This window comes from Coffea arabica, chromosome 9e, assembly GCF_036785885.1.
Source record: "Coffea arabica cultivar ET-39 chromosome 9e, Coffea Arabica ET-39 HiFi, whole genome shotgun sequence".
Classification (NCBI taxonomy): Eukaryota; Viridiplantae; Streptophyta; class Magnoliopsida; order Gentianales; family Rubiaceae; genus Coffea; species Coffea arabica.
The window spans coordinates 36,304,070-36,431,709 of record NC_092327.1 but is presented as its reverse complement, the minus strand read 5'-3'; the positions used below and the strand labels follow the sequence as shown (position 1 = coordinate 36,431,709).

Sequence of the window (127,640 nt, the reverse complement as noted above, 5' to 3'; positions counted from 1 at the left end):
ACTATAAATTTCATCTATGAGAGAAAATAAATTAAGTGACACGCTTTTAGCTAATAGAGGATGTTCTATTTCCGCTTTTTCCTCTTCATGCATGCTTAAGAGTTTAAGACCTTAACTTGGTTTAAGACAGAGGATTAGCTGTAGCAAACAAATTGGACCCGGATTAAGGAATATTTCTCATGTTTGGTGCGGGATTGGCTATCAATGCACAGAATTAAACGAGTTGACCTCTAACAGTTATGCAATTAATTAATCAGATACGAGATTAAACTGCAAATTAATCAAGCATGCTTGAACGTTAAATTAGGTAGACCAACGACAATGATAATGAGAGATTGTTAAGGGACTAATTCTTATAGATCTTTTTAATGAATGCCCATTAAGACGCAGTTCAGTTATTAATTTTTTTATATATAGGGGATTCTAGTAGCATCACATAACTTTCATCACTTTTATTGCATGGGATATTAAATACTCGCGAAAGTATCTAAAATTTAAGGGGTGAAAATGCCTAAAGTATAGGAATATGGAGATACTAGTATATAGGATAATAAAAGATTTAAAAATTCAATTTAAGACTCCCATTAAGAGGGTTTTCACGTGTTAGATTTTTTGGTTTGTCCAACAGGTGTCCTATAGGCACTCGTTAAGATTATTTTAGGTGTTAAATTTTTAGAAATATAAGATTAATTAGAAAAAATGTATAAATGCAAGGGGATTAATTAGGGGAAAGTGTACAAATGTAGGAGAAAGTAATGTGTGTGTATATAGATGGTATGTTAGGTGGAATGTAGGTGTGTTAACGAGTGTACATAAGGCACCTGTTAGAAAAATCCTAGGCTCCGTTTGGATTAGCTGTTTTTGGGGTTGTTTTTTAAAAACAGCACTGTAGCATTTCGTTTTTGAAATACAACTCCGTTTGGATTAGTTGTTTTTGGAGTTGTTTTTCAAAAACTATATGAAAAACTTTTACTGTAGATGTTTTTTGGATTATTTTTAGAGGTATTTTTAAAACATATTTTTGGATATTTTTATAATTTATAATACATTTATAAATATTTATAAATAAATATATTTATATATTTGCTAAAAAATATATAAATGTATTATAAATGTATTATATTATATATAATACATAATATACATATATTTATAAATATATAAGTGTATATTATTATAAATGTATAAATTATAAATGAATATTATATAAATGTATAAATTACAATTTATAATTTATAATTTTTATATTTTTATATAAATATACATTTATGCATTTATAATACATTTATAAATAAATATATTTATATAAAATATATAAATGTATTATAAATTTATTATATTATATATAATACATAATATAAATGTATTTATAAATGTATAAGTGTATATTATTGTAAATGTATAAATTATAAATGAATATTATATAAATGTATAAATTATAAATTATAAATTATAATTTTTATATTTTTATATAAATATACGTTTATGCATTTATAATACATTTATAAATATTTATAAATAAATATATTTATGTATTTATATAAAATATATAAATGTATTATATTATATATAATACATAATATAAATATATTTATAAACGTATAAGTCTATATTATTATAAATGTATAAATTACAAATGAATATTATATAAATGTATAAATTATAATTTTTTATATTTTTATATAAATATACATTTATGCATTTATAATACATTTATAAATATTTATAAATAAATATATTTATGTATTTATATAAAATATATAAATGTATTATATTATATATAATACATAATATAAATATATTTATAAACGTATAAGTCTATATTATTATAAATGTATAAATTACAAATGAATATTATATAAATGTATAAATTATAATTTTATTAATATATATTAGTATTAAGTATAAATGTATTAATATAATTAATATAAATGTACAAAATGTATTAATATTATGTATAAATATAAAATTAATATTATGTATATTAATAGAAATGTATAAATGTATTATAAAAGCATTATATTATATATAATACATAATATAAATGTATATTATAAATAAATATACATTAATATATATTATGTATAAATGAACATTTATATAAATGTATAATATATATAATATATAATATATGTTATATTATATATAATTTATATAATATATAATATTCATATAACTATATAAAAATATTTATAATATGTATAAATAAATAAATAAATATTTAAAATATATAATATACATTAATATTAATTGTAAATATTATAATATTATAAATATGGTGTTTATATAATATTTCAATTTGTAATATTTATTGTATATTTCATTATATAAATATTCATATAATATATAATATTTAAATTTATAATTTATAATTTTCAATTTGTATAATATACATAATATTGTATATATATAATATAATATACATAATATAATATGTTATATATAATATACATTATTACATTATTACATATTATGTCTATTATATATTATACGTAACACTATTATACATTATTATACACAATAATGTACATAATAATATTATACATTAATAATGTATATATTATAATATAATGTACATAATATAATATGTATAAATATTTACACATTTATGTATACAATATTACATATTATGTATATTATATTATATTATGTATAATATTAATTTATATAAATATTTATATAATATATAATATATATAATTTTCAATTTGTATATTTCAATTTATATTAATATAATATAATATATATTTATATATATAATATACATAATTGAAATGTACAAATTGAAATATACATATGTAGTTGTTTTTGATATAATATTTGGATATGGTGTTTTTGGAGTTGTTTTAGAAATACACATTTACTGTAGCATTTGGAATGTGAAAAACAGTTTTTCAAAAACAACCCCAAAAACAAGGGATCCAAACACACCCCTAGGTTTTTAAAAAAAAGTGTAGCTAATTCGAACAGGTGTCTAAATACGGGAGGGGTACATTAATTGTGATTATTTGTATTAACATGGTAAGTTATGCATGATTTAGATGTGTTAATGAGTATTCCGTTAGAAAAATTCTTAAAAATTTAGGCTCGGATGGTTTCGGGGTAGCCTAGTTAGGTCCCGAGGTCGTGTGTTTGAATCACCTCTCTACCGCTTGTGTAGGCGCAGGGAGATTAGTCTGGCAAAATTGGGATACTTCCTGTGTTAAAAAAAGAGAAAGAGTTGTTTGTAAAAATTAGAGCGTCCGTAACATTTCTATTTTCCATTTATAGGCATACACCAAATTGAGAATAAAGAAGCAATAATTAAGAATATATACAGAATCACTTATATTTTAAAAAAAATGATACACACCAAAATCAATTAAGATTGTCAATCAGCAATCAATTATGTAATTTTCATATATTCTGTAAGTTCATTTTCTTCAATCATTTGGGGATCCCTTTTTTTGAAAAGTATTTGTAAATCCTATGAATAGAAATTTTGGTTACGATGAAAATGTAATAGGACAAGTGGAAAGACCGGTCCCGTTAGTTGGACAATCGAAGTTTTTCCAACTAAGAGTAATATTTTTTTAATAAATTGGGCCCGAAGATAATCAATTTGCATGAGCTGATACTTGAGGACCCCAAAATGGATCGTTTGGGAAACATGTGCGTATCATTTACGGGCTTCTACAGAGTTTGGACTTTCCCAACACTAAGCCCAATGCCTGATGTGGGTAAGGCCATGGCTTTTGCGTAACATTCACTCGTTCGCTTTCGTTCTTTAATTGACTCGTTTTACTCTAGGTCACGAGTTAAGGAGCTCGATCAAAATGGAAGAACCTAAGGGTTAAATTCGAGATAGAATTAATCTCAATTTGATGTTGAAATTTAAATTGAGATTATTTGTAATGCATCTAAACTAGTTAGTACATACATTGTTAGTGTAAAAAAAGTTTAATCCTTAAAGATATTATAAAAATGGTAGAAAAGGCTTAATCCTTAGAGATATCATAAAAAATGGAGATATAAATATATGACTATCTCATGCAAGAGAGGGAAAAAAAAAGAAAATATATCCTAGAAAACAACTTTTCTTGGAGTGACATGTAAAATGGCATAATTAAACACTTTGCATATAGAAAAAAATTATTACGATCCTTTCTCGAATTATAAATGCTGCTCGAGGATTATGAAATCTCAACAGAAAAAGCATTATAAAAACTAAGGAAATTTTGAGACTTACAAAATAAAAAGGAAAATTTTTAGATTTCTAAGTATTTAATTTGAATTATAGAATGTCATTGCTATATATGCATTGCAGTACGTGTTTGGATACCAAAATCATTCCAAATAATATTTCACTTGCATCACAAACACATTTCCCAACCTACCTTTTTATATTCCCAATCACCTTTTTATCTTACATACATCACATCACAAAAAGTGCTACAGTAATTATTCCAAATAATATTTCAAATAATACACTATCCAAACAAAGAAAAGTTCTGTTAATAGGCTATATTTTTCTGCACTGTTCTTGTCAATTGATGATACAAAGAATTGCAACTTGATCAAAAAGAAAACTCTTATGTTTAGTTTGGGAGTTTAGGATAGAAAAGAAAAGAAAAGAAACCTTAAGTTATGAAAGAAAAGAAAGGAAGAGATTTTGATGTTGTTTGGGAGTTTAAAGAAAGAAGTGAAAAGATTTTGGATATATATGTCATTAAAAATTTGTTCAATAACCATTTAAGGACATAATTGGCATTTTGAAAAAATTTTGTAGCCACTTTTCCACTTTCCTTCCAAATCAGGCCAAAATGGGCAGAAAGCTTTTCTCTACTGTAGCTTCAAAATGAATCTGATCAAATCAACCCGTTTTTTTTTTTTTTTTTCTAACATAAAAAATCTCCCAAAGGGTGGAAAATCAATTCCCTCGGTTACTTTCTTTTCTTTTCTGATCAAATCTCTTCTCCCAAACGCACTATTAGTCACATGTAAAGCAAAATAATGTGGCACTCAAAACTTTAATCAGTCAATTATTTAAATAAGTAGCTGCTTAGAACCCTAAATGTCCCCAAGTGAAGGGTTCAATAACATATTTGGAATCTGAATTCAGGCCAAACGATACAAGTTTAAGCTACAAATTAGTAGCATTTATCAAGCCCCCACTTTCCAAGAGATGTATATCTTATATACTACATGAGATGTCAGAATTAGGTACAGTATCAAAGAATTAGTTGATGCAGTGATACACATAAACACCTAATATTTTCTCCTAGAAAGAAAGAAATTAGGCTCATGTAACATGTTATTGACCTATCACGGCAACAAAATACGAAACTCTCCAAGTCAAATATTGCAGCCAGCTGCTGCAATGGTGTCCGCGGTACACTAGTACCGGCATTGTGTAGCAGTACAGGGTATGACAAGGTGATGCATTGCATGGTATAATGCAGTCAGTAGTTAAACATTTTAAAGAGGCAGAGAGGACTGATGAGGGTAAGTTGGTGCAAGACTTTCAAAAAGAAGGGGGGACAAAAGGGATGTAATTAATTGAGGAATAAGAAATGAAAGGGAGTTGTAAGAAGAGATGTAAGAGATGTTCCTGATGTGTTGTTTTCTTCTTCTTTCCTTACCAATTGGCAATTACCATCCCCCCTCTATTGCTTTTATATCTCTCTATCTTTCTCTTTCTAAGAAGTCATTGTAGGAAAGCGTGCGTGCCAAACTCCAAGAAAGAATGGAAAAGAAAAGAGTAAGAAAGGAAAGGAATAGTCAAGCCCTGAATATTCATTTCATTTCACGCATTGGTGTTAAAAGAAAGAGAGAGAGAGATAGGTTTAGTCAGTACTCAGTAGTCAATACTACTGATCAATACTACTTCTTCTTCGTATTGAGAAGAAGAAGAAGAGGAGGAATGAGGAGAGAGAGAGTAAATAAGGGGAGGTTCGTTCATGGTGTTGGCACTGTCCCATAAATGCTGCAGAGGAGGGGATTTGCATATTTGCATTGAGTAGGCCAAATCGCCAAATCTTTCTTTTCTTTTATTTGTTCTTGTTTTTTGCATGGGGTTGTAATGTTCAATGTTTCTCCTCCTCCTATGCGGATGTGCACAACTACTACTATCATACTAACTATTCAAATGGAGTACTATATCGATAAAAATGAGAGAGAGAGAGAGAAACAGAGAGAGAAGTATAGCATTGCAACTGTTGTGGAAGAGGGAAGAAGGAAGGAGAGCAGCTATCACAGCCCAGCAGCAGCACTGAGCAGCGTCAGAGGGACAACCCGAAATAAATGCCACCTTTGCTTTTACCATCTTGTCTTCGTAAGGCGTGCTCCTGTCGGGATATCCCCCTACCTTTAAAACCGTCCCTTTCACTTCATGTCACTACACCCCCTTCCCCTCGCCTACCCCCCCGTCCCCCACCACCATGAGGACCATAACCATCATCTCTTCTATGAGTTCTATCATCCATACGTCTGCTAGTACTACTACCCCTCCTGCTAGACTACCCATACCCTCCCATCCCCATGTACACTCACACATGCAGTTTTATGCACGTACTACTACTATTCTGTACCTATCATACACACAAGTCCCATCTTACATGATCTTTCCTTCAACCTTTTGCCTGTCAAGGGCTTAGCTTCCATCTCTAGGGTTCATCCTTGCACTCTACGGGGCTCTTCTTGTTACTTACAAATTACAATCAACTAATTATAGGAGGAGCACTTTGTTCCCCATAAAATTATTTACTAATTCTCCTTAGTTACTACTGTATCATACAATCTTTGGTTTGCTTATTTGCAACTTCAAAGTCTACTTTAGTTCACATGTATAAGACTTTATTTTAGTGTCCTTTAAAACTACTTTTTCAATTCACCTTTTTACCTTGTCTATAAATTTTAAAAAGAAAATATCATTGAAAACATCATTCACATTTCATTAAATGAATTTTTTTCATTCTTCACCTTTAAAATGTTAACTTTACGTTCCTCACAAATTTAAATTAATAAAATTTGGCCCTTACCTAGGTTTTTGACCATTATTTTAGCTAGAAATCACCACATAACCCACATACATTCATTTTTTATGTACAAAAATGTCCGATTTCACTTTTTTTGTGAAAAATATATATATATATATATATATATATATATATATATATATATATATATATATATATATATAGATTGGGCCAGACTTCATCTTTTTTAGGAAAAAATCAATATGGATCGGATTAGATCCTACTTTTTTAGGAAAAAATCAATATGGATTGGATTAGATCCTACTTTTTTAGGCGCAAAAATAAATATGGATTGGATGATTTGTTTAACTATAAATGTGATCTAACCTTTCTACCCCTAAAAAAAATTAAACTCGTGTGAGTCATGCAATGAATTTAGGTAAAAACTGATCCAAAAATTAGGTTGGGACTAAATTTTGTTGACTTAATTCTGTAAGGGTCAAAAAGTTACTATTTAAAAGTGAATGATGAAAAATTTCATTTGGCAAAATGTGATAGACATTTTGAATGATTTTTTCTTTTAAAAACATACAATTTTATCTATTAGACTGTCACCCGATCAACTTATTTCTAAATATTTTTAAAAGGTAATAGTTACATCACAAACAAAATCACAACCACATTGTAAATGTTTGAGATTTTGAGAAATTGGAAGAGCATATCTATGATTTAGGAATGAATTAGATTGAGATCATATAAAAATTTAGGAAAATAACTACATCACAGTCCGTAACATTCTTCAAAGTCACGGACAAGTTTGAGCCACAAAATGATTTCCAAGCAAATCAGTAACTTGCTGATCCAGACAATGTTTAATCCTATCAAAAACTTCCTTAATTTTTTTCCTCCCCTCTTGCTAATCTCCAAAGTCCAACTTCACAATTTTCTAATGTTTCTGCAGAACTCGCTGTCCCTTATCGATAAGTTTTATCTGCCTCCCTCATCTTTTCTTTATCTTCTTTAATCCTTTCTCTACCTATATTTCTTCTCACTCATCCCACTACTTACTTGCATCCCCTTATTCTTTTTCATTTTCATTTTCAAATGATTAAATGTGGGACTTTAATAATTTAGACTATCATTCTTATATTCTTTGTGCATGTGACATTAATTTGAAATGCATAGTGAAATTATGAGAGAAATCGTTGTCATTAATCTATGATTGGTACTGATTTGTGGTGAATGGTGGATACCTTCAATTATTAGAAACTTGAGACTAAGATCAAAATTTTGTGGATTGATAGGAATTTCTCCCCCAATATTACATCAATAGGCAACATGGTTTTTGGATTTGGATGGAGGTTGCCATGTAGTAGTTATTTGTAATTCTCTTTGCTAACCCTTTTTTCTTTTTCTTTTTTTGAAAATTGGGTGGTATTCAAGTAGTAAGTCTTTTGCAATTAATCCCTATATATGGTTTGTAAAGATTAAATTACTTAGATAGACAGAGGTTAGCCTGGGAAGAAGGGCAAAGTTGGATGCAAGAGGAGGGAGATTGTGGACGGTGAATGGTGTGGAGGAGACGAGAGAGATCTAGAGTGTCAGAAAGGAAGGGGTTTCACTATAGATAAAAAAAAAATAAAATTAAGGAAGTGTTTTTTGTGATATATTAGAGTTTCAAAACGCACTTACCGTAGCAGGTGACTATAATCTATAGTGTATGTTACCTTAAGTACTACTCAAAAATTTGTAGATGTCTCTAACTCTCAAAGTTATAGCGTCTGTAATCTTCATATTTCTCATGTATTAAATACTCACTTGATTATTTAATTCAAATTGTCACAAAATCCGTGTCTTTCAAAATTACATTTTGTATAATACTACCAATAGTCATTGGTTTTGAGGTACTCTAGAAACCAACTCCTTAACATTAATGACCTTTTGAATTTCAATCAACCCTTTTGTAATTACTTTATATTTATAAAATCAAAATGGGTAAAAAACAAAAAGTTCTCGGTGGTAAATCTATAATATATAGAAAAGCTCCTCCTAATTTCAAAACGTACAACACGACATCCCATATTTTGAACTAAATTGTAAAGGTGACGAAATCTGTTAAATTTAACGGAAATTAACGAAATGACCAAAATGCCTCGATATAATTAAGCAAAAGACAGCTCAAAAAAATCATTTGTTTTATTCTCTAGATAGCGAGAATTGAGGGTTAAGGGGTAGAATATGTATATTTGTTAAAAGTTAGGTATAAAATTTTTGTTTTAGCTTCCAATAAATCATTTCCATTAAGTTTAACGGATTCCGTCACCTTTATAATTTAATTCAAAGTTTGAAGTTTCATGTTATACGTTTTGAAATCACGAAGCATTTACCCAATCAAAATTGAAGAAGTGAAAGCACCTAACCACTTCTTCTCCCATGAGCTTTCTACAGCCATGCAACTCTCCCCTCCTTCCCCAGCCACATATACAAAGACACATGGGCGTTCGTGTGTAGCAATCTCAAATCAATTACTCCAACAAGTCCCATCCATGCACATGATCAATTGCTATGGTGCTACACTATCTTTAACGAGGACTAATAGGAAAATATTAATACTACTACTACTTATGAATATTATGCCATGATTTCAGCACTTCCGTACCTAGAATATAGAACCAGCACTATTTGATCACTAATACTATGGGAAAATGTCGGATGGTACTATTGGCTGGCTTTAAAGAAGTCAAATTAGTCTAATCTTAGCACAAGTACATCTTGCCCCTTTCCTTTCACAGCTCCCCCTAGGAGCTAGCTCATGTGTCCTTCTTAATCCCTCTATTAACTACAACTGTCCCCTGGCTAAAATACAAGAGAATAGTGAACTTAAAAGTATTTGTCATGTCACTTATGCTACCTACCACACAAATGTTAATCCTAATGTTGGCAGTAATTTGAGCATTTAAAGACACGTATGGTCAAATAAACAGCAAATGACCAGACATGAGTTCAAGATTTCAAGTACAAAACCTAACTGTAGAGGTGCATATCTTGGTTCTGACTCGGTCAAGTTTGTAGTTTGAAAAGCTAGAATAGTGCGTGGCCTCGTTGTCACTGGCCAAATGGAGTTTCGAGGGAGTTTTTTTTTTTTTTTAATACAGGAAATATTTCAGTTTTGCTGAATTAATCTTTCTGCGCTTGTACATCCCATCTCCTAAAAATACATAATCGATAGAGAGCTGATTCGAGCACGCTATTTTGGGACCTAAAGACGCTATTACTAGACCATCCGAGCCACTCTAAGGGACAATTTTGAACGAGTTTGGATTGCTTATTTTTTGAAACTTTCGTAGAAAAATATACATTATAATGATTCAATGTATGTTAAATAAAAAATCATTGACAAGTATATTTACAAAAAATATAAATATATTTTATTGAAAAATTACAATCCAAACAATATTTTACCAAACGCATGCCTGGAGTAATCATGTTAGACCAATCAAGGGTCCTGCATTAATCTGGATTTGTTTTTTTTGTTGGGGGGGGGGGGTGATGTTCGAAGTCATGAAGCTTCCAAAATTAACTTCTTTGAGATCATATGAATCCAGAACCACCCACGAATTATTCATGTGAAAAGTGTTCGTCTGTTTAAAGACCCCAACATGGATGAGTTCATTATCATTATTGGGTATCCTTTTCACCAATTATTGCAATCAAACAAGGGAGAAAAATTACAGTCTATCTTTTTTTTTCACTTCTTCTTTTTTCTTGAAACAAAGACATAAATTCACTGAAAAATTAGATAGTACTAGCTGAAGCTGGAAGTTTATGGGCACACATTACATCATTCTTACTAACTTTAATTATTTTAAAAATACTAACCAAATTGATGAAAAGTAAAACATCCTCTAAAATAGATGTGACACATGGTGGGCTTTTTATCTCATCAACAAACACCATATTTTCACCGCGACAAACATCCAAACCACCCTCCAAAACCCAAAAAAAAAAAACTACATATTGAATGGTCATATTCCAATTAGTTTTCTTATGTGTTATCTGATCTAACTATATTCCATTTTAGGGTTTACATCTATCTCACCACACATTACTTGACCTCAAACCACGTTTTATGTACAAATTCATGTTTTTTTACATCTAATTATCCTAGATATGGATACAAAATTGTTCTAATATTTGCTCATTTACTTCAATAAATACCCAAGGAAAAAAATAAAAAGAAAATAGAAGGGCAAAGTTGATAGAGAGAAAAGTAACAAAAAAAGAAAAGGAAAAAATGAACGAAGCAGAGGAAGGGAAGTGGGAAGAGTGTCATTTCAGAAAAGCTATGGTTTTTTTTTTTCATTAAGCTGATACGTGGTTGAAGCAGAACATGACCTTCGTTAATTACTATATATAGCAAGCGATGGGATGCTACTTGGTAGATGTTACTTTAATACCAAAACAGCTAATACGCTTAAATGACAAAAATCCCTTTTTAGGGATCTGACTCCCTTACCATTGAAGAGTCAATCATATCTCTCCCTGGAAACATCCGCTGAATATGTTTATAGATTAAAGATGTACTCATTGCTTTTTTCTACCGTGCCAATTACACAGTCTTGTATATATCCATGTAACTATATGTGCGGGGTAGTCGTATACCCTTTGAACAATAAATAGAAATAATACATTGATTGAAATACTACCCTCTTTGCCAACATAAGTTGATTTAGTTAATAAAAACAAATCACTCGTTCACAAAAGATGGTGCATTCGAATCTCGCTGTCAACGTAAAAACTGTATTAATGAGTGATTTATAAGAACATCTATAAAAGCGATATATGGTTTCGGTGGTATGTTTTGATCCGTGATTGTGACTGGAATAGAATCCATCCAAAGTTTTTTTATGTTTTGATCCATGATTATCATCAGAATGAAATCCATCCAAAGTTTTTTTTGCCAAAAAAGAAAAAGAAAAATACTACTCTCTATAACAAATGGCACGTACGGGACTATCCAATATCCATGGGAGCCTTTTTTTCTCTACTAATAATGAATTTCTTGTTTGCCTGATGAGGAAATGGTAAAACTCGTGCGTCGATATACGAAAGAACGCATGCGAGTCTTAAGGGTTAGCAGTACCTGATGAAATAAGGGGAAAGAAAGAGAGAGAGAAAGCCCCACTGTCAAACACATTTAAAGGTCTGGCCATCATTGCACTAGTACGTCATCATTGTCGTGCAATTGGACTCTCTACTTTCCATTGATTTTGATTTTTGAGACGCATATAATTTTTTGTTTTCCATTTTTGACAAAATATGAAACTTTATGCTCCATCTTTTCTTGCCAATGTTTTTGTTTTCGGGTGGATATGTGGTATGTTTTCTTGATTCAAAAGAGACTCTAATTTAAACCTTACAGGAGTAAGCAGAAAAAGGAGGAGAAGGGAGGTTTGAGAACTGAACTACGGGACTTACACTTACATGGTTAATGTTCCTACCAACTGAGTCTTAGAAGAAATTCATACAGATAGTATATATGAAGAAGTCACTACAACGATCAAAATTTTCAGAAATTTATGTTTAACTTCGACAAAAAAAAAAAGGGTCTAAATAATGCCGAGAGTTTTAACCCTGAAAATAACTGATTTTGGATGTCCAAATCTAGTGGTTATATACGAATATACGGACCAGCTTATGTCTCCAAGATTTTATGGTGTCAAAAAAATCAAACTGGGATTTTTGAATGTGCATTAAAGTCTTAGCGAACGGCTCCTCATGCTTTTGCAGTTATACTCTGATTCTAAGCTGGAAACGTATTGGCCCCAACAATGGCTCTGTGGCCTTCTCCTACTACAAACTTTTATTCAGAAGCTGCATTCAATTCCATATATATATATATATATATATATATATATACTGTATATATTACTATCTTCGATTTGGGAAACGCATTAATTTCAGAGTGGTGTTTAAATGTTAGGAGCTCAATGATATCATGTCTTACAGCATCCAGACAAAGTAGCAACCAGCTGATTAATGTTCATTTGCAATTTTGGTGATAATAATAAGCCTTAAAGGAACATATGTGAAAGTTCGTGCAAACCAGAAACCACACCTGGCATGGTCATTTTCATCTCACAAATTTAAAGTTGTTTGTACATGTTTCACAACATTTGTCCTGTGGTTTCAATGCAAATTTTTTGTACAGCTTTCAACATCTGATGCACAAATTAATTTGTTTTCTTTGTTGGTAAGGTAACTTTTCTGATCCTTCTTAGTTTAGTTGGTTTTCTCAAGCCAATTCTGTAAATTTGTAGGTGATGGTGTTCCTTTCCGGCCGGGTCTATTTGCATAAGACAAGCCTCTCGGATACATAAAAGGGGACTAAATGTGAAGAATATTTGTCCTATGAAGGAATTTTGAGAGTGTAAACAAAGAAATATATGTAGGATATGATTATCTTATGTTGTGCATGCAACTTTAATTATACAAGCATACCAATTGGAATTTGTTGTCACCTGTCATAGTTTAATTTGCATTAACAAGAAAAAGATTAAAGAGCTAGCTATATCCTAATTGAACAGTTAATGGATATATAAGTACATGCTTAGAGATTTCTAAATCAAAGTAAAAGTTAATTTTTATACCATTGTGCTAGACATCAATCACTAGGGTTTTAGGCTGGTGGATACAAACAATGTCGATCGAGGGTTTATTTAGACAAATTGTGTTTCTTTTCGCGACTATATTCAAATCTCTTTGTACGTACTTGTGGAAGGAAAAAGAGTTTCATACTATTGTCCTTCTGGTAAAGGAGTGTGTTAGTGAATCCTATTAATTGCAGCTTTTCTAGGAAAAGGATGGGCAATTTGTTAGTGAAAATGCGTGCAAAACCTAAAAGAGATCACACACTTAAAATTAGGTTAAGTTCGATTCGTTCAGACTGACAGTGTTTGTACATCTCGTACGTGAGCAACTATTCTTGGCCATTTTGGAGAGTCCCTATTAATTTTTTTTTTTTTAACTAGCTAGTTTTGTTAGGATGGTTAATTTTTTTTTTTTTTTTTTTGTCAAACGTTAGGATGGTTAATTAGCTCCATGGATTTGGCAAAATTTTAGTTGTGTTAGGGTAAAAAAATGTTTGCAGGGGCACTAATATTGCAATGGTTATAATAAACCACTAATTATTTCACTTCCCCTCCTTAATATTTTGCTTATAAACTATCCAATCTTTTTCATTTTAATTCAGACCACGTACCACTTGTTATCCAAGAAACACTACTTTGGCAGAGACATTCTGTCTTTTGAGCATTTGACGATTCAATTATTGATGAGAACGGAGTTTGGAACACCATATGTCACAATTCATAAAACTTAAACAGTCTATTGGACCATTCGCCCTGCCAATATATTATCACTGTCTGGTAACCTGGCAATGTATGAAAATTCGACAGAGATTCATTTTAACTTCTTTTATTTTCTTCGCTTAAAGCTTTCTATTATTGCTGTCTTCCCTGCCTCTCCCACAAGACTGTAGAATGTCAAAGATTCAAGGAGGTAGCAACAAAATAGAACTGTTAAAGGGCCCTGCCGACTATTCTTGTTACTGTGAAACCGCTAAGTTCCAAAGGCCAAGTACATGTTGCCATGACCAAATGCCTTTTTCTTCTGATTGCTAGCTACTGCTTACAATTCCTTTAGCCTGAACCCCAAACTATAATTTTTTTTCTTTTTTTGATGGACGATTCCTGTTCCTACTTTAACTTATACTGTAGGGAAGGAAGGGTTAGAGGGAGAGTATCCCAAAACTATAAGTGGTTGAAAATAGACATTAATTCTAACCAGAGTTCAATTCTACTACAACATAATATAAACAAAATCCGAGGAACAAAGAGTAAAACAAAAGATGGGCATCCATTTAATGTCAACTTACCCCAGCTAAGGTCTAAGTTGTTTACGCATACATATATATTGCAGAAAAATGGGATTTCATCAAAATTCTAGTCGGATTGAACTTGTAAAAATTTAGCATAATAATTGTCAGAGTATGATGACAATATGGTAAGGCAATATTGTAACATCCAAAGCAACAAGGAGTAGAACCCAACAACAGCTAGGGCAGCTGGGTAAGGGCATCTCCTTTTACCAACAACAGGTGGATTTTGGTAGGGTTTTCAGTCCAAGAAGTATGTGAAACCCTAAGACGGTTCAATGGGCGTTCGTCTGCCGTCTCCACCAGCAGCTCTTGGATGCTGAAACTGACTCAGCTGCCCAATGCTTGCTGAAACATTCATGGCAAGAAGGCTGCTGGCATCATAATTATTGCCCCCGTCAAAAGCCCGGATCACTTGTTGCTGATCCCTGGGGAAAAACTGATGATGGTAGTACTGCTCGCGGCCACTTCCACCTCCACCGATGAAGTTGATGCCTAAATTCTGCGGGTGATGATGGTGATGAGTTGTAGCTGTGGCTGCAGCAGCCGCTGCCGCGATTAGGCCATGACTGGTGATGCCTAGGCTTTGGTACTTGGAGAGTTCTGACTTGGCACAACTGAGGTCCATCTGAAGCTGGCGGAGCTGGTGTTGGAGGAGGGAAATGACCCCTACGCAGCCGTAAACAGGGTCCCGGAGACGCATGTCGGCCTCATATGCTAGGGAATTGACGGCATCCTCTCGCTGATGGGGCTGCAATTCATTGAGCAACTTTGTTACATTGCTGGCTCCAAAAACTCTGTGCACATTTGCAAACTTCTGGGGTTGGTCCGGTGGAAAATATGGTGCAAAGACACATTCTGGCTGGCACTTTCGACGGAGAAATTTACATGCTGCACACGGTGAATTGGAGGATGATGCCATGACTACAACTTAGTACAGCAGCTTACTAGTGTTTTCTTCTCTGGTATCTTCTCCTCTTATCCTAAAATGTCAAACACAAAAAAAAAAAAAAAAAATCCCACATCAAATATGCCAAAAAGAAAAAATAAAGCAATAAATGAAAGCAAACTTTTTTTTTTTGTGTAACAAAAAAAAAAAGGAAAAAAAGAGGTTTAAGCATTTTAATGATGAAAGTGGAAGCTATAACTTAGATGGGATCTGGGATCTCCATAGAGTAGGTATGGAAAATATTCAAGGGAAAATGCATGGAAAAGGTCCAAATTTTGTAATGTCCCTTTTTTATTTTTATTTTTTTGGGAACCTACGTTGAGAAAATGTGGAGAAAAGGGATCTAAAGATACGGGCTACAAGACGGTGTTTTCAGAAGTGCAAATATTCTTCTCACAAGAAGAATAAAGAGAACATGATAGAGACAATCCAAAACGTATACATATGTTTACCCATTCCACACACTGAAACCAAACCCCCACCCCCCCTCCCCCCAAAAAAAAGAATAAAAAGAAACACAAAAAGGGAAAAAGAATAGGAAAAACAGATCAAGACCGATACTTTCAGGCTAAACTGTTCATTTCCTATTTTCTCTTTTGACTTTGAAAAGAAAAGAGAAAAAGAGATAAAAATCTAGAGAGGTCAAAATAGATAGGCTGCAAGCCTAGGATAGGAAAAAGTTCACATATTTTCCTTGACATAACAATTGAAAGAAGGACGAAATGACATGGCAAAGCAAACCCCAAACCATTTTGCGGCTGCGAGTTTGTAGGAGTCTGCGGCTTTCTTTCTCTTCTTTATGTTCAATGATGAGATATAGGAAGCTAAAATTGAGTGGAAAGATGAGCAAAGGTAAAAAAGAATAAAAGAGATCAAAAGTTCAAGTTAAGCAGCTTTAAAGGAGCTTGAACAATCATTTTGAAATTCAATAGCCAGAAAATGTTACAAAGAAAAAAAATTGAAGAAATCAATTTGGAAGGCGTAATTAAAATTAAGTACTTGCCCTTAAAAATATCTTGGACACAAACTATAAAGGGCTTCCTTAATTTCACCAAAAGAGCAAAAAGATTTTGTCATCCGCTGGTTATTTTGAGGTGACCAGCTATGTTCAAGAAAGGAGAAATTTCAATTTAATTTGAATTCCTAATAACAAGGGAGATTTCAGGGAAATTTGCAACCAAGTCACATGTTTGTAGTAAGAAATCTTGGACAAAGATACATGTATCTTCATTCAGACAGCTGGATAGAAACCCTAATTGGGATTTTCTTGACTTTTTTGAAGACACAAATTATAGAAAAAAGATGGTATATATGTGTGAGCTCGTGCGTGTGTGTGTGTGCGTGCAAACACCGTACTATGTGTGGACATACCTTAAATTATTAGGGTTAGCAATGCAAGAAAGGAAGATTTTACCGGTAGTATTGTGGATTGGATCTCGTGAAAGTAAGACTTTTCTCTCCTATTATGTCACTATTTTCGATGCTAAGAAGTGGAAGATCTTGCTTGCATTTCATTCATAACTATGACCAAGAGGGATTTTGTGGGATTGAGAGCAGATGTGATGGAAAAGAAAAGGGAAAGCACAGAGAGCAAGATTACTTCATTTACCTGTTAAAAAAAAAAAAAAGGAGACTGAGGGAGATGTCACTACTCAGTTCAGTACCACTCCTCAGTACTCACTAGCTAGTTTGTTTCTCTTTTTTTGTTAATCACACATACTACTAAGAATATATATAGAATTTCCAAAAAACAAATGAGTGTAGTTGTACGAAAATGATAGCAGTCTAAGAAGTAGCCAAGACGGAAAAAAAAGGAAAAGAAAAAAGAAAATGCAAACCTTGTAGTATTATAAAAGATAAAGAACTGAGAATAGAATAAAAGTTGGTGGTGATGGGGCTCTTCCTTAATTCTCTCTTCTATTCTTCCTTCCTTGAAAGTTTGCGTGCCTCGATTTCTTCGGTCAAACCTTTTCCTTCTTTCCTTCTACAGCACCTTTTTGTTTGGCTCCTCTGTTGACAGACGGGGTGATGATACGGTATGATATGATAGGATATTGATCAGCATACACAGCAAGTTGGATTATTATTGGATCTTGCAAAATGCAAAGCCCTTTTCAATCAACTTTCTAGACTTGAAAGTTGAAAGCCCTCTTCTCCTCCTTCTCTCAAGAAGCCACCACCAAAAAGGCAAAATCCAAGAACCAGCCTACCGCGCAGCTATCTTTCTTCCCTTTTAGTCTTGTCCCGTGAGAAGATACATATGGATGATGACTAGCTATGGGTTTTCAGTGGCCTTTTCTTGACCTTTTTTTGGTGGGAATGGCTTAAAAATAGTGAACAATCATGCAAATGGGATCTTCTTTTTTTCTTGGTTGCAAACTTTTCGCCCTTCACTGCTACTAACTTAGTAAAAGAAATGAAAAAGAAACGAAAAAATGGCAGGAAACAAGCATACAAAGATGGTGATAAAGTAGGCGAAGCGGAAGAAAAGGAAGACTCCTATGTCGTGAACAAACAATTCAACGTATCCGTAGAGATAGAGATAGAGACAGCCGGAAAGAGAGAAAGAAAGAATGAGAGCGTGAACTTTGGCGTAGTACTGGACTCAAAGGTGGAGAGAAAGAGAGAAAATCCAAAAGGGCTTGTAGTATTTTTTATGCTGAGTACTCGAGTAGTACTAGCAGTGGTAAATGGTAAAATTATAGGAGAACAGAACAAGAGGGAGAGGAGGAGAGGAAGGAATGGGGTAATAAGGTATCGGCGGGGGAAAGTCCCCCAAGACCAGAGCCTAAGGAAACGCGGAGAAAGCAAAGATCACAACTACTACTAGCTCAGCGCGTGAGTGGGAGGTGGGGGGGATCAGACTTCAGAAGGGAGAAGGGTAGAATGTGATGATGAGGTTTTCTATTTTCTTGCTTCTGAATCTGCTGCTGAAATGGTAGGAATAAGTATATAATCCTCCCAATCTGCTGGCTGGCTGGGCTGGCCTAGCTCTATTTATTCAGACATCAGAGATTTGAGAGCGAGTTGTCTTCTGTCGTGATATGACTCTTCCTTTTTTCTTCTTCCCTGATCTAATTATGCTTGGCTATAGTTGTTGGTTTTCGTTGTTATAGGGGTTGTGTTCCTTTATTGTCTTGTGTATTTGTGTCTGTCAAATAAGTGAAGATTTACTTTGTTTTGGTAAGTAGGACATGTTTGGGGTTGCGGGCTCCTCTCTTGGATTTGGACTGTACATAATGACATGTCCTTAAGTACTATCAAATTTGGCATACTAGAAAGCAAGAAGGCTAAGCCTCGTAGTACTAATAATATCTTGCAATTGAAAAGGATAGTTACCAAAGAACCAACATGTAGATTCACAATTGTTTTGTAAAACGATGGAAATTAATCTTATATACACTGATAGCGTATATATTATTTACAAGTATATAAGATTCAAACTGGAAATTTTTGCAACGTGTGTAACTAGTGCATCAATATTCTTTTGTTGATTTTTTTGGGCCAAAGATAATCTTGGTTCGTGTTTTCCAAAAAATAAAAGGTATATATTTGCCCCATAAGTTTTAGACATTGGTACAATGCATTGAGAAACTTTTGTACTCAAATTTTGGGGTTTCAGTGTTCTATAATCAACCCTTTCAACAAAGAGATTTTTTTTTCCTTTTTTTTCTTTGAACAAAACTCGTATCACTCATTGACTAATATAGAAAACCGAAATGTTTTGATGCTAGGCTATCCTTTACTCTTCTAACCCTCATAGTTGGCAGCTGCAATAGGTACAGATTTTCAATTTTCTCAATCTGCATGCAATTTGACGAAAGATTTGAAATCCATCCAAATCGCTCTAGTTATTTGGATTACTTAAAAAGAATTGAGTTTGTTAATGCATCAACCATTAAAACATATTTTAAATGCTAGAATATTTGGTAATTTACAAATCTAAATACCTCCTAAATAATATAAACAACTATAGGTAGTTGCGAGAATTTCAAATCCTTTATTAAATACCTCGATCCTTTATGTCACAATGTATTGTGGACACTCAGTAGCCCTGAATTTTAATTGTTACCTATTGTAATAAGCTCAAAATTGACCAATCACATTAATTGGTTAGACCCTTATTATTAGGGAACAATTTTTGATTAATATAAATCATCTTCAATCTACGAGTTGCTCAATGACTGACCATCCCCCTCAACAACCGGGAATAAACACACGCACACACTACCTAAGGGAAACCCACAACCCAACCCAAAAGGCATGCTGACTTTCAAGCCACACCGAGGATCTCAAGTAGTATACACACACACCACTCTCAATCGATTTGGGATAGAGGGAACGGGGGAGGGGAAACATCAAGACTATTGCCAAAGGCTCACCAACGGCTTTTACCACTCCTTAATTTTTCATATCCACCTTAACAATCGGGAATAAACACACGCACACACTTCCTCAGGGAAACCCACATGCCAATGACTGACCATAGTAAAACCAATAACAGAGCTCTCTTGGCAGGGTTGGTGGTGACCATTAGTGGATCCCATCGAGAGTTGGTCAATGTAGTCCAAGTTCGTTTGACTAGTCTGCCATATTTCACAGTAATCAATTCTTGGGCCGGCCCAGTTAGACACTGATTTTTTTTTTTTTTAAAATAATCAATCTCTAAATCTTGAAAGAAGTAAATAGTAAAAGTTTTGATTTAGGTTGGTAAAAGAAATATATAGGAATTATGTTAACTAATGGAGAAATTTGTTTTTTTTTTTTTATCCTTTTTAAGTGGCATCGGGGACTCGATTATATTTTAGCATTACAGTCCACTTTACATTGTACATTAAATAATACGTATTTTCTTAGCTAATATTATGAAAGTTTTTTGATCCACCAACAATTAGTGAATGTTAAATATACATATATTTAAGGGATATAACACTAAAGTGTATTTATTAAGAGCATATCACAAATCCCTATTGAGGACTGCTCATCTGGTGGTATTCTATACATTAAACAACAGCAAAATGTCCTCTGGAGTAGTCTGTGGTTAGGGGACTTAGGGCCTTAAAGAGTTTGATACTTTGTTTGATAACTTAATTTAATACTTAAAATTAAGGATTAATCTTTTCTTTTATGAACTTAAATTTACTCATCATCTAAGTATAAGTAAATTTTATATACACTGACAGTGTATACACTATCACGATTGGATGCACGATACATATGAAAATTTAGATTTCAAATTCAAATTCGGATTATGTGTCAAGTATCCAATGGTAAAAATATATACACTATTGGCGTATAGAAGATTAATCCAAGTATGAATATACAGTGACGGATTAATGGTTTAATTTTTTTTTTATATAGAAAATATTGTTTCAATCAAACAAATATGCACTAATAGCAGAGAATACATCAAACAAACATGACACAGATACATATAGATCTAAAATCAATAGACATAATAGATCTAAGAAAATAATACAAATAAAGATAACATTGATGCTCCTATATATCTTCCATCCAGATGAATCACTGTGACCCAATATATCAGTTCATGTTTGCTAACAATCAAATGTGATTAAAACTGGTTCAAGTCCAAAGAGAAATTTAGATTTGACAATAATGGAGAAATTGCATATTTGAAAAACTAGATTTTAGATCTACAAAATCTCAAATTTCATAAAGATAAAAACCTAAAAACTCTCACAAGAAAAAAATCAAAAGAAAATAAAACTCTCGCTAGAATAATTTAGAAGAGAAGAAACTCTCACTAGGAAATTTTAGAAAAGAAGAATCTCTCATTATGAAGTCCTACGAGATAATTTATTCAAATAAGAGAGACTAAAAACTATAAAGAATACTTTCTCCTATGGGGAAAGATCAGATTTGATCTCTCTCCCATGGGAGAAATGAAAAAGATATCGATTGGAAGAGTTCTAGAGAGAAGGGAGAGAAAAGAATTTTAGATGGAAGGATCATATGAAAATTCTGTGACCAACTTTTTTCACTAATTGTTCGTATTTTGATATGTTCAATTGCATTTGATAGATACTAAATTTTCTAAACAAAATTTGATTCCAAAAATAAGTGATAAGGTATTCACTTATCATATATACATTCATATGTATCAAATTTACTACTTAAATATTGAATAATTTAATGAACTTCGATTTTAGATTTCAATTTTCAATTTTCAGTTTTCAGATATCAGTTTTATCAAACCCACCCTAAAATTGGAAATGATCAAGTAGTGCTATGTAGTGGTTTAGAACTACCAAAAGCCGAATTGAAAAGCTCTTACTTGTGTAACCATCATCAGTAGATGAGATGCTTATAGTCATAGAAGCAAATAAATTTTTGACATCAATTTTGACATTTCAATTCAAATACAAAAAGAAAGATGGTCAAGAAGAAGGACAAAAAAGGCAACATATGCAACACATGGTAATTGGAATCAACGAAACGGGCTTCTGAGTACGCTCTGCTTCTCTTCTTTCATTCTGCTGACGTTTTTACTTCATGAACCTTGTGCAATTTACAAACCACTTGTTGTCCTTTTGCTCACAGATACGGATCTTCTTCCGGCAATTATGCCATTCTTGGTTTTACTTCCTGAATCTCTTTGAAACTCCTGCATTCCAAAACATAATTAAGAGGGTCAGAGATGAGTACCATAGCAAGCAAAGATCATGGTTCATGATAAATCGAACTTTCAGAATACAAAATAAAATGAAAAGCTGAATCAGGAAACATGTCAAGAACTAGCTGCATAATCTAGGATGATCTGGTCATGACTAATACATAAATCACTAAGGTTTCTTCTGCTACAACTTGTCATATCTGAAATGTTCATCTTTGCCTCAACAGTCCAAAAAGATCCTGTGCAGCAGTGCTAATTGACGTTTTCTAGTTGTTGAAAACTTCAATATTGCATAGCCAGATTCTCATTTATATTTCGTCTTATATTAACGTACAGTTTCATGATTAGGCATTCTCGTTTCCTCTTCGCACTTGAGTGGTAAAATCCTGTCTGATTAACTCCACTAAAATCACAACAATATTTGTTATGAAGCATAGGCCTAAATCCAAAATATTTTGTGCAGTTGTGCTTTGCCCATGAGAGAAGGAATTCTCAACCAAGAGTATCTTGATTAACCTAATTAAACATAGGCCTAATCAATTATGCAGTAACGAAAGAGGGGATGATCTAAGCAGCTTAACTAGTAACTTTTATTATGATCTGACCTTCATTAATTGGAAGTAGAAGTAGTTTATTGGACTAGATTGGCATTAAATGAATGAGCAAACAGAGCCATACCATATGCCTGAGAGCCATATCCAGGGAACTCTTGGACATCAATCTTCCAAAACCAGGGTCTTCATTCATGGAAGTGTTAAATTTTGTGGTGTTTCGTCTTTCTTCAATGTTCGACTTCCTTGCATCAGAGCCTTCATTCATTGAAGCGTTTAGCTTGATCTTAGGCTTTCTGTCATCCTTGCTAGACATCCTGGAATTTAAGAACCTGTCTAACATCCGACTGCCTAAAACTTGTTCTCTATTTGCTTGTTGAGTTCTATCCTTTTCAGAACCTAAATTTCCATCACCGTCCTGCTTGCTGCCCCTCGTGGTACCTGGAGAGCATGATTGTCTCCTTGTTTTAGTCACTGATTCAGGTCTTTTCTGGGAAACTGAAGGATTTTGCTGGCTGGCAGTTGCACGTCCACGATAAGCTGAAGTTGATCCATCAGTCCTTAGATTGGAAGGAGTTTCGTCAGACAATTCTTGAATTTGAGCAGGCAGTTTTGACCTCATGACAGGTGACACTCCCCTACTCTTTTGTTTGGTTGCTTTGGTACTTGAATCCATGCCTATGCCCATGCTTTTTGAAAGATTTGAAGCCAATAAATTCCAATTGGGTTCCCTATTGTCGACAGGTTTCACTGAGGAAGAAGCTTTTTTGGTAGTTCCAAGATTTAGATCAGAGTAGGATTGGTTCGTTTTTTGGTTCACCACTGGTGCACTTTTTATGTTCTTTTTTTCTGGTGTCGAAATACTAGGCCTCCCACTTGAAGCAGAATATCTTGGCGGAAGAATTGGTTTCAAACCAGTAGATTTGGTTGGTCTAATGCTTCCATTTTCCACAGCTAAGTTGCCTGCAAACTGTTGTAATGAAACTTAAACAAAAACTTTCACACGATAAATTCAAAGGCAAAGGTTAATAAAGAAGTTAGTTAGCTCTGCAATATTACACAGCCTCAACACTTGCTCTTAGTTTCTACAATTGAAGTCGCAAAATTTTATCAAAACAGGTGCATATATCTTCCATAGACAGAATAACAGTTAAAAGACATACCCTTGAAAGCGGTTGTACGATTGGTATTTCCCGTTGAGTGACCAGTTCCGGGCCGTTTTCCATCTCAAGAGATGGAAATAGAGGCGTAGCTGGAGGAGTTTTCAACCTTAATGTTGACAAGAGGTTGTGTAGTTCAATTATTACTGAAACTTCCATGATTCAATAGCTACTATACAGACAGATATCTTACTTACCAGTCATAGTCATTCTTCCCACCTTCACCAAGTGGATCATATGCTGCTCCCTTCTTCCCAGTTGGTGCCATTCCGTTGAGTGCATATCCTGGATATAACTTTCACCAACTTAATCAGTAACTAATGCAAGCCTCAAGCTGCATGGGATATCTCGAGGGGAGCTCCAGCTGTGAATTAAAGAACTTACCATTTGCCTCAAAATCGTCGGAAACAGGCGCAAGAAGGCTAACAACATGATCCTTTTCGCGCTTATGCAGTTCCCTGAACAACAGAAGATCTTCATCCTTGTCTTTGGTACGATTAGGCCTTGGATTGGGGATGTTTTTGCGCGTGCCAATGCCATCACCGCCTTTCCTTATACTCATCTTTTGTCAAGAAGAGTACTAGTTTTTCTTTACAAACTCAGTAGTAAACGATGCCTGGGGAACTGCTGTTGATATAATGAGCAAAATGATACTCCAATTGGAATGTCTGTCCATCCCATTCCCATCACGTACTATCCTAGCTCTAGAAAATGTGCAACCCCCGGCTGTAGCCGGCGGATTATTAAAGGTTTTTGCCAATAGAGACAGACAAAAAGCGCCAAGTACAAGGACATCTGCAGTGTGCAGACAGAAACATTTGGCACCTCTGGATGCAATTCTGGACAAGGAGACTAGGTGTGAGGAATCGTCTTCATCCAGTCGCATTCTACTTAGTACTATGGTTCGCTGTCGCGGGTCATGGTCGCGTCACGGTTTTGGTTGTTTCACATCCTAGGCGGTATATTTGTTGGGATATGCAACTTTTCCTACATATTTTGCTAGATTATGTTTAATATCAAAATAATTTAGTTATTAGAAAAATAAGGATATTTGTTAACCAAAGATCATGTTGGTTTGTTAACAGATATTTTAGATAAGATTTGCTAGTAGAAAGAGATTATATTTTGTTGAGATTTTTAGGATAATTGTTAGTGGGATAGTTTGCTAGTTTGTTTCATGTAATCACTATAAATAGTGAGTTGATGAATGTAAAACATAAGCTCATTTTTCACCTTCAATACAAGTCTCTTATAAGCTTTTTTTGCAACACTAAGGTGTTGTTTCTTAGTTTATGCCCCAAAAAACCAACAAAGTGGTATCAAGAGCATAAATCTTAAGGGCCTGTTTTTTTTAGAGTGAGTGCATTGGTGAGGATCCTTTATAAGTTCAAAGCCATGATAGGAAAGAACTTTTTGTCAAATATTTCAACTTTTAGTGGTGAAACTTACCAAATTTGGGTCATAAAATTTTGGACTTATTTGGTAGTCAATGATCTACGGGATATGGTGGAGACAAATTTTGTTTCATCAGTATTTGAAGAGCTGATGGATACACAAATTAGAGACCACAGAGTTGCAGTTAGACAGAGATCCAAGTCCAGCACTCACATATCAGTTTTTGATGCTGTTTTCACAAAGATAATGGCTAATGATTTGATTGAGAATAAATTATTCTCAATTAAAATAAAAAGGAGAAGTTTCACTATGAATTGGTCGGATTTTGACAATTCTAAAGTGGAACATGATGATGAAATCAAGAATTCAGATCCTGGAAAAATTCAGGAGGAGATCATTGATAAGTCAGGAGATATCAAATTGATTCCTGATATTTATCAAGATTATAACATTTCTGTTTTTGAGTCTACAGATTTTGATGGTGATGACAAAATGAAGAACCATGCAGAATTTCATATTTTCTGTATAGGTTCAAATATCGTCAAAAGATGTTCCATTTTAAACCTATGAGAAGGTTATTTGGAAACATAAAAAAAAAAATCATCTTTTATGTGGAGTTTGGCATGAGAAGACAGAAGAAGTGGCTTGTTGCAAGGCTAATATTTAGCTTGCATAAAAACCCAAAGGAAGAAGTTCATTGCAAAGCTAATCATCAATTGCAAAGCTTCTTACAAAAGTCTCGTCCAAAACAAGATTCAAAGATTTGAGAAGACAATTCAAAATCTGCAGCAAAAGTGGCAAGGAGGAGTGTTGGGATATGCAACTTTTCCTACATATTTTGCTAGATTATGTTTAATATCAAAATAATTTAGTTATTAGAAAAATAAGGATATTTGTTAACCAAAGATCATGTTGGTTTGTTAACAGATATTTTAGATAAGATTTGCTAGTAGAAAGAGATTATATTTTGTTGAGATTTTTAGGATAATTGTTAGTGGGATAGTTTGCTAGTTTGTTTCATGTAATCACTATAAATAGTGAGTTGATGAATGTAAAACATAAGCTCATTTTTCACCTTCAATACAAGTCTCTTATAAGCTTTTTTTGCAACACTAAGGTGTTGTTTCTTAGTTTATGCCCCAAAAAACCAACAATATTGGTTGAATATCAAGTGATATGCACATTATAGCACATAAAAGTTTTCAAAAAATCTGAAAAAATTACTTAAATTAGTAAATACAAAAAAGCACAATTTAAAAAATATATCTGAATCGACTCCGAGTTGACTCAGATATATCGGCCGATATCATACATCACGAATTCGAATCAGCCAATATCGATCGAGTCAGAGCGAATCATTGCGGATATGGTAATATCCGCGATTTAGAGATCGGTATCATACCGATCCCCTCCGTATCCGCGATTTAGAGATCAGTATCATACCGATCCCCTCCGTATCCACGATTCCTCCGTTCCGGTTATGATTTGGCCGATACGTATTGGTATCATATATATTCTTACTATAATCTTGATGATTGATGTGCATGCAATTTTCATTTATCTATGTATGTAAGTACTAAGTACACATTTGATTCGTATCTATTATTTGTTGTGATTGCAATAAAGTTGATTATAAGTTTTATTTTATTTTTTTCAAAAGGCATAAAATTGAGTAATTTTATATTGACATCCATTGTTAATTAAATATTACCTTATAATCTTATCACATTCATATAAATTAATATCAACTAATGTATATCGCTATACCTCTATTATCTTCATCATTCATAAGAATATTTTATATCATGTATTCATTCATGTGTTATAAGTTTCATTTCTATTATGACAATTGACAACTAAATCATAAGGATAGAACTTGAGCAACTAGAAGAAGTACACTTATTGCGGGTTTAGCTAACTGCAATGATTTCTTGGTCTAAGAATTACGTATGGATCATTTCAATTTTTTTACGAAAATCATATTATCTTGGCTCTTTCTGTTTCAACAGCCACAACAAAAGTGTGCTTTTTTCTGCTATGAAAAAAATTATTAAATCTTATTTGCATTCTAGAATGGAGAAAAACTTTCTTGCTTGTTCTATGATAAGGTGCATTGAGAAAGAGATTGCTAGAACTTTTGATATGGATTCAATAACAGTTGAGATGCATAAGTTCTTGTAAAAATGATTCTAAACATTTCTAGTAAAAGAAACACTTGAATAGACACAAAAAAAGGGGCGTCAAACATGACATAATTAGGGTCAAAAGATGAACCAAACTAATTAATACTCGAATCGAGTTCTCTTTGGTTAGAGTTCGTTCAAGTTTGGTTCGTTAACTGGTCAAGTCAAGCTTGAATAGTGTTTTATGTTCGATAACATTCAAACTCAATAAAAAAAAAAAATTAGTTTAAACTCAATTTGATAAATGAATGAGTCAAAGTTGAATAAGATTTCAAACTCATTAAAATAATCAAATAAATTTGAACACTAGAATATTCGATTTGATTAGACTCATTTATACCCCTATACTACTGGAAATAAAATTATGCATCTTCAGCAGAATAAAGTTGAGCCCACATCCTGATTTATCATGATAATGAGATTAAAATCCAATTTTGCTTAAAATTTATTTCTTGGCCATCATTTTTTTTTTTTGGGTCAAATATCAACTTCAATATATAGGTAATTTCTTGGCCATCATGGTTATCAATTTAATTCGTGCTTTGGTGTGAGATCATAAAAACTGTGTATCTACTTGGAAGAAACAAATGACAGCTGCGTTGGTCGATAAATTGCTTCAATTCGAAGATTCCTCGACTATAAGAAACTTTTATAGATTAAAAAGTTTTGTTTGATTTTCTTTACATTAATTCATTACCTTTCTATACATCCATTCATTTCCTCGTCAATTTGCTGCATCGTTCCCTCCGTCAATCACTGTCCCTTCCTTTGGGCTTTCTTGGGCTGTGTTGGTCTATTGGACCATGTTGTTTATTTATTGGCAGAAGCATTCGGATACTTTTTTGCAATGTTTTTTTTTTAACAAGTCTATTTGAAATTATATACTTTTCATTTTTTATATCAAAAATAATTTTATATTTTCATTGAAAGATGTAGTAAAAGTAGCAAATATATCAAAAACATGTAGCAGATAGGCAAAAAATTTTTTAAAAAAAGATATTCCTATCAAATCTCATGTAGCAGATGTGATATACATCTAGAACAGCCAATATATACTATAAGTATATAAAAGATTAGTCTGTCTAACTAGTGCCTATTAAGATGGAATTCAGGTGTTCATATTTTGAAAAATAATATTAATTAGAAAAAAAATATAAATATAAAATAGGATAATAATTGTTAATGTGTGAATTCATTTGATAAATTAGGTATGATCTACGTTAGAATAACCCATAAAGGATTAATCAAAATTAAAAAAGTAATGAATAACAACTTCTGTCATGTCATGGTAGTTTAATTATTGGATTGACAAATCTAGTGAACAATAAATAGTCCTCATCTTACCATATCCAAAATTTTTTCTTAATTTTTTTTTTGGATTTGAGTTAGTATGACTTTTTTTTTTTGGTTTTTTTTGGACAACAAGGAGAAAAATAAAAATATTAAGAAAAAATAATGAAATAAGTAATAAACAAGTAAATAAATGAAAAAACGGAGCGCACATTTGAAAAATTTTCCAACCAGCATCCAAACGTGGCCCAACTTTAAACCTTTTCCGTTGGTCCGAGTCTTTCCAGCGGGTTTTTGCATTTTTGGGCCTGTGCCCCAATTCTTGCTTCCACTGGAAGCTAAAAGGAGTAATAGCAGTAGTTCCCACTTCCAATAGGCAATGCTGCGAGCTGGTTCCAACGCCGCCGGCCGTGCCATCCGGCGGCTATACCGCAGCAGCAGCATCACCTCCCGCCATTATTATCCAGTAACTACTTCCTTTCTTCCAAATTTGACTGCTCCTCTTGGTCTCCCAATAAGCAACAATGACAGTTTTGATCATAGTTTCCATAATAATGTGAGCTGTAAGTGTACCACGCTTGGATTTTCAGCTTATTCCACGGTGGCAGGGACGGCTGCGTCGGCAACGAGTTCTTCTGAAGTTGATTTTGTAAATTTGGAGGTAGAAGCAGAGTTGCCGCGGTTGAGCGGTGGTGGAGGAATCGGGGATGCGTATTCAGCGATAGAGCTGGCATTGGATTCTGTTGTGAAGATTTTTACTGTGTCGAGTAGCCCTAATTACTTCCTCCCTTGGCAGAACAAGTCTCAGCGCGAAACCATGGGTTCCGGTTTGCATCTGTTGTCTGTCTTGTACAGTTGTACAATAATTTCAGTATCTTGTATCTTGTATAAATGCAGTGTTTAAGCATAGCTTAAACTAGTCTAATGCAGTTATGTGGTTGATTTTCTTGCTTTCTGAAGAATTTTTTGTTTAACTGATCAAGCGATTTTTTTTTTTTTAAATTGCTCAGTGGAAGGAAAGAAATCCAGTAGACAAATGAAGTGACAAGAAAGTCTTGAAATTTGTTTGAACCTAAACCTTTGGTCTCTACTCATCATTTTTTTTTCTCTGCATCGTGTTGAAAAGAACTTCTGACAAACTTTGCTAACTGCTGACCTCAATCTATTATCATGTTTTGATTTCCTGCGAAATCTTTAAAGCTTTACTATAACGAGAAGAAATAGTGACACAAGGTCTTGAAAGCATTAGCATTTTCCAATTTCACATGTTTATTCGTCTGGTGAAATTGTAGGCTTTGAGAAATTGAAACTAGACAATGACAATATGTAATCTTTAATTGCTTATTCTGTGGAAATCTTGTAGGCTTTGTTATTCCTGGAAAGAGGATCCTTACAAATGCTCACGTGGTTGCTGATTATACATTTGTCCTTGTAAGAAAACATGGTTCTCCTACCAAGTATAGAGCTGAAGTCCAAGCAGTTGGTCATGAATGTGACTTGGCTATTCTGGTTGTTGAAAATGAGGAATTTTGGCAGAACATGAGTCCTTTGGAGCTTGGCAACATTCCGTATCTTCAAGAAGCTGTAGCTGTTGTTGGTTATCCCCAAGGTTAAGATCTTGCGGTACACAAGCGAAATGCCAGTTTGTTCCACTTATCATGTTGTTCCCATTAAGCATGTTGGAACAGAAGTATTTATTATGTGAAAATGATAATGTGGAAATTGTTGTGATGCTGGATCATTATCATTTAGAAATTGCTTTAGTAGACTTTCATGCACAGAAACTTAGATATATAGAAATGTACAGAGTGCCTAACTCTTTCCGGTTCCTGAATATAGTCATATCAAATACCAGTTCAACTAGTAAGTAGCATGGCTCGATGAGATCTATGAAATGTTTGGTAATGCTTTCAGATGTATTTCTGGCCAATTTTGGAATGCTCAAGCTCAAAAAATGATCAAGAACTTGTGGTTTGCTTTTTTTTTTTTTTCAATCAATATCTGGTATTTTAGCCCATTATATGTTATAATACAAGAATTGCAATTTTTTTCCTGAGACTACCTGAAAGGTTATAATCAAGAGAAATGGAGAAAGGCCTTGAAAAACTCATATGTGAAGATTGTCTAAAATACTTTTAGTAGCACAATCATATGAGTATAATCGTATATGAACTAGAACAATACAGTCTTTAGATGTTCCTTATGTACGCTCAACTGTTATTCCTTTGCCTTTTTTATTATTTATTTATCTTTCTTTTCCCCCTTCCTTTTCCCGATGTTTGTTGATTGGTTTTTGTGTCGTTATCTCATTTAAAAACCAGTTCCCTGGACTTTCAGGCTATTTGACCAGAAATTGGCACTAATTGCAGGTGGGGATAACATTTCTGTTACAAAAGGGGTTGTCTCTAGAGTTGAACCGACTCAGTACGTACATGGTGCAACACAATTGCTGGCAATACAGATTGATGCTGCCATAAATCCTGGGAATAGTGGAGGCCCAGCAATTATGGGTGACAAAGTTGCTGGAGTGGCTTTTCAAAACCTCTCAGGTGCAGAGAATATTGGGTGAGTTATACAATCTTACACATTTGTGCCTTAACTAAAAGTCTAACGGTCAATGTGTTCTGTCTATACAGTTTTCTCTATATTCCTGGCTGGTGATGAATAGCATCTTAGAGATATGTAGAAGTTAGGTATCCCAGCATCAAGGTTGGACATAAAGACTATTTAGAGCTCGCAATATCAAAGGCATTGTGTCATTAGCTATCACCATTTTTATTGGACAGAATTTTGCACTTCTTACTCAATACAAAACTCCCTTCCCATATTCTGTTGTATGATCCTATTTTTTAAGTGGGACCATATCTGCCTTATAGGGTGCATGTGAAAGTTCATAGTCATGAATCTACTAATTGTGTGCCATGATGATGAATTTTACAGATACATTATCCCTGTCCCTGTAATAAAACATTTCATTGCTGGCGTTGAAGAAAGAGGAAACTATGTGGGATTCTGCTCCTTGGGTTTGTCATGCCAGTCAACTGAAAATTTGCAACTTCGAGAACACTTTCATATGCATCCAGGTTTGACGGGGGTGATGGTGAGCAAAATTAACCCACTCTCCAATGCACATAAAGTTTTGAAAAAGGATGATATTCTCCTCTCATTTGATGGTGTACCCATTGCAAATGATGGAACAGGTAAAGTATTGTCTTTAATTTGTGGTATTGGGGGTGGCATTCAAATGTCCTGCAATGGATTATTGCATATTTTTTTGTTTTTGGTGAAGCTTAACAAGAATGTTTGTCAGATTTAATCCTTTTTTCAGATTGACATTTACCTAATTTTGACATCAAAAGAGTTTTTCTATTTTACAAACTGCCAAAAAAGGGAAATATCTAACAGTTACTTGCGAGTGAAGTATTCTTGCGAGGAAACTGGTAACCTTTTACTACTCAATTTACGTTTCTCCAGCCTTTCATGATCAGTTAAATTTATGTAGCAACGAGGGCAATCTTGTTAAGCTTCTTACATGGTTCATTTTGCTTTAGCAAAGTTGGTTTCTAAAAAAAAATAATCAAAAGATCTGTTGAGATGAGATTTGCCAGACCACACTGGTAACTTAGCCAAATTTTGCTGAAGCTATTCCTTTTTGACTCACGAACATTTTGCTTCTGCATTCTGGATTTTAGAAGATAAACACTACCTGAGGATGCAAAAAATTTGCTATTTTATATTGAAGTTGGTGCTCCTTGGTATGAATACTTCCATGCTAAAACCTTATGTCAAGTTTGGATAAAAGATACATTTTCTTAAATGGGGCGTTTAACTTCTTCTGATTAAAGGAATTTTACCCCTGTGTATCTATAGGCAAAGCTTAATTTTAAAACGTTGGAAGCTTTTGCTTGTTCTCGGTACCTGAATTAAAAGCCTTAACTCTAATTGGCAGAATCAGCAGCTAGAAATAAAATACATTATTTTGTTTTGCAGTTCCTTTCCGTAACAGAGAGCGAATTACGTTTGATCATTTAGTCTCCATGAAGAAACCAAATGAAACTGCTGTACTTAAGGTATTAAGGAATGGTGAAGAGCATGAGTTCGATATTACCCTCCAGCCGGTAGGTCATTATGTCTCTTTCTCATGATTGTCAAATTTTCTTCTTTCTACGCCTGTAAACTATCTCCTCACACATCTGCAAATCTATCCTGCATATATGTCAACACTTACATGAGAAGGCCAGGAAATGCTTTTGAAACACACTGATTTTGTAGCACATGCCTCTAATCCTGCCAAATTTAGGTTGAATGGAGTCATGTCCTGTGCCTTGAGAAATCTACTTCATTTAAAAAAAAAAAAAAAAAAAACTAAGCAATTTTTGCCATGACTCTACAAATGTGTTTGTTTATTTACCTTAAAGTGCTAGCTTTGGAACCACGATTTCCAAAGGCTTAAAACTCTTGACACTTGGTGACAGATATTGGCTCTTGTTACGGAGTTATGTGGTTGATGGATTTGCAAAAGTAGGCTTTTGCATACAGTTGAGTCCTATTTGCAAACGTGTTTGCTAATTATTTGCAAGACCTTTTGACGGAATACATCCCCCCAAAAGCTCATCATCTGTTGCTATAACATCATGCAGTTGCAGCCGTTAGTTCCAGTTCATCAATTTGATAAGCTCCCAAGTTACTTCATTTTTGCTGGTCTGCTCTTTGTACCCCTTACACAACCGTACCTTCATGAATATGGAGAAGATTGGTATAATACATCCCCTCGTAGATTATGTGAACGAGCACTAAGGGAATTACCAAGAAAAGCTGGTGAACAACTAGTCATTCTTTCTCAGGTGTTCAAAAATTTTCTCTATTTACTCTTTCTCCGAATTTTCTTGAAGTTACTTTCCTATGTGAAAGATATTGCACTTGCCAAGTGTTGATTAGTTTTGCATTTAACCGAACAATCAACTTCTTGATTTAGGTGTTGATGGATGATATCAATACTGGTTATGAGCGTCTTGCCGAATTACAGGTAGAGTTTTTTCTTGCTTTTTATTATGTTATACCATTTTCTACTACAACAATTTGCATGGCATCTAAGGATACGAACCAGCTGATTTTCTGCTGACATGAATAATCTCTGAATTATTGCACAGGTGAAGAAGGTGAATAATGTGGAAGTCGAGAATTTAAAACATCTGTGCCAACTCGTTGAAGGCTGTGAGAAAGAAGCTATAAGATTTGACTTGGATGATGAAAGGGTGATTGTTTTGAACTATAGTATGGCAAAAGTAGCCACATCTCGTATATTACAACGACATAGAATCCCTAATGCAATGTCTGGTGATCTTCTTAATAATGAACAAAAAGTGTCAAACATTGCATCAGCGTGTTCGAGCTGAATTCTTTTGTTACTCTTTATTTTAGCGTTCACCTTAATTTTGTAGTCTCAAATTCGAAAAGTAACAATGAGTTTTTATTCTTGATGAGCAAATCATTGACCTAAAAAAACTAACCTTTGCAGAGAATATTTCACAATTCGATCTGCATGTAACATTGTGGTACAAAAACTGTCGAATTTTGACATAGAAATAAGACACTGAACTACATAATGATTGCTTAGTCTGAATTATTGTATGTTACTTCTATCAAGCATCAAATTCTTCATGAAAGGTTGTGATTTTAACAACTACAGTAATTTTGACTTGGTATTATCCTCGAGTAAAGGGAGATGATCCTAAATGTGTTGATCTTCTTCATTCTCCCTAGCAGCTAGTAGAGCACAGACACTCAGCTAAATGTGGAAATGGAAGTCCCCAGCCGAGCTTAAACCTTTGCTATTGAGGCTAACTGTCGGAATATTTTTTTTTTCAGCAACGATAATATTTGTATAACTTATTTTATCCTATTCTAGTGGAATATCATCAGAGGAAACCATTGAAGTGACAAGTCACAAATAGTGATTGGTAGAATGCAAATTTTGAATCCTTGACCTCCCACTTATAACCAAGATTTAAAGTCTTGACGGTGACCAACAGACCAAATGGCCGTTGGCTTTTTGTAATATGTCATTTGGAGCTCTGCTGACTACATTGAATATTAAATGGAGTCTCGAAGGAAATTACATATTTTTATCACCTTATTCTCGGTTGCTATAGATTTTATAAAATTTAATTATAGAAACTAATTATAAATTAACAAAAGCTATTTTTTGTGTGATCATAGATTTTAACTTTTTTTTTAGTCATTAAAAAATGTATAATCATAACACAAAAGCAGCTAAGAATAAGTAAGTTGGATGTCAATTGCCGTTTGTGTGAAATTGCAAGTCCAGCTTCGGACCCCAAATGGAAAAGGGTCAATTGCTATTTCTGACAATTCTATACTACCAATGGGCTGTCACAATCCGTGTTGAGCTGTAAATTGTCCTCCGCAAGAAATCATATACATATCCAAGAGCGCGGATACAAGAAAGCGTGATTGAATGCTTTCTGATTTTGTGACCTGTCAGCTTTCACATATTAACGATTTCATTTCAGTTACTTGTCACAAACTGGAGCAAAACAAAAACAGCTTCCACGAACGCGGATAATGACTAATGATTAGCTGTTCGGCGCGTTTCCAATGTCCAGGAATTTGGTTTATTCTTCACCTGACGGCGCGCATCGCGTGCCATTTAATTTGGGAAGAGTTTAGGGATAAATTAAGGATTTGATTATCATGGTCATGACTCGGAGGTATAGATTTTTTTTTGAAGGATTAGAGGCATAGATTCATATCCTACAAGTTGTGAGATTAGTCATACTTTATTTTAGTATTTATCCCACCAAGCATAGGTAGCTTGTAATTAGTGGGTGTTAGTCATAATTGATCAGTTATAAGTTGTGTGGATGTTGATATTAATAGGGCAAGGCCAACTCGAACCCGACACGTTTAATAAAAAAAAGTTCGCCTCAAGTAGAGTTTTAATTGGGTCAAATAGAGTTTAGACTTAAACGTTAGATTGAAATTAAATGTGAATCAAGTTTGGATTATGGTAAGGTTAAACTCGATTAAAACTCAAACCGTTTATATATATATATAATTATAATTATACATATTATGACATAAAATGTTAATAATTTATATATAAATTTATGGTAATTCATAATTATAAAAAATATTTTCTATAATTATGTATTTAATTATGAGTTTGGGCCAAGCCTAATTTGAGACTAAAACTCATATAATAGGTGATTTTGGTTCCCAATCTTTCAACATGGTGTGGACTAGACCATTTTCCCCCCTTCTCTTATTGCCCCTTTTCCACCAATCAAGGTTCATTTCCAGAAAAAGTCTGTTGTGTAATAACCATAGGCTCCGTTTGGATTACCTGTTTTTGGGGTTGTTTTTCAAAAACAGCACTGTAGCATTTCGTTTTTGAAATACAAGTCCGTTTGGGTTAGTTGTTTTTGAGATTGTTTTTCAAAAACTATATGAAAAACTTTTACTGTAGATGTTTTTTGGATTATTTTTAGAGATATTTTTAAAACATATTTTGGGTATTTTTATAATTTATAATTTATATAATTTTATTTTTATATACATTTATGCATTTATAATACATTTATAAATATTTATAAATAAATATATTTATATATTCGCTAAAAAATATATAAATGTATTATAAATGTATTATATTATATATAATACATAATATAAATATATTTATAAATGTATAAGTGTATATTATTATAAATGTATAAATTATAAATGAATATTGTATAAATGTATAAATTATAAGTTATAATTTTTATATTTTTATATAAATATACATTTATGCATTTATAAATAAATATATTTATATATTTATATAAAAATATATTATAAATTTATTGTATTATATATAATACATAATATAAATATATTTATAAATGTATAAGTGTATATTATTGTAAATTTATAAATTATAAATGAATATTATATAAATGTATAAATGTATAATTTATAATTTATAATTTTTATATTTTTATATAAATATACATTTATGCATTTATAATAGATTTATAAATACTTATAAATAAATATATTTATTTATTTCTATAAAAGTATATAAATGTATTATATTACATATAATACATAATATAAATATATTTATAAATGTATAAGTGTATATTCTTGTAAATTTATAAATTATAAAGGAATATTACATAAATGTATAAATGTATAAATGTATAAATTATAAATTATATATTTTTATATAAATATACATTTATAAATATTTATAAATAAATATATTTATGTATTTATATAAAAATATATAAATGTATTATATTACATATAATACATATTATAAATATATTTATAAATGTAAAATTACATATTATTATAAATGTATAAATTACAAATGAATATTATATAAATGTATAAATTATAATTTTATTAATATATATTAATATTATGTATAAATGTATTAATATAATTAATATAAATGTACAAATGTATTAATATTATGTATAAATGTAAAATTAATATTATGTATATTAATATAAATGTATTATATTTTGTATAATACATAATATAAATGTATATTATAAATATACATTAATATATATATATTATGTATAAATGTACATTTATATAAATGTAAAATATATATTATATTATATATAATTTATATAATATATAATATTCATATAAATATGTAAAAATATGTAAAAATATTTTTTAAGTAAAATAAAATATTTATAATATGTAAAAATAAATATATAAATATATAAATATTTAATATATATATATAATATACATTAATATTAATTATAAATATTATAATATTATAAATATGGTGTTTATATAATATTTCAATTTTTAATATTTATTTTATATTTCATTATATAAATATTCATATAATATATAATATATAATTTTCAATTTGTATAATATACATAATATTATATATATATATAATATAATATATTATACATAATATACATTGTTACATTATTACATATTATGTATATTATATATTATACCTAACATTATTAGACATTATTATACACAATAATGTACATAATAATATTATACATTAATAATGTATATATTATAATATAATGTACATAATATATTATGTATAAATATTTACACATTTATGTATACAATATTACATATTATGTATATTATATTATGTATATTATAATATTAATGTATAATATTAATGTATATAAATATTTATATAATATATAATATATATAATTTTCAATTTGTATATTTCAATTTATATTAATATAATATATATATATAATATACATAATTGAAATATACATATGTAGTTGTTTTTGATATAATGTTTGGATATGGTGTTTTTGGAGTTGTTTTAGAAATACACATTTACTGTAGCATTTGGGATGTGAAAAACAGTTTTTCAAAAACAGCTCCAAAAACAAGGATCCAAACACACCTATATATTATCAATAGACAAGTGTCGGGATTCCCTTTTTACAATAAATAAATATATAAATTTATGGTAATTAAAATAGAAGGAGATATAGAATATGTGTGCTTCCCGCGTGTGGGAAATGAGGCGGTCAAAACTCAAGAAGAGAGGTTCGGCAAAAATGAAGGGAGGCCCTGTGTGAACGAGGAATGCGGGCATTTGCCGAGTAATTAACTCCAATGGTTGGCCACTGCTTGTTTCCCTCCCTCAACCCCAATCCTATAAGAAGGCCTCAGAACTTGATCTTCCTCAGAGGCACTTGATTGAGTAAAGACCAAAAAAAAAAAAAAAGGAGAAGGAGGAAAAAAAAAAAAAAAAGAAGAAAAAAGAAGAAAATGGGTAGGAAAATTCTAAGTACTGTAGCAGTGTTTCTGTTCTGCCTCTCTACATCATTGATTGTTGATGCTGAGGATCCTTACCTGTTCTACGAATGGAATGTCAGCTATGGCACCATTGCACCCTTGGGTGTTCCACAGCAGGTCATTCTCATCAACGGCGAGTTCCCAGGTCCGAGGATCAACGGCACTTCCAACAACAATGTTAACGTCAATGTCTTCAACAACCTTGATGAGCCTCTCCTTTTCACATGGAATGGTGTTCAGCAGAGGAAGAATTCTTGGCAAGAAGGTTTGTTGGGAACCAGCTGTCCCATTCCTCCGGGGACAAACCACACCTTCCGTTTCCAGGTGAAGGATCAGATTGGTAGCTACTATTACTATCCCTCCACGGCATTGCACAGGGCAGCTGGTGGTTATGGTCCCCTCACCGTGGTCAGCCGTGACCTTATCCCCGTTCCCTTTGATGCACCCGAGGCCGATTACACCATCCTGGCGGGTGATTGGTACAGCAAGAGCCATGTCGCCTTGAGGAAGCTGCTGGACAGCGGTCGCACTCTTGGCAGGCCTGATGGTGTCTTGATCAATGGCAAGAGCGGAAAAGCTGACGGCAAGGACGAGCCAATGTTCACCATGATCCCTGGAAAGACCTACAGGTACAGAGTTTGCAATGTAGGAATGAAGAACTCGCTCAACTTCAGGTTCCAGGGCCACACAATGAAGCTGGTTGAGATGGAGGGATCCCACACCATGCAATACTTGTACGATTCCTTGGATCTGCACTTGGGACAGTGCGCGTCTGTTTTGGTGACAGCCGACAAGGAACCAAAGGACTACTACTTCGTTGCTTCAACCAGATTCACCAAGCAGATCCTCAGCGCCACCGCCACCATCAGGTACACCACTGGAAAGGGCCCTGCCTCGCCCGAGCTGCCCCTTGCCCCGGTCGGATGGGCCTGGTCTCTCAACCAGTTCCGCTCATTCAGATGGAACCTCACCGCCAGCGCTGCCAGGCCTAATCCTCAGGGTTCCTACCACTATGGACAGATCAACATCACCCGCACCATCAAAATTGTGAACTCTGCTGGCGAAGCCGACGGCAAGCTCCGCTACGTAATCAATGGCGTCTCTCATGTTGACCCCGAAACTCCACTGAAACTTGCTGAATACTTTGGCGTTGCAGACAAAGTTTTCAAGTACAACATCATTCAGGACGAGCCATCTGCAGATGTCACGGCCAAGAATCACGCCATCACTCTTGCTCCCAATGTCGTCAATGCCACCTTCCGTAACTTCATCGAGATCATCCTTGAGAACCATGAGAAGACCGTTCAGAGCTGGCACTTGGATGGATACTCTTTCTTCGCTGTTGCGTAAGCATCATCTACGCATCTTTAAATTTTTCTTTACTACTACTTTAAAACAGGAAGTGGGCTTCCTTATCTACGTACTGAGCTATATCTGATTCTCCTCTTTTAACATCATCGATTCCATGGTTGATTTGATTGGAAACAGGATCGAGCCCGGGACATGGACACCAGAGCGGAGAAAGGTCTACAATCTGCTTGATGCAATCAGCAGGAACACGATTCAGGTGTATCCAAAATCATGGGCAGCCATCATGCTGACTACGGACAATGCTGGAATGTGGAACTTGAGGTCAACTCTGTTGGAGAGGCAATACTTGGGACAGCAGCTCTACTTCAGCGTTCTGTCTCCAAATTACTCTCTCAGGGACGAATACAACGTTCCAGACGATGCTCCCTTGTGCGGTATTGTCAAGGACATGCCTAAACCAAAGCCATACAGCATATAAACAAGAACATTCAAGTGGATCTCCTTCAATCCCTTCTTTTTCCTCGGAGAAGGGAAGGAATGTGGCTTCGCTATCATAATAAAACATTATTAACATTGTGAAGATATAAATAAAGATGTAATATTGTGAGCCATGAAAAACGGCCACAACATTTAACAATGAGTTAGATTTATTTGTATAGCATGGCATTGGCGTATAGTAAAACTCAGAATGCAGGCCTCTGCGAGAATTTTGTGGTCAACAATAATAATTACCTGAGTACCTTTCTTGTCTATGCTTCCTTTCTCTTTTCTTTTTTTTTCTTTTTTTTAAATTTCCAGTAACATTCTTTTGTACCGCTGCCTATGTGTAATTGATAATGTGATGGCCTATTTGCATAGTGTGCAATACTTGGAACGATGGATTGGAATCTTAACATCATACACAAATTTTTTTTTTTAAAAAAAGCTATTTATAGATTTATAGATTTTAATTATCAATGATAAGTCTTTTAATATTACTATTATGATAATTCAATTCAACATTCAAATTTAACAAATTCAAATATTCAAACGCGTTTGATAATCAAATATAAAACATCTGAATAAATTAAATCGAGTGACACTTAATTTTTTAGACAAAATTTGCTTCAAATTACTATTTGACAATTCAGTAACATAACGCAAAATGTAAAATTTTTGTATTATTATTTGTACCGACGACTAAAGGCCATAAATGTCCAAATTTGATTTCATTGGATAATATTTGTCTTCATTATATTTATGCATGTATTCTTTTTCTTGTTTGCATGTACTCTCTTCTTCTTGTCGTTCCTCCAAATAGAACTCTAGTCCTAACTCCGAATCATAAACCCTTTGGGTTTCGGATATCAAAACTTCCAGTACCGAATGAACTCTTGTTTGCCACTGGATAAATTACCTCCGAGCAACTTTGCCGGGAATCTTGCGAACTCCATTAATCCCATATCCGCCTGTGCCCAAGCAAAATATCACAGATTCAATCAAGCTCGAGGAATACCGACCCAAGAACTCAAGCAATCAGTCGTGGCCGATGGAATACGAGCCTTTGGAGGGAAGAATCCCAGCAAGATTTCAACCGCGCCCGTTCCCAAACGGAACGTGTCCTGGAGGCACACTATCGAGATCAAAGCATGCTGTTGGAATATGCTCAATTTGAGATGAGAAATGGGTTCATCAATCACGCCCGGAACATGGAGGAGATGGTTGTGCAACATTGCCGCTGCTAGCCAGATTTTCGAGAGGTAGATGAGTGGCGGAGCCAGAAAAAATTTTCAGTGGGGGTAAAAGCAACACTAAAATTTTTTTCCTACTCTTTTGTTAATTTTTTAAGTAAAAAAATTTCACCAATAAGTTAAAATGAAAAAAAAATTTGAACTTATTTCAAATGAAATTTTTTGACCCATATATTCTTTTAGAATATTAGTTCATGAACCAATTTAAAATATCATGTAATTCTTTTACTTATTTCATAGAAAAACTTTGGGACAAACTTAAGATAATATCAAAATTTTATGCATATTGTAGAAATTTAAGGGGGAGCAGTGGGAGCCCGTGCCCCCAGTGCCCCACCTTAAATCCGACAGTGGATGGGTTGGCAACCGCACCTACAAGGCTGGTTGCCCTATATCATGAGGTTCGAATTGAGGTACAATGAGGTGGAGAGGGCGCGGGTGATGTTAGTGTGGCTTTAGTCCACATCGCTAATAGCAAAAGAAATTCTTTCTTTGTTACCTATAAATATAGAGGTCCTATGATAGGATTAAATGCACTAAAACGCAAGAGAGTCCAAAATATTTAACTGAACAAAAGGCTTAATGGCCCAAAGGTCCAAATAACCCACTAATACTCTCTTGGTTTGCTAGATGTGGGACATGCCAAGGTAGAGATTTGTCCCACATCGCTAATAGCAAAGGAAATTCTTTCCTTTGTTACCTATAAATATAGGGGTCCTATAATAAAATTAAGTGCACCAAACCAAGAGAGCATTAGTGGGCTATTTGGGCCTTTGGGTCATTAAGCCTTTTGTTTAGTTAAATATTTTGGGCTCTCTTATGTTTTAGTATTAGGTGTCTTAGGCCTAGAAACACTTTCTTAAGGCATTTTTGTACTCTCTTTTTCATAGTAAAATATTGCTCCTCCTCCACCCGTGGACGTAGGTCAATTTGACTGAACCACGTAAATTTCTGTGTTTCTGTTTTATTTGTTTTTGTTTTGTTATTTGTCATTTGGGGTTGCCAAAAATCCTTTCGTCAATTTCCTGAGGCCAGTCCTAACAAACTGATATCAGAGCTGGAGGTTATTCTGAGTATGCTCTATGGTCGCAGATCTTCCACATCAGAAAAGATATCCTTGAACACTGGTCCATTTGTGGGATCCGTCTGTGGGACCAGTAGGGCCTGTTTGTGGGGTCCGCCTGTGGGACCAATAGGGCCTGCCTGTGGGGTCCGCCTAGTCCACTTGTGGGGTCAGTGAGGTCCTCCTGTGGGGCCAGTAGGACCTGTCTGTGACGTAAGCCTATAAGGTCTACTCATTCTGTAGGGCCCACTCATTGTTATTCGGAGGTTTTGGATTTTGTGGCAACCCCAAAAGACAAATAATAAAGCAGAAATAAATAAAATAGGAACACAAAAATTGACCTACGTTCGGTCAAATTGACCTATGTCCACGGGCGGAAGAGAAGCAATATTTTACTATGAAAAAGAGAGTACAAAAATATTTTAGGAAAATATTTCTAGACCCAAAACACCTAATACTAAAATACAAGAGAGCCCAAAATATTTAACTGAACAAAAAGTTTAATGACTCAAAAGTCCAAATAGCCCACTAATGCTCTCTTGGTTTGGTGCACTTAATCATATCATACGACCCGTATATTTATAGGTAACAAAGGAAAGAATTTCCTTAGCTATTAGCGATGTGGGACTAAAGCCACACTAACAGGTGATTTTTGAGAGATTTGTAAAATGCCATCCCAAGGCGACTTCTTGGATTAAGTTTGCCGAGTTTGAGGTGAAGAATGGCGAGATTTCTTGGGCAAGGAATTGTTTTGAGAGGGCTGTTGATAAGTCGGTAGGCGATGACGAGCATGCTGAGTAATTGTTTGTGGGATTTGCAGAGTTTGAAGAGAAAAATAAGGATGTGGAGAGGGAAAGGTGGATATATAAGTTTGCGCCTGATCATGTTGCCAAAGGGGGGGCTGAGGAGTTGTGTAGGAAGTTTGTTGCTTTTGGGAAAGCTGTATATAAGGAGTGGATTGAGGATGGTGTTGTGGGGAAGAGGAGGTTTGAATATGAGGATGAAGTTAGGAAGAATTATTTGAATTATAATGCTGGGTTTGATTATATGAGGTTGGAAGAGAGCTTGGGGGGTTAGAGAATTAGAGAGGTTTATGAGCAAGCAATTGCCACTGTTTCTCTAGCGGATTAGAAATGCTTTGTATGAGGAACTTGATGATCAGGATGTTGTTGAAGGTGCAAGAGAAGTTGAAAAGTCTTGCCTCAAGTTAACTCCTCAGGGGACATTTTCTTTTGCAAAGACTTGGTTGAATGGCTGTACAGTTTGAAATTCGACAGTTAAATCTACAAATGGCTGCATCAATCCTAGGAGCAGCAATTGGGAAGTCTCCTAAGCATGGTTCGAAGACTCAGCCGAGACCGAGACGTCGGTCTCGGCCTAGCCCGAGACGAGACCGCGACGATACGTTTTCGAGATACGTGACAGACCGAAACATCACCGTAAAGGGTTGAAACGGCCGAGTCACACCGAGTCATCCCGAGTCAACTTGAATTTTTATTATTTTTACTAATTTTTAATTATTTTTATTTATCATATTTTTTTACAATTTTTAGAATATTAAATATTTCAAAAATTCGTGTCTCGCCGAGACTGCGATCGATATGTCGAGACCGATGTGGAACGGTCCAAGCCGCGACCGCGACCGCGACTTTGAACCATGCTCCTAAGCAGAAGCTTTTTATGAAGTAAATTGAAGCAGAACTGCAACTCGGCAACATAGACCGCTGTCGAAAGCTATATATATGATAAGTATCTGGAGTGGCCACCTGAGAATTGCTATGCGTGGAACAGCTATGCCGAATAGGAAAGATTTTTGGATGAAACAGAGCGAGCAAGATCCATCTCTGAGCTTGCAATTCAGCAACCTGCATTAGACATTCCACAGTTACTATGGAAGGAATCCATCGACTTTGACATACCTGAGGGGTGAAATTGGAAGAGTTAGAGCCCTCTAGGAGAGGCTGCTAGATCGTACAAAACATCCTAAGGTCTGGTCGAGCTATGATAGACTCGAGGCATCTGAAGATGATGATCTTCAACAGAAGGAAAGATGCATTGAGCTAGCTAGAGGGTTTCTGGAAAGAGATCTGCATTATTTCAGAACTTTTGCACCTGAGCTGAAAGAAGAAAGGGCAATGCTGCTTGAAGAGTGGTTAAATTTGGAGAGCAGTTGCGGGGAGCTTGCTTGGCAATGTTGATTTGGTTTATGTTCAACAGCCCCAAAATTAGCAGCATCTTTTCTATTCTAATTTCTAATGCAATGTTATTATTCTGTAAATTTTAATTGATGACATTTCAACTAGCTTCCAATTGAATTGAGAGTGCAATAGTATTACTTACTGACTTTTATCCAGTTATGTAACTCGAAAAGGATTCAAAGAATTGGTTATATCACTTAAGCTTTTTGTGCCATTTGTTCGTCAAAGATTTAGAGCCATGTAGGAATAGATTGGCTGCTGGCCAATCAGACCCTAGTAGCAATCTATCTTTTTTAAGTTTAGAACTTGATTGTACTAGCCAAAACTATAAGAAATAGTCCCACATCGACTAAGCAGGAGACTGCATGGAAACTGCAGCGACTATAAAAGCAAGGTGGATGGATCGTTTTAAAGCATACCTTTCTCGGCCTTTTGGCTAAGATCAAGTGTAGTATCTGTTCTTATCAGTTTAATATCTGATACGTGGGCCATCGGTCCACATGATATTAACTCAATTTTTTTAGGGGAAAGGCCCACCGCGGTAGCTTGCTATCGGGGCCTTCGAGCGTCGCCCATGCGCTGCACTGCTGCACGGGCCTGGCGCACCCCACCAACTCCGAGTCCAATTGTTTTATAGTCCATAGGCTTTAAGAGTATTTTATAGAGCTATAACTTTAAAAAGGGGGGCAAAAGAAGGAAAAATAAAAGTAATAGGGATGCTAAAGACTTTGTTAAAATTTTGGCCCATGGTTGCTTTATACCAGAAAAACCTAACGAGTCAAATTTGACACAATCCAACTAGACACCCTAATGGCTGGTGTCAGGTAAAAGCAGAGGGATGCCCTTGCGAGCACTTTTTAGATAAGGTTTTAGATTGCTGCAATTCCTATCAAATTGAAGAATGATAGAAGAAAAGTAGGCAGAAAGCAATGTCGATACAAAGAGATTCAAGACTTCCACTGGCTTAGGATTCTAAAGTGAAGATTCGATGCCAATAAAAGATCTACCAAAAGAAAAAGGGAAAAGTGTTAAAGAAAAGTGTTAGTTGTGAGTCATAAAATTAAAGACCAATTTGGCCTAGTACGTAGCATTTGATGTGTGTATCATCAGAAAAGTATACACAAATCACATGCCCTGATTTAGATAAAAAAGAACAAAGAACAGTTCGTATAGTTATTATTGACAGTTGGGGCAAATTAGGGGTGAGAAGGTTCGAATCCTGATTCCCGTGTGTCTGGTTGGCATGACAGTTGAGGGTGATAAGGATGTGAGGAACGGTGGGATGACTAAAAACTAAAAAATAATTATGTGATGGAAAGGATGTCGTGTTGGGGAGAAATAGGATCGTAAAAAAAAATTAATTATAAATTAGGGTCGTTACAGTCCATGGATAAAAAATTGGGCACTAGGCAAATTCCTAATAGCTTTAGCTTTGCAAATTGAAATTAAGTTTGGTTCCAGATTTCCAAGAATTCCTCAACCTAACAACTAAGAATAAATTGGCAGCCATGAATTAATATCTGTGATCCTCAATTCATGGGGAGTAAGAAGATGAACACAGCATATCATCCCCGAACAGATAAAGAATCCTCTCCACAGCCCAACTAGGCTGCTGCTGGTGCTGTTGCATGGAAGAATGCAACTCTGACGTACTAATGGAGATCAAAGAAGTTCTACAAAGAGGGCATGTCAAACGAGCATCATAAACAAGCCATCTATCCAAGCATTCCTTGTGGAAAATATGCCTGCAATTGCTAAGCTCCCAGACCTGATTTTTCTTCCTTAATTGCTTTAAGCAAACAGCACATGACATGTTATGGCTTTCTTCTTGCGGCAGCCTGGCTGCAACAGTTTCAAATGTGGTCAAACTGAGATAATTCCTCACCATTTCCAAACCTGAAGAAGAGGGATGAATTGGTGATGAAGATTGTAATGTGGGCTCATCATATTCTAGTGACCAAGAGAAGATGCACAAGTAGCTCCTGACCAATTCTTGTGCCCAAGAAAGTATCCATCTTGTCACTCCAAATATTAGAACTGCTCTGCATAGTACAAAATGATCACAAGCAACCATATTTTAATTAGCAAACCTAATATATTTGAAGATTGTGGCAACTAAAATTAAAGGGCTAAATCTCGTCAAGAAGGAGATAATGTGGAGAAGGAAGGAGGGGGGGAAGGTTACAGAGGCCTCGAGGCTGTACTTATTGAAGATTTGGGGTGGACGACTGGAGATTTGGATGATGTTTGGCAAACATGTGAGTGGAAAGTGGGTGGTATTAGGTTGTCTTTTTCTGTTTTGCTGTCTCATTATCAGTTGGATAATCGTCTTTACACATCAGATATTAGTGACTGCAAAGACAACTTTTTCTAAAGCTAATTTTTCTGATGGTAGCAAGGATAGATAGGTGTACTTATATTATTTGATATTCCTACCTCCAACAACAAGCAACTTTAAAAAGGATTTGAGCATGGATGATGATATCAAAACAAAATGAGGGAGGGGCTTTTGAATATGATTGCATATTCCCCCTTCAGAATGACTTAAATTTTTATTTTATAGAATTGAAATATATAGATACTTTTACGTGCATATTCGTAATGGAAAAATTCGGATTGCTAAATTAAATTTGAACTTAAAATTTAATTTTCTTAACGACATGTTCGAAAATAATCTCTTTTACAACGTAAACATTTATTTTTCCGTTAACATATGTTTCACATAAACTTGAAGACTAATTTGCATGGGGTGTGAAATTAGTACAGAAGGGTGTGAATTTAACCCCTCCCAAAAAGAGAAGATGATGATGGATTTTGCTTACTAATGCATGTATTTTCTTTACTGGGATGATATCATCTGCCCATTAGGAGCAGAATTTGTATCAGGCTTATCTACTCCAAAGTGCCTTCTGTTATCTACTGAAGGCTTACGAGTGCAGGTGGAAAGTGAGATGCTTTTTTTGCTTTTCACTATGACACAAGCAAGAGGGAGACATCAAAATTGTCCCAATTACTTCAATTATCAAGTGGAGTGATTCCTAGGTGTTCATGCAACATTATCTGCTGTCATGACGATATACCACATCGAAGCCATCAGATATAAGCAGTATTGCCTGAGGACCTCAAGGCTTATCTTGGGAGTTGGGGGGGAAACGAAGAGAAGGGAAGTCTCTAAATTATGAGAGAAAAGGATTTTAAAAAAGAGAGAGAGAGAGAGAGAAAGAAAAAGAAAAATGACTATTACTTTCTCTCTCGTTTTGGGAGAAAAAGAAAAATTATGTGTCGTGTAATCAAGTATGATAGTATGTAAATTGTCAGTGTATATAAGATTAATTCAACAAAAGATAAGTTGGATGCCATGAAGATATAGACGACCATTTTTTGTTGCTGATTCCAGCAACATCAAGGCTGTCCATTCCAATTTAGAATGCCTTAGGTGGACCGGGCATCAACTGTTTTCTTTTTTCTTTTTTCACATAACTTTAATGCATATACTACAATTGCAGAGAAACCAGGGGCCATACAAGAAGTCAGCGAATTACAGGCACTCAGCTGTTAGATTCTTTGGATTAAAAATGCAACCCTAATTGGTAGTTCTGCAGTTGCTTGTGGTGCACATAATAAAATGTTTCGTCCAATACCTAGTTTGATATTCCAACGACCTACTAATAGGTTTACAAAACAACAAAAATAACACGAGAAGAAAAAAGGGGAAATTTTCTGGTTAACTGCTAGAACTCAAATGTTTTCAACTGTCCTGATATAGTATTTACAACAACCAAAAAAAATTGGGCAAAAGCCAAGAATTAACAGCCTTGCCCCTTAGCTTTGAAACTTTAGAAATGTGGGAACAAATTTTGCTAAAAATGCTGCATCCTAACAATTAACAATACTGAGGGCAGACATCAATTAATAGCTCAGATCCTCCATTCCAGATGAGTAAGAAGGTGGAGAGAGCAAATCATCCCCAAATAGATAAAGAATCCTTTCCACAGCCCAACTAGGTTGCTGCTGCTGCTGCGGCATGGAACAAGACTCTGAACTACTCATGGTGATCAAAGAAGTTCTGCAAAGAGGACAGGTTAACCGGGCGTCGTAGAGAAGCCATCTATCCAGGCATTGCTTGTGGAAGACATGCCTGCAATTGTTCAATTCCCGGACCTGATCATTCTTCTTGAAACGCTTCAAGCAAACTGCACAGGACATGTCATGGCTTTCTTCTTCTGGCAGCCTCTGCTTGATGTTTTCAAAAGTTGTCAAGCTCAAATAATCTCTCACCATTTCTAAAGCTGAAGAAGAGTGATCATGATGAACTGCTGATGAAGATTGTGTTGTGGGCTCATGGTGGTCAAAGGACCAAGAAAACATGTGCATGTAATATTGTTTCACTAGTTTCTGAGCACAGAAGAAGATCCATCTTGTCACTCCAAAGATTAGAGCTGCTTTGCATAGCACAAAGTGATCATCACCAACCATCCCACAATCGCAGAATCCCATTTTCCCAGACGTGACAAATTGACAAATTCTAGCAACTAGAGGGCAAAATCTTGTGAGAAGACAACTGCTAAGAGATTACGAGAGGAGAATTTGAAGAGAGAGAGAGGAAGGGGGGCTCTTCACAGAAGCTCGAGGCTGAATTTATAGAAGGATTTGTGGGGTAGGCCGGTGGATGACGTTAAGGAAAGTGGAGGGTGGATGGTGGACGGTAGGTGGTTTGATCTTGGGGTATCTTTATCTGTTTTTCTTTCTCCACATCCAGCTGGAGAATCAATTTTACACATCGGAGATGACGGCAGCGTTTACTTTTCTAAAGCTAATTTTGCTGATGGCAGCAAAGAAAGAAGGATAGGTGGGCTTATCCTATCTGAAATTCCAACACCCAAAAAGTATCGACTTTACTGAGGTAAGGCTAATGGTTTATTGCCTCCCATCTGCATCTTTTATTCTGGATTGGGTTACTACCTCATTAACTAGCTTCAGCAGCAGCATTTGATATTCTGCTCATCCAGCTTTGTGTTCAGGTTGGTAGGGAAGGCTTACGAGGGCAAGAGGTAAGGGACCCTTTTTTGCTTATATATATGAGATCTTTCTAATGACAAACGAAAACTGGTCACCAAGACTACTGTCAATTCCCAACTTCCTCATCAACCAATCTGGAGTCTACAGGTTGAGGCTAAATTGTCTAAAATCAAATATGTTTAATAGGATGCATCGCAAACAAATCTGAATGATGATAATTAACATCCAAGCCAAGCCAGCAAGTTCTCCTCATAATTGGTGACGGTAAAGGTTAAGAACCCAATTTCCTTGAGCTTCCTGAAGCACTGCCTCTTTTACCCCTCCCTTCCCTCCAGAGAATAACAGTGGTGGGAAGGCAGGACCACAAGAGGTTTCACAAATAGTGCTGCAGAAACCATAGGACAGATTTAAATGTTTACAGCTACAGCATTCCACGAGTCCCGCTGATGATTAGAAGCCAAGTATCACACAAGATCCACAACATGTTTAAGCATAAACTTTTGGGGGAAACAACAAATTGGTAACAACGGTCTTTATTTTCATCACCAACATGAGTCTTTCAACGGGAAAGGGGCCCTAAAATGCCCTCAATGACAAGTCGACACCTGACCTCCCCCCCCCCCCTCCCCCCACAAAAACAAAAACACAAAACAAAACAGAAAAAAACACAAATAAAAAAATGAAAGGAAGAAAAAGAAGAAACAAACAAAGAGAATGATTTTGGATGGCATTGAAAATTTACAACTTCACTTGAAAAATTATTTGCATGGATGGGATTTCAAAATTTACAACTTCACTTGGGGTGAAGAAATTGATTATGTGCTGCATTAGAAAGATTTGAGTACCGAAACCCGTACTCTTACAAAATGCCAAAACCATGTTGAAAAACAGATCAAATCATCAACACTTCAAGAAAACAGAGTAGATTTTATGGCTTATAATTAGGCATCAAAATGTCACTATTAGTTGACATGTCTGAGCCCAATCACTGACTCTCTTCTATCTTCATTTTCATCTTGTACTGCAACGTGGCAGGTGCACAATCCAATGGTGTTTCACCTGAACAATTCGGAAAATCATTGAAGGTCACCATACAGATATTTGCCATTCACTTTAGCCGACAGTACTGCACTAGCTAGGGCTGGATAAAATCTCTTTCCAGTAAAGTAAAAGCTATGAAAAACCAACTAAATCAACGGTTGCCAGATTAACATGTTCCCCTATCGCTAAGCAAAATCACCAGTAGCCAGTTTGTCATGCATATCAATGCCAGTCCACAAATTTATTTGGTTTGAAAATCAAATTACCTTGTGAATTCTTGAAATAAACATTCGCTCCATGGTCCATGAGGGCAAAAGCTATTTCAGTTCGGTTAAAAACCGCAGCCTACACCAAATAAGTCCAGTCAATGAAGCACATAACCTTCTATAAGCAATCTAACACCAGCAAGTGGTGTATATTTCTATTTGTTTCAGTTATGTTTTCTATCTGTTTTTCTTTTCTTTCCTTTTGTTTTTGTGTGTGTGTGTGTGTGCATGAGAGAGAGAGAGAGAGAGAGAGTACCAGATGTAACAGAGATGAGCCTTGCCGATCACAGTAATTAGCATCCACACCCTAAAGAATTGATTATAGCTTAGTTTTATTTCAACAATGAATCAATGTACTTCAACTAGGCAACCAACGGCCCCTTGGGCTGTTGGCTACCACAAAGGCACTTAAGGTCTTTGTGGGGTGGGAGGTCAAGGTTTTGAACCTTGCCTCCCATCAATTGCCACTCTATAAGGCTTCTCCAAATCCAGTGGATGCCCTATGGTCTATAGAGGTGTTTTAGTCCCCTCCAGTTCCCAGTGACCTAGTTGGATTTGTCCCTTTCCACATAGTGTAGGAAGAGTAGGTGTTGGTGTAGATTGTTGACGTTTGACCAAAAAAAAAAAAGGTTATCAATAATAATTCAGAGGCAAGCCAAGGATACCTGGTTCAAAAGCTTCATGGCAGCAGCACTGTCACCATTTTTTATTGCTTCTCTTAAACCCTGCAAGATACAACAATTTAAAGACTAGATGAAACTACTGCAGAAGACTGTAGATAACATTAACATCACCTATAAAATTGCAAAAGCAGAGCACCAACCTCTCCACTAGCTTCATAATCCACTTGCAATATATCATTACTAGCTTGACCAGGATTGAAAATGGTTCTGAAAACATTCCAAGATATACGTAAGCTATCTAGTTTTCAGCAGTATATTCACACAATAAACCTTTTAAAACAAATGGAGAAACAAAAATAAAATGTATAAATGTCTGTGTGTTTAGTGCCTCTGTGTGTGTGTGAGAGAGAGAGGGAGAGAGAGAAATAGGGAGAACACATTTGTAATAACAAAAGAGTAGATGCCCTCAAGTACATAAACAAATTAACCATTTAAATCAATAGTAGTACCCAAACCTAATGAGAGAAGTTATGCTCATACCAACCCAATTTCTTAATAAACTCGACCACATTTAAAGATATTAAACATCTCAAGTAAACAGAAAAATGTAAAATCAAGATTATTTCCCATATTTCTACTGTTTAAAGGCATTAAATATGTAGCAACTGCCAATTTCAGACTCAGAGCTTTGAGACCACAGTCAATTTCATGAGTAGCTCAAGAACTGTCATGAGAAGATATATAAGTTTGGCAAGTTTATGCATACAGTAATGTTAAGAGACTTTAAGAGACAATGTACTTTCTGAAGATGGAGATATTAGCATTCTAGCATTTAATTCACTATAGCTACTTCTGAAACAGAAAAGGTGACAGCTAAACTTTGGCCTCCATTGGTTAGAGTACCGAGGGAAAGAACAAACCTTTGAGAAAACAAATAAATATGGTTTTCTAAGAATACAAGGAAAAACTGACGATCAAAATTAAGGAATTACGTCTTCGACATGGAATTTATTTACTCTCAATCTTCTAACTTTCAAGTATAGTCTCTAACATAACAGATCAATGGTAACTGAAACTTCTTCACAATAATAGATTCAGTGTGAGAGAGAACATCAAAGAATTAATCTTCATGTTTCCTTTTCCACATCCTCTCAGTTAAGAGAACTCGAATTCTAGCCCAGCTTATTAAATGTCACACTAGGGCTTGGTCAAATTAGTCTATTCAAATCAACTTTACATCCTAAGTCAGAGGTGGACAGATACGACATAACACTGAAGAAAGATATGTCATCACATTCTGCAACCAAAACATGCGGTTTAACAAACTGGCAGAGAGTCAAATATGATCATGCAACTCAAGGACATACACAGCGAATGCAAGACATGAATGGAACATACCCATGCTTGCTATTTGATGTTGAGGCTCTAGCCCTCGATGCTGTTTCTGCTTTTTTGGGTTTTGGATTAGAACGAAGCATACTAGTTGAAGCACGTTTGACCTCCTGGGCAGAGACGAAAACTTTAATATCCATAAGTTTTACCTGAAAGTTGCATTTCAGATCAAACTAAAACAAGGGGGAAAAGAGGATTTTGCCTGTGAAGTAACATCTTCTTTTGGAGCAGCAGGTGCTTCACAAATACATAAAGGCATCCCACACTTGCATTCTAGAGTGCTTTGGACAGAAGCTCTATCAACAGGTGGTTCTTTTTCCATCTCAGTAACTGGGTTGATATCTAATCTTGAAATTGCATCTGTTACAACAGTTGTCCCGTTTGAAATAGCTGGTGCAGCATCTCTATTCAAACTTCTCACAACAAAATGCATAGTAAGCAAGCAGAACAATTCGTTTGATACATTGGTCAAATAGAATAAGAAGGGCCAACGTGTACATGAAGATTTCTAATCATGTGCCCAAAAATTGTTAACATGCAATAAGAGCAAGGATGAGTGAATTAAAAGAAAATGATTTAACTCTAGATAATGCCTTTAGATCAACAAGTAGAGCCCCTCCATAAATCAATGTGTCTGGTTTGGAAAACTAAAAGCAGAATTTGGTAATCTGAGGGGTGAAAGAGATGCAGGTTTGCAAACCACTCATTTCAAGCCTGCCCCTTCAGGGAGCAAAATGCTAAATTTAGGTAGGTTTTCAGTTTAATATGCCACACTCAAGTCTCTTGAAGCAACTACCATCTGACCCTCCATAGACTGGAATGAATGAAAGCGCCTTCAATTACCCAAAAAAGAGCTAGATAAACAACAAGCTCAACCATGATTGAGGAGTATATTACATAAAAAGTACAACAAATCCCTTAAATTGTTTAGAGTGAGATGACAGAATTTACCGGGAGGAATTATTAAAGCAATCAGCACAAACTCTGACAGGTGAATGAAGACCAAATTGAGGTAATGCCTGAAAACAAGCAATCAGGCAAAAGATAAAAAAACTAAAAATAGTATGTCATACTGATACGACTCTGGGTATACAAGTCCTAGAATACAAAAAGCCTTATGTTTATCATACCATTTGATGTGATGAATGTTCAGCACATAAAGTTCGACCACAACATCTGCAATGATGCTGTAATCACAGGGAAAGAATGGTTCAGACAAGAAAAGCAAAGAAAGATATATAACAAAGAGAACAGTTCAGACAAGTATTTGAAAGAGGGATGCAAAAAAAAGCAGCATAGCAGATAGGTGCAACTTAGTTCAACTCCCTTGCTTACCAGAACAGATAGGAGTTCATGCTTAAGACTCAACCATACAAGCAATCACAGACAAACTTACGCATCTCTCAATCACCTGTTAGTCAAATCCACAATATCTTCATGTCAGCCTATCACAAGCCTAGAGTCTATCCAGAAAGGGAAAACTCATTTTATACTTCCTGTCAATCTTTCACCCAGAAGACCCAGTAGTACTCTTCTAACCTCAACTTTTACAAGAAAAACAAATCTGAGATCCGAATGCATTGTCAAATTTCAATTCAGGGTTAAAGAAGAATACCAAAGACCGTTTTAAGATGCCACATTTCACATTTAAAGTCAGGTCACCCAGAACACTTTCCAAGCTTTCATGGAAATTGCTATATTGCACAGCTAAGAGATTTCTTGTAGTATTTTTCTACTGAAAGTTGGTGCATACTCAAAAATAACTTGTATGCAAGGAATTGCTTTAAGCTTTTCGAAACAGAAGCAACTCGCTGCTCAGCGGAGTAAGGTTTTATTTCCATAGTCTAAGGTAGAGTACCAGGTTGACAGTATCAGTGCTGATGGTGTATTATACCCCAATAGTCAAATCAAAGAGTTACTTGGAAGAAAATTAAATCAAGAAGATAGGCGAGGGGCATTCTGGGGTTATTGGACATTACACAAAATATTAAAGCATCAAGTATGATCAAGATTTCAACCAACATGCACAAGAAAAATGGAATTTGTAAAGACTCTAAACATAAAATGTCTTATGTGATGCTGAAAGTCATGGTCACACAAGAATAGAGGCCACTGACAAGAGATATCATCTTGTAGTCCCACCAGTCTAGGGCTTCACATGGCAATCCACTGGTTAGAATTGGCCAAATGGCAGTCCATATAAGACCACACCCACATGCAGTTCATATGTGCCTATTTGAAGATTTGCAGTTATAAGCAGCTACATCGTCATTTGCAGTGAGCAGGCATATAAAATTTAGACGCCGAAGTGGACTAACATGCTGCACCTCATTCAAGTCTCACCCCACATCCCAAGTTTCTCTCTCAGGGAGGAAAGTAAACTGAAAGTCTAAACCACCTTCTTTATAATGTGCTCCCATTACCAGTTTGAAGGTCAATCATTAGCCACTGCAGGATCTGATTGCATTAATAGGAGTGCAAGAGATCAAAAGAAAGAAAGCAGCTAACATGTATTGCATTATCTCTCACTCAAGTTATTTACTTTTATGCATATAATACAATAAAAAACAACAAGCTGGCCCATCTGTGGTGACTCCTTTTGATTTATCTGGACTTCACATCATTCTAATTGCAATAAGGGAAGTTCTTCAGTTCGAGAAGTAGCAGTTATCCGCCCACTCTCAAATCCCTTTCTTCGTTCTTTCATTCTTCTTCAACTTCAATTTATCTTACTTCAAACTAAACTCTTTCTCTTATCAATACAATTAAGAATTCTGGACATCAAACATATTTACCAAAATCACTTTCAAAAGATAATACACTCAATTTTTCCAGCTAAATCAGTTGAAAAGATCCTAATCAAATTGTATGAAGTTTCAATATTTACTAGTACACATACCAAAAATACGAAACACGATGCTCATTGCACTTAATTCAAATCGATTTCCCAATAATCCTGGTGAAAAAATATCAATTGCTAAAATTCAGAAAGCCATGCTTGATCTAGTCAATTAAATTCAAAAAAAAAAAAAAAAATGCTTCTCAAGTTAAAACTTGGAAATGAATTAATCACGACAGGAATATATAATAACAATTGCAATGAAATGATCCGATCAAATATGATAGCGAAGTTTGTGCAGTGTCAAGAATTTAGAAAGATGAAGAGGAAGTACCCGACGGCGGAAGGTGGTGAAGCTACAGTAGCAGACGTCACAGCGGGAGGATTCTTGAAACGGCGGTGGCTCCATCTTTCAAAACGTCGTCGTCTGTCTACTGTTTCTCTCTCTCTCTCTCTCTACCGGAATCTGCACGCGATGAGAACATGATTCGCCGACATTAATTAAAGGAAATTACTATTATTATTATAGTGACATAAATTATCACTAAACAATTTGAAATTCCCTATTTTGATCATGAAACTTTTATTTAAACAAAATATTCATTCAATTAATTGAAACTTAAGATGCACTTTGTTTTTGGGTGAATGATCCTAAAAAGTTTCATAATTATTTCCTCCATTTTTGGGTGAATAATATTAAGATTAACAAACATTTTTATATAAGCATGATTGGATGTATGACATATTTATAAAAGAATAATTTTAAATTTTAAAAATTATTTCTTTTTATTTACACGACTACAACTGCTACAGAGAGTGTAAAAATTCTACGAGATTAAGTGAATCCTCGTATGTTTACATAGAATTCTTTCATTAATTCGAGAACAACTATTAGGCATGTTAAGTAATTACTCCAAACTGGCATAAAATTTTTCACAATTTAGATCGTATCTTTAAGCACAAACCGTGGTACTCTCTCTTCTTTTTGAGCATTTTGGTAGCATTTGATTAGATTGGTCTGTGACACCGTAGAGTTTCTTTTTATTTATTTACATAATTTTTCTAAACAAGAACTTGCCACATTAGTACTACAAGACAAGATATAATTAGGATTGATATTTTTCCCTTTGTAGGCTTTTTTATGCATTTTCCCAAATTTGAAAGAGTATTTGCCCAAGGGCTAAAAAACAAGAGGTATTTGCCAACAATTAAACTAATATATAGTAATCTAAATGCATCCCTAAAATTCTATCTCGTTTACAATTTCGTGGAACTTATTATGCCTAAGGATAAAACTTCGATTTGACAAAGACCAAGTTGCAAAAACACTTTACTTCTGCTTCACTGGACGATCATCCTTTGAGATGAGACACCACTAGCAGAAGAATAGTTGATAAGACTGAGCTGTTGAATGAATGGATGAAGAATGTGCTAATACTACAACAAAAAGTGCAACATTTTTCAATAAGAGAAATGCATCTGCTCATCCTTCAGCAACTAGTAACAGCAATAACGAAACTACTAGTGTTTATTGACAGCAAATAAGCTGCTAGAAGGCATGCATTTCAACGAAAGAGTAACCAACAAATGTTGCATATTCTATATTAAAACACCAATGTTTCTCAGACCTGAATAGCCAAATGCATACTAGCACTATGGTATAACCTAAAGGGAAGTGGATGTTCTCTTGTGCTCTTCCAATATTACATCCGGTAAAACTCTCAAAAAAAGAAAAAGAAAAAGGAAATGTTAACAAGGGTATAAGCTATATGAGGCCGTAGTGTAGTGATTATACACAGCGCAAGTCTTCTAATTACATCAAGGTAACAAAAATTGCGTTAGCAAAATCAGATACCATATTCTAAACTCAATTTGAAAGCTAAGGGAACTCCCGCTGGAGAAACTCAATGAACAGGCTGTTGTGCTTTCGGCAACAACTCTGTTAACTGCTTGCTGCAAAGATCTGCCAGAGCTCCGCGTACATCCATCTGTTGGAAAAATCAGAAGTCATATTTCTAATCAGAAGTCATCTGAAAGGTTGATCTTCTGAGCCACCTAATAGACACCTATTACTTCTGTGACTGCACAGACAACTTTTGTTCTAATTTGTTTGTCAATAAAAGATTTTACATTCTTTAAGCAAACAGCAAGCACTCATCTTTTGTCAGACAATTAGTACACAGGACCATGATGTAGACAGGTCAAGGATAGAATCAGGGACATGGTAGGACAGGATTGACAAGTAGAAATAAAAGTTTCAAAAGATAGAAATGTCGATGTTTTCTCGTGTGCTCACTCAGACAGACACACATAGTCATTGAATACAAATCACACTCCCTTAAGGAAGCACCCCCAGAGGGGCAGGCACATAACAATCCATGCTGATCATTCACTGATGGACTTTAGAACTAATAATTAAACTATCTAGAACAAAGCAACATATAAGGTACTCTAGCGCCTCTATGGTAGAAGAAACAGTTTAACCATGAAGGCAACTTTATTGTAACTACCCACTGAAATTAAGAAACAGAAAATTTCAACAATTTTTGGAGGTGGTAAAACTATGTTTATCAAGGTATGACATAAAAAGCAGGAAAAGAATAATATCTTTTTGTGGACAACCAGACTAGCAAACAACTGAAAACGTTCATTTACAGAAGCAGAGATACCTGGTCGCAGCATACGAGTTTCGTTATCAGAGGATAGAACTCTCTAAGGTTATTTCTGAATATCTTGCTGTTCATAGAGCACATACCATTAAGCACCTGGAAGACAAAGAACCACTTGTTTACTGAAAGAGTAATATACAGCTTTCCTCACCTTTGAACCAATTATATCGCATTTAAATAGACTGAAGTACAACAACAACAACAGCAGAAAAGAATCTAAACTACATATATCAGGCACAAAATTATGCTGATATATACAAGAAAGCCAAAAAAGGAAAAAAAAAGAAAAAAGAAAAAAAGCGAAAAGAAAAGCCAAAATTCACTGTCTCCTTGCCGCCAACAGATGCAAAAATATAGAAGTTTTCTTCAACCTACGTCAGTATTCCTGTCTCTCCTCTCTTTTGGAGGCATCACTTGAGCCATTAGAAGATAAATAAACTTTGCAATATTTTCCTTCCAATCAAGGAATAAAAGGTATTTAAAAGACAAGAACAAGGGAAACCAGCAGTGCCAACACTATCAGAATCTCACATGATGCCTAGACAACTAAGAGCAATTCAAATATATATGGTACCAGATACTTTAAATTATATCAAGTCCACATCTAAAGTAACATGCAATTTTCTAAAACTTATCAAGCACCATGCCCAGCAATCTTCAGTCAATCAAGGGTTTGAGATATTACAGGAACCTTCTATTGTGAAGGAAAAAAATTACAAACTAATAGAGGTAATTGCGATCCATAAGCCCTCTATGCATTTTTCTGGGAACACTTAAAAAGTCCCCAGTGATACTGGAAGTGAAAAAATCTTTTCTTAGGTCCTCAATTGTCAGTTTATGGGCAGGGACCAACTCAAGTTACTGAATGCAATTAATTCAAACATGGTTGTCCATTAGGAAAGTTGTCAACTCAGGTCCAGTTACCATAGCTCAATCTCTCTTTGACCCTAGCTGCTTAGATCTCCCTTACTACACTAACATGCTATCTTTTCTGCTTCCTTTCTTTTCTTATCCTCTTTATATAGCTAAAGGGATTTCCTAGTCACCATCGCAAAGAAAGAAACAACAATTTGAAAATCCAAAAAATCTAAGTAAAAAACAAGAGGTAAAGACAAGAAAAACCTGTTTGGTCAAGTAGAAAAAAGTTATGGAAAACACATGCCATCCATCTCTCTGTAATCATATAGCATTTCAGGGCAGCGGTGTAGATTTCAAAATATACCATCTAATAGGCCAAGAAAGGTTTGAGTTTATTTTGCTATTTGAGACGCACAGGCAGCAAAACAGATGCAAAAATGCCCGGGACACAATACCTTATGAACTACTATGTATTTTCAGAGGCCAAATAATGTGCTTTGAGAATTTTAAGAAGTCAGCTTTGACATTGTGCGCCTGCAATCACTTGTGCATACGACACTCTTGTTTCTTCACAAACTATATCACACACAACCATTCTCACCAAGTCCAAGCGACTTTAAAGAGAAGAAAAGGACATTATATACCAGCTTAACCGCTGAGATAGGATCCAAGAAAAACTAAGTTAAAGAAGAATATTCCAAACCTTAACAACAATGGGAGAACGTAGTTCTAGAACTCGGTGAATATCCATGTTAGCAGTCTCCCCCATGGTGGACTGGAAATCAGACGCCTCCATAAGCACCTGTCGACAAAAAGAGACTAGCTTTTCTGCCGCTATTCCTTGAAGCTTTTCATCTTTAATTTGTTCTGTTGTAGTGGCACCAGTTGTCACTAAATGATTATCACCATTCTCATTAATATTTTTTTTGTCTGCTTCCTCTATGTTGCCATTAACTTCTGCAGTTGTCTTTTGTAAAATATCCAAGTATACACAAGTTCCAGCTAACTCCTGTCGAAGAAGATTCATAGGTGGCCTGTACAAAATAAACCAGAAATCATATTCTACAAGCTCCAAGTTGAAGACAAAAAATGTATAGCTAGACCTCCAGCCAACCTTTCAGCAGGAATCTGCTGCATCCGCAATCTGAGGTTTGTGTATGAATTATACGATGCAGCAAACTCTAACAGAGAGAACAAAATGTCCATGATACTAATTTTCTGTGAAGTCGTTATATTGTTCCAGTACTTCGTCTGCAGGTTTGGAACGCAGCAACAGAAAAACAGTTATTTTCTTGTCTCTACCATAAGTACCAAAAAATGTTAAAAGAAAAATGAAAAACCATCTATTTCTAGATGTAATCCCTTCCCACATTGATGCCTCAGTAGTCTCTGTCATTAAGCACGTTTCAGGAATTCTTTGAGATTTGCATGTCTAACATTTGTCTCAACAAAATGCTAGCAGAAAAAACATAGGACTTCCAAAAAATTGGCTGTATAAAAATTTAAGCAAAATTCATGATGAATTCAGTTATAAGAATATAAGACACCATTCTTTACAAAGTACCAAATGATGGTTTACTAGGGAGTAAATGTTGAAACTCTAGATAATCTTCAAAATCTGAAAAACACTCAAATCATACCTGAATGCTGTCAATAGCACCTAAAAGTAGCAATTGTGTGATGCATTTACTCCTAATGGTTCCAAGAAGTGAACTTTCCTCCTCATTCTTTGCATCAGGCTCCACAATGTCAGACAACTAGACATAAAAACCATAAAATAGCCAAGTAAGTCGAGAGGAGATTCTAAGGACACTTCAGCTAGACAAGCACAATGAGCATTCAATATACTCTGTAAAAACCATTGATACATTAAGAATCTATAAATAGCGATCTCAAAAAGCTGGAAAAAACATTTCTAATACAGTTCAAAACACTAAAAGCACGTTATAGTAGGTTTTCAAGCAGATCTCGCAAGCATTATGCATATGTCTCAAGGACCAAGAAAATGTTATTTGTTCTCTTATCACAACTTTCATGGGCTTCTTTAAGTATGTAATCCTCATATGACGTGTATTCTTTCCTCTCCTTAACATTCATAAATATTTCTTTTATCTTCATACCTGGATGATGAATAACCCTGGGTGCTTTCTTTAGCTTTTGATCTCAATGGAGAAAGTTAGGAAAAGCATATCTACTAAAATAGGATTTCCCCATCGACCTTTGCAGTTGACAGGATTAAATTAGAGTTTAAATATCCCAACTGACCAACATAAAAGTACCAATAGTTTGTGCACCACAGATAGACTGTTACAGAGAATCAAGGAGAAAAAACAACAGAACCAGCACAAGAACATTGGCTGAGGAAAATCTCCAGCACTAAATACCTTGGAAGGAGAAGATGGAATAAAAACATTTGATGAAGGGTTTCTTGATTTAGAGGTGAAACTTCTGAGAAAGAGACTATCCCTCATATTTCCCATAAATTTTTGACCAAATGTTTGACTGCGCTGAAAGCCACCAGCATCAATAGATTTCTGAGCTCCTCCAGAAGGAGACGGCACACCTGCAGATTCTGAGCTCTTCAAGATATTTTCCATGGATTGTTCTTTCAGAAGGTAATGAATACTTCCTAAATTGCTAGTAATTCAATCTATCTATATCGTTAAATTATACATCAGAGCAACAACCACACCAACAGTACATCAAAATATGAAAAAGAGAGAACCTTCAGATCCCTCGTAATCGTCTCCAGCATTTGTAGACACCATTGAATATGTATTTCCACTATCACTGCCATTCTGCTGATGATTATCTAATGGTGCATTATTAGCAGAAGGCGTGGTAGGTGTATCCCCTGAGATGACTTCTAAATTTCTTGTCAATGCAGTATGATGTCTAGAGTTCTCCAAACCCATGTCATTGAGCAGCTCAAGGGGTTGAGTCGTGTATATAGCATCTCTATTAAAAATCAAACAAAGCACTGATACTCGAACTCAATCTTTATTAAGAACAAGTTATCGGACATTTAACTTTTGGCAAAGAATACTTACCTAATGCTTTTCAACAAAGTATCCCAATCACGGTCACTAAATTGGTGCCCACCAACTTCAATGAGATGCACTAATGCACCAAGAGATAATGAAACAACTGACTGATCAGTTTTCTTGGCACAATCCAAAAGTAAGCTTAAGAGTGGGGGCAACATAAAGCAAACCTCCTGCATAGAATGAGAAGAAAAATTGTCACAACATGATAAAATTCTCCAAATGAACTATGCATAACATGGTTCCAGGACATTATCAGAAGACCGTTACGAGTGGCAACCAAGAACATCATATGAATGGTAATATAAATAATATAAGAGCAACCCTGTGACATGCAAGTTCCTGTAAGGTCTCATAATTGCAAGTATGTAGTAGTGAGGAGATAAAAATTGGTATTCCTCCAACTGCACTAGGCCACTATATAGTTGCGTGAGGAAGGAATACTGGAGTTCCTCCACGAGATATCCAAGGAAGTACACCAGTACCTTGTAGAAAGTGTTGAAGAGGTTGCACAGCAACTGGAGTGAATGAATACTACTTTCCCGAAACCATTCATCTCCAGCAGAAACGGAGTTTTCTTTACCAGCTTGTCTGACATGATCAAAAATGGGGAACAGGACCCGATGGAAAATATTCTCCCAAAATGAAGATGTGAACTTGCTACCTCTCTCATTCAGCAAATCAAACAAAACTTCAAGTGCGCAGTTTCTGACCTCTGGTCTGGGATCAGAGGTCAGGTCAGATAGACCGGCCAACATTGGGAACCAATAATGCTCAGTCACATCATAAGTTGTCTCTGCATTAATGTCAATAGGTTTCAAAGCACCACCTGGTATTAGACCCTGAAAGTGATAAACAAGACAAATAATGTAATTAGGATCAGTATGCCTTTTCTCGAACCATTATAATGTACAAATTTCAGTTAACAGAAGTGATACTAGTTTCACATCAATCAAGAATCAATGACTAACGCTCATTATAGAGTTTGCCAAATAATTCAGAACCACCTCAAAGAATAGTTTGACTATGATGTCATGAATATCTTCCGGTCAGATTATGTACTCCAGCTTCGGATGCACATAAATGGATGACAAAAACATCAGAAAGAGATTTTGTTTAAACTTATTTTTGGTTTTGTTCATATTTTGCAAATGGTGTTGTTTGTTAATTCATTAATTCCCACATACCCAGCAGAATAATGAAATTCAGCAAGATTAAATTTAGAAACTTATCTTAGGACTGCTTGATTCCCAACAATCCAACAGTTTGCCCCATTTAAAGTATCTTGCTACATTCCCCTTTTTTCTTAATGATTCAAAGCATAAATCCCATCAGTACCCCTTTAACTTATGCAGGGATCTGTTGATCGCAAAAAACACATTAAAGTCTCAAAATCAATTAGGTAGGCAGATAAAATCTAGATGATTTGACTTAGTTTCTAATCCGTAAACTTTTGTGCTAAATTGGTTAGTATTTTTCCTTCTGCAGAGACTAAAATTACATTCATACACAATTAATTAATTACAACCATCCAAACAATTCATGCCGGATGCCTCCAAAACTCCCTCCACAACTCTAATTTTGAAGTCAGTTTTGGATTTATTCTGTAAATTACAGCGGTATAGCATGCAATTAAAAGAAAATGAACTGTGTAAACCATATTTGTTTCCTCACTTCTCGTTGACCCTGACTTTCCCTCAATATATTATGACACTAACTTGATACTCATTAACAAATATTTGATCATAGTCGTATGAGCATAACTTGTTAAGTCAACGTATTCTGCTGTTATTCAGAGTATTTTCCAGAACCCTAGGCACCAACTGCTTGCTGGTCGATTCAAAAATTTATTAAACTTGTAGATTCACAGTCTTTATGTCCTTTTCCTCACAATGCATATCCTTAAGATGAACCTTAAATGTTTACTAGAATACAGATAAAGAAATGAAATTAACAAAGGTATTGTAGTCTACAAGCAAATCATGGTGAAATTCAACACTTCTACAAACCTCTGCAAGACGATCCTCACATATGCGAAGAAGTGCAATAGCTTTCAAACTTATTCGGTGAGAAGTCTTATTGTTAGCAAACCCAATTAGGCAGTTGACACAATCCATAAAGCAGTCCCCCACAACCTGGTCAAAGTGTTCCAAAACAACTGCACAAGATTTTTCACTGTTAGTAGTCATAGAAAGAAACTATCAAAAACTCAAAAATCACAGAAACCACTATTAAGGTTGAAACGAATGAAAAAGAAAGTTCTAACCCTGTTCTACATTCTCAAATGCACTTTCAACAATTAATTCCAGATCATCATCTGCTGCTGCTGTGAAAATCATGAACACACTTCGCCAGCCAGACTTTATGCTTCCAACTTTAGATTTTATCATCTGCTTTCCAGAACAGAATCAGTTCAATGCCAAGACAGGTAAGGAGACCAAAAACAACATCAAGAAGAAAACATACTTGCACAATACAATCAACAATAAGCCTGCGTATAGAGTCACTTCGGCTGTTTCGCATGAGAATTACAAATGGTTTTAAGATATCATTCTGGAATGTGAAATTGGCAAGTTCAGCACGCTCCAAATATTTCATACCAAGTTGCCGTAGAGAATCTATAGCGTACATAGCAACTCTTTCATCAGGATGGCTACCAGCATAGATAAAATGACTGGCCAAGACAGACCATATTCTAGCCCATACCTAACAGAGATTGTAATCCATTAGCAACTGAAAAAGTGCTTTAATGTGAGTCAAAGATAGAATGATTGACACAGAAACATTATTAGTCAAGACACACAGTAAATCCTTTTATAATTAAAACACAAATGTTGACATTGAGCGTCATATTTCCATCACTCAAGCAATGAGTTGTTCCTGGATAGATGCAAATCACATCAAACTTCCAAGGCAAATTTAGCCATTTGATATCAGTGTGCATGAAAAGACATCAAGCAGATAACAGACAAAGAAGTAAGCAAGTGAAGTTATGCAAATGAACCATGCTTATATGAAATTAAACAAGAAACAAGTTCCAATAACCTACTTGCAGCCTCAAAAAGTGATTAGAACACATTGTTATCATATGTATCACAAATGACATTCATCTCAAGCATTAGGCTTCAAAGGAAGAAGCTCCATATAACCCAAGTTACCTAGAGTTTACATAAAGAAAATTCCAAAGGATTTTAATCCAAAAAAATGTTGAGCCTTGTTAAAAAATTTTGAACACTTGGTGTAAACTAAAAGGTGTTGAAAGTGCTAGTCATATTTCATTGATTAACATGTCTAAACACATAACATGTCTAAACACCTTACTTACAAGTGAAAGATACCACCCTTGAAAACGAAAGTAAAAGCCAAAGCATACTCAGTTACCATGCGTATACGAGCCATATTGTAATAACTGATCTCAACTAGCTTCTGCAAGCTAAAAACACGGGCAGGAATCTGTCTCAATTCCTCAGCTGATACACTGCATAGACCAGTAAAAAACTCCACAACAGATTCACTGGGTAATTTAACGCTATTGACAAACACTTGTTCTGCAGGTTTTCCAGCCAACTCTCTCAGAGATTGCAAAATAGCATCCCTGGAAATCTGGTTTGACCCTTGCATGACAGTTGCAGCAGCTGTTGGGTTTGATGTTAAATAGTCAAGCCGAGAGATGCACTCCAATACTGCTAGCCAAGATTCCTGAAGGGCATTAGTGTCCGTATCGCATAGAGTAATTAGAGTCCGCAATGCTTCAACATTTTTGCTTCTCATTTCTTTTGGCGCATGCAAGAAGTTAAATCTGCATATTAGAATAATAACTATCAAGAAAAAAGATAAATGAGCAAAATTTTATTAAGAAATTTTTGCCTAATTGTCCCAAATTTTGTTTATCATGCTACCCAGATAAAAGGACCAAAGAACGATAATAACAAGGATGTCAAAGCAAAATTCTCAACATCCTCAAATCAACAATAGTTCTTAGGCAAAACATAAAAAGGAAAATGATGATGCAGAGCCAAAACAAGACTGACAAAAAATGAAAAATAGAAGTTACCTGATCAAAGATGTTAAAAATGCATAGCGCATGGTATCCATTCCAAGAACATGTGTGATGTGTATCCCAGCTTTAAAACCTTCCATACAAAGAACAACCCTTGGTTTATTATCTCCTTCTTCCATCGTAACAGCAAATGTGGCAAGTAATGGCCATCCTACAGCTTCTACCATAGGACGCACAAGTTCAATCTGATGTGAAGTATAAAATGCTCCTCTTTTTCTCCCTTGACTCCTAAAAAAGGCCTGTGTCTGCTTGACAATGGCTTCACTTTCAGACTGTGAATCACCTGAAGATTTCCCCTTGGGAAGAGCCAGATTAAGGATACTGACAATCCGCCCTCTCTCCTCTGCTTCTGGCTTTTGCTTGCTGCTTTTTGCAATTCCAACAGGTTCATCTTTCATTTTTATCTCTTCTTTAACAATTGAATCATAGATTTCCTCCAAGAGTTCTGTAGGAGCTGATTCTTCAGCATCATGTAACGCATTCATACGTAAAAAGTCACTCTTCGACATCTTTGGCCACACCAGTGAATTATGAGCATCAGTATTCAACATTATAACTGCATATGCCAGAACATAAGCTGTATCTGCATTCTTAAACAGGCCAGGATTGTCCGCACAATAACTGTCAAAAGTCAAAATTGATCAATCATTAGTATTATTATTGCCGAAAATGAAAAAAAAAAAAATCAATCACAAGCAATAAGGTCTTATTATCTGCTTATATTATTCCAACTAAATAGCAAAATATATATATACTTATTTATTGCGCTGTAAATTAAAGTTTGGGACAACAAGAATGTCCCTTTAACTCAATCACTAAGCCTGTCAATAAAGTTTGAAAAAAAGGTTCCAATCACGCATACTCTCTATATTCTAGGATTTCCACCATGCAAGGTCTCATTATAATGTGTGTGTGAGAGAGAGAGGGAGATATCCAAGATCCAAACGTCGAAATGCAAGATATTCAGGTGAAAATGCTATACTGGTCATTAAAAAAGGGGAACAACCTAGTTTAAGTATAAAATGAAGCAATTACTCATAAAAAGCAATAAAAACATGAAAATTCCCCACGCAAATTACTGAGAATCAAAGACACTACTAGGATGGGTGGACACGATGAAAGTGTGCATACATATCAGACTCTAATTTGACCAGGTAAGCTAAAACTTAATTCTCTTCATTTTGAGGAAGTTCAGCATTTCTCAAAAAAGGTGGAGCATGAACCTCAAGCGTAATCAAAAAATTCCATTCTATTGACCACTGAATGCGTTTGTCATTGTACAAGAATATCATGGATCTCTGCTCAAACATATTAACTCTGTTCATTGAGCATAAGCAAAATAGAACATTTTTTTAAAGCAAAAAGAGAACATGCTTCAAGGCAAGTCTGTAAATCAAATGGCATTTTCATACATACAGAATTGTACAACACCCACATGTCAGTCTACTTTGTGGGCACATCTCATAGATGTGCATGCCTTTTTTCCTTTTCGTACATACAGAATTGTACAACACCCACATGTCAGTCTACTTTGTGGGCACATCTATGAGATGTGCATGCCTTTTTTCCTTCTTTTTTTACTTTCCTTGTTTGAAAACCGAATGCTTATGTAGTGACTTGGATTTCCTCAACAGTTTCTATCTGATCTTCAATTCTATCCACTATACTCCAGAGACAGTATTTACAAAGCAAAGAATTATATTAAAATCTGATTCGTCAACTGGACCTTCTGCCTTTCATGAAATAAATACAGCAAGACATGATCAACCAAACCCACAAATACAGAACAAGTGCACATCGAGAGAGAACTTTTCAATGTTTTTAGGATTACAGCACTATGAGGCTTTAAAAGAAATATCGTTTAGTATTGTACGAGTCTTTTACTTGTATGAGCTTAAATTTTCTTTCTGCACTCAGGTCCATAGTTTTGCTATTTTCAAAAATTTGGATTACCACAAAAGCATTTAAGCAGTAGAGTAGCAAGAAGGCAATTACCGCTCCGCAAACTTTTCCATTATGCGATCTATCTTCTGAGCCTCTCCTGGAAGTCGGAATCCTCGAAGAAATTCACGAATTGCTGCATCAAACTTCATCCCAGAGAAGTTCATGGAATCAACATAAGCATGCATGACAGCAAGTGGAAACTCCTCATGCTGACCTATATAATCTCCAATCTTAACCTAAACAAACAAGACATTTGAGTCTCTGCAAACAGAAACTGAATTGTATGCTGGAAAGATAAGAACCAAAAAGGAAAGAGATAACAATCACAAACAATTATCCGTTACCTTGTCCAAATTGGCAGTGTTCCTAAGAAACTGAGCAACTGATGCTGGCGTACTCTCCACTAATCCACTTGATATTAGAAATTCTATACCCTTCTCTTGTTTCCGGTTGAACTGTAATATTACACCAAAAGCAGTCATGGAACACAGCCCAAGTATGCACCAATCATAATACATATTTGGTCAGATCAAGAGGTGTATACCTCAGCAACAGCAGCTTCCAGTGTAGATTTGTGAGCCTTTAATTTCTCAAAATTACTAGCTTGATCTTCCCGGCCTTTTGAGTCATCAGATTCCTTAGCTGAGTTCTCTACTTCAGAAGATTCTTTCAGCTTTCCTGATTCTCGCTGGGCCTTCTCCCAATTAACCAAAGATTTTATAACATTCACAAGACACTGAAAAATACATGAAACAGATGTCAAACACACTTGTAACAGAAATTCAACAGAAAAAGAAATGATTGTTTCAAATTGTAGCCAGATGAACATGCTAAACAATAGTCCAAAGTTTATGCCTGAAGAGATGATGTTTTAATTGATCCCATCTGGGAAGCAGTAATGGAGTTTGGATCCATATTTTGAGTTCCTTGGGCTATTCTGGATAACGTTGTAGCCTATACCAGAAAGAGCAAAAGTGGAGAATTTGTTAAATGTGTACCAAGAAACTTTATTTTGAAAGTTAGTCAAACCAAATGTTGAACAAGAACCAACCATCCGTTCAAACAAATTAGGTGCTTCAAGATCACAATCATAATTCACAAAGAGATCAACCAACATCTGAGAATCCTTGCAGACTTTCTCTAGCATCCTGAAAGATCAAATTCATTCAAAGTCATGAAACATGAAGAATTAACACATAAAATGCAAGCTCACCGAAGACCTGCAAGCATCGAGTTTTGATATGTCAAACAGCTAATTTTTTAGTCCGATGAATCGCAATATTTGGCAAATATACAATGCAATGGAGAAAATATGAGAGAAAGTTAGGACTAAAAAAAGTTAAGGAAAACTATTATATCCAAATATCAGCACTATCTACTGAAATACATATCATACCGAAGAACACTTTGTTTTTGGTTCAGGTCTGAACCATCCAAGGGTCTTAGGACGATCAATGGAAAGAAAACACCAATTTCCCCCTGGAAAATTATGATAGGCATTAGCATCAGAGAAAAAGATGAAAAAAAAAATATTTGCAATTTTCAAGTGGGTGAGATCGGTATCTTGTCATTTTCATACTTTGAGACTTTCCCTGAACCGCGACAAGAGCACTGAGAAAATCCCTGTTGCATACTATACAAAAAATAGGAGGTCGATTTAGTATTAACTCTGCATAACATTGGTGACCTGATGTAAAGACTACATAGAACGAGACAATTCCAACTAGACCTGAAATATGGATGTAGTTCGAGAAACTGAAGCTCGCAACAATGCATATGAAAGGTAAGCTTTGACCGAGTCAATGAAATGAAAGTTTTTTGTGAAGGAGACACTAACACCTTCCAGAAGACCCTGCAAATTCATAACATGAATACCATAAGAGTAGCATGACCAAGAACTAAACAACAGCAATTAACAGTTAACATCAGACTTGCATACTGCCTATTCAAACTGCTGAACCAAAAAAGACACAAGCAATAACCAGCCCACAACCATAACAAATAAGGCATTCTCAGGAGAATACAGGAACAATACAAATGATATTGACGAGCAAAAGGTGTCATCTCGAAAAGCAAGGATATCACTTCAGGAGCTGTATATATTATTGAGATTTTTCTGTTCCAAACACCTTGTAATTTTAGGCAATCCCATCCATAAAAATTGCAAATAACCAGAATGGAGTATGGCTATAACAATATAAATGCGAAAAGACCTGTTAAGACTCCATAATCAATTTAACCAAGAGAAAAGGCACAGCAAAAGGCAACTTCTGTCAGGCTTAAGATATTCTCTTAAAAGCTTTAACAGCGCCAGAGCAAATAGCAACTAACTTCTGACTAAAACAAGCAACTCTATGGTGTGATAAAAGTGTACTTTCTTGATAGAAACTGTGGTAAAAGAAAGTTAAGGGAGAAAGAAAGGGGAGGACCATGAGAAGAGAATGAGGCAATGAAATGGAGGCCAACCTCTTTCAGGGAGGAAAAGGAAGTTAAAATTGTAGGAGTACCTTATACCGAAGAAGATAGTCCCTAGTATTGCCAAACAATCTTAGATGAATTGAAATTCACAAACATGGTAAAAGTTGACAATCCACAATTGCAACATTCAGAAATGACAGCCAAAAACGTAAGAAAAGAAATCATAGTTTCTTCCTCTTGATTGGATGGCCAACAAAAGCAAAGGTGTCTACACTATCCTTTCCTATGTCCTATAACATACTCTTCTAGCTAGAACCCATGAAGAAGCCAAATATCTAATAACTTCAAAAGCTGCGATCCAGAACAAATTTAGCTTCAGTAAGACTCAAGCATGACTGAATTGAATTGCATTAAAAGTCTAACTTAAACTCGGCTTGGCCCTGTATAACATGTGAAGAGAAAGAAGGATGTTAGATCCCTCCAAAACTCAAAAAACTATTTACATATTATTTCTAAAATACCAGATTTGCCCTCAAAAGGTTGATAATCCAAAATTCTACAATGCCAAGTGGATCACAAACTAAAAAGATACAAATGCCTCACGAAATCTTCTCCTTCTATTTGTCTTCACTCTGAAGAGAAAAAGAAAAAGAAAAAAAGAAAAGCAACCAATTCATTTCTTTTCTTTCCTTATCCCCCCAAACAAAAAACGCAATCTCTTCTCTTTCTTTTTCCTTTCCAAAATTATTTCTATCCTTTACCTTTTTCCCCTAAACTCAGAAACTAGGGCTTGCCTTGCTATAAGACTAGCCTGCTAAGATACAGGAGTCTAACTAGCTCAAGTAACTAAAGGATTTCTATATAAGATTACTAAAGTTGCACATTGGACCGATATATACTAGTTTTTAACTCCCTAATTCAACCTGCAGAAGCTCCAGAGACAGGATGCGGGTTTTGGTAGTAACTTCATCATTGTCTTCCTTCATACCCATCTGCAAACACATAGCACAAAAAATCAAAGACATTGCAATTAAAAAATTAGAGACCACTACAAGGAAGAACCTAACTATACAAACCTTGCAGAGGGTGCGAAAAAGGAGTAAAGCATCATGTTCTCCAATGCTCATGCCTTCTAGGTCAATTCCTCTAAAGGAAAAAAAGTTTGAATCAGTTGTATATATTCAAAGATTATTACATTAATAATCTATGTTATTAGTTAACATTTTCAGATTCAAAGAATTACAACATTAGTATGTGTCCATACTTTCTCGCCTTTTCACCATCTTCTAGATGTACAGCCTTTTCAAGAGCCGCCTCTAAACCCTATGGAGCATATATCACATAGGCAAGGTCATCAGATAGAATTCCAAAAACATATAGCCAAATTTAGAACAAAAATCCTGCACAAGAATGAGGTCAAAGTGTCCTAGGTTTCAATTGTAGACTAAGTGCTCAACTACAAAGACTGACAGACCTTGATATCGGCACCACCCGCAAGATTCTGAAGTTCCTCAAGAGATGCAACAGATGTATCTTTTTCTTGGTTGATAGAAATTGCATCACCCAAAGTTGATTCTCCATCATTCTGATCACTTGATGATGCCGGCTCATTTCCTAAGTTTGATTCACTTTTTGCAGCAGCTTCTTTATGTGCAACAGAAACAGATGAAGTAGGCACCTGAATTGGCAGAGGTACAAAAAGATTCTCACATGCACATCCCAACTTAACCAAATGAGGAGGAAATTTTCTTTAAGAGAGGGAACATTCAAAATGAAAAACCTGATCATTCTCCATCCGTCTGAATACAATACTGAGCATCTGAGTTAACATAGCTTTCGCAGTTGCTTGATTTATTGGACTCTTGCTAAACAACATATTAGGAAGTCAGGAGAATAGTATAGTGATGAATAATGTCAACTAAGAAAACATTTCACTAATTACCTATTAAGGGCAATGTTATAGCACACTCTGATCACACCAAGCAACAATTCTCCATGAACTGCATGATGAAAAAAAAAGTCATAAATAGGACATCTCATGCATCAAGGAACTCCAGAGAAGCATCATACTAGTGATTCATCCAGAATAATTACAGAAGCAGCCCAGTTATTAAATTCTACAATATTCTTTGGTCACATGGACTTAGAAAATAAAATCGCCTCGGAAAAGATAATGACATAATATTGAGCACATATTCACCTTCCATTCAATTGTCACTTAATCATCTCCATTAATTTTCTTACATGCATGATTTCCTCATACTATAGGATGAACAATTCAACTATGTAAATTAAGTCTCATGACTTCTTTATCTGTAAAATGCAGGAGACAAAATAACTGCACGTGAACTTCATTTGAGTTTTACTAGAAGAAACAAGGTGAAACAACTATTTTTCTACACCAATAGGAGAAATATTTTTGTAGCTCTGCATATTGCCACAGGTAAATCTATTCACACGTGGAGTGCGGAGAAACCAAACAACAGCAGCCAAGAAGCGGATCACTGAAGTAACAATGCAAACAATAATGTCAATATGGGTTCTAATGTGGAGAGTTGTCTTTCCCATTTTGTCATTTGGTGGATATTCAACCATGACCCACAAAAAGCATATTGGTTATACAAGTAAAATAAGCAAACAGCAAAATGTCTGTAATTCTATACCTCTGAACTTGGCCGATGCAACAGCTGTAAGAAGCACCTTCAACACTTGAAGAGTAGTACTGAATGCCAATATGTCAGAAACCGCACCCAGAAAAACCAAAATTTATAGAGAAACAGAAATCAATTTCAGCTGCAGGGTGGCACATACCTATCAGGAGATGAATTATCCACACAACTGCATACCATGTTCAGGATATCTGTAAATAGTGGTCCATTTATGCCACCATCCAGACCAGGATCACCCTCTAAATGGTCATATGCAATAAGTTTCTGCACTTAGAAAATTTGTGCTTGGAAAGGTTAACAATGAATCTTATTTCATCAGAGTCTCAATGGAAAGCACTACACCCATGTATCAAATAGTACCAAGACAACCCTGAGAAACCGAAAAAATGGCTAAAAGTCACATATTGTATTAGCTCCCAAAGTTAGACACCAAGCCTTTTATCCAAACAACCATTTTCATCTTCACAAAAGCAATAGTTTCAATGAAGAAACTACCTCTCTAACCTTAACTTTGTAGGGAAAGAACATTCAGATCTCCTTTCCACTTTGCTTTCAATAATTCTTGTACGTGATAAATTAGCTTAGTAAACAACAAAGTTCTACGAGCTGTTTCTCTGATGTTTTGACAACAAAGTCTCAGAATAATGTGTTTCACATGACGTTAGGTATTGCTGTGGAAAACATCCAGTGCGCATCAAAATAGTCTAGATTATTGTTCATCCCCTGCAGCCACTCTTAAAATTAACAAAAGATCTTTGTATATCAGGTTCCCCTCCCAAAACTAAATTATGGCACTAGAACTAAATGTGCTATCAGTAATTTTCTCTCAAAATTGTAAATTCAGGATTTAACGTGATAATTTCTGCTCAAGAGAAGATTTTATGACTTCAGATTCTGAAAAAGAACTTAAACTACATAAAAAAATTGAACTTTAGAATTTTGAATCATCCAAAAATTAACTCAAACTGGTAGAACAGAACTGGTTAAGAGAGCCTCGATCAAGCATAAAATAAATTGTCATATCATCCATGATACTTTAAGACTTGATCACGCTTAGCCAAAGGCATAATATATGAAATAGCAGATCAAATCAGAACATAATTCGAAAAATTACAAAACAACCACAGTCAATTACGTACATGAGCACAGTTGATATAGCATGTGATATTTTGCAACTAACCTCATAGTATATTGCCAGATCAACTTTTTTCTACTACCATTTCAAGGTGAATTTTACACATTGGAGAGTTGCAATCCATGTGCACAAGGAAATTAGTTTATTTTTTTCCTTGTATTGTTGTAAAAAAATCACCCAAAACAAGATGAAAAACCATTGCCATACTGTACAAAAAGAGAAGATAACAAGTATAGGATAATAGATGCAATAAAGACAGATACTTTCCAGTAAATCACAAGTTTTCAATGTTAAAGACAAAAAATAACAAGAGGCACCCACATGAAGACAATCCAATGCAAGCTCTACCACTTTAGCATTCTTAGTCTCAAATGCAAGTCGTAGTGGATTCAAAACAAGCTCCGCGTCATCTCCTCCTAAAGTATTCCCAGCATTTGCTAAGGTAACTGTGATAGTTCCACCAGCACTTTTAGGTCTCCCTATGGGATCTGCTGCCACACTAGACTGTGAAGGTGTTGTTGAATCATCTGGTTCCGCAGTATCTTTAGCAGATCCAGCTTGAGTATCAGTCAAACTACTGGAAGAAGGATTAAAAGAAATTCAAATAACTAAAGATATTACAATAGATTTGATGCATTTAGGAAGCTCATACTACCCACCAAATCACAAAAAGCTGTTGCAATAAATATAAGAACATGATCCAAGTACTAATCAAGCTCCAAGGGTATTTGGCATTTTTAAAAAATAAGTACCACAAAAGATGAGCCGTAATTGGCCAAATGAACCAATAAAACATAAAACTAAATGTTGGAGCAAATTTGCAGAAGAGAGCAGATAGAAAGCAACTATCAGTAGGTAACCAACCTCTCATCTCCAAGGGAAGATGCTGTTTGCATGGTAGCACTGGAACTCGATTGCTGATTGGAGTGCTTTGCATTTTCTGAAATTCATAATCCACAAGAGATACAGGAACCATTAATCAGCAATAATACTTTATAGTAGCAGGTGAAAGTAGAAGAGTGTAACTAATAAATACACTTCTAATTGGGTTAACAAAAAAGACACAAAGGGAAACATCTCCTGTGGCCATTCTGTAGTGCAAATGCCTCAAAATAAAAGTGGAGGCAACACCATCAGTAAACTTTAAACATATCCATATAAAGCATTTTTTAACCAGAACCCAAGGCAGCACATTCTTTCAGAAGCCTACAAAAGGATTGTCTATCCCGCCAACCACATTGCCCAACAAAAACCAAAGAAAATAACAAAAATCCTTGGTATTCTATCAAACCAAGAGTTCCAGAAAATTTCAGGAAAAAGAAAAGAAAAATCAGCAAAGAAATTGTTACAGTTTTATAGATAACATTAATAAACTTGTCAATTCATAAGAATGAGAGGCTTAGATGGAAAATTGAAGATAAGAAAAGAAAAAATTTATTCCATCAACTATCTGAGAAATTAATAGAACAAAGGAAACAGACCATGCGGGACAAGTATAGTAGGTTACACAAAAATTGGCTTACACTTATTTGCATGTATCGAATTAACTCTTTCATTCCAACAGTCTGGTAGACCTGAAGATCAACCATAATATCCAGAAAACAGGGGCCCTTGCAGGCTGGTATCTTTTGTTTTAGTGTTCCTTCCAAAGTTTTTTGCTTCCATAAATTTTGTTACATAACTAAAGCAGCAGTATAGTATCATTCCACTAATATGATGCATATCAAGACCACTATCCAAGAGCCCCTCAGCGGAGTTAACCAATGAGTAATTTAATGAGGACAACCAGGAAAGAATCACAACCAATGCAAAAGATTTTTGCACTCGCAACTCTTGTCTCATTCCATGTTACACCAGATGACCGAAAATTTTCCAGGCAATTAATTGGTTTAGCAATTGTACAAAACTGTGCTCCAGCACTATTGCCACGAAAAGTACATTCTGGAATCAACTTATAAGAACTTTGACCTCAAACATAACATAAAGAAATACTTCAAATACACAATAAACATGTCAAAAGGTAAAGAAGATGCATTCAATCAGCACATAACCTTATGATTTATTTTCCACAAGACACAAACTATCGATACATTTCCATTGCTTCAAATTGAAGCCAATTCAGCTCAATGTCCACGTACTAAAACAAAGAAAACACACACACACACAATTGGAAAGTAAATCAAAAATCAGGGAATTAAACTCGAACTACATAGTTTAAGTACAGCAAGAAATCAATTTAGTTGCAAGAATGAAGCTTGAAGCCAAAAAGAAAAAAAAAATATCAATCAGGGCTTAGAGGGAAAAGGGCTTAAAAAACGAACCTAAATAACTCTGAATAGCAGTTTGCAGAGCAGTATACTTCTTATTGGCACACTCCTTGAGCATTGAGTCAAATGCCCGGGTGACAAAACCCCCTGCAGCGCCAGCCATTTTGGTATTTCTTCCTTTCCCCCACCTCAACCCGATTCAATTCAAGTCAATTGGCAAGAAGGGCCCTCTTAACTTGCAAATACAAGTGATTCAAGATTGAGATCAGAGCAGATCAGGTGCAAGATTAATAAATCTCGAGGTGGGCTAATCATGTATTGAATAAATCTTAAAGAGTGAGAAAGGAAATGGGTTAATGCCCTCCCTTTTTATTTTTCTCTGGAGGAGAGGGAAAAGAATGAATAGGTATGCGGAGGAAATGGAATTAGTGGGAGATCTGGGAGCGGAAATGGGCAGAAACGAATGAAAAGTAGATTATAGACTCTGTTCTCATTTGTTATTGGTACGGAGAATCCTCCGACTTAGGCATTAAAGTCCTCTGCCTGCCTATGATTTCTTCCCTTTGATTTAATCTTGCAATAATAAATTTCCCGCATCCCCGTATGATTTTCCCGTTGTGACAAATCTTCTTTCTTAAGATTTTCCAAGTAGTTTGATTTGTTTCTTCTTTTTATTATTCTTGAATTTTCACAAATTGGTTTATTGATTTCCCTTTTGAAAATTTCTTTTGTTTTTCTCTTTATATTTGAAATTTATGAAATTTGTTTGTCAATCTGACGATTTTTTAGGTCTGTTTCAAAATATTTTGATATTAATATTTGAATTTGTAATACTTAAATTTTATCATGATAATATCAGACATGCACGTACACGAATTGGAGATTAAAGCCTTAAAGGTCTTACTATTTGTTGATTTTTTTGGATGTGAGGAAGATTTTCTATCTATTATATACTTGTTTTTATTTATGTAGCATAGTTTTATAATGAAATTATCCTTTTATCATAAAAATAAATAATTAAAGAGGGATAAAGCAAGGATCTATCCGACCTAAATGTGTGAAAAACCTAATAATTTAAAGCCTTAAAAGTCTTACTATTTGTTGATTTTTTTTTATGAGAGGAAGATTTTCTATCTATTATATACGTGTTTTTATTTATGTAGCATAGTTTTATAATGAAATTATCCTTTATTATAAAAATAAATAAATAAAGAGGGATAAAACAAGGAGACTAGGATGAACACGACAAAAAAAAATACCAAAATTTTAGAATAAATTGGTTGAGAGTTGAGAATCCAATATTATTACCAAATCCGTTTCAATTATTGAATGCATTAATACTCGAACTCGCCGCAACTCGATATTTTCAAATCGATCCACTATATTTTTCTAAAAAAAACTTATAAAAATAGCAATCTAATGCTCGAGTTCGTTGCAAGTGACTTGCAACTCGATAACACCTCATAATGAATCAAGTATTTTGTTGGGAGGCAATTAAGCTGTCCGGTGGCCTCATCGGAGCATGCTGAAAAAGTGGCGCATGCCATTGGGCTTAACCTTAAATACATAATTGTATTGAATTTTGGACGCTGCAGCACTCTAGTGCCTAAGAACAAATGCGACAAACACCTAAAGTCGAGAAATGAGTATTTAACATCTAAAAATACACAATCAATGCTTTCCAAGGATAGAATGTGTATTCCTTGGATGATACTCCCTAATTAATTTGCTACATTGTTAAATTGAGCATTATAGCAGGAATATTAGAAGTTATAGTATAAGAGATCCTGACGAGTAAGGGTGTAAATGAATCAAATCAAATCAAATACTTTAGTGTTCAAAACTCGTTTCATTATATGTTAACGAACTTAAAATTTTGTTTAAGTTTGTCTTGTTTATTTGACGAAATGAGTTGGAACGAATTTTTTTTTTATCGAATTTAAATGTTATCGAATGCTATTGAAATTTGGTCAGACTAGTTGACAAATCAAACTTAAACGAGTTTTTACTAACTCGTGCTCGATTCAATTGAGTAGTTTGGCTTATCTTTCAAACCCAACAACAAAGCATCTGCCTTTCACGCCTTTGGCGATATTTCAAGAAGGCGCCAGCTCACGGGTCAAAGTTGAAGCCCGCCTTCTAGGTGCAGTATTTGAAGGCCTGTATACTTTGGTACTTACCCTGAGTGGCTGCTTATTAGTACAGCCTGTGCGATTCCAGTCACCTTATTTTCTCAGCAGGCGATCAGTTATTTCCTCAACGTCGTCGCTTTGGGGATGTCACCCGCCGGAGAGCCCGTGAGGGTGCAGGCCATAGCCCAAACCCGCAACTCCGTTGTGCCTCCTCAGTACGTACAACCCCCAGAAACCCGACCTGCCGCAAAGCTGACCCATCATCATAAGAACGAGGCGGCTGAGCTATCTCCGCCGTCGATTAATCTCGCCGGAGAAGACACCGGCCGCCTCAAAGACGAGATAGGGCTGGCCTGCAGAGATTGGGGGGCGTTTAGCGTAGTCAATCATGGGGTACCGATTGAATTGCTGGATCAGATGAGGCGAGTGGGGAAATCATTCTTTGAGGAATGTGATATGGAGCAGAAGCTCAAGTATTCTTGTGATCCTAATTCGCCGGCTTCCGAGGGTTATGGTAGCCGGATGCTGCTAGCTGACAACGACAGCGTTTTGGATTGGAGGGACTATTTTGATCACCATACCTTGCCTCTGTCGAGGCGGAATCCGGCTAAGTGGCCTCATTATCAGCCTAATTACAGGTGGGATGGCTCGTAAATGGTTGTTTATTCTTCTATTCTAATCAATCATAATTTATCTTTGGAATTTTAACCTTTGATTGCTATTAGTTCAGTACTTAGAAAAACTTGAATGATGCAACCAGACAATTGTCTGAATATTTGGAGAATGTAGACCTAGACAGAAAAGGGATGCTGGAAAAGGGGAAAATGTGGGGCTCATTTGGTTACCAGGGCTACGCAGGATTGGATTGTTAATCCTGTTTAGGGGTCATTGGGTTATGGGTTACCTGGGATTAGACAAGGTTAGGCTGGATTGAATGACTAATCCCTTCTGGGGCTCCCGGGATTAGGCAGATTGGATTATTAATCCTGTCTCATCAATGAACTAAGATAAGTAATATGAGGGACAACGAGGAGGGTAAAGATAATATACAGATGAGATCTTTCTGCAAATTAATTGTATTGTATTTTTTACATTTAACTTATTCAGCATTGATTCCTATTTCCTATCATCCTCCCATGAAAGGACTGACGAAAAAGTATATCGTTGATTAGAGAAGTAGTGGCAGAATACAGTGATCAGATGAAAGTCCTTGCTCAGAGATTGTTGGGTTTGATATCGGAGAGTCTTGGTCTGCCATCTTCATGCATTGAAGAGGCTGTTGGTGAGTTCTGTCAGAACATTACAGTGGGTTATTACCCTCCTTGTCCACAGCCAGACCTTACTCTTGGTCTGCAGTCGCATTCTGATATGGGTGCTGTCACGCTTCTTATCCAAGATAACGTTGAGGGTCTTCAAGTGTTCAAGGATGGAGAATGGATAACAGTACGTCCATTGCACGATGGTATCTTAGTTCTCTTGGCTGACCAAACTGAGGTACTGCATCTTGTTGTTGACAATAGATTTTCTACTGATTCTTGATGGCTGCAGATTCAGTTTTCCGTGCACTTTTATGCACCATGTTGTTGACAATAGGTTTTCTCTTGCTCTTTTTTATATTATTTTGGCTACTTAGTTTGTCTTGATACAGTAGCAGTATATAGTTGCCAATTCTTAGTATCATTCTAATTTTGGAGAGGTCAGTCTGAAAAAAAAGCTTCTTGTTTTTGCTTAATGTCAAGTCTGGTATGCTATGCTCCATCTTTCGAGAACTACTGATGACTGATTAAATACTTAGGGTCTTTGAGCCAAACGCTGGTGGTTTGGGAGGTTGAATCCCCATTCTGGCAGTTAAATCTTGAGAGTGCAGTGGGTTTGATTCCTAGTCCCCATTCTGTCGGGTCCCTTTTAGAAGTAGATCAAGGTTTAGACTGTTGCCTGGCTGTTGCTGGAATTTGTGACATTGTTTATTTTGCTTGTAGATCATAACAAATGGCAAATACAGAAGTTGTCAACATCGCGCACTTACAAACGCTGAAAGAGCGAGACTTTCAGTTGCCACATTCCACGATCCTGCAAAAACTAGGAAAGTATTCCCAGCTTTTGAACCTCCTATATACCATGAAGTCATGTATGGGGATTATGTCTCCTCATGGTACACAAAGGGGCCGGAAGGGAAAAGGAACATTGATGCACTTCTGATCAAATACTGAATGCAAAGATAGTGAAACCGTGAAACCGTGACCATGAGCATGATTTTCCAAATACCATAGTGAAACCGTGACCATGATTTACATTTCTTCAATTTCATATGGTACAAATCATGTAAAGAACATTAGCTTTCAATACAGTGCAATGAAAAGCAGCTGAATTAGCTGTAATTTATTTTAGTTTTGAGAAAACTATTATTATTTGCAATCTTTATGTTTTGGAAGTTCATCTTTGACTTGTTTTACGAAAGATTGTATGCATTAGTCCAAAAGATCAAGAAAATCTTGAATAACTATATAAAAGAAACTTCTTCTGAGTAAGTTAAGATGTGCTAGTCGCCGCATCAAAATCAAACACAAACCTCACTGTATTCTAGACACATTGTAGTCGTTCTTAAGACCTGTATCCAGCTCTATCCCAAGCATTGAGTCAACCTGAGGGAGTGGAACACCTATGGCTACCCTCAGCAATTACAGAAGGCAGTACCAATGTTATACTTAGTCAATCAGGGGTACAAGGTAGGATCAATACACAAAAAGTAACATATGGTTTCGACACATTTGAATATTGCTGTTGAACTAGATGCCATCTAATGCCCCATTAGCAACCTGAGATGCGTTTCCATGAAGCTGAGATTTTCTTGCTGAGGTGCCATTACAACTGAAAGACATTTCCACAACCTCTTTCAAGAAGGCATCCACTTACCAGACCTGTTTCCAACGAGGACAAGTATTACGAAATGGAAAGCAAAAGAAGAAAAGAATGCAACACATCAAATCTGATAGTTGGAAAACGGTGTAGAAGGTAAAACTGAAGATGCTTATACGCGTAATTCAAAAATGACGTGTATAATAAAGCAACACAAGTAAGGAATGTCATAGTTGGAAACAGTTCATGGTCATTTAACCACAAGCAGCCTGTCTGGGATAAAAACATGGCATGACAAACTTAAGGAACAGAGATTTTATGCAGCGCATCTGACTAACCAGTCCTGGTACTGCCTCAACCTCAATGCAAGAAAATCAAAAGATATGCAATTTAATGAGAGTACGATAACAGCATAGCAAGTGAATAAACACCATTTCTTTATATTGTACTCTTACTCACAGCTTGTAGTCATAGCATACATTCCCTTATTGGGAAGTAACAATCTTGCATCACCTCAGCCCATTTCTCCACTCTATCAGATCAGGGTAAAAGCATACTTGCACCTGCATCAGAAGGTCGATAGCTTAATCAGATGCTGACAAGAATTATTGAGCTCAAGTAAAATCCTGAGACAAACAACATATGTTTTACTTCAACTAGAGCAGTGATCAGTTGGTTGAACCCTGACCTAGCATCACACGTTCTCCATATCCAAAGGGATTCATTGCCCAAATGGAAAGATAACATGAGTTAAAGCTGCATCACCTTATATTTCTGAAGGTCAGTTAAATACTACATCACTTGAGCATAATTTGCTGAACGCCCTTTCAAAATAGTTTCCTAAGTCTCTGGATAGACCTTTTAACCGATGCTGGAGTCACAAAGTTCTACGGATTAAGAAATGCCTGTCATAAGGACCAGATTTGAAGATTAACGAGGTCAAAGTTTACTTACCAAGAGACTGAATTAAAAATACAAATACATACACACAAAGATACCTATAAAATGGTGAAGACAACTCCATACCTAAACAATCAATCAAGAAAAAAGATCTCAGAGAAAGGTCAGGATGACTCTCCACAGTTCACTTTGCCAGCAGACAAGTGACAACCATCAGCTCTGGTCTACCAGAAGCCATCACAAAATAAATTCAAACTTAGGTCCGCAACCAGTCAGCTTAAGTTGCCCAACCAATTCATCCAGTAGCAGGTAAATTTCTTCAGATGCTGGATGACAATTGTCACAAGAAGCAAACTGAAATATGTTCTTCTCCACTTCAATCCAACTGGATCCAGGATATCTCTTTTCTACTCCAAGGTTCTTCATGTTTGCCCTGATTCTAGCAACCTCACTCCATCGATTTGCTTCAGCATACATGCTCACTAAAAGGTTATAGTATCCACTATTCTTTGGCTCCAGAAGCATTAACTTATCAACAGCCATCTGAGCAATCTCCAAGTTCTTGTGAAGCTTACACCCACAAAGTAAAGAACCCCATATGACAGAGTTTGGTTCAATATTCATTCTTCTTATCAGTTCCAATGCTTCATCAAGTAAACCAGCCTTGCTTAACAGATCAACCATGCATCCGTAATGCTTAATTTCAGGAGGGATGAGAAGGTCACGAGTCATTTGAAGAAATCTGCTTTTGCCCTCTTCAACCAGTCCAGCATGAGTACATGCTGTAAGAACACTAAGAAAGGTAATGCCATTTGGCTTTATCTTCTCCTTCTCCATCATATGAAATATCACCAAAGCTTCTTTGGCACAACCATGAGCTGCAAGCCCTTCAATCACAGAATTCCAACAGAAAAGGTTTTTCTTGGACAATTTGAAGAACACCACAAGGGATCTCTCTATGGCACCACACTTTGCATACATATCAATCAGTGATGAACCAATGTAAACATCAAGATACAATCCACTTTGCAGAACATACATGTGTATCTCCTTTCCTTGGTCTAGCCAACCAAGATGAGCACAAGAAGAAATGATTGTTGACATGGTCACTTCGTCAGGACTGATCCCATTATCCTTCATCTCGTTGAAAATCTCTAGTGCTTCTTTGTAGTGCTTGTTTTGAGAGTAGCAGTTGATCATGGTTGTCCATGAAATTAAATCTTTTTGCAGTATTCCACTGAACAACTGCTTAGCAGACTCAACATCACCAATCCTCGCAAAACCATTCAGCATAGTATTCCAAGATGCAGTATTTTTCTCGGGCATCTCATCAAACAACTTCCTAGCAGAACTCAAATCCCCAAAACGGACATGAGCTGAAACCATTGTTGTCCAGGCAAAACCATCTCTCTCAGGCATCTTATCAAATACTGTTCTCGCTTCAACAACTTTACCAAAATTTGAATAATAATCAATAATAGCAGTCTGAACATGAAGATGAGTTTCAAATCCACACTTCCAAACCTGTCCATGGATAGAATCTCCAAAATCTACAGCCTTCAAACAAGTGCTGCTCTTTATTATTGATGAAAACGTGAAACTAGTTGGTCTGACCTCAGTTTTCAACATGTCTACATACATTTCTAAAGCTCGGAGTGGATGGAAACAACAGAGAAAGGCTCCTATTACTGCATTGTAAACACATGTATTGGGATCTTTTAACTGGTCAAAGGCTGCAATTACCCATTCTGTACAACGAATGCTTGAAGACGCAGTTATAAATTGATTCATCAGGAAACAATCTTGCGTTGCATTTGTCTTGATCATCAAAGCATATAGAGACTCCAGCTCTTTCAAGCTTGAACATTTTTTAAAATCGCTAGCAAACAGACCAAGTTGGCTTTTTTCTCCCACGAGTCTTCCACCTAAATGACAGAGTGTGGTTCAAATAATCATAATCAGAACTCAACATCTATTTCACTTTCTTGCACTTTTAACATTATCAAATTTAAAGCTTGTTGTCAACACAATACAATACTGCCCTTGAAAGTTGCGGCAGCTACAGATTTCAGATTTTAATAAGCTGTATACCAACTCAGAACAATTAATTAAATTACACTAATAACAGAACAGTAAGTGGACGTTTCTTAATTAATGAAAAACCAAGAGAAAATCAGTTAGGATTGAATTGACATTGCATTCAAACTTCATCTAAATAATAAGCTCTGCTAGCCATATACACATAGATATGCGAATTGAAACAATATATTAGCAAAATGGAAACTTTTTTTTCTTTGGCTGTTCTCAAGAATTGTCCCACATACCTACTACATCTTTGACGAATTTCATAGACTGATTACGAAATGGAAACATGAACGAAGGGGTGAAGCATCATCCCAGTAAGTAAAATAGACAAAACATGTCTCTCTCTCTCTCTCTCTATCCCTGATATATCCCGGGACAGCATAGTAGAGAAAAGTTGTCCATAGAAGATAGGAAATCTTGAAAGGTTAGTTTTAAAACCTCTTTGAAGGGAGACTGGAGAGTGGGTTTTCAGAAGGAACAGGTGGAAGAGCTGGGAAGGTGGCTATGGGTAGTGGAAAACCGGAAATATGCGAAATTGGAGAAATTGACATTTCAGGGGTAAGATTGAGAATTGATTTCTTGAATTTATGCCCTGACAAAATTTGATAAACCATTTTGAATTTTTAATCATATTAGAGGTCTTGAGTTTTAATTCCCTTTTTTAATTCCATGCTCCTTAAATTCTATCATTGCCTTGTTCTTTAAAAGAAAAAAAAATGTCTCTTGTGATTTAAATTTTACTGTAATTTTAAATTAACCCCTTATTGTTAATCACCACTGCTTTTTGATGTTTTGATATACTAAGTATACAAAAGTACCTCTGTTCTTCATTATATTCACAACCATCCCTTTGATGAAAATTGTAATTTAAGTAAACAACAGGGCATTTTGATCATTTACATGAGTGAAAAAATAAACGAGGTGTAATTACCATTTTCCTTCCAAAAAGAATAAAATAAATTACCTCACAGCTTTTTTGTTAAGAAAATAAAAGGTATATATATATAATAGACACGCATATACATTTTCTAAAGTTTTTGGACACAGGTCAAATACCTATACTGTGGAGCATGTGGCTAACTCGACTCGAATCTCACGGGTCAGTCATTTTTTGACTCTTATCCGTCCTGCATATCAACAAATCAAATATCCACCAGAAAAAGATTTGATTAGTTGATACTAATCTCGCCCCTTTCATCAAATTATTTGGGATATAATTCTTTTTTGACTTAATCAAATAATATGGATCAAATACCCTATTTCACGACGTACTAATAGAAAAACACAATTCAAAACTTTATGATTTTTTTTTATAATAAATGAAAGAATTTAAATTTAAATTTAAATCCAAGATTTCTTACTTATAATTCCTCGTATCTTCCTATCAAAATTAAACCTCCCCCCCCCCCCCCTCTCTCTATGGTGGTTAAATTGATTGAATCTTGACTACATTATGCACAAAATGCCTTGCTCGTACTCTCCCGCCGCGCACAATCCACAGACACCAAAAAAAACCACGGACTACTTTCCGATGACTTCCAGCGATTAGTTAGTCTGTAGGCGTGGTTGATGGTCAATGAAAGTAAAACCAATCCAATGGGGTGGGCAATATGAAGTCCGAAACTGTCAAAACCAATCCAATGGGTCCTCTCCTCGGTTTCTGAACATTTGACAAATCACAAATCCACCAATCGTCTCGTCATCTGATTTCCCAGATTTCCCCTTTCCTTATCATCTTCGCCATTGCATATATAACTGACTACTTTCGTACTACTCCTACTTTTCTAGCAGCAAATCAAACCCACAATATCCCTCCTCCGCAGCAATGTTGCTGAGTGCTCCAAAACTCTCCATTTCCCCTTCTTCTTCTTCTTCTTCTGCTGCTGCTTATTCTGCGCCCCTCCTTTTCCCTGTCAAAAAATCCAGCATCCCAGCAAGAAACTTCCCTTCATTTCTCCACTCCGCAACATCTCACATTTCCCTCGGCGTTCCCCGAGCCGCCTCCTCATCCTCCTCCCCCTCCCCCATGATAGAGAAAGAAACCTTAGAAACCCACCGTCCCCACACCTTCCTCCGCGAATCAGATGAGGCTGCGGCCTTCTCCTCCTCCTCTTCTGATTCTGCCGGCTCAGTCAGGGCCAGGTTTGAGAAGATGATTAGGGACGCCCAGGACAGCGTTTGCACCGCAATTGAGGCCGTGGATAATGGCAGCAAGTTCAAGGAGGATGTCTGGTCCAGGCCCGGCGGTGGTGGCGGCATCAGTAGAGTTTTACAGGACGGCGCCGTTTGGGAAAAGGCTGGGGTTAATGTCTCCGTGGTTTATGGTGTTATGCCGCCTGAAGCTTATCGGGCCGCAAAGCCATCTTCAGATAATGGTGACATTAAGCCCGGGCCAATTCCCTTTTTCGCCGCCGGCATCAGCTCGGTAATCCCAATTTTACAGCTTTTCGTTTTCTTTCTTTGGTAGCTCAATTTTACGGGTAATTATTGCTCTATGGTTGCTTGGAATGAACTGTCATTGTTGGAGGTACAAGAATTGTGGCTTAATGGACGACTTTAGAATTAGCTTGTGCTGGTGGGCTGCTTTGAGAGAATTGTAGTGTTTGCTTATATAGCTGCAAAGCTGCAATACTCTTGAGCTAAAAATGCGATCAACATCTTTTGCAACTGGTTTTAGCCGGATGAGGAAATGCTTCCAAATTTGTGCTCTCGTTGGGTTTGTGTATGTATAGTAAGCCCGTAATACTCGGGGCGTCGTGCTTGTGAGATGAAAATCCTAAGAAGAGGGTAAAGTTATAGTCTTTTAATAAGAGATGGGCAACATTTTCTATATTATGGCTGAGCAGCTATGATTATCTTTTTGATGAAGCTAGAAAAGTATGCCCGCATGTTTTATTTGATTGTTTAGACGGGGAGTGTATTGTTAAGCACATATAGGTTGAACTTTTGTTCCTTCTGAAAAGGCCATTTCTTGATTGTTTTACATTTCTTGTACTGCAGGTTCTGCATCCACACAACCCCTTTGCACCGACTTTACATTTCAATTATCGGTACTTTGAGACTGATGCTCCCAAAGGTAGTAATTTGTGCTTCTTGTTCATATGCTTCTTGTGAATGCTGAAGATTTCAAGAATGATTGTTAAAACATTGTTTTGCGTGTCAAATTGAAATCAGTGTACGGAATCCTGATACTTGCAGGTTTACTGTCTAGTTTAATGAAACCACAAAAGTAAGAAATTTTTGTAATGTTTTTAATACTGCTAAATTCTTTCTGCATATCCTTCACTGATCGCTTTCGATTATTAAAGCTGCATGTTCCTGTTTGTTGAGGTTCAATTAAAGTACTCAGAATGAGAAAGGATCTTTCCGAGGTGATGTGATTCCTGTAAAAACTGATGATGCTCCACCGCCTAAGATTTACATAATTGTGAAGCAAAATTGGAAAATCTACATATTCAAAGGAATCAACTTCTTTGTGGAGTATAGTATAAGATTGGTAGGATGTATTAACAATGGATGTGTTTACAAAAATCACCTATGATGAAGATTTTGTACTCGATATGATTCCTGTAAAATGTCTTCTGGCTTGTCTGCGATATGCTTCAAGTGCAAAATAAACTTGTTGTAAAACCCACATGGCAATGCAAAGCAACATATTGTTGTCTCTCTCAGGAATTTTTCCCCTAAAGTTTCCTCCATTCCTCATCATGGTCTATGAGTTCTTTTAAAACTGTTAATAACTATTTCCCAATATGTCTAATCTCCATTATAGAAAACTGTTTTCTACTCCATGATTTGAGTTGGATGAAAAGCTCACTTGGGAGTTGTTGGAGTTGCAGTTGCAAATTTTTTGATTGAGGAATTGGAATGTGTGCAAAATCTTGTAAATATGATATATTGGGTCAGCATCAGAATTTCTATGTTTGTAGCTGGCTTTCTATACAATATTGGTCATGTCAAAACCCTTCGATCAGAATTGCATTTTTGATGGTGTCTTTATCAAAATTTCATCTTTGTCTTTGTTGCTCTATTATTATTATTAAGTGAAAAGCTATGAAACATGCTATATAATCATTACCTGGGTTTACGTTATATGCAGATGCTCCAGGAGCTCCTAGGCAGTGGTGGTTTGGTGGTGGTACAGATTTTACGCCTGCTTACATTTTTGAGGAGGATGTTAAACATTTCCATTCGGTAAGCTTATTCGTTGTTATGCAGTACACTTAAAAATAATATTAAGAGCACTTTCTTTATTGATACATGTAAAATTATCTGTCTCAAGGATATAAATTCGAATATGTGATGGTTCACTTTTATCTGGTGCAACTTGCTTCCAAAGATGTCACAAGTCTCGGTTACATGCTTGAAATCATCATCTTTCGGTCAGCTCAGGAGCTGGCTCAAGATATATATTTGATGAATCAGTAAAAGGCAAAATGATCTTAGAAGATTTAATACAAATAAAGTATCAAAACAAGATTCTGGCTTTCACTACTTTCATAGAAGCCAAATTTTTAAACATACAAAGGTTATCCAGTGATATCTAATTTAGAATTTTTTGGAAAAGGAAATTTACAAAACAAATTCAGTCAGTATAGTCCAGGTTAACAGGTTCTGTGTCGATAAGTTTTGACCGGTATCTAAACTTCTGATTTACTGCTGTCATCATCTGGGATACATTATTCTGCTGTAACAAAGATTTTTGCAGGTTAGATTGTGAGATTTCAAATATTGTTTCTCTAACTTCCCTTCTAATGAAAACACTTCATCCATCTTGTCATTTCCTTCTTCATGAATTTCTAGTTCACTACCAGAGTTCTTCATGCTGTCTTTGTTTGCAGGTCCAAAAAAGTGCATGCGACAAGTTTGACCCTAGCTTCTATCCTCGATTCAAGAAATGGTGTGATGACTATTTCTATATTAAGGTACGCATTTACAACAAGGAACATTTTGGATTGACTAGTCTGGTTTTTTACCTGTTAGGGAAACCAGCATCTAAGAGACTGAAATGTGGTTAGTTCAGATGCATTTTATCTTTCTGCACCATCTTGTTTCCAAAACAACCAGAGTTCCTCAAAATTTCCAGCTACTAATTTGGAGTTTATATGTAGGAAATCTGTTAGTCTGAAGTCCAAAAGTTATCTTATTCTGATGCCATAGTTGAGTCCCTCCCTTAGTTCCATTATGAATCAGGGTTGATGTATTTTATCGATGCAATTTATCTGAGAGGGCAAGAGGGAAAAATAGGCAGGAGAGGATAGACTTATGTGTGCTCAGACTTATAGATGAGAAAGTTGATGAAAAGAATATCTAATCCTGTATGCTTACTTTTCTTCATTTTCTGTCTTACTGTTGGGCAAAGAAATTTCTTTTCTTGCAACACACATGGTTTTTGTGCTAACGATCTGACATTGACAGATTCTTTCTTTTAATTCCTTATATTCATGTAGCTTCAGTTCTTTATGCATTGAGAGTAATTTGAAGGGAAATAGCTACCACACAGGGATTTTGTCTCTGTTTATAATCAGAAACTGGAAATAAGTTGCTGCTTTTAACTTTTATTTTGTTCTTTGGGTTATGTGGATACTTAACATACATAGTGATTAAGAAGCGTTTCATTCTTTGATGTTTTTCATTGTCCTTTTAAATGCAGCACCGTGGAGAGAGGCGAGGACTTGGCGGCATATTTTTTGATGATTTGAATGATTATGATCAAGAGATGCTTCTTTCTTTTGCTACTGGTAATTCATGCTTGTAGTAATTGTAAGGAATTGTTAACATTGTGCCATATCACATTTCCTGTCTTTGTGATATATAATGGAGCTTCTACACTGCTAAAGTTGATATATCTCTCTGAGGCATTAGATCCCCAACTTCTCCAAAAATCTTAGTGGTGCCCTTTGTTCGTAAGAGCTGAATATGTATTTTGCTAACCATCATATTCACCTAGCAACTGGACTTATCAACCAGAGTAGGAGCATTTTAGCCGGTCACTTTTCAGCAGTATGCTTTAGCAAAAATACTTTCTCAACTTTTAAACATGGTAGATGTTTGTATTGTACCAAAAGAAAAGATACCCAAGAACCTTAGATTAGCACAGTAGAGAAATACTGTGACCCATTAAAAGTTTCTTCGGTGTTTAAAGTGAACTTGAATCTGCCTTTTTTTTTTTATTATTATCAAATTGCAGAGTGTGCAAATTCTGTGATCCCTGCATATATACCAATAATAGAGAAGAGGAAGGATACACCATACACAGAAAGAAACAAAGCATGGCAACAACTACGAAGGGGGCGCTATGTAGAATTCAACCTGGTATGATATCGGAGCCCCTTTGTTATAGAAATGCATAGCCTGGCAACTCTTCTAATTTTTCTTCTTTTGGGCCTAAACATTGAAGGTTTATGACCGTGGAACAACATTTGGTCTCAAGACAGGAGGCAGAATCGAGAGTATTCTTGTTTCCCTTCCGCTATCTGCTCGTTGGGAATATGACCATGTAAGCTTTTATTCTACTTTCACTTTTTGCCTGTCTGTTGGTGGTATAGATAACACTGAGTTTTAAAACAAAAAGTATTTCTATCAAGTTTCTTAGAAATTGATTAGGCACATGAGTCTGTCTGATTAAATTGTATAGATGCTGGGTGAGAACATGTGAGACATATTTCAGTTGCCTGATGATTCTGTGATGCGTAAGATTTCTATCTAGTATTAGCCACTGCCAGTGGTGTGCCCAAAAACTGCAATGAAAGAGGTGAAATGGCTTCAGAATGACATTATTGTTTTCTGGATTGCAGAAACCAGAAGAGGGGAGTGAAGAATGGAAACTATTGGATGCATGTATCAACCCCAAGGAGTGGCTGTAACAATTTTGTGATGATAGTATTTTGACGTGGTGTTCCCTGTTCTGATCTGGGTTTCGTGTTTGCCTAGGTTTGTCGCATTACAATATGAGTCTGTAGCATTGCGCCTAATAATGGGCTTGTGCTTCTTGTCAGGCTGTGATTTACTTGATCGAAAGTCGGAAGAGGAAGGTGCATTTGTAAATCTTACGGGTTAAAAATTGGCTTCGCTTACTGGAGGCGATATTGTAAGTTGGAACTGTCTTAACATGTATATACATCGTGGTTAATCATGAATAACCACAATATTCTGGGTGTGAGCAAATGCCTGAAAGAACATTGAAGCAGGCTCTCTCTTTTCATAACTTGCAAGTCAAGATTGCCTGATTCTCGCAGTGTTGTGAAATCTCTGTTCATTTGATCATACATAATTTCCCCAACAAATCAAAGGGTGCAAAGGTTTCTAATTATGTTGGCTGGTTCTCTCGTGAAATGACGAGGCTTTGGGCCAAGGAATCAGGAGGATGATGAATCTCTGTCATCCCTTACTGACTTCTTTGACTGATATTTTAGCAGATAACCAGAAATTTGCCAAGTCGTAAACTTGCACATTTCTAACGTATGATGTGTTATCGGTATGCATATATTCCAGTTGTAATGAACTACTTTGACAGGCGAATTATTAAAAATAAAATAAAATTTATTTCCATGAATAATATTGCTGATTTCACTGCTCATTAAGAAACTAGGAGTCCATCTGTAAGACAGCAGCAACTCGGCGATATGATGCCCTCCGCTCCTAGCTAACATAGCTATATGGTGCATGGCAAATGCCCGAGATGAAAAGTTCAGGTATATAGTGTAGGACCATTGTTCTGTTCAGTTGTTTCAACAGAACATATTTGTATTTTCTATAGATGGCAAACAAACTGATTTAGTTAAATTTATTCATACTCACCCATGAATATATGTGTATGGGTATTTTAAATTTTTATATATGGGTATAAATGGATTACTCAATAATACTCATTTATAGTACTTAAATTGTACTATAATACCCATTCAAATCCAATTAATTCATTTAGAATTATCTTCTCCCAATCCTCCTCTCTTCTCTCACACATTTTTTTTTTCCAGATTTTTCATTTTGTTATAATGTTAACTACTTTTGTTTCATTATTATTATTATTTGTTGGTTTTATCTTGTCATTTTATTTTCTCTTAGTTTGTTAAATTGCTCATTTTTTAGTATTACCAATTTATGACTAAGTTTTAGTCTTTTTTCCTACTTTTTCAAAATGAAAATTTAAATTTATACACGAAAAAAATGTTAGGGGTTCAAATTTTTGGATTAAGTTTTTATATTAACTTTTATAGTACTTAATTAAAAATTTTATATTCTTATTGTTCAATTATTAAATAGTATGTAATTTTAATTACCAATTATTAAAATTGATAATTAGGTTTATTGAACATTATAAGTACGAATGGGATAACTTAGTTTGCAAAAATGAATTTAAATGAGTTTACAAAAAGTTAAAATAAATAGGTTATAAATGTGTAATTGGATTACCCAATTCATTTTTGGATTTATCCATTTATACCCATCTAATTAAATGAGTATAAATAGGTTGACTCATTTATACTCATTATCCATTTTAATCAACTCAAACACGTCCAAGTCATCCATTTTGCCACGTCTAGTATTTTCTATGCTTTACGCTTATTTTTCATTGTTTTTGTCGTATTTTATCTTTTCGTTTTATTGGTAATAATGCATATCTTTTTCTTGCCTTTTGATTTCAAAGCTGCTTCTAAATATTAAGTATATCGATATTGCGTGTTTGATCCATCCTAAATTTCAACCCTTAGACCCTAAACTTAAACATAGAAAATCTAGATATATATACCATTTATTTGCTTAACTATTACAACTAAAAATCATTATTTTGATCAATACATACATCTACAAATAATTAGAGGGGAAATCAATTTTCCTTGTCACAAACACTAACTTGCATCAAACAATTATCAAGTATACGAAATTCAGTACAAAAATAACATAGCATGTAAATATAGCCACTTGTCTTTTCAAATGGCAATTTCTATTCATACACAACATCTCAGCCAACTATTGAACCAATAAATTGCATCAACTGCAATATAATTTTCAAAGTGGAACAATAATTCACACACTTATTCATTCAAGCACATAATTCAAGTGGATCAATTACAATCATAATGACATTTAATCAACAAATGGCATGCATCAAGTGGGAATATAGAGTTACCTTGTACCTTAGTAACAAAGTAAAATTTATGAACGAGATTTCTCCATACTTCACCTATCTGCAATAGCAAGTACAAAGGGTTATTCACAATTTTGATTGTTGAATGGAAGCTATATAGTCTATAGACCAAAAGGTAAGAGCAAATTTGAGTATACCTCTACAAACCTAACTCTAATTTTATGCAATAGAGCCATTTGAATCCATAATTTTGTATCTTAACAACAGCCATTATTGTAACCTACTTTACAATTTGATGAGCAAATGTTGAAGAAGATGGGAGGTCCTGCAGTTAATCACCCCAAATGATTCTTCACCTTTCACACTTTAATGGCCTCATCAACGTGCTGCAATTACTGATTAAATAAGTGCCATTTGTTGTAAGAACTGAATTAATGGTTGTTGAGCTTTGAAGGATGAAGAAGACGGTAGGGGTGTGCAAAATCGAAAAATTTCGATTTACCGACCGAATTCGAATTGAATTCGGTAATTCGGAATGGAAATCGGAATATCCGATTTCGAATTGGTCGAATTCGGTAATGAGATTTTTCAAATCGGAAATTCCGATTTCGGATTCACAATTCGAAATCGAAATCGAAATCGGAATTTGGAATTCCTATTTCGATTTTAAATCCGTTTTTCGTATATATATATAATATTTATTATATAACATTTATATAATAATAATAATTTTTATATTCATAAATTCGGTGAAATCGAAATTCCTATTTCGATTTCAATTTTGTTTTCACACATATATATAATATTTTTTATATATATGTAATATAATATTTATATAATAATAATTTTTATATTCATGAATTCGGTGAAATCGGAATTTACCAAATTTCAAATTGAATTCGGAATTGGTGAATTCGAAATCGAAATCGGTCGAAAATTTTGTTACCAAAATTTAAAAAAATTCTGATTTCAAAGTTCCGAATTACCGATTTCGATTTCGATTCACACCCTTAGAAGACGGAGCTTTCTACCATTACAATTCAAGCATTCATCTTTAACTTTAGCGCACTAATATTGCCTTAAATGCATTTAATTTGCATAATCAATTTAGCTAAACATACTTGAGGGGAGTTGATTTCATTTTTCTACCACTTTGCTAAATCAATGGCAAAGCAACCAAATCATTAGCCATCAAAGGGTACAATAGGTAAACCATGTGAAATTAGTCAGCAGAAATTTGTGCACTTTGCTTAATCAATGGAATTACAGTTTTATTATTTCCAAAATGCCCCTACAAACGTAGGATGAAAATCACCCAAGAGTCATACAACAACTCTTTTATATATATATATATATATATATATAAGAAGTTACTATTTTACTAGTAAAAATCTGTGGATCCAAGTCTTTAACTCACTAGTCAATGAAAGATTAAAAGCACTTAATGGTTTATGCTTTGTGACTTGCATTACACAATCTTAAGGATACGTTATGGTTGATGGCTGAGTGACTTGTGGAGTTGCATGTTGTCAAAATGAAGTAATTAATTCCAGCAATTAAATCCAATTTGTAACAATGTCGTTTTATACAAATGACCAAATAGAATAGTAGAATAAGGAGTAAGTGGGACGATGTCGTAGCAAGAAAATAACAGATTTAGTTGAGTTAGTTCAGTCAGTTAATTCAGCCTATTTGTAAGAGAATGATTGGTTGAGAAGGGAATCCTAAGGAATAATAGATTTTGCTTTCTTTCTCTATCTCTTTCTCTTATTTTCTCATTCTTCCTTTTTCCTCTCGTCTGCACTTCTCTTTCCCAATTCTGAATTCTTAATCTGAACCAATTCATCAGTTAGGTTTTCAAAATTGAAGTCAGTAGCCCGACAATTGGTATCAGAGCTGGTTGAATCCTTGGAAGAGGTCGAATTCTATGGCGGAAAGCACCAGATTCAAGACATTGGAGGAGCAAATCAGGAAGCAAGAAATCAAGCTCCAGGAGGTAATGGAAGGTCTGCAAACTTCACAATTGCAGCAACAGCAGATGCGGAATGAGTTCCATACGAAGCTAGAAGAAAGCAACAAGAGGATGGAAGGTTTGATAGCTGAAATGAAGCAAGAGTTCAGTATCTTCATGAGAGCAATGATGAGCAAAGAAAAGGCTGTTCTAGAAGAAGTTAGGCAGAGAATTGAACAAGCACCACTCTTACCAACTCTTCCACTAAATCAGAGACTACAGATTGGATCAGAAAACAAAAAGACAGCAAGGAAAGAAGCAGGTAAGATTCTGTTACCAAATCCTCCAAAAATCGATTTGCCTTTGTTTATTGGTGAGAATCCAAGGGAGTGGATCCGAAAATGCAATAAATACTATTTAAATTACCAAATTTCTGAAGATCAGAAAGTGGAAATCATAGAAATATATTTGGAAAGGAAAGCAGACAACTAGTTTCAATGAGTTAAACTGGAAAAATCAGGGATAACTTGGAGAATATTTGAAGAACTGCTATATAAGAGATTTGATAACAAAAATGGGAAGGACGTGGCGGAAGAATTCAACAAACTGCAACAAGCTAGAAAAGTGGAAGAGTACAAACAGAAGTTTGAAGAGCTTAAAACCCTTATGATGATTAAGAAACCATATCTAGATGAGGAGTATTTTGTATCTAGCTTTATTAGTAGGCTCAGGGACGAAATCACAACCATGATAAGGATGTTAAGGACTATAACCTTGTCGGAGGCCTTTGACATGGCTATATTGCAAGAAGACGCATTAAGGCTTCAAAGAAAGATCTCCAAGGAGAGTTGGAAAACTGTGCTTGAAAATAAATTTGAAATTTCCAGGAATTCTTCCCAACATTAGATCCACAGCTCACACTATAAAATGCCTTCTACTAGTACATTCAGGAACACTCAATTCAAAGGCAAACCAATTTCTACTATAGATGCTGAACCTAAGAAAATCTCAGCTCAAGAGTTACAGTATAGAAGAAATAATGGACTTTGTTTCAGGTGTGGGGAAAAATTTGGACAGGGTCATCAATGCAAATCTGGTCACTTAAACTTTCTGATCACTGATGAAGAGGAGGATTCTGAGTTTGAAGATGCATTAGGAGAACAAGATGAGTCTACAGGGAATCTAGGATAAGTCATAGAGATGTCTCTATATGCATTAACAGAGGCTATAAAGAGGAAAACAATAACACTAATAGGGAGTTAGATGGGAAAGAGAAGTTAATCTTAGTTGACACTAGGAGTTCAGATAGTTATATCAGCAGTGAAAATGTAATTGCTTTTGACATTCCATATCGACTAGTTGATCCTTTTTCTATAATTGTTGGAAATAGAGCCTGTGTAACCAGTAAAGCCATTTGTCCCAAGGTAGTGTGGAAAATTAACCAACATAAGTTCTGTTATGATCTCAAGATGATGGATTTAAGTGGTTGGGATATCATATTAGGGGTAGACTAGATGACTCAATTTAGCCCCATTACTTTTGACTTCTATCAGTTGACTATCTCCCTGCACAATCAAGGAGAAGTGGCATAATTGAGAGGACAAGTAGAAAATTGTGATTTGGATCTTATTAGAGGTAGTGACCTAAGAAATTTTATTAAATATAAGAAATGGATGTGCTTAACCATAAGAATGGGATAGGATAATCCATCAAAGGAGTATGTTATGCCTACTGAAGTTCAAGAGATCATTGAGGAGTTTGCTGATGTATTTGAGACCCCTACTGAGTTACCCCCTACTAGGGAGATAGATCATGAAATCCCCTTGAAACCTGGATCCCAAGCTTTTAAAATGAAGCCACATAGGTATCCTCATTTCCAGAAAGGTGAAATAGAAAAGAAAGTGAAAGACAAGCTGCAGCATAGGATAATCATTCATAGCAATAGTCCTTTTGTTTTACCAGTGCTGCAAGTTAAGAAGACGGAAGAGACATGGCATTTCTATGTGGGCTACAGATAGTTGAATGAGATAACTATTAAGGACAGATATCCTATTCCAAATATGGATGAATTGATCAATGAATTGGCAGGATCAAGGTATAAAATCAAGTTGGATCTCACTTCTGGCTACCACCAGATCAGAGTTAAATCCAATGATACTTATAAGATTGCTTTCCAGACTCATTGTGGCCACTATAAATTTCTAGTGATGCCTTTTAGGCTGACCAATGCACTAGCAACATTTCAATCTCTTATGAATAAGGTATTTCAGTTATACTTAAGGAAATTCGTATTGATTTTCTTTGACGATATCTTGATTTATAGCTCTACACTAGAGTTACGTTTAGATCATAGTTATTAAACCCAACCCGGGAAGGAACCCGGCGAAGGAGGTGGGTCAACGGGTTACTGGTTTAACCGGTGGGTGAGTGGTTGAACCGGTGGGTCACTACATATATTTAAATATTATATTTTATAATTATTTATATAAGATATATGATATAAATTGTAATAAATAATGCCATAACAAAAACTCATTTAATTTAATTTGTTATAAAATAATTAATTCATAGAAGAATCAATCAAATATAAAGTTATTTATTAATATACCAAACTTCAAGTGTAAAATTTTATCTATATTTAGTGTAATTATCTAGCTTATTTATGAATTTAAGTGTAAAAAATTATTAAAAATAATATTTGTCTTTAAATGAATTATGTAATATGTTATTTTTGGAATCCATTTTATAACTTATAGAGTTTGGAGGGTAATAAATTTTTATTAAAAGATTTCAAATAAATTTGTTTTAGAGAAAAAAAGATAGAATTGAAAAAACACTTGTATATCATAATAAAGCTACTATATCAACATATATGGAAGTAGTTTGGTGGTAAGCAGGCGGTAGTGTTGGGGCAGAGGTTCGAAGTTCGAGTTCCAACAATAGCAATATAATTTTTCCACAAAATCCGGTTAGTGACAAAACCGGCCAAAATCGGCGGGATTTTCGGTTTAACCTGGTTCGACCGCCGGGTCGTTGACTAAGTCAACGGTCTCTTTGCACAAACGATCTGATTCCAAACCCGGCCCGGTCCAATGACCGGTCCACCGGTTTGATCGGTTCGACCGCCGGGCCGGGCCGGGCCGGTTTGATAACTATGGTTTAGATCATTCGAAGACAGTACTATCTATCCTGAGAAAACACAACTATTTGCGAAGAAATCTAAATGTTCATTTGCACAACAAACTGTGGATTATCTTGGCCACACCATAACCGAAAATGAAGTATCCATAGACCAGTCCAAAGTTGAAAGTATCATGAACTGGCCCATTCTCAGGACAATAAAAGAGTTGAAAGGTTTTCTGGAATTGACTGGTTATTATAGAAGGTTTATCAAGCATTATGGAATCATTTGTAAACCACTCACTGAGTTGCTTAAGAAGAATAATTTTTCTTGAAACTATGAAGCACAGGAGGCTTTCACTTCATTAAAACACATCATGTGCAAGGCTCCTGTCCTTAAACTGTCAGATTTTCAAAAAACCTTTAGTATTGAGACTGATTCTAGTGGAGGTGGAATTGGCACAGTGCTAATGCAAGAGGGTCATCCCATAGCTTTCTTAAGTAAGGCATTGTCATCCAAAAATTTGGGGTTGTCAGCTTATGAAAAAAAGCTGCTAGCACTGGTAATGGCAGTGACTAAGTGGAGACATTATCTGGTAAGGTATCATTTTGTTATTAAAACTGATCATCAATCCTTGAAGTACTTGCTAGACTAGAAACTCACTACTGCATTGCAACACAAATGATTGGCTAAATTGTTAGGACTGGATTATGAGATTCAGTATAAAAGGGGAGTAGAAAACAAAGTAGCAGATGCATTGTCTAGACTGCATGAAAGTAATCTAGGCCAGGCAGCTCAGCTAGGATCATGCTTAGCTCTTTCAACTGTTAAGCCATTGTGGATGCAAGAACTTCAAGGGAGTTATGATTCAAACCCTCAGTGCTAGTACATCATTTCCCAACTAATACCAGACCCTGCTGCTCAACCATAGTATGAATGGGACAATGGATTACTAAAGTATAATGGCAAACTTTATGTGGGTTCAACCAATGGGTTGAGAGATAAGCTAATCCAGGCTCTTTATGCATCTGTAATTGGAGGTCACTCTGGACAAAGAGGGTGCTGGCAAAGGTTAAAAACTCTATTCTATTGGCATACTATGAAGCACGATGTCATTCGAACTGTTCAAGCTTGTGACACTTGTCAAAGGTTTAAGTCTGAGCATGTATACTACCCTACTTTGCTACAACCATTACTTGTTCCTCGTTTGGCATGGACTCATGTGACTATGGACTTCGTAGAAAGTCTACTAGAGTCACAGGGATATAATACAGTAATGGTGGTAATTGATAATTGACCAAGGTGGGACATTTCCTTGCCCTAGCTCACCTCTTCACCACCAAACAGGTGGCTCAACTTTTCTTGGATCATATTTTTAGATTGCATAGACTTTCAGAATCTATAGTGATTGACAGAGACAGAATATTCACTAGTGCCTTCTGGCAGGAGCTTTTCAAGTTGGCAGAAATAGAGTTGAATTATGGCTCTGCTTACCACTCTCAATCAGATGGGCAGAGTAAGAGGCCTAACCAGTGTTTTCAATCTTATCTAAGATGCATGACTGGAGAATTTCCCCATAACTGGAGAAGGTGGCTAGCATTAGCAGAGTGGTGGTATTACTCCTCTTATCACTCCAGCTTACAAATGACCCCGTTTGAAGCCTTATATGGATATCAGCCCACTCCTTTGCCTCTTGGTCCTCATTTTGATACCATCATACCAGCCGCATCTCAACTACTCCAGGAAAGGCTAAGGATTTCCAGCAGCATCAAAGATCATCTGACAAAAACACAACAAAGGATGAAATTTTCTGCGGATTAAAAGCGCACATAAAGGACATTTGAGGTTGGTGATTAGGTTTTGTTAAAGTTGCAGCCTTATAAACAACAATTAATTGCTATCAAGAGGTGCCTCAAACTTTCTGCCAGGTTCTATGGTCCCTTTCAAGTCGAAGTTAAGGTTCGGCCAATTGCCTATCGTCTCAAATTACCTTCAGGAGCACGGATTCGCCCAGTTTTCCATGTTTCGTTGCTAAAAAGGAAAATAGGGCCACTAAACCAATTTCAGCTACCCTGCCTGAGCTTGACAATGATGACCAATGTCCTTTACAACCAGAATTCATTTTGAAGAGGCGAGAAATCATAAGGAATGGATAATCAGTAATTCAATACCTGATCAAGTGGTGTCAGCTAAATGAGGAAGAAGCGTCATAGGAGGACAAAGATTTTATACACGCTCAGTTCCCTCAGTTTCAGTCTTGAGGACAAGACTCTTAAAAAGGGGGAGGTAATGTCAGAATGAAGAAATTAATTCCAGCAATTAAACCCAATTTGTAACGATGTCGTTTTATACAAATGACCAAATAGAATCAAAAGAATAAGGAGTAAGTGGGACGACGTCGTAGCAAGAGAATAATAGATTCAGTTGAGTTAGTTCAGTCAATTAATTCATCGTATTTGTAAGAGAATGATTGGTTGAGAAGGGAATCTTAAGGAATAATAGATTTTGCTTTCTCTCTTTCTCTCTCCATCTCTTTCTTGCATTTCCTCATTCTTCCTTTTTCCTCTCGTCTGCACTTCTCTTTCCCCAATTCTGAATTCTTAATCTGAACCACTTCATCAGTTAGGTTTCTGAAATTGAAGTCAATAACTGACACATGTGCATTCTTGAGACGAACCAACCAAACCGACCCCATGTTATGTCGATTCTCAGGACATTTCTCTGCTAGTGAGTATGCTTCGTAAGGGCATAATTGTAGAAAAGTAATGTAAAATTGGCCAAACTGTCTTCACTGTTAATAAAAAAGCACTCCCCTTGAAAAGCGATTATCCTTTCCTTCCGGACAAAGGGAGTACCATGTTCATTGAGGCAACTTAGTAATAGCCCTTCCCTCGTGCATTGATGTCAATGTCAATAATGTCAACCACATGCAACAGAACTGCGTCTACAAATTTCCTTATTACTTGAGGTATGTATGCAGATGTTATATTAGTACAGACTTGAACGACACCATCAAAGTTGGGTCGTTGGAGTGAAGACCATCGAATTTGTCACGTCCATTTGCCGTTTTTATAATGCCAAAACTGGAGGTTTGGACCAAGGATGTCAATCTCGGGTTTATAAACATTCTGCTCTTTTAGTTAGGCGTTAATTTTGGAAGCTACAGAACGTCTCAAGGGCAACTTTGATGATTCGTTTATGGAATTGCAGTCATAAAGATTGTATGCTGGACATGGTCTTAGTTAGGTCTGAATATACACAGACATTTAAATGCAAATTATCAATTTTCAAGCTGAAACTCTCAGATTCTCTGCCACTGTTAGGTAGCTCGTTCATAAAATGATATCTAATAACACTGATGCCCTTGTTCTGGGGATGTGACTCGACATACATCAACAGATAATATGAACGCCATAAACAGCAACCTCTCATTAAAAGAAAAAGGCTGAAACATCATCATCAGGATCCAGTCTCGACCCACAATTTCTTGCTACACAAGTCCCTGATGTGACTTTCTCACAGGATAATTAGAAGCATCAGAATTAACTATGAAATCCCCGCCACCCCATTTCAAACTGCATTTTGCTGTAACTACAAGCATTGCTGTTCCGTTTAAAAAGACCGGAATCCAGCTCTACCCCTATCCGTCGAGTCAATCTGAGAAGCTGTGTAACATCTATCGCTATACATACCAATAATTGCAATAAGCTAGCAGCAAAATTGATAACATCACACCCACAGAAAAAGGGAGAAACATCAGATGTGTCCTGGAAAAAAATAGCACCAAAACTGAGTCTGGTTTAAACATGTAAACCATTTCCATTGTAATATATCCCATCTAAAGGCCCATTAACTAGCTTAGTTGGAGTTCCATTAATGTGTGGTTTTATTGCTGGTATACCATTGCTCACTGCGTAAGGCTTTGCCGTGCCCTTCTTCAGCCAGGCATCCAGTTGCCCAGATGCTGCTGCAATTAGTCCTGTTTCAAAAGGAGAGAGATTATAATTAAAGTGGAACATGAGGAAAGAGATTCATGTTGAAGACGGCAAGAAACAATTCCTGTACCTTACATGACAAATTAGAAAAGATTATGGTAAAAACAAAAATAGCATTCTAATCACTGACAAAGCAAATATACTACTGAACAGGAAATCAACAGAAAATCAGATAAAAATCGCCACAGAAAAGTGAACCCTTTTTTGGCAGGAAAGCTGAAGCAAAACTAAGAAAAAGAATATTCATCCCACCAGCCAATACCGTTTCAACTGCAGGAATTCCATATTATTTTGTGTACTTTATGTAAGAGAAATTTTAGATAAAAGAACCGCACCTAAGAAAACTGCAGAAGGTTTTCCTGGTCTCGATTTAAACTCTGGATGAAATTGTACACCAATAAAATAAGGATGTTGTGGAAGCTCGACGATCTGCATATCCAAAAATCAACATAAAAATAAATGTAAACAGAAGCATATCATAGCAACAAGTAAAAGTAGTATTGAGATCAACCTCCATGCGACGACCAGTTTCATCTTTCCCTGTGAAGCAGAGGCCAGCATCTTCAAGGAGAGGCACCATCTCAGGGTTTACCTGCATTGAACAAAGTTATGCATTCATAAGGAGCTCTGGTGATCCTCTAGGCATGGAACAGAAACCCAGAGAAACAGATGTAGAGATGCTAAATCATGGCAAAGTTCGTTGCATAGAATGTGCACACACCTCATATCTGTGACGATGTCTTTCATCAACAAAGCTTCGATTGCCATATCTATCATTGAAACAATGTAAATAAGATAAATTGGCACGCTTTTATTCATCATAACTCAGTATCCAATGATACAAATCCAGCATTTATGACAACAAATGAACTTAGACTCTCTTCGCAATTAAAAGTATTTGTCTTATCCATGTTGCTATATTGGATGAAGATTTTGAATTGAATATGATGATCATGGCAAACAACGCCTGAGAGTAGAAGCCTTTTCAAAGCAAACTAGGGGAACAATTTTTCAAAATCCATACTGAGGTTTCTTTTTTGTCCTCACGCAAGGCTTGGAAGTAAGAAGTGTGCTAAAACTCACTGCCATCCACTGGCTACTAGATTTGACAGCCATATTAGGTAGCCAAGAAGAGACTTTTAACATTGCGGGTTGGAAATGACTTGGCAATGATATACCAAATCAAAGTTAATGGGCAAAGTTAACAGAGCATCCAAAAACTCTCAAGTGGTCAAAGAAATGATTTGCAAGCTTGTCCTAATTTTTTCTGGTCTTCTTCTAGCTAAAGAAAGGGCAAAGATTGAAGAACTCACAATTTTGCTGATTTACAATCCTTAACCTGAAAATATGTCCTCCTTGATCCTAGTCGCATAGTACCACCCATATGGGTTTTTGAACCCTGTGAAAAAAAAAATGGAATGTGGAAATAAATACCAAATCAAGATACAGTTGACATATTATGGGTTAACATTCACCTAAAATCAGCAGTAAGAGAATCCAAACCTCAGGCATAAAAATCACACAAGGATTTCTAGTATGGGCATTAAACTCTGTGCTATTTGCATCTTGCATTCCAAGAACAGATCGTGCAAATTCAATAACGGCAGTTTGCATTCCTAGGCATATCCCAAGATATGGTTTCCGGTTTTCACGAGCATACTTGGCAGCAAGTATTTTACCCTCCACCCCTCTGTCACCAAAGCCTCCAGGAACCAGTACACCATCTGCACCCTGTAAAGGAAGGACTTCAGAGGTTTGCATAAAACAGATGGGAAATATTATCCAGTGATAGATATCTGAAAGGTGAAATCCATACAGACCTTCAACAGACTCCAGGCACTCCTATATGCATCAGGGTTCTGTGAATTGGACAACAAAAAACTGTTAATCTTTGATGCAAGGAAATTTGAAAGAACCAAATAGAAAACTGACCTCTTGAGCAGTTGCAATTTCCAGGTCACTGGCAGGAACCCAATCGATATATAGTTTTCTACGGCAAGCAACAGATGCATGTAAAAGAGCCTGCAAATGGATATTCATCATATTAGCCAAAAAAATACTTACAGTAATTAATCCACAATCCAACCATCATAAAAATTGCATGTGACATTACCTCAACTAACAGCAAGTATCAGGAAAAAATTGGAATCAATTTTTACACAACCGAAGCCATTTTATAGAATGACCTTTTATTCTATAAAATGTAATCTTCATAATAGTGGCTGCACTAGAGGATTTTGATAGAATAACTTTACCTTTAGTACTGATAGGTAAGAATCAGAAAGGCCAGTATACTTCCCAACCATTGCAATCCTAACCTGTACAGTCAATTGTAAATCACTCAGAAAAGCCAACATGCAATAGAAAAAATTACGAAAAAAAAGATGAAGAAAAGACACTCCAAAAACAGACCGGCTCATGCAACTTGTCACAAAATTTGGCCCTAGCTGTCCATTCCCCCAGAGCAGGTTCACATGCAACACTGTTGTTGACAAAACAGGATGTTGCAAGTGTCAGTGAATGATGCAAGAGGATAAAAAAAAATGCAAAAGACAAATATTATGAAAAAAGAAAAAGAAAAAGATAAGCAACCTCAAATTCCTTAACAAAAGGTAAACAAGGAAAAAGATTTGAGCTTAATAGACAAACCCTTTCAGGTCCAGAACTTTCAAGATTGCCTCGTGAGCTTTCTGGTCCTAAGGGAAGGAAGAAAATAGACATCTCAGCCTTTAATTTAACAGCAGTAATAATAGCTATTATTGAATCAAATGCACCAAAACTACTTACTCTTAAAAGCAGAGGAACATGCCAGATGTTTGATACATCGTAAAGAGTAATTATGTTTTCAAACTGAAAAATACAAAACAAAGAAGTCAGCAAAAACAGTATTGCAATTTAATTAAAATAAACACAGATTTTTAAACATTCTTCTACTATATTACCGGAACATGACAAAACTGGGAAAGTTTGTCTTTGACTTGTTCTTCAAGTTCCTGTAAATGCACTAAATTTTTAAAATCAAGTCTAATACTGCAAAAGAAGTGCATGTGCAAACTCAACAAGAGGAGAAGAGGGAGAGGGGCCACAAGTGAAGGTAAAAAGGGAAGAGGGCTCGAGATCAAGACCGTTGTGCTGCGGCAAGCTAAAATATTTGGCATAAGCCCCTGGCTCCTTAAGCCCCTAACACTGTGTTGAGTTGGCTTCGTTTTCTGAACAAGAAATCATGATTAAAACGTTAACTTTTAGAGTAAAATTTGATATATTCTGTCATTATTTACTTCAGAAAATTTACCTGCTCACCAACAACATTGAGAACAGGTACAAGGCTCACATGTACCAAGCAAAAGTTGCCAGCTCCTGAGACAAATAAACATGATTAAAGAATGCCAGTTACATTAAGTTTAAATACCACCAACTCCTCTGAACTAAAGCCTACTAATCTCCTTTACGAAGTTCTAAGAACATACTAAATCTTACCTACACGGTAAGAGAACTGTCCAAGAGCTTCAATAAATGGCATAGACTCTATGTCTCCTGCATGATGAAAGGACCTGCTTTAAGAAATCAATTGTAGAACAAACTCTTCTGCCACAATTAAGACATCAATAACAATCTACCTATCGTGCCACCCAATTCAATTACACAAACATCAGCTGGACCCTCTTTTCCATCAACTGGTATGGCTGCAACACGTTCAATCCACTCTTGTATGGCATCTGTAATGTGAGGGACAACCTGAACAAAAGGTATCCGGACATGAAGGTGGAGTAAAACAAGAGATTCTGAAGTGGACCAAAAAAAAAATCAGAAGCAGTAACCAACCTGAACAGTTTTTCCCAAGTAATCTCCCCTCCTTTCTTTATCAATGACAGACTGTTAAGAAAGAAGCGGCAAATAATCATCAGTCAATTACAGTAAAGCTCAATACTCAATAACTTCAAGTATTAGGCACTGACAAACTAACACAACAATATCTCTCAATTTAAAAGGTAATTGCCTGGTAAATCTTTCCAGTTGTAATGTTATTATCACGGGTCAACTTGATATCCAGAAAGCGCTCGTAGTTTCCAAGGTCCAGGTCCACCTTCAGACAAGAACAGTCATGTTATTTTTTGTTAAGAGCACAGTAATCACCCGACTCTCCACCCACTTATAACAAATACTGCATGCCAGATTAGAGAAACTGCCAGCTAATGTAACATGTAAAGTAGGCACAGCGTTGATCTCCCGCTTAATGCTAAAGAAATCATCCATTTCTTTGTCATCAAGACAATTTGATCTAACAGGAGAACAGGACATGCAGTGTCAATACAGCACCAAACTAAAATATCATGTTTGTTGCATCTAGTTCAAAGGTGGATAGCCACAATACTCTTCACCGCGAATTGCCAACTTTAATCACCACAAGCTACATGATAATAAGTATATGATGGCTTGGTAGGAGCACCATCAACTTCTCCATTAGCTAGACATGATTAAATAACATATAACTAAAAGAAAAGGAAGACAAAACATCTACTACTAACCTCACCACCATCATCCAAGACAAATACTTCTCCATGCTCGAAGGGTGACATTGTCCCGGCATCGGTATTCAAATAAGGATCTGGAGACAAGAAAATATAAGAATTAGACAGCTCAATCAGCTCACCTTGTTATTAAAGATAAATAACTTAATGCAAATTACTTCAGCAGAGTAATGCAAGTTTCATTTTTTTTTTAAAGGTGTTTACCATCCTAATCAAAATAGGCATTTCATCTTTTTTAAATTGAAAGAAAGGGACATTTTACTGGAACCAAATAGTACAGAATAAAGAGATTTAATTATGAGGCGATAAGCACACAGGTCACAAGCGACGGTTCAATAAAAATTGCAAAGGTCATAACCATTTTGGCTGTTGATAACAATCTGAGGTGTCCTTACTGACCTTTAAAAGGACAAAAAAATGGCCCTTTTAAATAATCACACTTTTGGTATACATACACTATCATGTATATATACATGTATAAATAATTCATACATGTATTTTCAAAAAATTAAAGGAGTAGAAAGGGAAAAAAAGTGAGAAGTTGCTGCTTTAACTCTCGACCATGTAGATAACTGGCAAAGGAAGAAAAAGAAAAAACCTCTATGCTACTCAGAAATAAAGATTTAGCAGCTTGATACAGCAAAATATTAATTGTTATCAAAGTCTTCTGTGCTGAACTAATACGTGCAATATCAGAGAACCAAACAAACAAAACTTTAAATATGTTTTTGGACAAGTCAATTGATAGGAAAAAGAAACAGAGATAAAACGAAAAAGGTCAGAACCTTTTTGAGTCCGATCCATAGCTCCACAATGAAAACAGAAACACTAACACCAGAAAAATTGGAGAAGTGCAAACAATGAAGCAGAAATAGCAATCCCATTGGGCATTTCTTTTTCGTTTTCTTTTTCTCCTTCCCTCCACCAAACCAGGGCAGAAACATAATACAGGGGGGCAAAGCCACGAAAAATCAACCCCCCCGCACCCTCCTTTCCCCCACCCCACGCCCTATAAAGAAAAAGACAATAGAAAAGACTTAATGGTTGAATGGAGGAGAGAAGAAGAGCAAGCAAAAATACCAATCTTAATGGAAGTGACCCGTAGCCCACAAGCTTTAAGGATGAGCCCAATACTGCTTGCAGTCACCCCTTTTCCCAGCCCACTCACCACTCCTCCAGTTACCAAAACGTACTTCATTGCTACCCTTTTCGTTTTCTTCTAAACAACCAACAAAACAGACACAGCCCCTTCTCTTCAATTCCTTCAAAAACAACAACAACAATGACAAATCAATTTCTTCTCCAATAAAGGTGCCAACTTTATGCAAAACCAACACCTGTGTCTACATATTTATACACACAAACAAGAGGAAAAAATAAGAACCTTAGTTTTTTGAAAAAAAAAAAGACACAAACTTGGCAGTATAAGTGATTGTTATCTTCTTCCTTGTAACAAGAAAAGCAACAGCTGTTGTGTTTTTGTTTTCACGAGGGGTGTCTTAGTATTTGAACCTTATCCTGTTTGCCACTAAACCCTGTAAAAATCTGGACTTTCTGTTTTCATAAGATTTGAAAAGACAAGCAGAAAGAGAGAGTGGGAAAAGAATGCAAACGAAGGAGGAGGAGGAAGGAAAGAGGAGGAAAGGGGTTGGAGGGAAGGAGGTAAAGAGGAGGAAGGAATGAATGAGATTGCGAGTGAGGAGGCAATGGCGGCTTTATATTGTGAAAAGTATCAGGGCAAACGGCAATTGCGAATAGAGGGAAAGGCTTCCATGGGCTTTTTGCCCTTTTTCTTTTCCTTTTCTTTTTATTTGTTTGAAATGTTCTCACTTTAGAATTTTGTTTTATTTTTTAATGACCCATGTAACAATTGGCAGTTAAAAAACCGATTTCAACTTACTTTTGAAGTGTTGGTAACTTTACTTACCGTGGGAGTCAAATTTGTACATTAACAAGAGTTCTACAAGTGATAAAATTTCTCTATTCTCATGCTTCAACTGAAACAATCAACATATATATGTCATCAGCCCATTTTGATTGTTATTTTTAGGAGTTTTGATATAAAAATATATTGTAATGATTTAATATATGTAAGTAAAGAAGTAATTGAAAAACGTGTTTACGTAAAATATAAGAATTTTTCTGTAAAAAAACAGGAATCCAAATAAGGCAAAGTGAAGTGCTTATTTAAAAGATAAAATAAAATTAGAGATTGGTAATAAAGAAGCAAATGACAAGGGCACTCCTTGTTTTATTAATAACACCCGGCTGGTTTGAATCCCCTGTTTTTGGGGCGTTTTTCAAAAATCAGTTTTTCAAATACAATAAAAAATTTTAAAAAGTACTCTACAAGGTAATATAAAAATTAGTTTAAAATTTTAAAAAATATCTCTAAATATATTTTAGAAACTCTTCTCCTCTTAAATATCCCAAAATATTCCAAAATATATTTTCCTTGTTTTTTACTTATTTGATATGATAAAGAATGCTCGTACTCTTTATTTCAATTACAACTGAATAAAAAAGAATTGATTGTAATGCATTTTAATTTTTATTCACAGGATCAAAAGAGGCATTATTAATAATAATAAAAAGGGAATTCTATTAACATTCTTTAAGTAAATATTGATTAAAAATACATATTCATGAATTTACCTAAAAACTATAAAACAAAAAATCTAGAGAGAAAAAGACGTGGCCTTTGTCATCATTATTATTATTATTAACAACTTCCCCCCATTCCCTATTCCTTCCCTACTCCAAACCTGCCATCCAGGATTGAATCCTGGTAGTAGTTAGAGAAAGACGTAGCCTTCCTTTTTGTCTTCTTGTAATTTTCACTTTTCTTTCTTGGGAAAGGGTAGGGTGATAATTTCAACTCCCAAAATTGCTCCTTCTTACTAATTATTCTTTTCTGTTTAATTTTATCTTGACACCTTTTTATTTTCTTTTAATTTTAATTTTAATTTTTTTTTTTTTTTTGCTTCTGTTTATTTTTCACTTTTTTCTTCTGTTCTCTGTACTAGCATTTCTTTATCATGCTTTTCAAAGTCGAAGGTTAGGATGGTGGTCAATGAAGAATGTGGCCTGGGGGCCACCTGCAAACGTTGGGGATCTATTCATTAAAGCAGCATTTAAGAAAATTCGAGTCATTTATTTTAGAATAGACCAATGTAATTTTTTTTTTTTTAAAAAAAAAACATTTTGGTACTGCCTTGGAACTCAAAGGTAGGAAAAAGCTGTTTTAGAATTTATGAAGAACGTGAGAGCAGTTACCAATTAATGCTGTTAAATTATTGAAATAATTGAGAACATTTACACGGCTCTGAACCCAATACCTATTTATTACCCACCAAAATCAGTGCTGTATTTTAATCAATCTGTTTCTGCCTTCAGCCACAATGGCATAATTAATTTTCACTTGTTTGCTGTTTTGTTGCAAAGTGCAACAGAGGTTTAAATTAAGTTAATGAGGGTTGATTAATGAATCTTTTGGTTTTACCATAAACTTTGGCAATCAATTCTCTTAAGCCATTTTTTAATTATTTAAAGGATTAATCTTTTCTGTCACGCTAACATTTTCTAATGTATGTGATATAAATTCAGTTTGAATTTACATTTCAATTTCAATTTAAATTCAGTTTCTGTTATACTAGCTATTATATAAGGTGTCAGTACCAAAAAAAAAACCCTCATTTAAATCATGAAACATTAAACTAACGAGTAAATCTTTCCTGCACTGACGGTATATATACACTATCATCGTTGGATTTAGGCCTGTCAACGGGCCGGAATTCATTATTCCGGACCCGGACCCGGCATACCAAATCGGATCCGGGTTCGACCCGTTTACCCGACGGGTCTTCTACTCTATATTCCGGATCCGGATCCGGATCCGAGTCCGGGTCTACCCGAAAAAATTATGAAAATTTACAATTTCTAATAAAAATGGAAAAAATATATTTATACACTAATTTCTAACTAATACAAAAAAAAAACCAAATAAGAAAATAAATCAAATTGATTTTACTCAAATACATCGCCCTAATCAAATTATATTGATAAATATACATATTTTAAATTATTAATCCATTTATATCCGGATCCGGGTCTAATACGGGTCGGAATACTATATTCCGTATCCGACCCATTTTTTTGTTTAACAAAACGGATCCGGATCCGGGTCCGGATAACAAAATTAAATCCCTACCCATACCCTCAATAATTTCACGGATCCGGGCCGGGTCCGGACCTAGTTGGATTCATGATATGTGTGCAAAAATTAAATTTCAAATTCTGACAAATTATTGGTGTAAACCCATATTAGTGAAATGTTATTGTGTCAAACATGTGAAAGAACTTGTATGCAATAATGCAATTAGTATATATCTTTATATATACTAATGTTGTGTATTGAATTATCTTTATAATGGTAAACAGCACATCACCAAAATCGACGAAGCCAATTAATATGTAATATAGTTAGGCATATAAATACAATTTTCTACTTTGCTAGATTTGGAGGGCAGGTCAAGGTAAAGCAAACCTGCTATTTCTTTTTCCTCTTTCTTTTACATACTTTGAAGCAAAAATAGTTTGGCTGTTTGGTAACAAAACCAAACTAGCTGAATTCAATTAGTTTCCAAAATCTTGTGATATTAAATTAGTTCCATTATCATCCACTTATCTTATCTTATTAGGTAGAAAGAAAAGAAAGGAAAACTAAAGAATGGTCTTCAAAATTTTGCCCCATTTACCCACCTCATCTACATACATTGTCTTGTAATTAAGTAATAAGTATGTTTAGCTTTCCTTTGGAAAAAAAAAAAAAAACTAATTAAAAGACGGCAAGCTGTTCAAGTGATAAGATCTTCCATTATATTGTCCCCCATGCAGGCATTCCTTTTTTTTTTATTTTTTTTTTTTGCGCAAAGATTAGCCTCATCCATTGTCCAATGCCATCGTCATATCTAGTCATTTTGTTCTTGTCCTTTCTCCCTTTTTATGCCAACAAAATTTGCTACTGAAAATTTCAATGTATCATCCGTAGGAGATATGCCTAAAAACATAGGAATTATTCAATAATAAAGAAGATGAGGGTCCCCATAACCAAAAAAAAAAAAAAAAAAAAGAGAAGATAGAGTAACATTGAGAAATGACAATAAAGAGGAAAAAAAAGACAAGGCAGAAATTGTTTTCTCTATTTAACACAAGCAAATCCATCATCTATTTTTAACTGCATAAGTAAAACTACCCCTCTTGATCTTGAAACTCATGAAAATTATAGGACCCCACCAATTGCACATTCACGTAACCTAAAGGCTGAAAGTCCATAATTTTTTGCCAAATTAGACATTCACACCACAACCACCTAATTTTTTTAAAGCTTTTTTTTTTAAAAATGTTTTAAAAGCCAAAGCCCAGGTTTGAGTACAAGATCATACAAGGAATAACATTATAGTACTCATCACATTTAATTCCCCTTACAAAAATTTAGAAGGGGACAACTACATTGAAGGAGCTGGCTGAGATATCCATGGCATCTTAGCCAAAATCCTTGTTTCCATGAGTATTGACACTAAGCATTCATTTTACAATTTTTATTTGTCTAAGTGTTGAACAAGAAAGCACCATGAAAGTCAAAGACAACAACATTCTCACAAGAATCAAAACTAGCCGCATTCACCAAATAAATTCCAACTTGCATTCTTCATTTCCCCCCCCCCCCCCTCCCAATTTTGATCAATTCAAAAGTGCTGAGTGGCTGTAGTGATAACATAAGAACACAAACTTTAGTCACATCAGCGCAAATTTATGGTACGTGTATAAAAGATGGCCTAAGATGTTGTCAATAATAATGAAAGTGTAAATTTTCGATGCACCATAACTGTATACACGCGAGCGAACGATTGGTACTGCATATAACATATTTTTATTTTAAATTTAATTTTTACACATGTAACATATATTTCATGTTGCTAGTATAAAAAAATACAGCATTGACAGTGTATAAAAACTTAAACCATAAAATGTACACGTAACATACACACAGAGCTAGGAGTCAAATCAAGCTAGCACACATTGGAGTGTGGAAGCAAAGGATATCCTTCCCGTTTTCCACGCAGAAAAATGAAGATAAAGTTTTGGCTTATAGCTTTCACTTTCGGAAAGTTCTAAACATTTGAAAAAGATAAAGGGAAAAAGGGAACAAGCATTGGGCAAATGGCATGCAGGAGATGGGAAGAGATATGGTCAAAACCCTAATAAAGATATCATAAACTAACCAACTTGAAAAAAGTGAAAACGAATCCTTTTATTTCAAGAAAAGTCACCTAACAGCTATGCCCCATTTTTCATGACCCCGTCAACCCTCCTGTATATCGTCATCATAACAATCTATCACCCTCTAATTAATCACCTATTACCACAACATTAATCTCACCACGCAAAATAGATTTAAAACTAATCACTTAATTATGTTTGTGTAGTGTTGAGATATTCCTGGACCATTACATTTGATTGCTATGGAAGAATGTAGGCCACTTCACATCATCACACATGCTTTGACATAAGCAGTTTGGTTGTGTCACCAGCCATGTTTTGTTTTGTACCAACGGTTTCTTTCTTTTTGGAGCCATCTATTTCACAACAAAAAATAACCAACTTAGGTTGTATATGATAAAATTGAAGTTTAAAATCTGATATTTGAATCAGTTAAGTTGCTTAATGGTTAAGTACGGAAATCTTATCATTTTAGCGTATTCTGCATTAAGTGATAATTGATCAGTCTATCACTTACTGTTTTGAATAAATTTTACCTAAGTAATTTAGAGCCACTTTACTGTTTTGAATAAGTTTCACCTAAGCAATTTAGAGCCACTTTATTAATTAAAGCGTTCTATTTTTTGTTATTAAACACATATAAACACTTAAAATGTGAATCTATTAAATTTAAATGCTGAATTAAATTAGACGAAAGCACTTTTTTCAAAAAAAAAATTGGACAATCTTGGGTGGTTTTTTAAAATTTTTTTTTGACCCCACATTAATATTACTTGTTCACATTTCGATTCCTAACCCGTGTAGCCACCCCGTGAACTTAGACTTTTGCCAGGAGTAAAAATTAATACACAAATGTATTGTTTAAATTATCTGTCATGGACACTTTGGAGATAGGAAGGTTATCTGGCTATTTTTAGTTCAATCATTTTCTGTTGTTTCATGCAATTGAACCAAGAAAATAAAGGTGATGAAAAATGGGACCAAGGTGAAAGACAAGAAAAAGACACCCCATAAAATATACATGTTTCTTACGACTTACTATGTTAGCCGTGTTACTTTGTTAGGTTTTGAGCTATCCTTTTAATTATGTCATGCTTTGAACAAACAAGAGTATTACTCCTTCCAACATCGCAAGGTAAAATATTTCTTAGGTTGTACAAGAATTTTTTTTTTTTTAAGAAACACAAAAGTGAAAAAGGGCATGGAGAAAAGGTCAGAAAGATGAGACTATACACTTTAAGATTGAAAATTAATTGTTGACACAGTGCTTTAATTTCATTTGCTATCGGTTGGAAGAAAAAGAATCTACTTAGCAAGTTTTTAGGTTTTTAATGCAAAAAACAGGAGCATAAACAAAACATAGTGCAAAAATACATTATCCCTTAGCGTAGATTGTCATAAAATACACATTGCATATAATTTATGAATAATGGGAAATGAAGATGTTCTATGTTTATTTTCATCATAAGTTTATTTTGCAGGATCAGTAGTTCTATGTATCTATTTAATTCCCTTTAATTTTTAGCTTTAATTTTGTTTATTTTATATATGTTCCTTTGCTAATTATTGTATTCTTATGGTGTAGCTTATCAAAATATGCTTCTCCTAGGCTTAGAGAATTTTTACCATTGATCGATTGATCTTAAGATGAAGAAATATTCCTCTGAACAAAGTTTAAGGATTTTACTTACTTTAGAGTTCAAGAGAAAAAGGACATGTTGATTCTTTTGGTGTCTACCTGCAACAATGGACCATGTTAATCCAAAAAATACTACAACAAACCCTAAATTTGATGTATAACAAGACATATCCATGAGGTAATTGATTCCATATTTCATCCCAGTGAGATAAATGCTCGCTACTCGAAAACATGAGAGTAGGAAAGATACTTCTACCCCTAATTAAAAATAGAAAATACTACAAATATTGACTTCATCCCATATATATATAGTAAATTAGTATGTTAATCAAAATTTGATGTTTACCTAAAAAGAAAAATAGAATATTCGAAATCTAGATAAAAGGGGAAAGATCCTTTTAGACTCCTTTGCCTTGGTATTCATGACAAAATAAATACACGTGTATGTATAATCTTCCAAATTAATTCTGATATATATATATATTACTCCCTCCGTCCCATTTTATTATTCGTCAGAGTTTATAAGGGGAATGAAAATAGACCACCCCTCCATTTTACCCTTCATTAATTCTATCTCCAAAAAGAGCATTAAAGTTATGTTTTAACGTTAAATGCTCTAACTAACTAATATAAAATTCAAAAATTAAAAAACAACTAATAACATTTAAATTTAAATTAATGGATAATCCCTCCGTCCCACTTTGATAGTCCTGACTCTTTTTTCACACAGTTTAAGAAAAAGTAGTTAACTTTGTTGGAAAAGTAAATTTAGATTGCTATTTTCCTAAAATACCCTCACATTAAATAGAGTACAACTTTATGGGAACTTGAATTGATGGTAAAAAAAGAATCAACTCTCATTAAATGGGGTAGGTTTATAGTAACAACAACTTACATTGAATAAGGGCATTTTAGGAAAATTAAAATACAACTACATTCTTCAATTGGAAAGTGGACTACAATTTGGGACAGACGAAAAAGGAAAACAGGACTATCAAGGTGGGACGGAGGGAGTATTTAATAGTTGGTCAAAAATTATTAAATTTCTTAAACTGCGTGCAAAGTTGATCACAATAAGCAAAATGCAACGGAGAGAATACTACTATAAAGCCTCTAGTATTTCTACGCTTATCAAGAATGAGCAATTGTTAGGTACTTTTGTGAGTCAATGGTATAGGCGCAGCCTAGGAACAAGAATACATATATTCCGTCTTCCAGTAAGAATTTCTTTGCTGTAACTCAGCCAAATTCGTTCCTGTACCAGTAAACTTAAGTTGACAAAGAAAACACTGGCATGAGAAGAATCTCCTCAAAAGATTTTTTCCACAAAGCATGGACCCGACTAATATCAAAAACATTGTCAAGAAAACGAAAAAGCAAAAGAAAAAGCCAGGAGAGCGTGTGGTAGGAATTCATGATGGGAAAGATAATCACAGGAGTACATATCAGCAGGAATTTTATGAAGGGAAATTTAAGTAAACTTGATGTTTGATACAGAAGAATAATCAATCATCTAGCAAATAGTTACCCAAGCATTGATATTATTTACCAATAATAACTTAGTTCTGCAGTTAAACAAAAATGGAGCACTGATATCAATAGTGAAAAGTTCCAAGTTAAAAATCTCACCATCTAACCTATAGTGATCAAATTAAGTTGAAGAAATTAGAAAGAAACAGCAAAATCTTTACTAACATATGATAATGAATTAAAAATGTTCCCATAACTTTACTCTTATCTCTTTCATTTCATTTTTCCTTGTTAAACTTAGCCAAGCAAAAAGCATTATTAGTACACTTATAACGTGATTGATATAATCTGATATGCCATACACTCCCAGATGCAACAAAAAAAAAAAATATATATATATATATATATATAAATACTATTATTTTAAATTTTTTGGTACCATAGACTAAGAGCACACGATAAACAAACAAAGAAAAAATGAGCTCACTTTAACAACTCATCGCTCGTCGTTTTTCATCAACAAGGAAAAATGTTTTTCTTACCGAAAAATTGACGGTGGATCCACTTTAATTCGGCGTGCTTATTGCTAATGGGCAATACAAGTAACGAATTAGGTTGAGTGTTAAGATAAAAGAGATTATAGTAAATAGATGATCTCGAGCCGAAAACTTCTCACTTACTTAAAAACTTACTTAAAAAAAAAGAAGAAAGAAAGAGGAGGAGGATAGAAGAACAGAAGAATTCTTGTTTTGGGTGTGTGAGCTTAATGTTAATAATGGATAACATAAACCAAGATCCGAGAATTTCAAAGATTGCATGCATAATGCGCGAGCATAAACTATTCCTAGTAGATGAGGTCAGGAGTTTGGTGGAGAGGAGGCTAAGGGAAGTTGACTGAATTTGCTGGAGGAGGGCAGAGGGAAAGGGAACGATCACCAGAAACATCACACGTGTTGCTGAGTCTGAAGCTTCATCTACGCCTGCCGTTGCGGCGCTTTGATGTAATCGTCGTGGTCGATGAGGATTATGCATCTCTTTTCTTTCTCTCCCCCACCCCCACAAGTCATAATCACATTTCTGCACCACTCTATGCCTAGATGGATGGATGGATATATGGATCAACCTACTCCTAAGTCCTACCAACGGTTAACGGCCAATTTAGAGATCTGTTCACTTAACAACGTTTGCAAGGAATAAATAAACAACAAGAGGAGTGAGTTTTGACAAAACATAAAAACTTGTACCAACAATTGATTCTATTGGTCTCCATCCGTCCCATGGACGTGGCTTTCTTTTTTCCCCAGAAGGCAAAGAACACACACCCACGCAATTTAGAACGACGCAGAAGGCATCGAGAAATCGGCCAGAAAGCAATCTAAGGGAAATCCACAAGGAAACTCTGTTCAGTCAATTGGTTTTCTTCTTTCTTTTTGCATTTGTAGTAAAGTCTCTCGTAAGATTTCGAAGGGTTTTGTCTCTCGTAGGGTTTCCTAGTGAAACTTTTTTCCGCTAGTACGATTTTCTAAGTAAGAGTTTCGTTTCTCTTGATATTTCTTAATAAGGGTTTTTTCATTGGTTCCTTTTGTTTTGTTGTTAGATATCAGTATTCTAGATTTGGTAGTCAGATTTGAGATTCATCCGATCTATCTCAACAGATCTCACCATTAATATTAGAATTTGAAGTAGTTAGTTAGCAGATCTAGCAATTGAAGCATACACAGACGTTGTAAAGGCTACAAATATTATATCTGATTTTTAGTACTATAGAAACTTTATGGTATAAATTTTATCAATTTCTTAGATGTGCAATATCTATACATTAGATCTATTAGAGTACCTGTGTATGTGTAATATAATTTTTGTCATTAGTTTAGATTTAATGAAAATATGTTATTTTTTCAACAAAAAAAAAAGATCGAATCCAAATGGATTACAATCGGTGTCGAATGCTACCCAAACACCAAAAAATGTACTCTCGCAATCCTATTAATAGTGTCATACTTTTTATTTTGATATGTTCCAAAATGTTTGTCATCATACTAAAGTTAAAGTTACTTTTGATCTTTTTTTAATTTTATTCTGATTTTTATCTATATTTTATACTAAATTCAAATTTAAAATTTAAATTTTTTAGGATAATTTTGAAAATAAATCCTAAAATGCAACAAACATTTATGGATGGAGGGACTAGTAAGTAGCATTGAATTGGTTTATTCATGACGCCTTCACTTAGTGGTCAATTACAGAAGTTAAGGTTATTGACTCAACATTCCCTAAATTTGAATTTTTTTTCTCTCACTATTTATGACTCGTGAATTTATTTGTTTTATTATTAAATTGTACATTCCATTGTCAGTAGGGTAGTTTGTACAATTGTACTCCCCGCTATTTCTTTCTATAATCATATCACAAAAAAGAACAAAGGCCAAAAAAAAAAAAAAAAAAAAGAAGAAAGAAAATTGTTGAGTTGGTGTAACAAAATTAATACTCTATCGAAATCCATTCATTACCTTGTGGTCCAGTACTAGTATTAGACTAGTAACTACTACTGGGCCCCACGTTGGCTAAACCTCCAAAGTTGACCCACGCGTCAGTTGTACGTGGCTGACACATAAGATCTGACGGTACAACCGCTGACGCTTCTTTGTAGGCAACGGCCAGACAGAATTAATGGTAGGGGTTGGATGAATAAAATTCATCGTGGAACAAATTTTTCAACGAAGGATAAAAATCATTAAAATTTGCGTGTTATTGTTCTAGTATCTATATTTGTTATTTTAGTGCGAGTAGAGGACATCACTTGCAACACAAAAAGGGTAGAGGGACGAGTTTCAGAGAAAAGTTATTTTCTGGATGAAAGAAGGGAGAGTATTTACAATGGTAGTGAAATACTGTCTCCGTCCCACTTTGATAGTTCTGATTTTTTTTTTTCACATAGTTTAAGAAAAAATAGTTAAATTTATTGGAACAATCAATTTAGATAACTATTTTCCTAAAATACCCTCACATTAATTAGAGTATAACTTTGTGGGAACTTGAATTGATGATAAAAAAAGAATCAACTCTCATTAAATGGGATGGATTTATAGTAACAACAACTTACATTGAATTTTAGAAAAATTAAAATACAACTACATTCTTTAATTAGAAAGTAAACTAGAATTTAGGACGGACGAAAAAGGAAAATAGGACTATGAAAATGGAATGGAGGGAGTATATGTATTCACCGATACCCAAGTCGGTTTTATGGTATAGATAGCAGCCATAGATCGACTATATAGAAATAGAAGTGACTTTTATGATATAAATAGCGGCCATATATCGACTACGTTGAAATAAGAGCGTCAGATAGGCTGTTGAAAGTTGAACGAGGGTTGTAAGTCGTTACACCCATCATTGGTCTGTGAGAGCTTCTTAATCAGTTTGTTTAGCCAGTGTAAAGAAGATCCGAAACCTAGAAAGAAAGCCAATTCGAGAAGGGATGATCGGATCCCACAAATCTCCAACAATCAACCGCCAACTATACCACACACACAAAACTCAACCTCAAGGAAACCTTTTCAAATTTAATGGTTATTTAAGTATGATAAAAATGTGCAAGATTTATCATCTCATTTGCTTCTAGGCACTGCTTGGATGGAAGGAAAGATAGGGAAAGAACACCACTGAAGAAGAAAAGTAGACGTGCTGCTTGGACTAAGGAAGGAAAAGTTCAAGTGCTAGTTAACTAGCTCGCAAGGAAAGAAAAAGACTATCTCAAAATAATTTAAATCACTTCATTTGATACGGCTTTTTCCATTTTTTCTGCCCCATTTTGGAAAGGAAATCAAATATGATTGATCAAAAAAAAAAAAAAAAATTCAACGGCGCTGTCTAGTTAATATGATTTGCCAAAAAAAAAAATAAAAAATCATTCGACTTGTATCATAAATACAAGTTTCAATAATCATTTTATCTCGCATATATTACATCGAAAAAAAAATAGTATTATGTTATTTTCAAATGATTTTAGTAATTCCTCTCCATTTCTTTCCCTCCCATTCCTTCAATCCAAATGGTGACTTCAGACTTTTTGTTTCGTTCTATATTCAACAATTCAAGCAATCTTCACAACAGGAACGACATTATCCAAAAAAGAAAATTCCAAATTTCCAAGTTCTAAGAGCATAGAAAATAGTTAATACGTAATTATCAAAATCCTTTAGATTTGATTTGGTGGGATCCACAAGGTTGGAAGAGTGAAGGATTCGAAAACGAGACGTGGACTATGCACTTGATGATTTCCACGCATCCACCAACCGCCCTAAGATGCGTCATAATTCTCCCCTCCCGCCCCCTACATTTCCTTCATAATAGTTAACGACCAAGTAATCTTATACTAATAATAATTAAAAATATCGTCATTTTATTAGGCTGTACGTACTTAGCATATGCTCCATCTCTTGCTGGTTTATATGTGGCCCAATAGGAATTATTGAACACTTAACAACTTTTCTTGAAATAGATTTGTCATTTTGCAAACTAACTAGCTTCTTCTTGAGTACTAATATTGCAATTTTATAATAAGCCTCTACATTTTAAAAATGTTCTGGATGAGGAATACAAAAATTGAACCCTATCCATCTCTTAAGACGAATAGATCTTTTGGGGGTTAGTTACACCTAAAATTTCCTAAGTTTTTAACAAGTATACTCTAGATTTGGGCTTTTATGACTCAAATTTAGAGCTTAATGCTCGTTGCTTGCTAGGTATTGACTAATGAGTATCTTGGGTATCTTGAATAGGTCTCAAGTGTTAATTTTTTTTTTAGTAAAGGTGAAACTATTTTGAAAATTCATTCGAACTGCAAGGAATGCAATAAATGTAAGTGTGTATATTCACGTGATAATTAAGTAGTACTAACGACAGTTCTCGGTGCATCTGTTAGAAAAATTCATTGTATAATAATACCTTAGGGTTAGCTTCAAGAAATTGGTTGTCCAAAAATAGCAAAGAGTACAAAACTAAAAAAAAAAAAAGACAATGGAAATTAAATTGCATGTGCAAGATCCAACTGTTAAGCAACCAACTGTGGTCACTCAAAATCTTAACATGCAACCAACTTCTTTCGTCTTCGTTTTCCTATTATAATAGATTAGGGTTCTCATACCTAGCTTAATGTATCGCTACAATTAGATTGAATGAGTGTCATTTGACAAAATGCAGGCATGCTGTTGAATGTAATTAGTCATCACACTCTAGATTTGGCCGGCTTAATTGGCCAAGAAACATGCACATCTAGATATTCAAACATGAGATCCAATAATGCTCGTCTTAAGCAGATGTGGCAATGACTCGACTATGACTTGGATTAGCTCTTTTTCTAAGTCATCAGTCCAAACCTTCAAACTTTTCGTTATTGACTTTCAGGGTGATGCCCCAAAACTCCTGCCAATTCCAATTCTATTACTCCATAGCAGTCAACTGAAAAAGAATGTGATATAAATAAAAGAAGAATCAGAGCTGATTATATTAAATTCTGGTGGTCACCTGTGTTTGCCTAGGATGGAGGGTCACTGACATGCTGGCTGGTGACTCATTGCTCTCTCGTCTCCCACACACTACAGGCATGATTTAACCAACATTGAAGCCATTCCTTTCGCAAGTTGACAACTGAGTTTGGTTTGGACTTTGGACTAGGCAAAGTAGAAACAAGTCACGCATTATCAGGAGAAAATTTTCTTGATGGAATCTAGAAGCTGATGGCATGCATGAAGGCGAATGAATGAAGAAGATGGAATCCATGAGCATGAAATTCTCTTGAATTTACTTTTTCCATTTCAGGGGTGTTGAGCCGAGCTTTTTGAAAGTTCACCAAAATGATGGATGACGTTGCTACCAAAATTATTTCATTGACTACAAGAACAACATTTTCATGTGGTAGCTAGGGCTGTTTCTTGTTACGGGACAGCAAGGGAGATGTATTTAAATCCAAAATTCAAAAAACACACACAAGCCAGCCCAAGTCAATCCACAGCTCACCGTAATTGAAGGTGTTTATTGTGTAGATTTGCTTTTGCTTTTGACTTCAAAATATCGAGCATGTTCCGATCGAAGATTATTCGAAAATATTTTTTGTATTGACAGTGTGTTTGGTGATGTTATGATGTATGTAAGATAAATAATCGATAAAATACAAAATGCGACCGGCAAATATGTAAGGAGAATATCGAGAAATTATTTGTGCAAAAAAATAGGTATTTTAATCATTTTGTTTTGTTATGTTGTATGTAGTATGCTTTATTAATTTGGACATCAACAAAACAGAAGAAGAAGGTCTCTTTAGCTGAAGTTGTTCACTCAAAAAAATCTCTTATCTAAGGTGCCTTTCTCGAATTTTCATGTAAAAGTAGCTCTAAAAACTCGGTTTTGAAGGGTCTTGCAACATCCTTCTTTGGAGATAAAATCCTCTCTTTTATTTGTATCTTTGATAGTCCCTCCAACATTTGTTTATTTACTTGCTCAAACAAAAATCAAGTATCCTTGCTAGCTATAAATATTACAATTTGCATTGCCCTCTAGTCATATAGTAATTAATTTGCATATCTGAATTTTCAACAATTCAACTAAGGTCCAATAAACTTTAATATTCACATTTAATTAATTTGCACCAGGAAAGTGGAACCAGGCAGCTTAGAGTTTTCACTTAAATGGTAAGTATGATTTGTATTTTTCTGAAACTATTTATGATTTCATTCTAAAAGCGAATAGGATGTGAAATCGATCACATCATATCATTTACATCCCCATCGGGAGGCAGTTTACCAGCACCACAGACCTGCTGCTATGGTGGATCACAAATAATATAGTACGTGCATACACCTGAGTTGATTGAAGGGAATTTAATGGTAGCAGAAGTGGGGTAACCTATCGCTTTATCTGCCCCAAAATGCATGTTCTTATCTTTCTTTTCTAGGCAGGTTTTAGTGGAGCATTCAGCAAAATGGTCGAGGTTGTAGAGAATTGCTTGAACTTGAAGCAAAAGAATTTAAAGTTAGATGCTAAAACGTGATAAAAATAAAATTTCAATATATAGATAAAATTACAAAAAGATACATTAGTTTTTTTTTATAACAAGAATGAATTAAATATAGAGCAGAGATGAGTTGAAGAGGTGATTTTTGGACGATCAAACCGAGCTGACCTAATACGTCATTTTCCTTAGCAAAGTGACTTTGTGATGTACTCTTCCTAATACACACATTAGACGGGGCTTTTTTCCCCTGGAATAACTTCGATGATTAAGTTTAGTTTTCCGGTAAATGGGTAATGGGAATGGAAATAATAGAGTTCTTACTTTCGTTCCCCCTTTTTTTGAATGAGGAAGAGTGGTATTTATAGGGGATAAGTTGGAGGAAGAAATAATGGGCTCCAACTCCCTAGGACCTGGCAAGGATTGAGCGTGTCCAGTCTGATTTTACAGAACGGAGCAGTAGACAGGTCCCGTCAGATGTCTTGTCCGTCATGCAAGTGTCAGGTTCTCCGATAAGATCTCGGATGTCGTGTCAAGCACAGCATCAATCCGAGGTACCAATGGGTGTGGGAGTCATCTCAGTTACCCGCACACGAAGTCAAGCCGAGGTGACCAAAACTGGTGGCGACCCGTCCCAAATAATAAAGGATCAAGCTCGGTATGGCTGAGTCGGGATGGCCATCCTCACGAGTCATATGGAAAAGGAACAAAATTACTTCAGAGAATTGAATACAGTGCTGTGTTTGGATTGAGGGATTTGACGAAGAATCTGAAATCCTCTCAAACCCGTCTAATTGTTTAGATTATTTACAAGGCATTTAGATTTGTAAGTCACCAATTATTTTAGTATTTAAAATATATTTAGATTATTGGCAAATTATAATCCCAAATGCTTCTTAAACAATTCAAACAGCTATAGCGACTTGGGTGAATTTCAAATCCTTTGACAAATTCTTCAATCCAAACTAAGCCGAATTATTCATTTGATATCCTTTTCTTTAAAGAGTTCCTAAATACAAAAAAGAGAACAACTAAATTATCTATTTTTTTTATGCAAATGTGATACAAAAGGATCTCATGGACAAATATTACAATTAGTTCTTTCATTGACACTTCGTCTCTTCTTACAGAAATATAATTCATTTTGAAAGTACTTTAAGTGAGAAACAACATAAGTTTAAGATTAGAAGGATTTTTGCATACTCTTTTAACAAATGGTGGACCCTGAAAAGTTAATCGAAAAGCTAATCAAGGACCAAACCAGTGGGGAAAAATGAGGATTTGTCATGATTATCTGAGGGATAAATGTTTGAAACTTTTCAAAAGCAGTTTTGTCGGAGGGAAAAGGAAGGGTGTTGTTAGGGGGGGGGGGGGGGGGGGGGGGGGGAGGACGGAAGTTGTGAAAAACATTAAAGATTGCAGTCTCCTATTTCAAGAAACTGCTGCTATTAAAGTAGGGTACCGGTGGTTTTTTTTTTTTGCTCGACAACATTTGGGACATCATTCTTTTAGGACCCAAACCCCATTATTTTAGTGCTCAGATGAAACCACGTTGTAGAGAGAAAGCCATTTTGCATAATCTCATGATCAAACCATCCAACCACCAACAGACCCTTCATTTTTTTAGTGCACACGTCATATTTGGTGGTCAAGAATTCAAAATTTTGCATTTCATCTAAAAAACAGGCCACTCAATATGAAAATCTAAAATATAGTGTATCACACGTACTTCCTAATTTTCCTTTTTCCTAGTTTAATTATATGGTAGCTTTTGTCTATACAGACCATTGTATTGGTGTATGTCATGTGTACGTGGAAATATGATCGTCATAAAATTCAGTTTGAAAATCCTATACTAAACGACGTACGAAAATATCATTGAAAGTAAAATATCAAGGAACAATCATATATGCATGGACTTAATGGACAAAAAGAATTAAGATAAATCCAAGAACAGGGACGAAGATCCTCCTAATCATCCTAATTATATATATCATGACAAATTTCAACGACTGTTTGCTTTCCATCTGAATTCTGAGTCGTTAAAGGTTTTAAGCATTGGAAAAGGTGATCGTGATATTACCACAAAGTGTTGAATCAAACAATACTTTTTTAACATTTGAACGCCTAGAAAATTATTTGTAAGTTTCTAGGCTATTTCACTGCTTAAAGATCGATTTTGGATAAAAAGGTGATCATCAAGCAAAAGAAAACGAACACAGGCGATCGTCAATTTTATTAGTAGAAGTTTCCACACGTTCACATAGGCAAAGGCTTAAAGCGACCAACTGAATATCAACGGTTCATGCACACATCAACTTATTAGACAGCGGTTCGGCAAGCATCAACTATCAACTTATGTGGTTGTTTCTTGAAAAGGACCTACTCAGTAATTAACTTTTGATTTTCTCAATTGAACCCCTAAAGAATTGAATGTTGCCCCTTTCTAGTTCTAACCAGTCTTGCACCTATAGTGAAAGGACTTCATTATGAACTAATGCCATTCTCCTCCTCTTCCTTTCTCTTCTGGGTGATGATCGATCTAATTTCAATTCCTCATATTATTAATCGTTTGCAGCAACCCTAAAAGATGGCAAACTCGCAATCAACTTCTTCCCAAATTCACTCCAGTAAAAATTGGGGGACTCTTTAAACTCATCTACTGATGGAGTAATTATCTGAGGAAAAAAAAGAGTGGAGTAATTATCTCCTTGATCAAATGATATTGCGAAACGGTATTTGGAAGGACTGAAATAATCTGAATAGCAGTAGGTGTTTCTTTTTCGATTTCTTGTTGTTTTGTCAAAAATAGTTGTTATCACTTCATAACTGATTATACGTGTTTAATTGTCAATCCATTCAGTGATATAAACTCGAAAATTTTCCGTGGTATCAAAACTTGCTAAATTTTTTGAAGAAACCTATCACTCTAAGCAATTATAAACTAAATTGAACGTCGTTCAATCGGTTAACTTTCATTTTCCATTGTTTTCCTGGTCACATCACGGCCACTTTTTCAATACTTGAAGGACCATATTGCAACAACCCAATAAGCTTCCAAAAGATTATATAAAATGACGGTGAAGTGCTAAGATGGCTGAAAACACCTGGTTTAGTTTCTTATCGTACAAGTATATTGAAAATGAG

General features: G+C 35.2%; 13 protein-coding genes, 1 non-coding gene and 1 pseudogene across 24 annotated transcripts; 7 read left to right on the top strand and 8 right to left on the bottom strand.

Moving 5' to 3' along the window:
* Nucleotides 1–14,967: 14,967 nt before the first annotated feature.
* LOC113710170 (protein ASYMMETRIC LEAVES 2-like) lies at nucleotides 14,968–18,592 on the bottom strand. The gene is made up of 2 exons (XM_027233019.2): nucleotides 17,679–18,592; nucleotides 14,968–15,874 (listed from the first exon to the last, which is right to left on the bottom strand). The coding sequence occupies exon 2, from the start codon at nucleotides 15,811–15,813 to the stop codon at nucleotides 15,157–15,159; it is 657 nt and encodes a 218-aa protein (XP_027088820.1). The 5' UTR covers nucleotides 15,814–15,874; nucleotides 17,679–18,592; the 3' UTR covers nucleotides 14,968–15,156.
* A 3,546-nt stretch (nucleotides 18,593–22,138) lies between these two features.
* LOC113709205 (uncharacterized) lies at nucleotides 22,139–24,888 on the bottom strand. Its single transcript, XM_027231909.2, has 5 exons — nucleotides 24,573–24,888; nucleotides 24,386–24,473; nucleotides 24,192–24,297; nucleotides 23,156–23,998; nucleotides 22,139–22,468 (listed from the first exon to the last, which is right to left on the bottom strand). The coding sequence occupies exons 1-5, from the start codon at nucleotides 24,748–24,750 to the stop codon at nucleotides 22,373–22,375; spliced, it is 1,311 nt and encodes a 436-aa protein (XP_027087710.2). The 5' UTR covers nucleotides 24,751–24,888; the 3' UTR covers nucleotides 22,139–22,372.
* Nucleotides 24,889–29,364: 4,476 nt separating this feature from the next.
* LOC140014764 (protease Do-like 10, mitochondrial) lies at nucleotides 29,365–34,453 on the top strand. The gene is made up of 8 exons (XM_072066105.1): nucleotides 29,365–29,883; nucleotides 30,420–30,665; nucleotides 31,426–31,621; nucleotides 31,997–32,256; nucleotides 33,047–33,174; nucleotides 33,697–33,900; nucleotides 34,032–34,082; nucleotides 34,207–34,453. Exons 1-8 carry the CDS (start codon nucleotides 29,436–29,438, stop codon nucleotides 34,450–34,452), a joined length of 1,779 nt encoding a protein of 592 aa, XP_071922206.1. The 5' UTR covers nucleotides 29,365–29,435; the 3' UTR covers nucleotide 34,453.
* A 4,334-nt stretch (nucleotides 34,454–38,787) lies between these two features.
* On the top strand, nucleotides 38,788–40,947 carry LOC140014483 (L-ascorbate oxidase homolog). Its single transcript, XM_072065372.1, has 2 exons — nucleotides 38,788–40,230; nucleotides 40,373–40,947. The coding sequence occupies exons 1-2, from the start codon at nucleotides 38,858–38,860 to the stop codon at nucleotides 40,671–40,673; spliced, it is 1,674 nt and encodes a 557-aa protein (XP_071921473.1). The 5' UTR covers nucleotides 38,788–38,857; the 3' UTR covers nucleotides 40,674–40,947.
* Nucleotides 40,856–45,224, top strand: LOC140014705 (uncharacterized; annotated as a pseudogene).
* A 377-nt stretch (nucleotides 45,225–45,601) lies between these two features.
* On the top strand, nucleotides 45,602–45,797 carry LOC140014911 (U2 spliceosomal RNA). The gene has a single exon (XR_011821658.1). It is a non-coding gene; the product is annotated as a U2 spliceosomal RNA (small nuclear RNA).
* A 923-nt stretch (nucleotides 45,798–46,720) lies between these two features.
* On the bottom strand, nucleotides 46,721–47,260 carry LOC140014704 (probable E3 ubiquitin-protein ligase XERICO). The gene has a single exon (XM_072065803.1). It carries the CDS (start codon nucleotides 47,258–47,260, stop codon nucleotides 46,721–46,723), a length of 540 nt encoding a protein of 179 aa, XP_071921904.1.
* Nucleotides 47,261–48,887: 1,627 nt separating this feature from the next.
* LOC113710172 (uncharacterized) lies at nucleotides 48,888–56,981 on the bottom strand. 4 transcript variants are annotated; one of them, XM_027233025.2, is made up of 11 exons: nucleotides 56,701–56,872; nucleotides 56,427–56,483; nucleotides 54,658–54,714; nucleotides 54,479–54,546; nucleotides 53,730–53,940; nucleotides 53,534–53,637; nucleotides 52,336–52,402; nucleotides 52,178–52,237; nucleotides 51,769–51,819; nucleotides 51,513–51,591; nucleotides 48,888–51,264 (listed from the first exon to the last, which is right to left on the bottom strand). In XM_027233025.2, exons 3-11 carry the CDS (start codon nucleotides 54,658–54,660, stop codon nucleotides 51,191–51,193), a joined length of 717 nt encoding a protein of 238 aa, XP_027088826.2. In that variant the 5' UTR covers nucleotides 54,661–54,714; nucleotides 56,427–56,483; nucleotides 56,701–56,872; the 3' UTR covers nucleotides 48,888–51,190. The 4 variants fall into 4 exon arrangements, with proteins under 4 accessions (XP_027088826.2, XP_071922021.1, XP_027088823.2 ...); XM_072065920.1 differs by lacking the exon at nucleotides 56,427–56,483 and adding an exon at nucleotides 54,863–54,938 and having other exon boundaries at nucleotides 56,701–56,849; XM_027233022.2 differs by lacking the exon at nucleotides 56,427–56,483 and having other exon boundaries at nucleotides 56,701–56,961.
* Nucleotides 49,096–49,683, bottom strand: LOC113710173 (RING-H2 finger protein ATL2). The gene has a single exon (XM_072065802.1). The coding sequence runs from the start codon at nucleotides 49,681–49,683 to the stop codon at nucleotides 49,096–49,098; it is 588 nt and encodes a 195-aa protein (XP_071921903.1).
* A 962-nt stretch (nucleotides 56,982–57,943) lies between the features above and the next one.
* On the bottom strand, nucleotides 57,944–78,075 carry LOC113710171 (brefeldin A-inhibited guanine nucleotide-exchange protein 5-like). Of its 3 annotated transcripts, none has more exons than XM_072066419.1 (33): nucleotides 77,485–78,075; nucleotides 76,028–76,103; nucleotides 75,485–75,740; nucleotides 74,171–74,292; nucleotides 74,023–74,081; nucleotides 73,302–73,359; nucleotides 73,140–73,224; nucleotides 72,834–73,037; nucleotides 72,624–72,682; nucleotides 72,436–72,505; nucleotides 72,283–72,351; nucleotides 70,671–70,793; nucleotides 70,521–70,574; nucleotides 70,338–70,420; nucleotides 69,993–70,089; nucleotides 69,797–69,895; nucleotides 69,486–69,677; nucleotides 69,286–69,396; nucleotides 68,993–69,177; nucleotides 66,992–67,618; nucleotides 66,319–66,736; nucleotides 65,404–65,643; nucleotides 65,204–65,327; nucleotides 64,947–65,095; nucleotides 63,423–63,779; nucleotides 62,944–63,110; nucleotides 62,619–62,851; nucleotides 62,278–62,456; nucleotides 61,534–61,650; nucleotides 61,008–61,144; nucleotides 60,597–60,927; nucleotides 59,036–59,131; nucleotides 57,944–58,354 (listed from the first exon to the last, which is right to left on the bottom strand). In XM_072066419.1, exons 1-33 carry the CDS (start codon nucleotides 77,591–77,593, stop codon nucleotides 58,271–58,273), a joined length of 5,370 nt encoding a protein of 1,789 aa, XP_071922520.1. In that variant the 5' UTR covers nucleotides 77,594–78,075; the 3' UTR covers nucleotides 57,944–58,270. The 3 variants fall into 3 exon arrangements, with proteins under 3 accessions (XP_071922520.1, XP_071922519.1, XP_027088822.2); XM_072066418.1 differs by having other exon boundaries at nucleotides 72,606–72,682; nucleotides 77,485–77,743; XM_027233021.2 differs by having other exon boundaries at nucleotides 75,485–75,737; nucleotides 77,485–77,743.
* Nucleotides 78,076–79,588: 1,513 nt separating this feature from the next.
* Nucleotides 79,589–81,949, top strand: LOC113710383 (jasmonate-induced oxygenase 1-like). Its single transcript, XM_027233353.2, has 3 exons — nucleotides 79,589–80,200; nucleotides 80,735–81,056; nucleotides 81,542–81,949. The coding sequence occupies exons 1-3, from the start codon at nucleotides 79,707–79,709 to the stop codon at nucleotides 81,770–81,772; spliced, it is 1,047 nt and encodes a 348-aa protein (XP_027089154.2). The 5' UTR covers nucleotides 79,589–79,706; the 3' UTR covers nucleotides 81,773–81,949.
* Nucleotides 81,950–82,043: 94 nt separating this feature from the next.
* Nucleotides 82,044–85,836, bottom strand: LOC140014750 (pentatricopeptide repeat-containing protein At1g06143-like). Of its 3 annotated transcripts, none has more exons than XM_072065972.1 (5): nucleotides 85,643–85,785; nucleotides 83,445–85,243; nucleotides 83,107–83,323; nucleotides 82,878–82,981; nucleotides 82,044–82,480 (listed from the first exon to the last, which is right to left on the bottom strand). In XM_072065972.1, the coding sequence occupies exons 1-2, from the start codon at nucleotides 85,689–85,691 to the stop codon at nucleotides 83,556–83,558; spliced, it is 1,737 nt and encodes a 578-aa protein (XP_071922073.1). In that variant the 5' UTR covers nucleotides 85,692–85,785; the 3' UTR covers nucleotides 82,044–82,480; nucleotides 82,878–82,981; nucleotides 83,107–83,323; nucleotides 83,445–83,555. The 3 variants fall into 3 exon arrangements, with proteins under 3 accessions (XP_071922073.1, XP_071922071.1, XP_071922072.1); XM_072065970.1 differs by having other exon boundaries at nucleotides 82,320–82,480; nucleotides 83,184–83,323; nucleotides 85,643–85,836; XM_072065971.1 differs by lacking the exon at nucleotides 83,107–83,323 and having other exon boundaries at nucleotides 82,320–82,480; nucleotides 85,643–85,836.
* A 1,255-nt stretch (nucleotides 85,837–87,091) lies between these two features.
* LOC140014751 (coproporphyrinogen-III oxidase 1, chloroplastic-like) lies at nucleotides 87,092–92,632 on the top strand. 2 transcript variants are annotated; one of them, XM_072065974.1, is made up of 9 exons: nucleotides 87,092–87,828; nucleotides 88,404–88,479; nucleotides 89,503–89,597; nucleotides 90,245–90,328; nucleotides 91,057–91,144; nucleotides 91,594–91,718; nucleotides 91,804–91,902; nucleotides 92,201–92,295; nucleotides 92,402–92,632. In XM_072065974.1, the coding sequence occupies exons 1-8, from the start codon at nucleotides 87,229–87,231 to the stop codon at nucleotides 92,267–92,269; spliced, it is 1,236 nt and encodes a 411-aa protein (XP_071922075.1). In that variant the 5' UTR covers nucleotides 87,092–87,228; the 3' UTR covers nucleotides 92,270–92,295; nucleotides 92,402–92,632. The 2 variants fall into 2 exon arrangements, with proteins under 2 accessions (XP_071922075.1, XP_071922074.1); XM_072065973.1 differs by having other exon boundaries at nucleotides 87,093–87,828; nucleotides 92,201–92,632.
* Nucleotides 92,633–96,289: 3,657 nt separating this feature from the next.
* LOC140014552 (uncharacterized) lies at nucleotides 96,290–101,222 on the top strand. Its single transcript, XM_072065572.1, has 2 exons — nucleotides 96,290–96,767; nucleotides 101,013–101,222. Exons 1-2 carry the CDS (start codon nucleotides 96,422–96,424, stop codon nucleotides 101,084–101,086), a joined length of 420 nt encoding a protein of 139 aa, XP_071921673.1. The 5' UTR covers nucleotides 96,290–96,421; the 3' UTR covers nucleotides 101,087–101,222.
* Nucleotides 101,223–103,146: 1,924 nt separating this feature from the next.
* Nucleotides 103,147–109,642, bottom strand: LOC140003750 (uncharacterized). Of its 3 annotated transcripts, none has more exons than XM_072065570.1 (22): nucleotides 109,507–109,642; nucleotides 109,171–109,352; nucleotides 108,088–108,167; nucleotides 107,559–107,645; nucleotides 107,384–107,434; nucleotides 107,179–107,296; nucleotides 107,039–107,095; nucleotides 106,854–106,918; nucleotides 106,687–106,770; nucleotides 106,504–106,554; nucleotides 106,349–106,411; nucleotides 106,211–106,257; nucleotides 105,974–106,043; nucleotides 105,817–105,879; nucleotides 105,494–105,583; nucleotides 105,382–105,420; nucleotides 105,065–105,292; nucleotides 104,875–104,960; nucleotides 104,283–104,331; nucleotides 104,073–104,153; nucleotides 103,897–103,990; nucleotides 103,147–103,545 (listed from the first exon to the last, which is right to left on the bottom strand). In XM_072065570.1, the coding sequence occupies exons 2-22, from the start codon at nucleotides 109,286–109,288 to the stop codon at nucleotides 103,367–103,369; spliced, it is 1,800 nt and encodes a 599-aa protein (XP_071921671.1). In that variant the 5' UTR covers nucleotides 109,289–109,352; nucleotides 109,507–109,642; the 3' UTR covers nucleotides 103,147–103,366. The 3 variants fall into 3 exon arrangements, with proteins under 3 accessions (XP_071921671.1, XP_071921670.1, XP_071921672.1); XM_072065569.1 differs by having other exon boundaries at nucleotides 109,475–109,613; XM_072065571.1 differs by lacking the exons at nucleotides 109,171–109,352; nucleotides 109,507–109,642 and adding an exon at nucleotides 108,876–109,099.
* Between the last annotated feature and the right edge of the window lie 17,998 nt (nucleotides 109,643–127,640).

Coding starts and splice junctions, on each gene's coding strand:
- LOC113710170 (XM_027233019.2), bottom strand. CDS start 15,813: ATGGCATCATCCTCCAATTCACCGTGTGCAGCATGTAAATTTCTCCGT.
- LOC113709205 (XM_027231909.2), bottom strand. CDS start 24,750: ATGAGTATAAGGAAAGGCGGTGATGGCATTGGCACGCGCAAAAACATC. Junction 24,298..24,385: donor GGGAAGAATGACTATGACTG/GTAAGTAAGATA, acceptor GTCAACATTAAG/GTTGAAAACTCCTCCAGCTA. Junction 23,999..24,191: donor TCGTACAACCGCTTTCAAGG/GTATGTCTTTTA, acceptor TCATTACAACAG/TTTGCAGGCAACTTAGCTGT.
- LOC140014764 (XM_072066105.1), top strand. CDS start 29,436: ATGCTGCGAGCTGGTTCCAACGCCGCCGGCCGTGCCATCCGGCGGCTA. Junction 33,901..34,031: donor AACTAGTCATTCTTTCTCAG/GTGTTCAAAAAT, acceptor TTCTTGATTTAG/GTGTTGATGGATGATATCAA. Junction 34,083..34,206: donor AGCGTCTTGCCGAATTACAG/GTAGAGTTTTTT, acceptor ATTATTGCACAG/GTGAAGAAGGTGAATAATGT.
- LOC140014483 (XM_072065372.1), top strand. CDS start 38,858: ATGGGTAGGAAAATTCTAAGTACTGTAGCAGTGTTTCTGTTCTGCCTC. Junction 40,231..40,372: donor TACTCTTTCTTCGCTGTTGC/GTAAGCATCATC, acceptor GATTGGAAACAG/GATCGAGCCCGGGACATGGA.
- LOC140014704 (XM_072065803.1), bottom strand. CDS start 47,260: ATGGTTGCTTGTGATCATTTTGTACTATGCAGAGCAGTTCTAATATTT.
- LOC113710173 (XM_072065802.1), bottom strand. CDS start 49,683: ATGGGATTCTGCGATTGTGGGATGGTTGGTGATGATCACTTTGTGCTA.
- LOC113710172 (XM_027233022.2), bottom strand. CDS start 56,775: ATGGAGCCACCGCCGTTTCAAGAATCCTCCCGCTGTGACGTCTGCTAC. Junction 51,820..52,177: donor CCATGAAGCTTTTGAACCAG/GTATCCTTGGCT, acceptor TCAATTCTTTAG/GGTGTGGATGCTAATTACTG. Junction 51,592..51,768: donor GCTCATCTCTGTTACATCTG/GTACTCTCTCTC, acceptor TATTTGGTGTAG/GCTGCGGTTTTTAACCGAAC.
- LOC113710171 (XM_072066418.1), bottom strand. CDS start 77,593: ATGGCTGGCGCTGCAGGGGGTTTTGTCACCCGGGCATTTGACTCAATG. Junction 63,780..64,946: donor GTGAGGATCGTCTTGCAGAG/GTTTGTAGAAGT, acceptor TATCACTTTCAG/GGTCTAATACCAGGTGGTGC. Junction 59,132..60,596: donor GTTCTCCCATTGTTGTTAAG/GTTTGGAATATT, acceptor TTTGTCTTCCAG/GTGCTTAATGGTATGTGCTC.
- LOC113710383 (XM_027233353.2), top strand. CDS start 79,707: ATGTCACCCGCCGGAGAGCCCGTGAGGGTGCAGGCCATAGCCCAAACC. Junction 80,201..80,734: donor CATTATCAGCCTAATTACAG/GTGGGATGGCTC, acceptor ATCGTTGATTAG/AGAAGTAGTGGCAGAATACA. Junction 81,057..81,541: donor TCTTGGCTGACCAAACTGAG/GTACTGCATCTT, acceptor TTTTGCTTGTAG/ATCATAACAAATGGCAAATA.
- LOC140014750 (XM_072065970.1), bottom strand. CDS start 85,691: ATGTTTCCATTTCGTAATCAGTCTATGAAATTCGTCAAAGATGTAGTA. Junction 85,244..85,642: donor ATTCGTCAAAGATGTAGTAG/GTATGTGGGACA, acceptor TCTGTCATTTAG/GTGGAAGACTCGTGGGAGAA.
- LOC140014751 (XM_072065974.1), top strand. CDS start 87,229: ATGTTGCTGAGTGCTCCAAAACTCTCCATTTCCCCTTCTTCTTCTTCT. Junction 89,598..90,244: donor ATGTTAAACATTTCCATTCG/GTAAGCTTATTC, acceptor CTTTGTTTGCAG/GTCCAAAAAAGTGCATGCGA. Junction 90,329..91,056: donor ATGACTATTTCTATATTAAG/GTACGCATTTAC, acceptor TTTTAAATGCAG/CACCGTGGAGAGAGGCGAGG.
- LOC140014552 (XM_072065572.1), top strand. CDS start 96,422: ATGGCGGAAAGCACCAGATTCAAGACATTGGAGGAGCAAATCAGGAAG. Junction 96,768..101,012: donor GACAGCAAGGAAAGAAGCAG/GTAAGATTCTGT, acceptor GCCTTCTGGCAG/GAGCTTTTCAAGTTGGCAGA.
- LOC140003750 (XM_072065570.1), bottom strand. CDS start 109,288: ATGAAGTACGTTTTGGTAACTGGAGGAGTGGTGAGTGGGCTGGGAAAA. Junction 106,919..107,038: donor ACAGTTCTCTTACCGTGTAG/GTAAGATTTAGT, acceptor TATTTGTCTCAG/GAGCTGGCAACTTTTGCTTG. Junction 105,880..105,973: donor GTGACAAGTTGCATGAGCCG/GTCTGTTTTTGG, acceptor TTGACTGTACAG/GTTAGGATTGCAATGGTTGG.